Source organism: Lonchura striata, chromosome 14 (assembly GCF_046129695.1).
Source record: "Lonchura striata isolate bLonStr1 chromosome 14, bLonStr1.mat, whole genome shotgun sequence".
Lineage (NCBI taxonomy): Eukaryota > Metazoa > Chordata > Aves > Passeriformes > Estrildidae > Lonchura > Lonchura striata.
Window position 1 is genome coordinate 4864102 of NC_134616.1, and position 141970 is coordinate 5006071.

Below are 141970 nucleotides of genomic sequence, written 5' to 3' on the forward strand. Positions count from 1 at the left end.
ATACATTAAAGGCTTTCACCCTTACACAGGTAAGGAAAGGCCATTTCTGGCTGTTTTGGCTTGTTTGCAACATTGAACCTTGCCCCAGATGTGTCATTGCTTGTGCTTCGGCAGCTGTGAGGGACCCGTGTCCACTGCCCTTTTTGTCCAAGAGGCCACACAGATCATTTAAATGAGAAATACGTGGGGTTTGTTGGGGGTTTTATCACCTGTACAACTGTGTAACAATACAAACCTTAAATATCCATTCTACAGAAGACAAACACAACTTTCCAAAGTGACTACAATGGTTAAACTACACAGTACCACCTACAAATTCACCTGAAACCAGGAAAGACACTAAAAATTTACTGTGTAACTCAGTAACATTTTTGAGGCAACTCAGGCACTAAATTAGTATCTGACGAGGTTTTAGATGCTGTTTTCCATAGTTTAAATACTTGGATCTCTATGTAAAACCCATCTGCATTTTTAGTACTAAAATAGTTTCTTTAAGTTTACACAAAATGGACGAATTGCCAGGACAGTTTAAAGTAAATGTAACTCATTGATGTCTGATTGCTTCGGCTTCCATCAGAACCCACTCCCACTCCCTACCCTGAAATTCCCATTTCCATCCCGTGTTCAATTTGTTTTATGGACAGTGAATGCTGCAAGCACCAATCAAATGTTAGAAATCACATCTACATTTCTTGAAGCAGAGACAGTTGGACTATTTTATAAAAAGCTGTGGAAATTCCCTTTACAGACATTTAAGGCAGTTGATTCACGCTTGCTGTTTAGCCAGTGCTTCAGCTTCCTGAAACAGCAAAGAAGAATTACATGTTAGTAGTTTCTCAGTATGTTTCCAAAGGAACACTATAAAACAATAACCTGCATTTTTCAATAATCTTTCAGTCTTTGTAAGGTGATCATAAATGGGAACAGAATGACAACAGAAGAAATGCAAAAGGAATTTTCTTTTGGTTTCTCCAAATGTGCTTTTGAATGCAGATTAATTTAATTACCTGCTAGCAGCACCATGACCTACAAGGAGATGAATGAGAGATGAATTCCCAGTGCCCTCAGTGCAGCACCTCAGCAGGGACAGCCTGGTTTATTTGAAAGGACAAAGTTCAATGTCTGCCAAGATGTGTTGGAGCCATTTGCTTTTGTGACTGCACAGAAATACTCAAGATAACAGATTCAATATCATTGTTACCATGACCCAGAGTTGCTAAACAAACAAAACACACAAGGAGAAAGGACTAAGAAGGGAATTTCCAAGAAGTCTCTAGAATTTTTTTTAGGAGGAGACACAGTGGGTGACCCCAGCCTATAGGGCAGGAAGTCCCACACATATGTCCTGTATCTTGGATGTGGTGGCTCACTCTGGTTGTCCTGGCCAACTGCCTTTGAACTCAGGGCGTGGGAAGAGCCTGGCTTGGAGCTGCCGTGCTCCTGGCCATGCTCTGCTCTGCTGGCCTGTCACGGGTCAGAGAGCGGGGCTGGGATGTCACTGGGGCTCAGATGTCACCCACAGGCCTCATGCGAGGACATCCACAGCAAAAAAGGCAGGTGAGCAATGAAAGGAAGATCAGAGAGAGCTACAAAGCCTGGAAAAAAGAAGTGTGTTTGATATTCTCTAAAAGACAAGTGGTTCTTTGAATGGTAAGAAAGAGGAGGTCCCCTTGGCTTCGTAACAACTCCCTTACCCAGCCTAGGGCACTGCAATGTTGGCACCTCAATGGTTGTTTTTTTTCAATACAAAGTACATTTCTTCACAACAGTCACTGGAAAGCTGGTAAGGATTGCTGCTATTTCCCTCATGCTCAGGAAGGTTGGTACAAGTAACCTGCTAACCTATTTTTCTTGGAGGTCAAATTCCATTTTCTTGGGCGTAGGCCTGCAAGTTATCTGGGAGAGGCTCAGTTTTCCAGGCTTGACACTGTCCCTCTTTCATACTTTTCCTTATTTCTCCCTCAAGGCCCCTCACTGAGCATCCTCTCAGTTCTTAAATCTTTAATAAAGAAATAATTAAACATAGCTTTTAACTCACAAAACCCTCTCCCTTTAAAATCTACCCATATTGCTTGAAGTGGAGATATTTAAGAAAAACTAAAGGTCAGCCTTTTTCCAGAGTTTGTAGATCCAAAGGATGAACCAAACCATCAGGGCTCAGAAAACAGTTACTTGAATTTACCATGCTCACTTCTGAACCAGTTCTGCTTTGCATTAATATCAAACCTTTGTGTTCAGAGTCAAATAACTTCCAAAATTTCTCCTGATGGCATCGAGTGGAGGTTTCCTGCCATTTTCTGCAGTTGCCATGTCATTCCCTACAACATTATATCCAAGCTGCACACAGCTATGCTGGAAACATCAATTTCAGCACCTACAAATCTGTGTACACTCCTCAGCAGCCTGCAACTGACTTGACTGGACATCCTGTGGGAGAGATTCCCAAAATCAGCCCCAGAGCAGGACACAGGGGGTACAAGGTCACTGCTGCAAAGGTTATTTACCATCATCAGCCCAACACAACATGGAAATTCAGCAGAGTACAGCTGTGTTCTTTCTATCCCTTCTGTTTAAAATTCACCTTTTTCTTAGGTGAGGACAGAACTGGAGCATCCCTTAGGAAAGAAGCAGAGCTCCTGCCAGCCAGCAGGTCTGGGAAGCAGCAACGTTCCCAACGTTACTGAGACAGGTGACCTGATTTGTTATGGCAGCAGCTGCTCTCTGGTACCACTGCACTTCCCAGGGGGAAGGCATGAGCGTCTCTGTATCTCAGAGTCTCAGGATTGCTTCCTGGCTCCTTGGCTCCATCCTGCACACTGCTGAGCAGGGAGGTTCCAAGGAACTTCACCAGGACTGTGGCACTGTGTGCAGCTGGTCTGATCCTCGCAGCGGGTAACACTGGGGTGCATATCCCAGGTTCTGCTCTGGGCAGCTCTGCATGAGGCAGTTTTTCCTCATCACACCATTCCCAGTGGAGCTACTGCTGGAAATTTGGCTCCCAAAACTGCTTCAGTCTGCCCCAGTGCTCACTGCTCATGGGTCACCATCCACCTTTAAAATTAGGTCTCTTAGTGATGTGCACAGCATGACCTTCAACTCGTACATGAGTAAAGCTGAAAGGGAGCGGCGTGTTTATCCACTGGAACAGGAAAGCTGGAAGTGACCTGGAGGATCCTGCTGCTGTCAAGTGAAACGTATAAAGCAGGCTTGTCTTATCCTATCAAAATCAAAAGGAGAATTCCAGCCCATTGCATCCGCAAAGCAGTAGCCCAGTTCGTAATTGGCAAAGGAAAATAAGCTCTGGATAACAAACCAGAGGAAAAAATTACTCTGAAGCAAGACCATGTTATTTCAGAAACAGTGGCTCTGGTTTCAATAGATTTTCTGGTAGAAAAATCTCATCAAAATTTCACATGAATTTTACTTTTTTGCTGAATTGAAAACATTCTTTGATTTTGGGATAATTTTTTTCATCTAGGTTTCTTATGAATTCTTCAGTGCAAATATTAACTACTTTGAAACTGAAGCCTGAGAGCCTCTGGAGACTGAGTATCTCCCAGGGAGATTGATGGGGGCAATGACATGTACCAGATCCTATTCTGAGCAGAGAAGGAGGTGAAAGCCACAGGCTCCCTGTGAGGAGGTGCTCACCTACCTTTGACCCAGGAGGTGCAGTCAAGCCCAGGAACGCGTACACGGCGTTGTTCTCCCGCGCCTCGAAGAATGCATCGTAGTCCTTTGCCATGGCAGGAGGGATTGGAAATAAAAACCAGAGAAGTGAATTGTCAGAAATAATCTCAACTCAGTTTAGGGTGTCATCCAACCAACACCAAGCAAACTGCTTCCTGTAGCCAAATGCAAAATCATGTCAGCTCAGGTATGTGGCATTAGCACTAACAGCACACAAACTGGTCAGGCTGGAAAGGGACAAGCTGGGAATTCACTCTATGTCCCAACGAGATGTTGCTGTGAGGTGCTCCAACCTCTCCCAGAGTGACAGACTCCACACAAGGAAGGTGTTGTCATTGGTTTGGTGTGGACATTCCCCCTCAGAAGCAGCCGAGCCTGGATCTTTTAATGAGATGTTCCCAGATGTCATTGCTGATTCCTGATAGGGATGGCAATTGTGAAACTGTGACTCCAGCTCTTAAATCTGTCAGAAGTTCAGCTGGAACTTTTACACTGAGAATGCACTTTCCCCATCGCATTTCTCACTAAAGATTAGTCTGTGCAAGTGAATAGGGTGGCACTGTTCACTCAGTGCACTACAAATACCCTAAATACACACAGCCACTTCCCAGGAAAATTAAGGTAATAAATAAATAAATAAATGAAAAGAAACACCAAACCCCAACTAAAGGAAGCCAGAAGTTTTGTGCAAGCTCACTGTTGTCCAAGTCACCACACAATTCCCTCACTCTGACTTCTGAACTCAGCAGGGATCAGTCCAATGACTTTCCTGCTCTCTATTTTTAACTGATGCACTTTAACAGCCTCCTCCAGCTTTCCTGGGCAGTGTTTGGATACAGGAGTCCTGGGTGGGAAGCCCAAGGCAGGTAGCAGCTTGATCTCAGGCTGGAGTCAGGGAGAGCTGCTTAGGGCACACTGCTTTGGATTCCTGACTGTCTGGGAGGCAAATGCCTAAGGAACAGCAGCTGAGGGGGGCAGCTCTAATGAGAGGCTGCTGCAGCTAGAACAGAACAAAGTACAGGAACCAGAAGATTCCAACTGCCTGGAATTCAGGGGTATCAAATTATTGCTCAATTTGCACATGCAGCAATCGCGTGCTGGTTTGATAAAAATGTGTGTGATTATGGTAAATCCTCCCTGAAGCCCTCCTGTTGACAGGACTGGGGCTGCTTGATAACAAAGGGATTGTTTATCTTGGTGCACAGGCCATGAGCCCGCTCTGCAGCATCTCCCAGGACAAGAATTCCTGGGCCTGAGGAGCAGGGCTCGTGCCAGCCCACACAGCATCTCCAGTTCCAGCCTCTCTGCTGTGCATGGGCCAGGAAGGCCAATTTGCTCTTTGCTCTGCCAGTTGTGCTGCATCAGATGGAACAAACGGGGAACTTCATGCTTGAGAGGCATCAGATAAAGACAGAAAGAGGTTCAAATTCTGGGCACAGAATTAACTTTTACCTTCCTGAAAGCTGAACTGTAGCTACTTGAATCCAGCAACAGAAACTGACCGAATTTCTAAAGTTCAACATGACATCAACCAAAATTTTGGGGATGAAATAAACCCACAGCAAGAACCTTGTAACTAGTCTACTGGTTCGATAACTACAGATCCTTATGTTTGTCACTCCAAACCAACCTTTTTCCATGTCACAACCAGTCAGTAAAATTTGGAGAGCCAAGTGACACAACAGCTCACTGTGGATATTATTTCAAGTTCTGCTTCTATTACAAGCAAGAAAAATTCTTGGCACATTGAGAATAATTTCTTTCAGTAGGTACAGATTTGTCTCACAAAGGTCCAGAACTGGCAGGTCTTGACTTACAGACTGTGCAGGTCAGAGCCAGACTTGAAAAGGACCAGAGAAATGCACACTGTGAGCTTTGTTCAGAAGATATTAAGTTTTAAAAATAAAACTAACAGTTAATCTAATAACCATTCAAGCATGGCCTGCTGAGTACAAGTACTGCAGGGCAACTTACATTTGGTCAAGCATTAAAATAATTACAGTAGGATTTTTGTTTGCAACCCAAGTTTTAATCTGTGCAAGGCACTGGAGTAACTGAACCACAGCAGCCTTCCTTATGCAAGCAGCACACAGAGCTGATCCCAAGAAGGATCAGAAAATGGATTTATAATCATGGCAGATATCAATTCATATGATCTGGGATTCACACCTACTGGGAAACGCCACACAGACCTCTGAACAGATCAGAACAGATCTCTGAACTTGCTACAGGACATAAGGTTGGTGTAAAAGGGCCAGATTTCTGTGAGATGTTAACTCACAATCATGTGGAAAATGAGGAGTAAAAAACCTGAGAACTTTCAGAGCCATAAGATGGGAAAATCCCCATAGGAAAAGAAAATTTTATACGTACTACAAGACAGGATCCAAACCAAGAAGTCTGCATTTTAATCTTTCCTATGGTGTGACTGGAATACTCAAGCACCAATTATTACTAAAAGCCCAAGACGGAGGGAAATGTCTAACACCTCCTACAGCCTTCCCAGTTTGGGAACTGCAGCTGGGCAAGCCCTGGCTTGCTGCTCACCACAGTGAAGAACAGACAGTGAGGAAGAGGAGTGGGATGAGCACAGGGAGCTGGAGGTGAGGGGATGAGCACAGGAGGCTGGAGGTGAGGGGAGGAGCACAGGAGGCTGGAGGTGAGGGGAGGAGCACAGGAGGCTGGAGGTGAGGGGAGGAGCACAGGAGGCTGGAGGTGAGGGGAGGAGCACAGGAGGCTGGAGGTGAGGGGATGAGCACAGGGAGCTGGAGGTGAGGGGAGGAGCACAGGAGGCTGGAGGTGAGGGGAGGAGCACAGGAGGCTGGAGGTGAGGAGCACAGGGGGCTGGAGGTGAGGGGATGAGCACAGGAGGCTGGAGGTGAGGAGCACAGGGGGCTGGAGGTGAGGGGATGAGCACAGGAGGCTGGAGGTGAGGAGCACAGGAGGCTGGAGGTGAGGGGAGGAGCACAGGAGGCTGGAGGTGAGGAGCACAGGGGGCTGGAGGTGAGGGGATGAGCACAGGAGGCTGGAGGTGAGGAGCACAGGGGGCTGGAGGTGAGGGGATGAGCACAGGAGGCTGGAGGTGAGGAGCACAGGAGGCTGGAGGTGAGGGGAGGAGCACAGGGAGCTGGAGGTGAGGGGAGGAGCACAGGGAGCTGGAGGTGAGGGGAGGAGCACAGCAGAGCTGGGGCAGCCCTCAGTGCTGGAGCAGCCCTCACCCCGAGGTAGCGGCTGTCGTTGAAGAGCCGGGGGGGCAGGGGGTTCCCGCTCGCTGGCCGACTGTCCTCGGGGACGTTCTCCCGCATCCATTTCCGGTTCTCCTCGTTAGCTGCGATGTCCTTCTCCTCAAATTCTATTTTGTTGGCTTCCAAGAAGCCTAACACATCTTGCTGCTGCTTTTTAATCTGTCACAAAAGAAGGAGGAAGGGAGATAAGGTAAACACAATCAGTGAAGTAATTTTTGTTGCTGTTCTGGGGTTTGATGCAGAAACCACGGGTTGAAAATGGGAGCGGTAGGAAAATTCTTAACACCAAAAACTATCTTCTGAAGAGTCAGAGCTGAGCCTTGACTTGGCTTCTACAAAACTGAATAGGCTGAAGCTTAAAGATGGTGTCCCTACACAAATGTGAGTGTTTTGTACCTTAAAGCGGCCCACCCAAAAGCAGACGTGTGAGCAGGGCCCTTGTACTGACCAGATTTTACATTTAGCTCAGGGAAATGTTGTTTTTCAGGTGCAGTGGAGTTTGCTGGAGGCACAACTGCTTCCTTGTGCCCTTGGAAGCACAGGCTGAACATCTCCATTCCTTCTCAGAGTCCAGGCTTTTGTCCACCTCGGTGACAAAAGAACCTTACCAAGCATTTTTGGTTCATGCTTCTGTGCAGAGAACCTCTCTCCCGCTGTCTCTTGGGTGTCTGCAGGGCAGGGCACAGTCTCTGGAGAGCTGTGACCCACATCCCCGTCCTAACTCATGTCAAGGAAGCTGGGTGAGGTCCCACACCTGCTGCCACCCATCCTTGTGCACTCACACAGCATCCAAGGGAAAAGCAGGATCTGTGTGGCAAGCACGGTTTTTATTACTGTCATTATGAGTTACTGACTTCTTGACACAGAGATGCTCTGCTCTCCCTCTGCATGACTTCAACACCACAAATGAGATTATAACCATGCACATCCTACCAAACAATAAAAAGATGGAATTTAATGGGATATTTGTTTTCTTCAAATGACCCCCTTCATGCAAAGCCAGTCCAAGGCCTGGCTTTACCCTAATGCGCCGTGTGCTGCAGGAGCAGCGTTTCACACAGATGTTGCTGGTGCTAACTCAGGTCAGCCGCGGCTCCCGGAGCAGCCGCTCCATATACGGCCACAGGCAAACCCGGAGCTGCCGGGGTCAGGGACAGCCAGCCCGGAGCCAAATATGGAGCCCGTGCCCCGGCCTGCACAGCCCCGCACCCGCGGGCACCCGGCACGCCAGGAGCAGCAGGGAGTGTGATGGAGAGCGCTGTCCTGAAGGATGTGGGCTGGGGAACAGAGCCCAGCACATCCAAAAGGGAACCTTGGAGCACTCCCTGGCTCGGTCTGGAGCTGCTCTATCCATGGCAGGTTCAAGCAGGCACGAGAGGGGCGCATCCAGCTCAGTGCATCCTGCTCTCCCCACAGAGGGAAATGTGCTCCCAGCTCCAGCAGGGAAGCTGCCTGCTGAGAAGCCAATGTAATTCCTCCGACCTCAGCAGCACAGGAGCCGCTGGACTCGTCCTGAAACTCAAAGGATGTTGCTAATTTTCATCATGGCTAAAAATAAATCAAACTGGAGGAGTTAATACTGTTCCAAGGAAATAATTTGTGTAGAGGCTGTATAAAAAACATTCTCAGCAGACTCAAAGCTCTGGGTAAGAGGTTTCCTTGCCTGCCTCTAACAACAGCAGCAGCAGAAGGGAAACTTCTCTGTTGTGCTCTACAACTCAGAGGAGAAAAAAAGGGAGCACTTAATGAACTGTTCTGTAGGGCTAAAATAAAGGAAAGGTCTTTGGAATTGTGAACTCTTTGGTCAGTATGACCTGGTAGTAAATGTAAATTTTTTTCCTTGAATCAGTTACATGTTTAATTAACCATTTCCTACAATCTCTAAATTTCAGATCCAAATAGTTTTTATTACTCTCAGGTCCTTAACTTGTCCAAAATCCATTGCTTAGTGGGAACACATTTTGAGATGCCCCAGAACTATTAAGGAATTAGAGAAAACCAAGCTTTTACCCACTCCACCAATAACCTGTACACTCTGCCACGTAAAACAAGAGCTCTGAATTGGACAGGAATCAGCATTTTGATCCCCTGAAAAGTCACTTTGTATTTTTTTAAATCGTTTTGACTATTAGATTGTTTTAGCCACACACACATCCTCACACCCTCCCAGCATCTCTGTCTCTGTTTTTTTTTCTCTGGGTTGTTTTTTCAGCTCCAGGAGGTACAACCACATCCCAAACTACTGACTGGGGCTCCAAAGGGTGATCACAAACCTCTCTGCTTGTTTCTGAAGAGCTGGCAAAGCTGGAAATGAATTTTTTTCTGCTATAAAAGGCACCATTGTGAGGCAAGCATGAAGTTTGGTCTCTGTTGCTCTCAGGCCGTCTGTAGTTAAGGGAGGTAATCCTCTAGAGAACTCTACAGAAAAGCAAGGATGGTGTTGATGCATGAGGATTATTAGTCTGGAACCCTTGTTTTCTGATCAGACAAAAAAAGAGTTGGAAGATTAAGCAGCAATGTTTTCTCCCAGCTCCTCAGACAAATCCTCTGGCCATGCTGATGAACACTTACACAAGAGCAGTAATTGCTCCAGAGAAACAGGGCACCAACTGCTGGGCAGCAGGGACACCGAGCTGCCAGATCCTGTTATTTCAGGGAATTTTATTTAGAAAACTTCCATTAATTTCAGTCAGTGAAATAGCGCTGGGAGGGAAGGGCCAAAAATAGAGCAAGAGACGTCTGCTGCTGCTTCAGGGTGTTTTGTCTTACTTGAAAGGGCACACGTTCTGCTCGGGACAGAGCCTGGAAGATGGTTCCTGTTGCCCATGTTTGGGAAGGAGTGAGGAGCCTTCCTTCAGGATGCTCCTGTCAACACGCAGCACTCGCTTCCCACAAAACCTCCCCCAGCTGCCCGGGGAGAGCGGCCAGCGCCTTCCCCGAGCCCGCACCTCAGCCTGCATAAACAACTGTCATGTCTGAAGCCATTCTGGCCCGTGAAGGGCAGCTCGCTGCAGCTGGCAAACACGAAAATCCTTGTTTATTCCGAGTGCTCCTGACACATTGTGCAGGGCCGAGAGCAGCAGCAGAGCCGGGAACGTGGCTGGAGTCAGCGCAGGAGCTGGAGCCCAGCAGGGCTCCGAGGCTCCGAACCAGCACTGGTGGGGAGGAGCATTTATGGAGACACAAGAGCACAGGACAGAGAAATGAAAGACAGGGATGGACAGACAGCTGGAAGGAAGGGAAGAGGCTGGGGGCAGGAGTGGAGGGAATGAGCAAAATGGATGGACAGAGATCAGGGATGAAAATCCCTGTGGGGTGGAGACAGAGGGGATGGAAGGAGAAGGGGTGGGAGCAGGTGAAGCCAGGACTGCCAGGAGGAAGGGCTGCATCCCCTGGAGTCCTCTGCCCTGCCTGGGAACAAAGATGCCCTCAGAACAACCCCAGAAACAGAAACACATCCTGCTCAACACACACTTGGGAGAAAAACAATTCCTAAGGTGAGTGGAGATATTTTACTTCTTGCTGATGTTCCCAAGATAATACTGGAAGGAACATTTAATGAAAGAAATCTATTTTCTCTTTGTTTTGGATTTCAGGGTCTGGTTCCAGGACAGAAACAGCTTTATGGCAAGTTACTGGTGGTTAAGCAAAGTCTCACCACACACTGTGACCTTGTGCTACAAAATCCACCGAGTATCAAGATTCCCTTCTCTTCCAGTTACAAACCAGTCATGAAACATTAAGCTTTCAACAGAGCATGAGCACAAAATAACATTATAAAAATGAGTGTAGAATTGTGAACAAGTATCTCCCATCACTTGAGTACACATCAGAAATTCAATTTACTGTTCTTAATCTAACTCCCATCAGTGATGTCAGTAACACAAGAGAAACCACATCAAAGCTGCCAAGAGTACAAACAGGTGATGTTTGCCAACAAATCAATTCATCAAAAAGAAAATTTTAACCCCAAAGTGGGAATAAACGTTCCAGAAAATGCTGCAACATTTTAGATTCTCTTCCAAATATTTAATATTTAAAAAAATAACTCAGCTAAAAGATAATAAGCAGAAAGGAGGCAGGGATGATGCTGCAGAACCTTGGTCCAGTGAGCAGGCACCATTCCATCCTCAGCTCCAGCCAGGACTGTGCTGGCTGTTCAAGAGCCAACTTCTCCCAGCACCACTCCACTGCAGGGAAACAGTAATTTTAAACACTTTTTGGAACTGAACTTCACAGAAGGGTCTATCTCATTTGGTGTACGCAGGCACACACACAGCACAGTCCAGTCCACACTGCTGGCCAAGAAGGGGTTTGGGTTGGTTTATTTCAGTCTTGTTGTTTTTTCAGTTTATAAATAAATCCCTGGTTGGACAATAGACATGTTTTGGAAATCTATTTATGGACCACTGGAACTCAAATTAAGTTTACAGTCTGAGCGCTGCTGTTTTGATCCAACAATAAACTTGCTGAGTGGGGCTCTGCCATCCTGGCCCTTGGCAGGAGGCTTCTCCACCACTTCTGTGGCTCCTGTGTCCCAACCTCCATACAGGGGAAAAACCTAGATTTTATTAATTTCTTTCCCAAATGGGATTAAATGGCTCATGCAGTATTGTGAGGATATAGAAGAATGATAAAAGGATTTCTTATAATGTTCCTAGCCATCGTTGTATCATCGGTCAGGACAAAAGGAATGGCCTCAAGTTGTACCAGGAAAGGTTTAGATTAGGAATAGGGAGAAAGTTTTTCATGGAAATGGTTATGAAGCATTAGAACAGGCTGCACAGAGAAGTGGTGGAGCCACCATTCCCTGGAAGTGTTCAAAAAACATGTGGATGTGGCACTTGAGGACATGATTGAGTGATGAACACGGGGCTGGGTTTATGGTTGAACTTGATGATCTCAAGGTCTTTTCAACAATAACAATTCCACAATTCTGTGATTCTCTCCAGCTCCTGCTACAGGTGTGTCCTGAGCTGTCTCTCCCAACCTCACAACTGGGATCCAGCACCAGGACAACAGAGAAGCAACACCTTAGAGCAGATCTTACATTTGATCTTACATATTTCTCAATTCAGTTTCAAGACAACACCACATGTAAAAGGGATTTTCTTTCCCATTTCCAATTCCAATTCCAGCCTTCAGGGTTCCAGATAATCAAAAGCAACTATAGCTTTAAAGCAGTTGTATTGTATGCCAATTATGGTTTTAAAGATGTTACTTCTTCCTCAGTGGAAACAAATCTTCAAATCCCAGAAGCAGCTGCTTTGTGCAGGAAGGTGAACTCCAAACTCCAGGTTATGCTACTGGTTGTGGCCAGACTTGTAGCTGTCAGTTCTCCAGAAGCTTCAGAGTCTCCTGAAGATGGATAAACTGAAATCTAAGTAGTGAATGGGAAAAGTGCAGTGCAAGAAATGTTGAGCAAACCCCACCAGAAGCCAGCAGCAGCAAGGTGGAAACCCCCAGGAAGTGATTTTCCTGGCAGGAATGGGCAGCATGAGGAATGCCAAGTGCTGCCATGACAAACTGACTTGTCACAGGGTGACCTGTCGACTGGGCTGGGGCCACACTGCCACAATCCACTGCCACTTTTTGGAATTAAGAGTAAAAGCTACTGAGGGTTTTAGTTTGGTTTTTATCTGTCTCACCTAATTTCTCAAATTACCTTGCCTTCATCACCCAGAGTCCCTAATGCAGAAGCTCATCTTTGCAAATGAGCTGCAAAATGCTCAGATTTTCTCCTCCCACTACAACCTAATTTGTAGGAGTTAAACAGCCCAGCAGCTCAGCCATGGATTTAAATGTCACAGATTCCTGTCGGCCCCCTAAGCTCATTCCCCACCCCAGCACTTGGCAGCAGGGCTGCCTTCTGAGCAGCCTCAGTCCTACCCTCCATCACAGTTTTCCTTGCTTTTATTTTAATATTCAGAAAATATTTATTTTTCTAGAGTGGTTTTGTTGGTTTTATTTGTTTGAATAAGCCATTTTTTTTACCCCCTATATTAGCTTAAAAATCCAATGTGCCAGTTCTGGTGGTGCCACTGTAAAATGTGGTCAGAGGGTGGGAAACCTGCAGGCAACTCCAGCAATCACCTGGCTTGATCAGAGCTTTGCCAGGTGTCTCCCAACAATTACTGTCTCACTCTTATTTCTCCCTGCCTGGTAGAACATCTGCTTATTTTTAGGTCTGGGTAATTATCATCACAGAGCTCAAAGCACTTCTTTGTTCTGGTTATTTTCAGCAGAGCATTAAACGAGTGGTGCCATCGTTGTCTCTCCCGATGGATTCTGGTCTGAATGAGACTGAGGACAAACATGGCAAAACCACCATGAACTTATGGGACCTGAATAAAACACAGGAGGCTGGAAAAGTTCACGCTAGATTTGTGCTGCTCTTTTTTTTTTTTTTTTTTTTTTTAATTTTCCAGAAATTCAGTAATATCCAGATGGACTCCATATGTCCTGACTCTCTCCCTGCAGGGTCCTTTGGGAAAGCCCATGGCAATAGCCACATGAATCCTGCACAGCAGCGCTGGTTTGATGTGGTTAGACCCCAACAGATTAAAACTGGTTTATTTGGAAATGGTTTTTACCACCAGGTACCCACTGACCCTGGGCAATATCAACATCAGCAGCCCAAGACCTGGGGCAGGAGGAAACAGACTCCAGCTCCCACTGAGAGCAACAACCACATTCCTGCTGCTCACCTGTGGCTTTGGGAGACACCTTTTGAAAGCATGAAAAGGATGCAAAGTGACCACTCAAGAGTGAGGCTGGAGGAACATCCAGGCTACCAAAAGGGTTTTGCAATTTAACCTGGAGGTTACATCATGTCTGGCAGCACACATGGGCTGTCTGTAACAGGGCTTTAGCCTGGCATAAGGTACCACCCCACAGACCAGATTTTGGAACACAAGCCAAAAATATAGCTGGAACAAAGGACAAAGTCTGCACTTCCCAAAACACGACCACAACTTGCTCTAGAAACCATAGAAAGTTACATAAATGAAAAAGCTGATTCATGAGAGCAAAAAGAAAAGCTCCTCTCATGGATTATAATGCCATTGTAACTGCATTCATTCAATAACCCAAGGCCTAAAAACCTGTTAAATCCCACACCAACAACACCCAGGTCCAAAGATCCTTGTGCATGCAACAAGTTTTTTCCTACCAGAAGAACCAAACAGGAAAGTTAAGGTCACCTCCATGTGCAAAAGTCCTGGGGAATCAGGATTCTCAAGGGAACCAAGGGTATTTAAGAGACCCAACTCTCACTCGCTTTTATTTACTCTGACACAGACTGCAAAGAGAATAAAACCCGAGGGGGATTTGGCATTTAGCTCCCTTGGGCTGCTTTGGGAAGTTCAGCCAGCAACACCAGCCTGGCCCCTCTGGCTGGCACAGCCCAGCACAGCTGAGCAGTTCCTAAGTGCCACACTGCCAACTTGCTGTTGGAGTTCAAGGAATTAGTTAAGAAAAAGTAAGAAACATTTTCTCTCTTGCTGCAGCATGGAGGGTTTGAAGTGAGTGTTCCAGCAAAGTTTTTCAGTGTCACTAATTTGGTGTCAGACACACAGTACAGCAAACTCCACCACACCTCAACTACAGTTAAACAAGATCCTAAAAGGCCACAAATAAGTCAGAACTGTCTTGCTGCAACATCCAGTGTCTCTTTAGCTACTTTCCTCCTGCAGCGGCCAAAAGCAGATTCCTCTACCCATTAGTCAAGTAGGAGGACAAGTAACATTTCCTTATTTATATCTCCCCAGCTTCTGGCACACAGCAGCAGCAGCACTGCCTAACAAAGCCCTGATGACTTTTTAATGTGTTTCAGGTTTACTTTCCATGAAGGCACCTTCAGAATTAACACTATTATCACAGTTTAAGGTAAATTCTGCTTTTAACAAATGATACCCAAGCACTGGGAAGGTGAGCGGGGTGAATCCATTCATCCTTTAGCACCTGCCTGTCAAGGACTATTGCGGTGTTACCAGGATTCTAACAGAGAACATCTTATCAACAACACCTGAAGCCCATGTTTAAAAGTACCATTTAATAAACTTCACATTTTGTTCCAGTACATGAAGATGGTTCTGTCAGCTGAAACCTCACCTCTTTTCCTACTGAAGTATCAAATTCAGAAGAAAATCTTCCTCTTTTTTTGGCTGCAAGGAAAAGGTGGTGGAGCACTGAAAGGGCTCTTCAGGGAATGGTCACAGTCCCAAGGCTGCCAGAGCTCCAGGAATGTTTGGACAACGCTCCCAGGGATGCACAGGGTGGAACTGCTGGGGTGTCTGTGCACAGCCAGGAGCTGGACTTGATCCTTGTGGGTCCCTTCCAACTTGGGATATTCTACGATTCCATGAAAATAAGGGTGACACAGTGCACTCTTCTTCAACTGTCCTCTTTCCTGGCTGCTCCCCAACATATTTTCAGTTGCTCATTCAGCATCTCCTGGCCTGTCCAGGCTCCTGACTGCACTGGCAGCATCCAGTTGTTTTGCCCAAGAGCCCAGCACAGTCTCAAGCCTACCACAGATGCACAAATGGCTGGGAGTGTGTTCTGGGGGGCTCTGCAGATCAGATGCACCCTCCTTCAGTGAGGATATCTGTGTCCTCACCACAGCCAGAAGTGACACATCCCTCTACTCTCTGCTTAGACGCTTCTGTTCATTCTGTAAAAGGCTTGCAGAGGGTCACTACTGCCAAGTCAAAGTCATTCACAAGTCAGGATATGGCAAAGCTCTTCCCCACAGTGATCATGGCCTGCTCAAAGACTGCCTCCCCAAACACAGACTCTGCAAGCATCCAGAGACTGACTTTCTGTATCTCTGGGATTTTTCCTTCCTTTTTTCTTTCTTTTCAAGTTCTGTGAAAAGTGGCGGCAATACCCAATGGGATTATTTGCCTGGATTTCAAAACCAAACAAACTCCACACAGCCAAAACTTCCACTTGCAGGAATTTTAATGCAAGATTTTAACATTTAAAATCTCATTTTATCATCAACCAAAAACCAGAGACATTTGCTCATAGGATGACAGTGAGCCTTTTTATACTGTGCTTTCATGCACATGGAACACAAGATGCCCAGCAGCTGGGCAAGGGAGATGTTAAAACCCAAAAGTCCAAGAAGTTCTGGCAGCACTGGAGCTGGTACTAGCAGAGACACCAGACCTCCCTGCCTACTTTTTGTAGACAACCCAAGAGCCTGAACACAGAAAAACAGTGAATGTAACAGCTGCTCAATGCCAAGAGTTGTCCCAGATCTGGAGAGGTGTCAGACTGACACTTGTCCCCTCAGACAAGGAAGGTTTGATTGGAGGCATGGAGGGTGCCTGTCACCTCTGCACTCTGCTCACGCTGGGCTCCAGGCCCAGGGACAGCAGCAGGATTCTCCCCTCCCTTCACGTGATCTCAGCAAACAACCCCACCACGAGCTGTGTTTGGTTAGGGATGATCTTTGCCTGAGTCTCTGGGAAGTCTCTGGGCACTGCCTGACTCCTCCAACATCCACAGCCTGCCCATCCTCATGCAAGGGGCTCTGCACAGGCTGCCCCAAAACCTTCCCTCATCCAGCCAGGTCTGGGCAGGACTATCCAGGAGAGGGAAGCACAGCTCCTTACCAGGACCACAGACACTCAACCTGCATAAACCAGGGATATGGAAAGAGGCCTTCTCCACCAAGTCTAAAGGACTGTCCCTGAGCATGGACAGCACTTCTTAGCATCACAAACTCACAGAATATCCTGAGTTGGAAGAGACCCTCATGGAATCAAATCCTGCTCCTGGCCCTGCACAGGACATGCCAGCAATCCCATGCTGTGCCTGAGAGAGTGCTGGCTCCTGGGACTCTGGGTCTGTGACCATTTCCTGGGGCACTGTTCTAGTGCCTGACCTCCCTCTGGATGAGGAATCTCCTTGTAACATCCAGTCTGAACCTTCCCTGACACAGCTCCAGCCGTCCCCTGGGGTCCTGTCCCTGGTCAAAGAGCAGAGGTCGATGCCAGGCTATCCTTGGCTGGGCTCCCTGGAGCTCTGAGCAGGGAATCTCCCACAGCAGTGCTGCTTTGGGGCAGCAGCCCAGCTCACAGCTGACGGGGGGATTCTTGTGCCATCACAAGCAAAGGGACAAAATGAGCCAGGGGGAGGCAGGACTGCCTCTCCCAGCAGCAGTAAGGGCTGCAAGAAGGGAGCAAACCATGGCCGCAGGCTTTTGCTTCACTCAGCAACAGGAAGAATTTACAAATGCAAATATTCACATACCAGGATGATTTTTTTTAACTTTTTTTTAATTACTACTTTAGTTATCCAGAATAAACATCTTGCAAAATCAAGCTTCCAAACCTAGGCTTCCTCTTACTTTTTTTCAGGTGAGGATGTAAAGAAACACTGATGTATGGCAACCATAGCTTTAACCACCACTGACACCGCAGCATCCAGAATTGATTGTCATCATCCACAGGGAAACACCACCATTACAATACTAAATAAATTGACCCTTGGCAATTTTCTAAGTCAGTCTTGTGGCATTTGACTTTTATAAGCCTGAAAACTGCTCGTCTGTTCCAAAACCAACAGAGAGCAAGCTTCCTACTGCAGAATACAGGCCCCATTATCTCAGTTATGCACTGACACAGCATAAGCAGCAGCAGAATGTGAACTCTTTATTTATTACACACAGTTGTTTTCTGCAGCAGACATGGAGCTTGGCAGGCTGAGTTTCCCTGGAAGTCTCCATGTGCCTTGTCACAGCATCCGAACTCAGGGCTGGGTTAAATAAAAACGAACAGATCCACTCCTCCCAAAGCCCAGTACCAAACCAACAACTCCTGAACTGCCCAGGGCTGAGAGTGGCCGGGCCTGGGAGCATTCCCACCCATCAGCCAGCTGTTCTGCTATTCCTGGGGTCTCCACAGCCTCAGCATCTCACTGGACTCTCCTATCTGAGTCACAGAACAGGGAAAGGGGAACTTTTGCCTTGTGGAAGAAAAAAAAAAGTCCTTAAGTCCAAGCTACCTCTGTCACAGACTCCTTGAACAATTTTCTCTTCGTCTCTCAAAGCTCCCTTTCCTGAGTCATCAGGAGTAATTATTTTTTCAAATCACTGCTTATTTACTTTCAGGGATCATTTCTGGCTGAATCTACAAATGGTAGAATCAATCAATACACCACAGCCCAGCCCCACAGGCAGGCTTTGTACACTGTAAAGCAATTTACCACACAGAAGACTGATCTCCAACAAGATACTGAGGCTCAGTATCACAAGATGCAGACAACTCTCTGACACATGATATATTCCTAAATACTCAAACATTTACCATGTGGCTGAGAAAAGCGGGGGAAAGGCCCTGAAGGTGCTGCTGGTCACCTGACTGCTTGCTCTGGAAGCCTTAAAACGTCCTGACAGTCTGGACCTCACCCCCATTGTCAGGTTCTAAATCTGTTTTTTTCAGCCAGCCTCGCTCTGAAAGCCAGAAGAATTATTTCTCCTTTATCTTCAGCTTCATGGAGATCCCAGGACGGGTCTGTGCAATGCTGGCAGCAACTTCCCCCTGTAAGAACTGACACAAACTGCCAGGTGCCACCTCAGTGCCCCTGAGACTTCACCCTCCCCATCAGCCCAGCACTCCAGTGTTTCCAGGGAAGCAGCCTGAGATCACAGCACACACAGGGCTGCAGGTTGGGGGTTTATTGAAACAGCTGCTCCTGTAATTATTTTTCAGAAGCTGTGGATTTCTGCTGGTGATTGAGGAGCCCTGCACAGCAGAAGGAAAACAGGTTTGGTTGTGCTTGTGTGACGAGCTGAACTCAGGTTAGGAAAGGAGTTAAAAGCACAGACAGTTCAGCACGAGGCCCCTGTGGTTTACAATAAAAGCAGTTTATTTCCTGTATGGTTTAGCACACAGAAGCTACGTTAACTGACAGGAGTAAAAGTTTACAGCATTAATTGCTGTTTCACTGCCTTTATATTGCTAGGCATTTATTCTTTAAATAAAAGACTACTTTAAGAAGAAATACAACATGGCCTCAGGGATCCAGGTGCCTCTGATGCGTATTACTTTTTATCTTTGAAGAATTCATATACCACAGATCTTAGTTAACAAAGAGTCTTTTTGCTGACTGCTGTTCTAAAACTAAACCAAGTAATTTTTTGAAGAGAACAAAGCTTTTTTCTTCAACTTAAATACCTAAATATCATAATACAAACAAGATAAAAAGCTATGGATTAAAAAAGTTTAATACAAATTTTCCTCCTCTTTACAAGAAGAGCCAGGCTGTCTCTGGATAGAACAGCATGCTGAATCTTTCCTGGAGAGGAGATTCAGCAGAGCACAGCCTGTATGTGCAGCAGCTTTCTGACCCAGTAATTAATTGCCCTGGGTAACATTTCAAGCGTGAATCACCCTGAAGGCCCCAGATCCTTCTCTATGTTACTTGGACAAAATATTATCTAAAAACTGTGTCTCTAAGTGGGAGAGATAAATTGTTCTCACAAGACCTGGCCACACTGCAGTTTCCAACACTTTGGGCAGCTGAAACAACACAGGAGTTGGCCAAGCTCTGCCTGCCATAGCCAGGAAGGCCAGTGCCTGGGGCTTTGCTCTCAGGACTGCTCAGGAGACATCCTGAAGTGACTCTGCCAGGAATTAACAAAATGGAGCATTTCCCTGCACAGCGAGGTTGCTCCCATCGCCAGGCTGCTCTCACCCACTGCATCCCTGCAGCCCACAGGGAAGTGCCACCTTCACTCCAGAGCAGGAGCACTCATCTGGATGATGCCCAGGCCTTGGAGTCACATCCTGGAGCCACTTTGCAACTCCCCATTGTCTTTTTAAAGTTTTTATAGATCCTTCTTGTCACCATGGTATCCTTTTTTTTTTTTTTTTTTTAAACCACAAGCTGCCTTCTGCCTCAGTGCAAGCCAGCATCTGCTTACCCTAATCAGAAACTAAGATAAATACACAGAGCATTTTATTTTTTCAAAGTTTAAGTCCCCAGCTGTTTATTTGCTGTAGGATGGAGTTCTCCAGGCCTGGGCAAGCAGCCAAAATGGCTTCATTCCCCTTCTGTTCCTCAGTGTCAGCCTAATGCTGATGGCTGGCAGTGGGAGGCGATGGCTCTCCCAGTGCCTTCCAAGCTGCCAGCCTGGGTCCCAAATCATTCCATGGAAGATGGAGCTCTGTCCAGCAGCTCTTCAGTTCATCCAGGTGTAAATTCCTGAGGGGAGTATTTCCCAAGTTAGCGTTGTGGGTTTACTTTGATCGTTCCACAGCATGCCCAACAAAGCCCAGACCTCTGCAAGTAAAGGGAAGCTCTCACAGGGACCTTCTGGTACACTTTAATGTGATGGAAGGGAACAGAAAATTGAAAGAACATTGCTCGGGCACAAAGGTTCCATAGACTGAACTACCAGAACCAAGGGACTTGTTTATCTGCATTACAGGATGGAATTTCCAGTTCTTAATCAGGATTACTGGGGCACTAACAAGGAAATTTGCAAACCTGCTCCTTTTCATGTCTATTCACATATGTTGTATTTCTTGCCTAGGAAAAACCAAAACCATCAAACATCTACGAGCCATAAATCAGCTTCACTTGAACTTCATTTCTATCCATATCCAGTGAAAATGTTTCAGGATATATTTTAATATGTTCACGGAGTTATTCTGCTCTTTTCCTGCTCTGCCAGTTGTTCTGCAGCTGCTGCTCTAGCCAAATACATTTGCAACATGTGCACAGGAATGTCTTGGATAAGCAGCACTAAGTATTTCCTAAGGAAAAAAATCTTGTCCTGCTGTAGTCTGTGGCAGAATTCCCAGTGATATAAGCACAGCCAGAGGTTGATCCCATGAGGTGACTACAGATGTGCTGTTTAAACCTGCCTGGCAACAAGTATTCCCATAAAAACGTGGGTTTATGTGAAAACTGCCATGATTTTTCCCAGAGGCTTTGTGTTTGCTGTTTCCATCAGGCTTTTCCAGTTGAATTTGATTTATGCCTAAGGCAGGAGAGGTGTCTGATCACCTACCCTAAACATGCAGTGTGTCAGCATCTGCACAACGATGCTGGTCTTGGAATCACCAAATGCTTGTTTTGTATGTAAGAAATGCTGAGACACCAGTCCAACATATCCCAAACACACACACGTTTATTTTCCACCAGACATTTTCCTGGACAACGTGGTCTTAATTTTTTTCATGCAAACTGTTAACATAATTTTCGGAGCAGAGCCAATTTCATTCAAGAAGAGAAGAAAGCTTTACTGGGCTGGATCCAACACTTGTCTAGCCCAGTCTCCTGTCTCCACCGGTCACAGATCCCAGGGAAGATCACACCTTCAGGCTGAGCACAAAGAGCTACACCACATGCAGCCTTCTTCCCAGACTCCAGTAACTCCCAGTCTTGAGTCAGATGTGTAGTAGTGATGTTTAATAGCCCTTAAGAGACTCTTCCCCTTAATTTGTCTCACTGATTCCCATGTCCATGCACTTTCTGCTGCACACCACGTCCTCTGGCAGGGAGTTCCTCCCTGAAATCTGTGTTGTCAAACAAAGCATTTCATTTACTCTGAACCTGCCACTTCCACTTGCTCTCCCCCAGTCATTCCATTAGGGGAAATTATTAATAATCCCTTCCAGTTTGTTCTCCCATGCCTGACGTGATGTTATCACATTTCAGACTTTTTCAGCTCTTTCTTTCTCAGCTGCAGAATTCACAGAATCATGGAATGGTTTGGGTGGGAAGGAACCTTACAGACCACCCAGTTCCACCCACTGCCATGGGCAGCGACCCCTGCCACTGTCCCAGGTTGCTCCAAGCCCCATCCAGCCTGGCCTTGAGCACTTCCAGGGATGGAGCAGCCACAGCTTCCACCTTATCATCCACAAATTCTGCCTTATTTGGTTGTTCCTCCTACAGTGATCACCTCACCTTACTTTCTTCCCTTTTCTCACTTTTTATATTATTTAAAGACAATTCCAGTCTACTAAAGACAGACTCACCACACATTTATACAGTGGGTTTTTTTCTTCTTTTGCCCTTTCCCATCCTAAACATTCCTGACATTCTGTTTGCTTTTCATGGCCATGAATATGGTATTTTTGTAAAATTACCTACCTCCAAGACCTCTCTGCTAAAACAGTATTTTAGCAGAGTTTAAACCTTGTTCTTGAACAGGACAACCATTGTTTCTTCCAAGTTTTCCAGCTGGGACAGCAACAGCAGGCTGTTCTTGCACTGTTTGCTTAGAGTCCAGCACAGATCTCTGTGGGAATCTCCTGGTTGACTTCTGTAGATTGTAATATATTGGGAAAAGGAGATTTTTTTTGTCCAAAACTTTCCAGAAATCCAGGGATTCAATATTATGGATCAGCCTCCTTCCTATGCTCCAGGTAGCTCAGGCGTGAGGCACAGCTTCCTCCTCTGACAGTGCAGTGATTCTCCTCCCTGCTCTGTCTCTGTCCACACATTTGCTGGGCAAGAGCCCAGTGAGGAATAACATCCATTTGTGCAGCACCGGAAGATGCTTGCAGCTCCCAGATTTCCCCGAGATCCTTTTTCAAACCACAGCTGCCTTTGGCTCCTCTCTTCACTCCAACACTCCAGCAATCAAACAACAGGTAGTAGTTAAATTTTACACTCGAGCGCCTTTAGAATTTCTAGAGAGGCTGATTCATGCACGGAAACAGCCCCAGAAAAACTGAACTTCAGATCATTAATTAAAGAAATAAATCACCACATCCATGTCTCACAGGGGAAACCAAGTCCAGGAAGGAGCTGTAAGTCAGGATGTAAAAACAACTTCAGCTGTATCCTGAGAGCACAAACCTCAGTCAGACCAGTTGGATGCTGACCTTTCACTTTTTTTTTTTCTGGTGCTTTAAAGCTCAGTCTCACTCTGCTGCCTTTTCAGTGTTAGAAAATGGCTTTAACATAGAGTTGGAGGTGCTGTCCCAGGAAGGATGTGCTCCTGGATGGAGGCTTTTATTCTGGGACAAACAACAGTAGATAAGCATTACAAACAAAGCCCTTTCAGGCTCAATTAATATCTGACCAACAAAAGCATTTAAATGTAATCATAAACTGAAAGTGTCCCCTGCATACGGCTGGGGTTAAACAAATGGCATTAACACCAAATTTTCATGTTTGAGCAGAAACATTCCTGAATAGCAGAATATTGATATAAGATACGGATTTGGTTTCAGGTTTCCAGCTGTCCAGTCAGAGTCTAGAACTGAGACTGTTGCTTCCAAGGCTGGGGAGCACAAGGAACAGGGAGAGCTCACCTCCCTTTGGCTATGGCAACGATGCATCCTTAGCTCTTGTTTTTGTTTTAGAGGGGAATATTTCAACTCTGTTTTGACCATGAACAGCTGAATTCTGTCAATGTTGGTGTAGTTCCCTTTCTCTCCCCTTTCCCTCCCTTCCTGGAAAGAGTAAGAATAACCTTGCAGAGACACAAGTCTTGGCACCTTCTACTCGTTAACCCTGATGCCAATTCACTGACTTCTATAGGAATTTTGTGAGTGCAACTTTAATGCCCCCAGGACAAGGAAAGTTCTGTGCTCAACTCTATAAATATTTATTTAAAACCCACAAGTGCTTAGCCCTGACATGACGCTGTGTGCATCCTGTCTAAGAACGTGCAGCAGTTCAGGGTTCAAGGGAAAGCCAGCACAAGCTGACAGGACCCAGCCTCTCCCCAAAATCTGCCTCTTCTCCCCAAGCAGAGACATAACCCTGATGCACTACCTCAGAATAAACATTGTCCTACCTGCATATACAACCTAGAAAAATTCTCAGCAAAAAGCCTTTCCTGGCTTTAACTGTGGAGTAGAATTTTCCATCTTTCTCCTGCTGTCAGAAACTGGTTTTAGTTAAGCACAGTAGAATGTTTTTTATTTTGATATATTAAAACTATTGCAACAACTGCAGCCAATTTAATCTCTGGCTCCATTAAAAATTTGAATGCAATATTTCAAGGAAAATATTTTACTTACCTCGAGTTTGGAACAATGACTGTACAAAAAACAACTCAGGAGGCAGATGGAACACATCCAAGCTTGAGCCACATTACGGATTTTGTCTTCCATCCCAAAAGCTCTAACTCAGAACAACTCCATTTCATTGAGAGAAACTCTGGTAGGTATTAGGTACTGTTACATGAACACTTGGTATCCAAAAAAAAGTCCTTCATATGCATCCACAAAAGAGGGGTTTTAAAATCAGTTCCTAATTTAACAAGTAAGTTTTCACCCATAGCATATAATTAGCATGAACTGAGTATCACAAAATCATTCATACACTGTGAGGTTGTTTTTCAACGACAGATGCAGTTTATTTCCCCATAAAATGTGCATTTACCTAAACTTGCATCACAGTACAAGACTACTTACCAGAGATTTGTATCAGTGTTCTCCTCCCACATACCCTGCCCTGCCAGGCAGCCCAAGGAGGTTCAGGAGCTGCTCCTGACCGTCTGCTGCCACTGCTCGGGGCTTCCGCAGCAACGAATGTGACCACAGACATCCGGGCTGGGCCAGCACGCTGGGAGCCCTGAACGTGGCAGCAGAACAAGGGACACTTGTGATCCTCACTGATAAGGACTGCATGCACAGGGCCACCCTGCCGTGGCTGCATTTCCCCTCAGAGCCGTTGGACTCGATGAGCTTTGAGGCGTTTCCCAACCTGAACGATTCTCTGACTCCATGAAACCTCACAGCAGCCAAACAACACAAACACAAAGCACACAGGCTCTGCTCATTCTCTGTACGGTGGCGTTATTTGCATTTATTGTGACCGTCTGACAAAAAAGGTCTTTGGGGGATTTAAATGCAAAATATAATTTTTTACACAATTTCCATCTCTCCACGTACTACTTTCTCTGGGATTCAAACTTCTGAAGGATGAAGCAGCCTCGCCAGCCCACCCAAAGCACTGAGCTGTTGAATAGGGACAAGAGCTGGTTACACATGCTCTCATAATTTCTAACAGCTCTTCTCCAGAACTCTTCTCCCCTGGAATGTTCCAGGAAGCCCTTGACAATAGTTATATATCTCCAGTAGCACCAGCAAATTCTCTGGTGCCTTACTGGGAAAAGAGAAGAGTAATCGCAAGCAAATGTTCTCCAGACCAGGGGCCACTTTAATCTTCATTTACTGGGAGAAGACCTAGATCCTTTCCCAAGCAAAGAGACTATACAAGAAAAATATGAACCCCCCACATCCTTAACTTTGTGAATGAAAAATAAATTAAAATTTCCTTTCCTCTCTAAAACCATCCATAAACAGCAGCAGGTCCGTGTAATACAGGACTCTGACTCTGGAGATCACCTCTTCTTTCTGCCGTGTCTGCAGTCACAGTAGGAGGCAAGGAAAGAAAACCACCCACACAGCCATCAAAACAAGGGAGAAGGGCAGAGCTGGGAGAGACAGAAATGTGGATATAGATCACAAAGATGAAGCAATTGGCTCCAAAGAGCATCTGGACAGCAGATATTTGATGTGGCAGTTTCCACAGCCCACAGCACCGGCAGTGGCACAGGGCAGAGCTCAGCCCACCACATCAGTGCTGGCACTTCAGTTGCACAGCCACAGCCTCCAGTTTCAGCCATGCCCCTGGAACTGCAGGGTGATGTTGGATAAACAAATTATATCAAAGTTCATACTCGAGACCAGTGCAGTTGCTGGCAACAAACGCACACTCGTAAGACCACAAAGAATTTAAGCAGCTGGTTGCCTTCCACATAAGATCAATAAAATGGGCAATCCAGCTGCTTTCAGGAAGAAAGGGATTCTGGTGCTGGGCAATCTCTTGCCCCAAAATCAAAAAAATACCAAAATCTTGTGGAGAAAATCACACACTGGATTTGTGCCATTCAGATTCTTCCCTCCTTGTATCCTTTTCTATCAAGAGCAAGAGTCTAATGACTCTTAGGCCTCTCTTCCTTTCACCTCTTGATTTGAATGGGAGGTTGCAGTGAAACCCCTCTCAAAGCCAGCACACTCCCTGTCCCTACAACGCTCCCGCACTTCTGAATGTGGCATTTGCATCTCATTTCTGTCCGTAGCCTCCACCACTGTCCCGGGCTGAGGAACACTGCTCACTTCCCCTGTCTGCCACGCAGGAGGGCTCCTGGACAGCAGCTCCACATGCGCATTCCCATGAGGGTGTCCTCTCCTCATCTTCATCATTACAATCCCTGTGCATCCCTGCCCAGCCCACAACTCACCAGCACAGCATCCACGGTGAGGAAGATTAAATGCAAGGGGCCATTTCCCAAGCAAGACTTTCAAACACATCAGGAAACTGGGGCTGGAACTATCACATTATGGAATGAAATTTAAATAGGAGGCCAGACAAGATGTCAATCATCATACTTTCCAGAAATCCCTTGAAACACACTCATAAAATGTCTTTGCTTAGACATGAGCTGCACACAGTGTTTTTTTCCTCACAGATATATCATCCTGAATATAAACATTATAGAGAACAGTGCCTTGGGGAAACATTTTATACACTGTGATGTGGCAAATTATACCATATAGCAAAGCAGGACTTGCCAATAACAGACCACAAAATTTGGGCGCCCTCCAAGACTCACAGCCCCAGGGCGTGAGGTGTGAAGCAACCTCAGCCCTTTTCCATTCAGTGGGAAACACTTTCCAGTCCCACAAAATTTTCTTCAGCTTACAGAAATGGGGCAGGAAGGAGGAGATTTGATATTTATTTCTGGTTTGCTTCTACTCAGGCAAATTAGCCTTTTAAAACCCAAAAAACACAGTGCTGGGTGTCACTACAGTACAAGGAGTGAGAGCCCTGCCCAGGCTGATGTTACCCAGTTCAGTCACTTTGCTGCAAACAGCCTCGTCCCTGTTCCGTTTCTCTGTAGCAATCTTCTCTGATGTGGATTTTCCATTCCTGGAGTGAGTTATTTCAGATTCAGCACCCAGAATGGCTTCTCTGGTCCTCCAACCAAAGCCTGTCGCACCAACAGTTTTAAGAGCCACAGAAAAAACTCATTCCCATTCCCTCCAAAGAGGTGCCTCTCTGTCTTACTTTAGGTTGAAACATCGATTAAAATTCTTATGCTGGAAAGAAAACATCACCCAGTGAGGTGCTGGGCTGGTCCTGCCAACAGAAACACCCTCAGTGTACGCAGGAATCTAAGAATGTGCAAGTCTTGCTCATTACCACAAGATCTCTTGAACTGCTCCAGCTTTAGACACAGTCATGAGTGAATGTGTGTGTGTATATATATAAAAATATACACGTCATAAAACTGGCAATCATGTGCACATTACACTCGAATTCCCCAAAAAACAGACGACACCAACGCTACATTCAAATTCCACAGGCAGGGATGCACAAAGGAGCCTGAAAGGCAGCAGTTAGTCAGACTGGAGCTTTGTAACATGTACAACCCACACAAGGACCAGGCAGCACTGTAGAAGACACTAAGATAATAATTAAAAAACTTAATTTAAAACCAGAAAAACACAATTGGGATTGAGATCTGTGCTTGCACCCCTAGAGCTCAGTATCGCCAGACAGACAGAAATCAATAGGTGCCATGAAGAGGGCGCTGATAAAAATCTATAGCAACTGAAGCAGTCAACTTGAAACCTATTAACAGCTGCATTAGAAAGAAAAGGATTACTTTCCTTCCAGATGATCATTCTGTATGAACCCAGCAGAAATCCCTTTGGGTCCCTTTTATGATTGAACTACTCAGGATTTCAAGACCCTCCCTGGTCAGCATGAAATAATCCTCTGCTTTTCACCACCAGCACCAGCACTGTCAGCGCTGGCATCAAGTTTACTAAAAATGACCTGGGAAGGGAGGGACAGCAGGGACACCTGAGGCACAGGCTCCTGTGCCATCTGCAGCCCGTCACCCCAAGCTTACCAATTGGTATTTGATCTGCTGAAGCCCACAGACCAGTGGCTGCACTCAAAGAAGGAGAATGCAGTGAGGGCTTATTTTTGTCTTCTGTACATCACAGTCCTCCCAAAGTTTGGGGACCTGAAGCGTGAACAGTGACAGGAAAAGGTCATCATACAGCCACAGCTCAGACTCTTTTTCTCCTTGCAGTAAAAGTCACTGATCATTAACTGCAAATAGCTGTCCTTTTCTGAGTCCCTGGCATTTTGTAGTTCTCCAGCACATCCATACCAAGTGCAACCAAATCCCCCGGATTTCAGCCTCGGAGCATCTCCCACATGGATCAAAGAGAAACCAGACGATCCTGAGGACATAGAGGTACACCTGGATTTAGGCACAAATCCCGCTATTTCTGTGTATCTCTTTATTTGCTCTTTGAAAAACACAGTCCGAGCTCTGCCTACAACACACTGGGGCCACGAGAAGCGAAATCCAGTGTTCCCAACAGGGGAAGAACCAGAGGCTACTGGGACAGCGGCCACACACGCCTGCCACAATCCGCGAGGAATAAACTCATCAAAACCAAATGACGGACGACACATTTAGAATTGAACTTCAGGAACAACAACGAAATAAAAAAAAAAAAATAAAAAAAACAAATAGTGGTGACTCTGCCTTCCCAGCACAGGGCGAGGGGTGCGAGATCACCGAGGAAATGCCGCTTTCCGTCGGTGGCAGCCGCAGCACCGCCCGCGCAGCGCCGGGCGCCGTGAGGGGACCGCGGCTGCCCCGGCCTCTCCCCACACTGCCCGGCCGTCCTCCGCGTCCCCCACCCGGCACAAGTTTCCCCCGGGCGCCGCTTACCGCCGTGGAGCCGGAGGAAGAGGCGATGTAGACCTTGATGACCATGCTGGGAGCGGCGGGATGCGAAGCCGGGCGGGCGGTGGGTGTGTGAGGGCGGCTCGGGCGCGGGCTGGGGCTCAGGCGGGAGGGCGGGCGCGGGGAGGCGGTGGGAGCGCTCGCCCCGCCTCGCTCCGCAGCTGCCACCGCCCGAGCCCGGAAGGGCGGAAAACGGTTTTTTTTTTAAAAAAAATAAATAAATAAATAGTAAAAAAAGGAAAGGGGAAGAAAAAAAAAAAAAAAAAGAAGAAGAAGAAAGAAAGGGGGAGAGGAGGAGAGTTCTCGACGAGCCGCGCGAGACGCGCGGGGGAGGTGGGGCGGGGGAGCCATGGCGGCGGGGCCGCGCCGAGGGGACGCGGGGGCTCGGGCAGGGCGGGGATGAGAGCGGCGGGGGAACCGGGAGACAGAGAGAGGGAAGGAGCCAAGCGTGGGGAGTCACCATGGTAGCGGCTGGTTGCCCTCAGTGCTGGTTCCCCTCAGCACCAGGTCCCCTCATGGCCCCTCTCCTCACGGCCGGGTCCCCTCACGGCCGGGTCCCCTCATGGCTGGATTCCCCTCATGGCTGGATTCCCCTCATGGCTGGATTCCCCTCATGGCTGGATTCCCCTCACGCCCGGGTCCCCTCATGGCTGGATTCCCTTCATGGCTGGATTTCCCTCACGGCCGGATTCCCTTCACGGCCGGGTCCCCTCATGGCCGGGTCCCCTCATGGCTGGATTCCCCTCACGGCCGGGTCCCCTCACGGCCGGGTCCCCTCATGGCTGGATTCCCCTCATGGCTGGATTCCCTTCACGGCCGGGTCCCCTCATGGCTGGATTCCCCTCATGGCTGGATTCCCCTCATGGCTGGATTCCCCTCACGGCCGGGTCCCCTCATGGCTGGATTCCCCTCATGGCTGGATTCCCCTCACGGCCGGGTCCCCTCATGGCCGGGTCCCCTCATGGCTGGATTCCCTTCATGGCTGGATTTCCCTCACGGCCGGATTCCCTTCACGGCCGGGTCCCCTCATGGCCGGGTCCCCTCATGGCTGGATTCCCCTCACGGCTGGGTCCCCTCATGGCTGGATTCCCCTCATGGCTGGATTCCCCTCACGGCCGGGTCCCCTCATGGCTGGATTCCCCTCATGGCTGGATTCCCCTCATGGCTGGATTCCCCTCACGGCCGCTCCCCTCACGGCCGGGTCCCCGGGACTGATGGCCCCGTTCGAGGACAGCGGCAGCACCGCCACCCCGGTCTGGGGCACCAGGAGTCAGGAGTAGGTGGCTGTTTATGGGACATGGTGTTTAGAATTAAGAATTTCCTTTTAAAATCTATTCCAGCGTGGAAGGTACTGCCCAAGTGATGTGCCACACCATGCCAAAGGACAGGTGGCGTCCGGTGGAGTTCTTCGCATTCCTGTGGTTATTGTAAAGTATCTTCCACACACACAAAAAAAATGCCATCAAATCCCCCACATTTTTAATGGTTATAGTAATGGTGACACGTTATTGAAGGAAATTTATATCCAGCACCTGTCTCCCACTTGCCTCTGGTACTCCAGCTATTACCTCATATATATTTTATTATCTGTTCCGATAGCAGGTTCACAACAAATGGAAAATATGTACAGTGATAAGCACAGGAAGCTGCAATTTTACACCTACAAGCTAAGATGAAAGCAAGATGTTTGTTCTGCTCTTGGTGAAAAACAAGAGCACAAATATTTCCGAAATGAGTTTTCCAAATGAGCTTTCCTGTTTCAAATTATTCGTTTTTCTAACAAAAAAAATATTTTTAAAAACACATTGAATTAAAGGTATTGAATTAATTGCTTTATTAATTTGCCAGTAGTAATGGAAAGAAAACTGTTTTGAGGAGGATATGCCTCTATTTGATATTACTTACGATACTTACATGAATCTTTGAAGCAGTCATGAGTTTTAAGTATGTTTGAAAAAGCAAGAAACCAAAATTGATTGAGGATGATGGTACGCCATAAATACTCCCTGGTTCAAGGAATTTCAAAATTTAATAAAATAGATGGTGCACTTTTCAATCTTTTTAAAACAAACTGAGTTAAGTCCAGGAGATTAAAATTCTTCAAGGAATGTTTCTTCAGTTGTGTTTGTGCAGCCCCTTCCCAGCTGCTTGAGAAACACCCTGGGAATTCCTCTTGGCTCCAGCATGTAAGCTGATTCACGGCAAGGAACACAGGAGGGAGAAACCCCAGCTTATCAGAAAGAAGGAAAAAGTGCAGGTGAAGAACCAGAGAGGGAGGGTCGCTTGAACTTTGTGCTTCCCTGTTGCACTCCTGGCTGGCTGCCAGCTCTCCTCTCCTTGGAGAACTGGAATTGGCTCCTCAGGGGTGAGATTCACCTGGAGCGAGCTGCACCTCGTTCTCCTGCCTCCTAAAAATGCTGCTATCATCGTTACTCTCAAAAGTGCTCTCCAGGAGGCATTTTATCTTCATGAAATGAGATTTATTAAGTTAGGAGCAATACACGAATCAGGTATTGTTGACACAACTTGGTTTTCTTGACTCATAAAAGTAAATTTTCTACTTTACTGATGGGAAAGTGTGATGTTTTCTGTTCCCACGCTACTCCTCTAAAATTCATGGTGTTGTTTTTGTTTTCACTCTTATATACTTGGGAAGCTATGAAATACCCTTCTCAATGTAGACCAAAACCTAAAGAAAAATGACCAAATTTTAGGTGCTCCCCAAAGAGGAGCCCAAGGGATTGGCCATCCCAGAGTCTGGAACTGCACAGTAAAACACTGCCAGTGATGGCAAGAATCCCCTCGCTTTTTCCTTAGAGCACAGGCAAGGATGGAGCCTTCCTAGTGCTGGCAAATTAAGCTGTTTTAAAAAAGAACTGTAGGAGAATCTCACAATGAAAGATAGAGCAGTAATCATCTGCAAATTCCCTCTTGTCCTAAAGGTCGGGAAGAACATGCTCCACATGCTCCACAGCTGCTCTGTAACCACTGAGAGAAATTAATCCAGAATCCCCCTGTGAGTAACGTGAGGCTGTGCCAGGGTCTGCTCTCAGACTGTGCTTGTGCCAGAGGAGAATATCTGGATCTGTGTGAAATGGAGAAGGTGTGATGGGCAAGGGACGTCAGCCCAGCGCTCTGAACAGGAAATCGGAAATCCACGCTTCATTCCCAGTCCCAGCCTGGCAGAAACTGGAGCCAAAGGGCAAACTGTGACTCGGAGCCCGTGCCCTGCTGCATCCCGGCTCCAAAGACTTCGTGGGAGCAGCTGGGGAAGTCCAAGAGAGGTTCCTCATCTGGAAACTCGGCAAGGCCAGGTTTCCTCGATTTAATTCCTTGTAACTGTGGCAGGCACAGGCAGAGGAGGCCACTCAGGCGGGGCTCCGTGAGTGCCCCTTTCACCTCTGCAGGGGCAGCAGTGACTGAAGTTACAGCGCAGCTGCCTTAAAAGCGCCCGTCCCGCTCAGCACTCAGACCCAGCTCAGTGCCCCCAGACCCGCCAGTCCCGGCTCAGCCCCCCAGTCCCAGCTCAGCCCCCAAACCCGGCTCAGCCCCCCAAACCCGGCTCAGCCCCCCAGTCCCAGCTCAGCCCCCAAGCCCGGCTCAGCCCCCAAACCCGGCTCAGCCCCCAAACCCGGCTCAGCCCCCCAAGCCCGGCTCAGCCCCCCCAAGCCCGGCTCAGCCCCCAAACCCGGCTCAGCCCCCCAAGCCCGGCTCAGCCCCCCCAAGCCCGGCCCAGCCCCCAAACCCGGCTCAGCCCCCCAAGCCCGGCCCAGCCCCCCAAACCCGGCTCACCCCCAAGCCCGGCTCAGCCCCCCAAACCCGGCTCAGCCCCCAAACCCGGCTCAGCCCCCCCAAGCCCGGCTCAGCCCCCAAACCCGGCTCACTCCCCCAGTCCCGGCTCAGCCCCCAAACCCGGCTCACCCCCAGCCCAGCCCCGCGCTGCTGCCGGGGCGCGCCCCCTGCTGGCGCTCGGCGGGAGCGCGGCCAGGGCCCGGCCCGCTCCCCTCGGCCCGGCAGGAGGAGGAGGAGGAGGAAGAAGAGGAGGAGGGAGTTGCCTGTGGGGCTCTGTGACACACTGGAGGCCTGTGGATGTCCGCATTGGTGCCTTGGCGGGTGGAGTCAGCAGTGCTTTCAAAGAACCGTGGAATCATTTAGGTCGGAAGAGCCCTACAGAACCGTGTATCCTGCTGTTCATGCAGCACTGCCAAGGCCACCGCTAACCCTTTTCCCCGAATGTCACATCTACACAATTCTGAACCCTTTCAGGGATGGTGACTCCACCACTTCCCTGTTTTGAAGACAATCTCCCATCCAGAGTGGGGCTGGCCAACCACAACTCCTTGCTTAGCATTTAATCCCTGGTTTTCCGTGCGCTCCAGACTGGCCATCCACCTTCCCAGCCCTGACCAGCAGCCAGCCTGGGCTCTGGCAAGTCCTGTGCCTGCTCCTGAAGGACACTGAGTTACCCTGGAGTACCCAAGGGAAGGGAATACTACAGCTGCAAGACTACAGAAACATCCAGGAAGTAACAGCTTCCCACTGACAGAGAGCTGGGGTACTAGGAAGAAATTGTGCCCTGTAAGGGTTGTGAGGCTCTGGCACAGCTTCCCAGAGAAGCTGTGGCTGCCCCATCCCTGGAAGTGTCCAAGGCCAGGTTGGACAGGGCTTGGAGCAACCTGGGGTGGTGGAAGGTGTTGCTGTTTTGGCAAGGGGTGGAATGAGATGAGCTTTAAGGTCCCTTCCTGGGATTCTGTGATTCTATGAAGTGGAACATGTAGATAATTGTGTAAAAAACAGAGTTTGACAAGCAACTTATAAAAACTTCAAACCCACAATAAGTCATTTTTCAGTCTTGGCAGGAGTGGGAAGCCTGAAAGCTGATTTCTAATACCAGTCTGCCATGGAGGGCTAACAGGAACATGCAGAAAAGACAAAAATTGGGCAGAAAACCCTGGTGAATTTTTGCATGTGTTTGTGGAGGAGGGTGGGGGGTTCCCAGACAGGAACTCACGAGCTCGCCTGAGGAGCTGTCTCACGCCAAAGCATCGGGTTGGGGTAGAATCAATGGACACAGCGAATAAAAACAACCTAACCATTGCCAGATGGTCCTCCCTGCACCCCTGGAGTGGGTAAAACTGCTTCCACACACAGCCTCAGGACATGGATGGTGCTCCCAGCTTTTACAGTCCATTCCCAGGGAGACTCAGCGACTGAGAGGGTTGTGACTAAGAAAGCTCAGCAAAGTTTCACAAACCATCCTACCCTTAGCACTGATTTGGAACTTATTTTATTAGAAGTCTTCCCAGAAGCCATTTGAAGATTCCCAGAGAATTTGGGGGTGAGCAAGTCTGTGAGCAGACCCTTTGACCAAAGCTGACTCAGTCCTAGGGGACCCCAAGGCCTCTGCAAAGTCCAAGACTGTGAATGCAAGGGGCCATCTGCAAGTATGTAAAACCCCCCAGCACTTATGGCAGGCAGCAGACACCGATCTGCAGCCCCATTTCCTCCCTTCCAGCTGGCTCCAAGCTCACAGCCAGTGGGAACTGCAGGTTTCTCACAGGATGGGCTTCAGAAAGGCAGGATTTAGTGTTCAGAGCACAAAATGTGTTCTGTCCAGCCCAGTCCTGGGTCAGAGGGAGCCAGAGCCCGACCAGGCTGTTGGCAGATTTTGGGGTTGTGTCTTCTGCCTTTCAGGGCAGCCACCCTTGAAGGCCCAGTTGAGCAAAGTGTCCTAAAACAGCATTAACAGAAAAATCATTCCTGTTACTTGGGCTAAAAACCTGGTATCTCATAGAATCTCAGGATGGTTTGGGTTGAAAGAAACCTTCAAGCTCATCCAGTGCCATCCCCTGCCATGGCAGGGACACCTTCCACTGTCCCAGGTTGCTCCAAGCCCTGTCCAACCTGGCCTCGGACACTGCCAGGGATGGGGAGTCCACAGCCTCTCTGGGCAAACCTGTGCCAGTGTGTTCTAAGTGGATACAGACATTTCCATTTATTTTTATGCACCATTTTTTTTTTATTTTATGCACTGTGAATAATCTACTTTGTGTTAGATGAGGAAATACATTTTCGTTTTTTACATCTGTCCTAGATTGGAATGCACCAGCTCCCAAAGGTGCCAGCATTTTTCTGTTTGCTATCAAGGGTGTCCAGCCAACTCCAGTGTGAGCTCCTGCTTTGGGATAGATGCCTGAAGCTCCCTGGAAGTAATTTTTGTATCCTCTTACCCGTGTTTTGTGTTTAATACAATTCTGGAGCATGTAGTCACCCCCTTCACTCTCAGGGACCAGTAAGAAGCTGTAGCTAAGCCAAAGGTTTTATTAAATCACAGATAAACAGACTCAATGAGAATCCTAAATTCCTCATCCTCATCTTCCCAAATTAATAAGCTCTAAATGTTTTATTGCGATCAATACTGAATTTGACACATAAATCAATTTTTACCCAGGACAAACCACAGAATCACCCAGGACAAACTATAAAATTAACCAAGCACAAACCTCTGCTGTAGATCAATAATCCACTCATCCCAAAAGTTACATAAAATAAGGCAGAAGAACACTTCAAACACCAGGTACTGAACACAAAAATGCGTTTTGTAGTATTTTGCCACAAAAATATGAATTCATATTACTGGTCATATGTGCCATGACTATGACACCCACAGAATCCTAATTTCCCTTCCTCTGAACTTGTGACTGTGGGGATGTTGCACAGTTAAATGAACCAGGCTGAGAGCAGAATGTGTGGAAAGGAATCTCCAACATTCCAACCCCCGTGAATTTTAGCACAAAGGAATGAGAAAGGAGCAGGTATCTGATTGCCCGTTCCAGGAAGGTGAGAAGTCAATCACCCAAGAGTGACCTAGGTCTGTTCTGTGTAAAATGTGTATTCAGGAATGGCCTGATCTACTTCAGCTCAAGAAGGTGGTCCAGAAAAACATTCCTGCAGTACTACAGATCTCTGACAGCAGGAGCAGGCCCTCCTCCTCTGCAGGACATTCCCAATTTTCAAACCATTCCTCAGCGTTTGAGCATCACTCTCTAAGTTCAGTGTGGGCTGTTCAGACTGACCATCCCGTGCTGATCACTTTTGGTTTGATGTGGGCCCACGTTTCTGTCTGCAGACTGGATGGTTTTACCTCTGGAGTCATTGACTCCTTACAGAAAGAGAATTCAAATTTTAGCATGGAATTTTGCTCATTGAAACAGTGGCACACAAAAAGGAGATTAACTTCTGATTCGTTGCTTTGATTTGAGATGGTTCATAAATTCAGTTTTAGGGGATTTTGTACTGAATAAAAAAATGCCAGTTTGGGCAAAAACATAAAAAAAAAAGTCACATATTACAAAGTAATGCTCCAGAATAAACTTATTCTCTTAGCTACAACCAGGTCTGTAATTTCCTGCATAGTTGCAGCCATTTATACTTGCAGCATACCAGCATCTCACAGCAGCTTATCTTGTCTCTTTAGAGGGAAATATTCTCACTAGTCATTATTTAGGTCATTTTGTGGTTTAATGAATTTTCTTTTCTTAAATCAAAGTGTTTGAGAAAATGTAAAGACAAAAAAGAAGGCAGAGCAAATATAACACAAAAATCAGTTGTGAATTTAAAATCCGTGCTTCACTTGCACATTTTGATCCAAACTGTTGGTCGCGCAAGTTGTTCAGTGTTCATAGAACCTTCAATAAATTCCCGTTTCTTTTCCACAAAAACTTCTCCCAGAATATAGAAAGGATGAAAGGGTAAGTGCAGGGAGACAGGAGAAACCTCCTGAAGCCAGTCAAGCACAGACCTTGATGGCAACGGAGAACTCGGAGACCAAGAGCTCTTGAGAGGCGTTTCAGGCCACGTTTAATTCAGGAGATGGAGAAAACTACTGGAAACACTATTTAAAAATCTCGGTTAACTCAGGAGAACTCGAAGGAGGTGTGATTGTATTTGGTTACATGGTTACACTGAGGCTGGAAAATGCATTTCCCCATGATTCAGGAGGTCAGTCAGAGCCATCCTTAAATAATTGGTGTGTTTTAACAAAATAATCATGGCATTGATGGATCAACATTGACTGGAGGAAGGGGGAGAAGGGTGGCTCCGTGGATGGGAAATTGCTCAGCTTAACTGCAAAGTGCAGGAAGATAATAAACTATTGACATCTCTGCCCTGGGAGAGGGAGGTGACGTAAAAAGTGACAAATCAAAAAGTCACCATGAATTTGTCAAGAACGGGGGAACAGCTGTTCAGGGAGCACTGAAAGGGATCCGGGGATTACAGGGGATCAGGAGGAGTCTGAACCAACATGGTGATGCTGTTGCTGACTCTGCAAATGCCACGCTCAGATCTGTTACCTAATTAACCTGATTACAGACCTGGGCAGGAATGTGGAGTCCAGAGGAGCGTAAGAATGACTAAAAGTTTAGAAAATATGGCCTATGAGATCATGAGGCCTACAAGAATTTGTTTAGTTTATAAAAATAAAGTTTTAGGGAGAAAATGATAATATTATGTGAAACTACACAGTCTGTAAAATGTTATTGGAATTTGACGCTCGTTAATCGTTCATTATTGGAATTTGATGCTCATTAATCGTTTTTCAGATCTGCTGGACAAGGCACAAAGACACTGAAATTCACAACCACAGTACAGTTTAGATGCTGGGGAAAACTTTGTGGAGTTAAGGCCGGTTGGGTGCTGGAACTGGATTTCTAGAAAGATTGCAGAATCCAGTTTAATGTAGGTTTTAGAAAGGTTTGTCCTGGCCTTGGGCAGGAACAGTGACACCTCAGAGCAGCAGCTCCTGCTTCAAGTCTCAGTGCAGAGCGCCGAGTCCTGAAGGTGATATTAATACACCTTGTGCTTTCCCTTTGGAAATACACAAAATAGGTGGTGGAGGCTCTGCCAGCCATTGCAGCTACGATGGAAACGAGAGCTGATTTTCCTTAATCCACGCCGAAATCTGAGACTTCACCTTGTGAGCAACCTCAGGCTCGCAGGCCCCGCTCGGGGGCCAAGCTCACAGCGTCAGCCGAGCTGCAAGACCCCAAGAGGCCAGAAGGAGCCCGGAGCGCTCAGACAATCCCGGGGCAGCTGCACCAGCGGGGCCGGCCCGGACAAAGGCCGCAGCCCCCTCCTCCCTCCGCCGGCCGAGGCCACGGCCCTTCCCAACAGGTACCGCAGGGCCGGGCGGCGCTCCCGCAGGCCGCGGGGCCGAGGCGGCCATGTTGTGGAGCCGCGGCCTGCGGGAAGTTCGGGGGAAGTTGGCGGCGGGGGCCGGCGGGGCGGCGGGCGGCGCGGGGCCCCGCGGCGGGCGGGCGGAGGCGGCGGCGCCGGGGCCGCGCTCCGCGCCGCGCGCACGCGGAAAGCGCGCGGCGCTCGCGCTACGGAGGCCCCGCCCTCGCCCCGCCCCCCGCGCCGCTCCCCGCGCTCCCATTGGCCGACGCGGCCGTCAGTCAGCGGCCGGGCCCATCTCGCGCTCCCCATTCATGCAGTTTGGTTGCGTGTTGGTGTATTTTACTGTTTGCAATAAAGAGGGGGGGATTTTTTTTTTTTTGTTCAGTTTCTGCCGCAATTAACTCTTGGTCCCTTAAACATCTTCCTTTTTATTTTTGGGGTTTTTTCCTGTCTATTTTTTCCTCTTTTTTTTTTTTTTTTTTTTTTTTTTTTTTGCAGGACGGTCGGAACAGTTTTTCGCCGCTTCCATTTATTTTTCGATATCTTATCTCTATTAGGTTTTGCAATCAACTATTAAGGTGCAACTATGCCCAAAAGAAAGGTAAGTACGAAAAAAAAATAATTAAAAAACGAGGGAAGACAGATGGGGAGCGAAGGGGGAGAGATTAAAGCGGCAATCGCGGAAATTTAGCTGTAAAAAAAAAAAAAAAAATTTAGCGCGCGCGCGCGCGTGTGTGTGTGTGCGTGGAGTTTTTTGGGTTTTTTGGTTGGTTTCTCTTTTTTTGCATTTGTAAATTTCGGCGTGTGTCCTAGAGCGGAGCGGGGAGCGGAGGGAGAGGGCTGGAGGCTGGCAGGGCAGCGCGGCGAGTTCACTTTTGGGCTGTTTTGTTTGGGAAGGAGGAGAAGGCTGGAGCAGCAGTGTGTCTCCATGCTGGATTACAAACAGCCATAGCGCTGCGCTGCCCCTGTGGAGAACGCGGGGCAGCAAAACCCCCCCAAAACCTGCGCCACCACCCCCCCACCCACCTCCGCCAGCCTTTTAATCCCCATCGCGCCATCCCCGGCTGGATTCGCCTTTAAACGTCGCCTCTTTATCCTGCGTTTTTGCCTTTGTTCTCTTTTTTTTTTTTTTTTTTTTTTTTTTTTTTTTTTTTGCCTCCCACTTCTTGTCATACCAGATGGTTGTGCAATGGTAATTTGGGGCCATTAGGCGGCGCAGAATTTGAAACTGGCCTTCAAGGAAAGAAGCGGGGGGGGGGGGGGAAAAAGGGATTTATCACCGTAGTCGGGAACTTTGGGGCAGCGGGAATATGGGGCGGGCCCCCCCACTTCCCTCACAGCGCGGGTTTGGGGGGCGGAGCGGAGACGCGGTCGCCCCTTAATCACCGAAGCGCCCGCCCGAAGCGTTTCGAATGGGTCCGGGCCCCCGGCGGCCCCGTTCGGGGCCGCCGGGGGCCCGGACCCATTCGAAACGCTTGGAGCCGGCGCCATCGCCGCGTTCCCGTTGTCCCTCATTGTCCTTGCGGGGCCCGCGGCGACCTTGTTGTGTGAGGGGAAATTGGCGGGAACTTTTCGAACTCGGCGTGGTGACGTAGCGACGGCGGCCGCGGGGCATTGTGGGAGTTGTAGTCCGTGTGGCGGCGGGGATGGGGGGAGGCCGCCATTGCTGCCAGTGGTGTTAAGGGTGTCGCCCCCCGGCTCCCCTCAGGGTTTAGGTGGAGTTATAGGGGGTGGTGCTGCTTTCTCACCTCAGTGTTTCGCTTTTCTTGCAGGCTCCAGCTGAAGGCGAGGCAAAGGAGGAGGTAGGAGTTGTGTGTGGTCCTCACTCTCAAGAATTCCCGTGGGGTTCTGCAGAAATTGGGAAGCCCACGCAGCTCTTGAGGGGTGTTCAGCTCCTGGGAGTGGCCTGTGCTTGGTTTTGGGGTGCTCGGGGCCATCACTGTCCTCTGAGGGGGTCCAGCAGCTCCCCTGGGCTGAGGTCAGGGACAGGTCCCAGTGGGGACGTCCCTTTTTGTCCCTTTTAGCCTGCAAGTAAAGAAACTTCATCCTTTACCTCGTCAGCAGAGAACTGCTGAGCAAAGGTGCACTTCTAGGAAGTCACAGAATGTCCTGAGCTGGATGTACAAGGATCATGGAATCGCAGCATGGTTTGGGCTGGAATAGACCTCAAATATCCTCTGGTTCTGTCCCACCTCCCACCATCCCAGGTGCTCCAAGCCCCGTCCAGCCTGGCCTCGGATGCTTCCAGGGATGGGGAGTCATCAAGGTCCTCACCATAATGCCCATAATTTCATAAATCCTAGGATTCCCCTGGGGCTTCATGATGCCATGTTGTTTTGGGTGGCTGTTATGGGAAAGCTGTGCTTTATGTGCTCTCTGGATTTTACTGACATATCTTTCCTTACGCAGCCAAAGAGAAGGTCAGCCAGACTATCTGCTGTGAGTATCTCTATTTGTCCTTTCATATTTTATCACTTGGGATGGGGGCAGTTAAAAATAAACCATGGAGGGTTTTCCCCCAGAATTGGGAAAAGCATGCTTAGAGTATTGCAATATTTAAAATTCCCATTCCATGTTTCTGCTCCCTGAGCATCCCCACATTCCAGGTTTCTCATATGAGATACAATGTCTGTGTTAGTGCACATTCCATCTGGGCACAAGTATCCAGAGTTAAGGAAAATTGATTTCAGGATGGATTTGTTCCCTGTAGGACTTCTCCATACAAATCCTCGTGGCTCTGTAAATCACCTGCTCTCTCCTTAGCCTGGTAATTTGCCCATTGATTTTTTGCAGGGCCAACAAATAATTTTCAAAAGCTACCAACATAATGCTCATAAAAAGAAGTATTTATTTCTGGTATTCACCTGACTTGTTTCTTGTGTTTTTTGCAGAAACCTGCTCCACCCAAACCGGAGCCAAAGCCCAAAAAGGCAGCACCTAAGGTAAGGGTCCTGAACTGAAGTTATATTTTCCTTCTTGAGGTATTTACAGGGATAAACCCTCCACAATTAACCACTTTGCTTATTCATAATTTTCTTGAAGGTTTTAAGATGGAATTCTGTGAGCTAAAAGAATGAGAAAGACATAATTTTATCCATTTTCTACTGAAGCAATGTGGTAAACTGAGCAGATTTGAAATCCCTTGTGGGGAGGCTTTGCTGCTGCTTTACAAGGCCATTCTGAAGTTTCATATAATGCATTGTTGGGAAAATGATGCTTGGAGTAGAGATCAGAGACTCAATTAGAGGAGGCATTGAAAATCATGCTTTTAATTACAGTTTCTTTCTATATTTCCATTCTGAGGCCCTCTGCAGTTAGTTATCAGTTTATCACATTTTAATCACTGAGTTCTAGAGACCCCTTCAGCTGGATATTTTTGGAAATGTCAAAAACATTGGCATGTCTGACAGTATAATTTAAAAGTAAACTATTTAAAGCTCTTTTTCAGTTTGTAGCAACAGTTTGAAATTTCAAAGGGGGCAGTTCTGCAATCCATGAGGGATGTTTTTCCATCCTCTTCTTATAAGCCTTCTCAGCCATCAGTTTGCAGTGCCTTTTTGTTAGATTTTTCTGTAAACATTTAGGATTTTGCAGCTAAAAAAAAACCCAATAAACACCCCAGCAACAAAAGTTCAGTGATTGTTTTTAACTTGTTCCCATCACACATTTTCCTTGTGGTTTGGGATGATGAGGTGGGCAAAGCACAGCAGGGAGAGACACTTTGGTTGCAGAGGGAGATGATGGGCCTGGGAACAGGAGCTTTTCCCTTTTCCTTTGCAAAGGAATTTGCAATTGCCTATGGCCAGCAGACTTCCAGGTGAGAGAACTGTTTCTGTCCACATCCTCTGTGTGGAGAGCAGAGATGCTGTGGAGAAGAGAGAGAACCCCACGTGTCGTTTTGGGCTCAGCTCTGTAATCTCAGCACTGTGCAGAGCGAGCTCTTCCCCTTCCATCGTGGCTGCAGCTGAATTCTAGACCACATTCCTGGCTGGAGGGAGCACTGGACACTCTGCCTTGCACTTCCCTCTAGTGGCTGCTGCCCCAGGCAGAGCAGAGCCAGCTGCTGGTGGCACACAGGGCAGGGCAGCAGTGGATGATCCATGTTGTTGTATTTGGGTTTTTTCCCAAGTTTGCTTTTCTGTTTTCATAGAAACATTGCAGGGTTTAAACACTAATGCTGCCTTAACTGAATGTGAAAAGATGCAGGAACAGGAGTGCAAGAGTTAAGGTCTGTAAGGGACTGGCAAAGCTTCATTTGGGCCCCCAGTGCACAGCTGGGTGCTGTGGTCTCCCTTTGGGATCATGCAGGGATCCTCTGGGAGCTGTACCTTGGGAATTGCCCCAGCAGGGCTTGGGAAGTGCTGCTCCTCCTGCTCCTGAGGTGCTGTTTGAAGCCTGGACACCTGAGCTGTGTTTCTGGCTCTCCAGAGCTCCCCAAACTGCATCAACACCTGTGCAGAGGGTGATGGAGTAAAAATTGTGGAGGCATTTTTAATTTGTGTCTGCCCCCAGTGCTTAACTTGTCAGTCTTCTGGATCTTGGAATGTTTTCCTTGTGTCAGAATAGATTTCACCCATTAAACTTTGCCATACTGAAAAACTTGGAGCTGGCAAAGGAGTTTTGTCACTTCTAAAATGCAGGACCTGAATTTTGAACTGTTGTTGCCATCCCTAGAGCAAAATGATTGAGGAAAATGAGCACCATGCTGTAGCTGAGGACCTGTTGTGTCCTGTGGGACCCTTTCTCTGCAGTCAGTTCAGCCATGGAAGTCAGTTTCCCTGGATTCTCCTCCAGGGCTTTCCAAGAGGGACATTTCCAGCACGGAGAATTGGTTTTAGCTCTGTTATTACTTTGTTGTGGGTTTTTTGGTGGGATAAGGGAACAGATAAGCAGTGCCATAGTACAATTGTAATTCTCACTGCCAAACAGCACCAGGATTCTTGGTATTCCCAAGACAGGGACTCCTGACATCACACTGCAGGAGACTTTTCCAGGTGAGATGAAATCCCTCAGACTGGGGAGCGAGAGGTTAGAGAGGAACGAGTCACTCACTCACTGAATGTACTGACTCCACCTTAAATTTTCTGCATTATGGAAGGATTTGCTATTTCGGTGAATTTTTAATAATTGAAGAATCAGGTGACTTTACCTCTTAACACTCTGAGTTTGCCCTTAGCAGCTCATTTTTAAGGTGAATTAACTGTGTGTATTAATAACTGAAGGATTGAAGTAAGAAAGTAAACTTTTTGTAACCTTTTGGTAATTTGTAGTCACTTGGACAAATCTCCTGAGTAGATACATGTATATCCAGTAATTTTCATTTATCCCCATTCAGCTGTGAGCAGATCTTGCAGGGTTTCTGGTTCCTCTGTGGGAAGTAGGTTAATCAAGCAAGGGGCTGAGCCAGTGCTGTTCCTTATTGGCAGCAAGAGGCACAGCTTTGGAAGTGAAACTAATGAGAGTCAGGTATTTGGGTCAGGATCTGACCTTGCCTATGGAAAATTATTACTGCAGAAGCATCAAGTTTTGGGTTTTGTTTGGATTTAGACTGATCCACATATCAGAAACTGTACTTAAATGCAACTCTCTTGTGGTTAGCAAAGTGATGCTGTTGAGCCCCCAGTTTTTCTGGCATGGAAGTAGTTTATTATCACAAGGAATATTTCTGGCAGGGAAGGGGGAAAGTCCTTTGCCTACAGCTTTCTTACAATTTTCTAAATAGGCATTAACAGCACATCTGAAGTATTCTGGTGTTTGCACATGTTGGTTTTGTTCTGTGGCTGCCTTTCAGCAGCAAGGCAGAAGTACAGGCCAGTTAACATTTTTTAGCTAATTTAATTGAATGCTTATTTAAAATGAGAATTCTTTTAACCCCAGCCATGGCTGCTTTTATATTCTGCACTTCCCTGTACCACATTCAGGACAGACAGAAGGAAAACATTTCTCCTGTGAAAATTCCATCTTTGTCAGTTTGGGGGATGGAAGGTGGTTGTGCAGAGAGTTTTGGAGTTGAGAACATGCTGAAGTACAAGGTGGAAATCAGGATTTAATATTTTACTGTCTGTTTTCTTAACAGAAAGAAAAAGCAGCAAATGATAAAAAGGAGGACAAAAAGGCAGCAACAAAAGGGAAGAAAGGAGCCAAAGGCAAAGAGGAAACTAAACAAGAGGATGCTAAAGAAGAAAACCACTCTGAAAATGGAGATACCAAAACTAATGAGGTATTTTAGCTCCACTAAAGCTGGGAACAGAGCCAGATGTGCTGGGAGCACAGCTGCAGGAGCTCTGCTGGGCTCCAGAGGGTGGGGGGTCACTGCCACGCAGTGAGGACAGTGCAGCTGTGGTACCTGCCCAGGGCAGCTCCCAGGGAGAGCCTGCAGGAATGGCCTTCTCCTTCCAGCTCCTTCCTGCCCCGTGCTGGAGCCCTTCCACAGGTGCTGCCTGCCGGCCCTGGTCCCTCGGGGCTGGCTCACAGCCATGGCCAAGATTTGGGGAACAGTGGAGCCCAGGGACATCACCACCCTGCAGCCCTGAGCTGACTTTGCACATCCCCTCTGGACTGCTGGGTTCCTCTGCTGCTCAGCACGGGTTGGTGCTGGGCCAGAAATCTGCTTTTGAGTTCTACACAATTCTTTAAAACAATTCTTAGGCTCGGAACAATTCAACAAGAGATTTGCAAAGTAGACTCAGTCTTGTCTCTTACCTGCAGCTCTTCTCACAGGTCCTTGCTGTGGCAGCTCCTTTTGCTGGGTCCAGGCTCCACCAGCTGCTGAGGGCTGTCCCAGCAGATTCCTGGCTGCTAGTGAGGCAGTGTTTCCTCAGGGCTCTCTTGGCCGTGGCACAGCCCAGCCCGCGGTGTTCTGTCACTGACAGCGGTGTCTCTTCACGGGTTGTGTCACCATCCAGCCAAGGGTCCTTTATTCTTTCATCTCCAAAACGAGATCAGGAGCTGCTTGGTTAGAGCACTGCATGGCTAATGTGCTTCAGAGGGGCTTTGAGGGAGCCTTGTAGGTTTGATATCTTGGAAAGTAAAAGCACATTTTTATAGAGAAAGGTGAGAAGCAAACCCCCAAAGTTCAGACAGAGCAGGACTGTGGTTGATGTGTAATTCTTCCACTGCCCCATGATGAGGGCTTGAACTTCCCCTAACATATCGTTGATCCTAATTTAAATACATTCCAAACCTCTGCTTTTCTGCAGGCACTTATTCCAAAATTACCTCACTAATTGATACTCCTGTGTTTTGATATTAAGAATTATCAGCCCATTGTTATATCAGTATTTTCTGTGCGTTCCTGTCTATCCACACAAAGCCTTGTCCATGTCTGTGTTAACAAACTGGTCTCTTTTTGATGCTGGTTAGATTGGAATCCAATTAGCATTACCAATAATATTTCTATTCTTCTCAACCCCTTTTCTAGGCACCAGCTGCTGAAGCATCTGACGATAAGGAAGCCAAGTCCGAGTAATGTTAACCCTGCCCTATATCTCCATCATTTGGTATCCGTACCTCCATGCTGTATTGTTAACAGAGAGGAATATTTTTATCAACTATTTTATAAATGCAGGTTTTTTTAGCATGAATTTAATTATGGAACATCTTCATCTCGGTTACTTGGGAATTAAATCCCTAACAAACAAAACAACAAAAAAAAAAGTCATTGTTTTTAAATTTTGTGATTGTAATAGTTTGTATGGTACATGGAAAGAATAAGTGGTGGTAGCTTTTGACTTCTGTCAGTGTGTCCCTTTTTGTGTAAGTCATGCTTACAGAATTCAGACTTTTAATTTTTCCCTTGTATGTGTTGTATGGTTTCTTAAAGTGGGGAGGTCTCAAAACAAATAACCGTGTGAAACATTCCAGTGGTTCTGTGGGTTGCTTTTATAAAGAAGGTGAGCTATTTTCATGAAAAAACCTAAGAGCTGGAAATCTGTTGTTTCCCAAATGTAATTTTATTTTGTCAGTTTTGAAAAAAAAAAAGAAAAAATAAATAAATAAAAGTGTAATCCTGTTTTTAAATGAAATACAAACATTTCTTTTCAAAAAGGGCAGGTTGGTTGTATGTACCCACTGTTAGGAATTTTGCTGGATTTATCTTAATAAAAAAGACTCCTCAAAAGTTGATTGTGGTTTGTTGCTTGTGCTGCTGGAAAACTCCCAAATTCCAGGAGCGCTGCAGTGGGAGAGGAGAGCCCATGGAGCTGGAGAGCTTTGGGCTTTTGGCTGAAGCCCCTCTCTGCCTCAGTTGTGTGACTTCCCATTAATCCAGGCCTCCTTACTCTGGGAAAGAACTGGACCAGACCAGTGAACTGGGGTTAAGTCCCAGTTCTGTTGTTACAGCTTTTTTTGTGGAACTTTATCAACTCTGCAAAAACCTTCTGTACAGCTACAGAATATATTTAATAATAAGAAAAAATGTCTGCAATGCAGAAACATCTCTCCCATTAAATTGTTCCTCAGCCCAGCAATGGGAAATTCCAAGAGCTCAAATATTTTGTGTCTAAACCCAAACAGCGCCTCAGTGAGAGTGTCTTGGATGCAGGGGGGTTGAGGATGAGTCCCCAGGGCCACTAGAGGATGTTTAAATGTGGATTTCATTTTCCAGGCCTCAGGCACAGGGGATTGTTATTCCTGCTGCTCCACCTGTTGTTCTGTACAGACATGGGGTTAACCTCAGCAGAGATAGTGAGGGGGTTCTGAGGGGCCTTTTCCTTGGCACTGTATTCCCTTAATCCAGCAGAGATTTTGGGGCATGCTCTGGTCTCTCCTCCAGTGAAAACTGATGGGTAACTGAATTCCCTGTGCCTGATGTGGGTAAAACCAGGGAGACTGAACATCCCAGTTGGAACATGATCCAACAAGAGTTCAGATGTCGTCCTGACTGACATCTAAAAATGATTCACTGAATTCCCACTCCACAAAGACAGGCTGGGAGAGCTGGGGATGTTCAGCCTGGAAAGGAGTAGGCTCTGGGAGACCTTGGAGCCCCTTCCAATGCCTAAGGGGGCCTATAAAAAGGAGGGAGAGGAACCTTCCATACAGGCACATTGTGACAGGACGGGGGGAAATGGTTTGAACAGAGGTCAGGGTTAGATGGGATTTTGGGAGGAAATGCTTCCTGTGGGGTGGTAGGTCCTGGCACAGGGTGCTCAGGGAAGCTGTGGCTGCCCCATCCCTGGAAGTGTCCAAGGCCAGGCTGGACAGGGCTGGGAGCAGCCTGGGATAGGGGAGGGTGTCCCTGCCCATAGCAGGGGGTGGATTAGATGATCTCTGAGTTCCCTTCCCACCCAAATCACTCCAGGATTTCATGATTCCATGAGTTTAGCCAGCAGTTGATGAAAAATCCCAAAGGGCCTGTACTGCTCCAGGGAGAAAATGCATCTTGGAAATACTTTAGATTTGTGTTATTTCCTACCCCAGTGATTTCTCTCAAAGGGCTTTGAACAGGAATCCAGTCCTGCAGGAAGGTGAAGCCCCTTCTCCCAGCCCTGGTGCTGTGGGACCATCTCTCTTTGGCTCCAGCCTCAATGTTGAGTGTCTCAAACATTGTGATTTGAGCAGCAGACACTGAATATGGTTGATACTTCCTTAGCACGGGATCCATCCATCTGCCAAGGTACAAACACCCTTTGGAATGAGGTCACTGATCCCAAGTCGTGTCTCTCCATCTGAGTCTAGAGGTTGTTACCCAGAACATAAAATGAAGTGTTTGGTTTTGGTTATTTCTTTTTTGAATGCCAGGGTGGGTGTTGTTCTTAATTCTATAACTATTGTTCTAATCAAATTCCTCTTTCAAATAAGTACAGAAAATTGCCTAAGAACATTTTGCTCAAATTCATAACTTTTCAGAGCCATGGGGTATTGAGAGAGTTGCACAACTGAATGGATTGTTTGGTTTATGCCAAAGCCTCCTCCACGGCTGTCCTGGTGTCTAGACACTGAATCCAACGCCGGCTCCATGGCAGCTCCCAAGTTTGGCTTATTTTGTCTGAAAAGAAGAGGTTTCAAACTGTTGAGTCAACCTACTTTCAGGTTTATTTGGAATTTGTGGAGAAAGTGCCTTCCCCAGGGTCCTTGGCTATCTGTTCCCTGGGTTCTGGGCGTTACTGGGTCTGATGCTGGTTAGGAAAGATCCACAGATTGCTCTGGGTCTGGGCTATCACTGTTCATAACAAATGGGGACCTTGAAGATGCAAAGGTGAAGAGATTCGTGAGTGGGAAGCTAGTGATGGTTCTGAGGTGATGTCATGGGAAGAGATTTGAGCGGTGTTGGCAACACCCTGGCATGGTGAGGTGTCCAGGCAGCTGGTCAGGATGAGAGGAGACAGCCTCAGGTAGCACCAGGGGAGGTTTAGATTGGATATTAGGGAAAGAAGGGTAGTCCAGCCCTGGCACAGGCTGGAGTCACCTCCCTGGGGGGATTAACTGTGGATGTGGCACTTGGGGACATGGCCAGTGGTGTCCTTGCCAATGCTGGGGGAACAGTTGGACCCAATGGACTCGGAGGGCTTTTCCAACCTAAATGTTCCTGTAATTCCATGATCCAGCTTTTGGTGCAGGCTCCCAGAGCAGCACAGTGTCCTCACACAGTGTCCTCACAGGATCTTAAACAGAACTGGGCAAGTATTTGCTTTTGTTTCCTCAGAACAATAAACCCACTGAAAAGCACTTTGAAAACACTGGTCACTGTCCTGGGAGGGACAGAGGAATCAGAGGAGGCACCTCCAGACTTCATCCTGGTCTCCACCATCAGCAACGTGCTGGAGCAGCACAGAGGGAAAAGGCACTGCTGCCTCAGCAAGCAAGAGAGAGGCAAACACAGTGAGGTCCTTGGGATGTAAAAAAAAAGGGGAAATGCGGGGGAAATAAAATAAAACAACCCCTTCAAGCACATAAAAGGAAGGGGTTTGCAGGTTCATCCCACATCTACCTTTGCTCCTTTGAGTGAAGTGATTGTACACAAAAATAATAAGAAAAGAAAACCTCTCTGCTCTGGAGCCAGGCTGGGTAAGAAAAACTCTGGGGAGAGCTTGGAGACCTCTTCCAGTGCCTGAAGAGGCTCTAGGAGAGCTGGAGAGAGCCTTTGAACAAGGGATGGAGGGACAGGACAAAGAGAAAGGGCTTTAAGATGAAAGAGGATATATTTAATTTGAATATTGGGAAGAAATTCTTCCCCATGAGGGTGGGGAGGCCCTGGCACAGAGAAGCTGTGGCTGCCCCATCCCTGGAAGTGTCCAAGGCCATGCTGGATGGGGCTTGGAGAGATCTGGGAGAGTGGAAGGTGTCCCTGCCCATGGCAGGGGGCAGAACCAGAGGATATTTGAGGTCTGTTCCAACCCAAACCAGTCTGGGATTCTGTGACACTCCAACAGGTCTGGTTTTCAGATCAAGAGCAGCTCCCTGGCAGTAAATGAAGTAACACTGGTGTTAAGCTGATGAAGGAGGAAGAAAATTGAATCCCTGCAATGGAAACGATGGCTCCTCCCTCTGTCTCAGCGGTGCTGCTCCTTTGCCGTGCAGCTGCCGGGAGCCCCTGCTCTGAAACTTGATGCCCTGGATGGGCTCCAGGAGCTGGGAACACCCCGGGCCCGGCGCTGGGCGGCTTTCGAGGAGCTCTGTCCTTGGAGAGAACAATGTCAACGTGGCTTCCAGAGACTGTCCCAGTGCCCAGAGGAGCTGGAGGTGGCCACAAGTGACCGTGGACAAGGGGACAGATGTCACTGGTGACTTGTGTGGCCACTGTCCCCTGCTTTGAAAGGTGTGTGATTGGAATTGGGCTAGGGTGAGTCAAGGAGGGGATGGGAAGAGGATTAGAACTGCTCCTACCCCCTTCACCCACACCTTTCATCTGTTTTCAGAGAAGCTGTGGCTGCCCCATCCCTGGCAGTGTCCAAGGCCAGGTTGGACAGGGCTTGGAGCAGCCTGGGACAGTGGAAGTGTCCCTGCCATGGCAGGGCATAGAATGAGATGGGCTCTGAGGTCCCTTCCCACCCAAACCATTCCGTGATTCCAGGATTTCATGATCTGCCCTGTTTTATCCACCTCTGCTGGAAGACGACAGGGAGGGGACAGTGGGACAGGATCCCAGAGGAGTGACACTCCCTTCCCCCTTCAGGGAACCACTGGAACAAATGGAAGTGATGTCCAGGGATTTGTGTGAACTTCAGGCTGAGGTAACACCTGAAAGCACTGAAAGGAAGTTGGTGCTGATGTGATAGAAAAGGGAAACACAGCAAATTGGAAAGCTCTGTTCCTAAGAGTGGGAATCCAATTGACACCATAAAGCTCTCAAAGGCAACTTAATACAATTGGGCACATATTAAACAATTCCAGACGTTCCTAAAAGGAGGGGAGGAAGCATAAATAACACAGGGAAAAATGCTGGATTGAAACCTAAACACAGAGTGGTCAAGATCACTCCCCTTCCCACTCCCAGCAGCATTCCCAGTCAGGGGTTCCAGGGCATGGCTGTTCCCTTTGGAAGTGCCTCCTCTGGGCAAGCGAGGTGTGCTGCTTCCACTGGGGATGAAGTGCAGCAGAAGCCTGGAATTCTCAGTAAAAGCTGCTCCAAAGTTATCCCAGAGCCAAAATCTCACAAAATCTCTGGGGTTTTGTTTGTTTAACATGAACAATTTGGTGGGGGGGGGAAGGGGGGGTGTGGAAGTGCATTTCTTGGAGCTCAAACCAGATGTGCGACATCCCAGCCACAAAGCTCAAAGCTCGGCTTCTGCGCTGTTTGTTTTCCCCCCAGGAAGATAAAAGGAGCTGTGGAGAAGGTTTGGATTGCAGCAGCTCTCGGGTTTCACCCTGGCTCCAGAGGCTGCTTTGTAGGACCACAAACGAGTTTTGCTGTTTCATGGATTCAGGGCTGCTGCTCCCCTCAGAGTATGGCTGGAGTTGGAGGTGGGCTGTCCCTAAGCCTCAGGCTGAGCCTCAGCTTTCCAGCGGGCTGGAATTTTGCTTGGTTTGGTTTCTTCCTTCATATAAATCCATCATCACAGAGGTGCTGACCAGAAGTATTTCCCCCAGTCATGGTTCCATTTTGTGCCGGCTCTGTCAGGAGAGAAAGGCTGGAATCATCTCTCTGGGCCTCATCCGAGGGCAATCCTGCAGGATCTGCCTTCTCTTCCTATAAATCCTTCCATGCTGCCAACAGAAAGTTTCAAATCCAGGCCAAACGTTCCCTGCTGTGGTTTTACCACCCATGTGTTTACAGCCTGGTTATCAACTGAGATCTTGGAGTAAACCCTGACTTCTCTGCACCGTGTTTACTCCTATGCTCCTCTATACCTACAGCATTACCCTGGGAATAATTAAAATAATTAACAAGTGTAATTAACTGTTGGAGGGAAAAGGAGACTTTTAGGACATTATATCAGCAACAATTAAATAAATTACCCTTTTTGTCTTGCAAAGAATTGACAGACAGGGGGGAAAAGGATGTGGGATTTGTATTCCCTGGTGCAGCGGCACAGGGACAGTGAATAGAGGTCGGTGGCTCTTGTGTGGGGACACAAAGCAAACAAAGAGGCCCCAAATGAAATTACAGAGTGGCAGATGCAAAACGAGCATATTTCACACAATGAGTAATTAAACCATGTAACTCATTGCCCAAATGGAGCCCAGGAATCATAATGGCTTAGGAAGTGATTACACAAATTCTTGCAAGATGATCCGGTGGGGCTGTGGGACACAAAGACGTCTGCAGGAACAGCAATCCGTGGTGGTGGGAGGGAACCTGGAGTTGTCCCTGGCCCTGGACCTCTGTAAGGAGCTGGGGGGTGAGAGGACACAGGTCTGTACTTCCCCTTCAGTCTGAGCCCCTCCAGCCACATTCTGGGCACCTTGAAAGGAGGAAAACTTCCCTGCTGTTCACTGTATGTGGCTGTTGGTGGGGACAGGCACACGGTGTGGATGTACCCAAGGCACCACCTGTGTCCCTGCCAAGCCCTGTGCCACTGACCTGGGCAGTGCACCTCCCCCTGTGCAGGTGTGTTCCCAGAAATATTCTCCATTGGAGCTGAATTTCATCCTTGTTCTTGGCAAAACTCCCTCCCCAAATGCCAACCTAGTGCCCAGGTTTGCCGGGTGCTGCTGGTGCTGAAGGTGAGGTGATGGCCACCACTGGGCTGGAGAAGGGGTCCAGACCCCCAGCTCCCAGTGCTGCTCCATTTGGGCTTGGGAATTATTTCCAACTCCCTTTTTGGCCCATCTTGGCTCTAAATCTTCTTGGCTTCACTTGGTGCTGCGGCGTCTAGGTGGTGGTCCTGGCTGGGGATTCCTGCATGGCTGGTCTGCACTCACAGCAAGGTCATCCCTGGGAATTTGGGGTTATCAGCTGCTGGGGTGACAGCACAGGGGCCGGGAGCAGGTAGCAGAGCTCTCAGGGTGTCAGAGGATGTGGCACTGTGGTGGTGGCTCCACAGGGCTGGGGGATGGTGGCATCAGGCTGTTCCAGCGCCCAGTGCAGGGATGCCTAGCAAGGATGCACAAGCAGGGACCAGAGAGCAGCCAAAGCAAAATGTATCCAGGATTCTCCTCCATCACCTGGAAGTGTGATGTTCCTGCAAGAACTGGAATCTTCTGGAATACCAGGAGCTCTCCCTGCCTGCCCCACAGCCTCTTCACTGCAGACAGGGGTGACAGAAACAGTGCAGTGTGTCCTATGAGGACAGGCTGGGAGAGATGAGGCTGTTCTGGAAAAAGCTCTGGGAGACCTTAGAGCCTCTTCCAGTGCCTGAAAGGGCTCCAAAGAAAGCTAGACAGAGACTTGGGATAAGTCACAGAGTGAGAGGAGAGATCTCCTGGACTCAGCAGCCCACGACATTCTTGGGAGAGCAACAGCGTGCCCCTTGCTGCAGCAGGAATTGGTGATACTTGTGTATAGTTTATATATTTGTGTTTTTTACGTAACACGGAATCCCTGACTGATTTGGGTAGGAAGGGACCATAAACCCAAAGTTCACTCCCTTCCATGAGCAGGGACACCTTCTACTAGCCCCAAGGTTGCTCCAAGCCCTGTCCAACCTGGCCTTGGACACTCCTAGGGATGGGGCAGCCACATATTCAATATTGCTTTTCTGGGCAATCATACTGAATTATATACAATATACATAATATTAAATATACACATGCATCTCTGTAAAATGTGCCATGTTCAGATCAGGAGTGATTCTGTGGTGGATGCTGAAGCTTGAGCTGATGTTCTGGCACTATGGGCTGTGCACCCCTTCACTGAGTGTCCCCAGATGCCCCTTTCCCTCAGCAGGGACAAAACCTGGTGGTTTTGGTTATTCCCTGGTTGCAGCCCTCGACTCTCCATCTCACTTCTCTCAAGAGCTGCATGACAAAACCAGCAGTTCTAGTCTATTATGGCGACCACTTGCTCCAGGAACCTCAAGAGTTTCATCAAAAGCCTGGATGAATTTCGGGTCTCGGGTTTTATTCATTCCAGCATTGGCTGACAAAGCCCATTACATCATCCCTTTGGAAGAGAAATTCTCTGCAGCTGCCTGTGTGGTGCGGGGAGCAGAGGGGGGCTGGTGTTTAAAAAATAACACAGATTTTTGTTTCTTTCTTTCAGGGCAATTTTCCTCCCAATTGCTGGAAAACTGAATACTAAAAAGCTTCAAAAGTGGGAAGGAAAAGGGCAGTGTGCAGCAGTTCCAGCCATTCCTGGGTTTATTATTATTATTATTATTATTATTATTTCCTTTCCAAAGACCAAAGAGGAAAAATAGCCCCATTACCCCGCGCATCCAGCGCGCCCAGCCAGCCGTGAAAAGCAAAGCCAGTGTCATGGCAATGGCAGATGGCACCGAGCGGGAGCAGGAGCGGGAACGGGAGCGGGAGCGGCGGCAGGAGCGGGAACGGGAGCGGGAGAGGGAGGGAGGGCGCCGGCCCCGACCTCCGCGCGGACCGCGCTCCTAATTAGCCCCGGAGCAGGGACTAATTAAACCCGCAGGTAAGACAAGTGATTACTTTTCCTTGCAGAGATGGGGCGCAGGAGTGATGTGGATGGAGCCGGAGCCGGTGTTGGAGTGGTCCTGACATCAATGGTAGGAAACGATTTCAATCTCGGCTCGTCCCTCCCGCGCTGCCAGGGAGCCACAGCAGCTATTCCCTGCTCTCCCAGCGAGCAGAGGCTGCGGAGAATGTGGGATCGCAAGGAAATACCGATGGGAAGGAGAGAGGCAGTGTCTGAATGCTGTGCTGATGACGTCAAAATGTGACATTCTCAATTACTAGCATTATTTGGCACCTAAGTGTCCGAAGTACCCCCTTGAACTCACCCGGGGTCAGAGTAGAAACTCCTCTTCCCTCCTCCACAGTTGTTTTGGAGTATTTTTTCATGCTTCATAACCTCATTCCTTTTAATCCACTTTTTCTGGTTTCCTATAAAAGAAGCAGTTGGAAGTAAATTATTTTCACTGCCGTTGAACTGGGTGCAAAGCTCTCAGAAAATGGGATCTAGAGAGGAAAATTATGACATTATATAATTTTAATATAGAATTACACTTATATTATATTATATTATATTATATTATATTATATTATATTATATTATATTATATTATATTATATTATATTATATTATATTATTCAGTTATTCTGTAAATGTATTTATTTTTGCACTGCAAGAACTGGAAGTCCAGAGGTGCTCATGCAGCTGTGGTTGCTGATGATTCCTTCTGGGATGTGTTGGGCTTTCCACAGCTTTTACAAATGGGCTGAACTTTGCAAAAACCATAGGAAAACCTGTGGCTGTGGAGCCCTTGGCACTTCTTTGCCCATTCCCAGGCAGATGCTCTGCCTCCAGCACACACACGCTGGGTGAGCACAATGCCAATTCAGGCTGCCTCTGCTCGGCTTAAAATAGCTCCAACTCCAGCTCCACTGGAGCACTGGGAGCATCTCTCCACCTGGACCATGATCCCAGTCCCTGGGGATCACTGGGATTTCCAGAGCAACATCTCCCTCTTGCACAGCATCATCTGGATGATTCAAACTCAAGCGCTGCTGGATTTCTGCTTCCCAGATAATTTGTGTTTCTGTTTTTACCCTGGATTAGTCAAGGGTCACTGCAGGACCAGATCAGAGTGTTGGACTTTCCATGGCCTTAAGCTTCATCCCATAAATGCTCTTGGCCTTTGACAAGCAGGAGAAGAGCCTGAGAGGACAATTCCTCTTTGTTGCCAGGGTTGGATCCCTGAGGAGCTGCCAGGGCTGCTGCAGCTCAGCACAGCTCATGGCCTCAACCCCACCACTGCACTTCCCATCCCAGCTTCCCTCACACAGAGGTGGTCAAAGTCACCCATTCCAATCTGAAAAGCATCCAGGATTATGAAAAAACTTGGGAACATCCCACTAGCAGCACTGTGGCTGAATTGCCACAGTTCCAACCTGGCTGGGATGCTCATGGGATAAAAAAAGCCAGGGAGAGTTTGGAATTTCTGGAAAAATTTCTAAATTTCTACCTGTTGCTGTTATTTAATGCAGAATCAAGGGGAAAACAAACCTGTCTGTAAAGAACAAATATGGAAATGGAGTTTCCATATTTGGAAAGAGAGGGACTATGCCCATTAAAAATATTAGCAATAATTAGTCCCAAATCACTGCCGTGAGCTGCAGATACTGATAGTCTGGATCTCCCGTCCATCAGAATGACTTGTAGTTATCAGCAGCTCCAGGGTTTTCCTGCCCTCCAGCAAACACATTTTTCCTTCTTCTGGAGGTCTGGTCATGTTTTGTTTAATTTCATTATTGAGAGAAATTAAAATATTCCTTACATCTGCATCAGCAGCTGGTAACAGGGCAAGAATTCAGCAAACTGTGAAAATATTAAAAAATACATAAACATCAAAATATATACATATAAAAAATAGGAGCTTCCTCCCTGTATTCCCTGAGCACATGAGGTTGCTTCCAATGCACATTTTATTTTAAGGTGAGTTATTTTGTTGCCATAGTGACATCATTCAGGTTTCCAACCGCTGCCGTGTTGGTTTTCTCCCAGGCAAGACTTGTCACAAGCAGTCAGCATCCCCAGCCCCTTCCTGGCCAGCAGCTTCCCACAGGGCTGCAGGATTCCCTGGAATTCCAGCCTGCAGGATGAGCTGTCACCACGCCCTGCTAAGGCACAGGGGGACACAGGACCTGGGGGAGTCAGAGAGGAGAGGCAGGCATGGAAAAACTCCAACCAAAAGGATTTTCCTCTGCTCATTCCTTATCCTTCCTCCTCGATGTGTGCAGTGAGCTGTGAGAAGGTCAAAGAACCCGGTAGCTTTATTAATTAGCACTAATTAATACACTCAACTGCCTCTGGTGTCATTGTGCTCATCCACCCCAGGCCCTGACATGGGCAAGAATAAACCATGTTTGCCCCCAAAAGCTTAAAATCTCTGTAAATCCTATTTCTTGCTACACAGGTGTCTCATGGATTTATTTTATTACCAAGAAATCTCATGGATTTATTTTATTACCAAGAAAACTACACTAAAATAAAGATTTTATACACAAAGATCTGTAATTTTGTTAATAAATATGCAAAGAAAAGGGATTCCCTGTTAAGGGAATATTTGTAGGGTCATTTGGGTCATTTGGGCCCTGTAAGTATATTGGAAATTAATATTTAATTTTATGTATTTTTATAGTAATATTTAAATTAATTGTGTTATTATGATGCTAAAGTCTTTTAATGGGAAATGCTTTTTTTTTTTTTTTTTTGTCTCTAATTCATTTAATTAAAGCAGGCAGAATGTGCCTCATTAGCCTAAAACCTATTTCATGGGTGCCAGGCCCTATATGTGACTGAGAGCCTGGGTGCCTGTTCTACTGCAAGGCCAAAAGGAGCTCAAAAAAACCCCAACAAAACTGTTTGAAAGGTTTTCTACGTTTTTAATTTTAAATAAACCATTTCCAGATTATCAAATCAAGGCTACATTCCCATGGCAGACCTGAGCCCTGTGTAAGCTTTCCCAGGATTGCAGCATCTGGCTAAATCCAGCCCAGATTAAAGCAAAGCTTTCATTGCACAAACTCTCCCTGAAAGGAGCAGGATGCTCCTGATGCCGGGAAAAGGACAGAGCTGGGAATTGCAGGCAGAGGATAAAGAATGCCAAAGGCAGCAGCAGGATCCAGAGAGGAGGAGAGGAGGCAAGGCACTGTGCTGTACGAGGGACTGGTGACTTCTCTGCAGAGGGAATTTGAGAAGCAGAGCCATTCCAGCCTGAGATTACCCCAGCTCCCTGGTGGAAACCCTCTGGAACACAGCCTGAACACACCAGTCCACAGCTCAGCAACAGCCTTCACAAAAAGGCTCTTTGCTTGCAGAGGTTTTAGCCAAAGCCATTGTTTTAACACCCTTTTTAAAATATTTATTTCCGAATGTCTTTGATTGGGGGAAGGGTAGAAGGGGCTCCCAATTTAATTCCATAATCCTCCTAAGCCTTGCTTAATGCACTCACTCTGCCTGGCCTCTGTGAATTTTACAGTGGTGTTTTGGGTGGTTGCAGCACTGCACTGGAAAATGTCCCATCATTTATTTTGCAGCTATTTGAGGGAAATGATTCCCAGGGCTGGAAGCCTGGTTGTTAAATCCATATTGCCAAAGGAAACAAACTCTGTCACCCAGATGGGGCTGGACCTTGGGGCTGCCACGTGGATTCCTGAGTGAGGTAGCTAGGGTCCAGTTAAAAACTCCCAAAATTAACACTAAAGCAGGAGCAGGAGACTTTAGCAGCTGGTGAAAAATGTCATTTTTGGCTGAGGGGGTGGGTGGGGCTGCAGGGAACAAAGCAGAGTGCCCAGCTCGCCCAGCTCTTTGATGAGTCCCCCCAAACATGGCCATGGCTCACCCCAAGTGCACTTGGGTGGGAGGGATGAAGTGCTGCTCGAGGAAAATTCCAACAACAGATTTTGTCCTGCTGCTTTCTTCTCCTGACAGGGAAGGAGTGCTGCAGCCTGGTTTGTTCTCCACATGTTCAAGAAAGACAAAACTACACTTTCAATAGTCTTGATGCATCTCACGAGCCTTTGGTTTCCCTGAATCCTTCCCTCAGTTCTCAGCTCCCAGGATTTCTCCAAAATCTGCTTGAAAGCTGCACCAAGAGGACAGCATCACTCTCAATGGGATTTTTCTCTCTCCCATTTCAGGATGCACTGTGTCTCCCATGGAAATGTTCCTTGGCCATTCCAGAGGGATCCTGGAGTCAGCAAGGACAAAACTCCTGATATAAGGGCATGGGGGGCTGGCAGAGTCCATAGGCAGCAGCAAAGTCAAGATGAAAGATGGGTTTGGAAGAAGGTCAAGGTCTGAAAGGTGTTACCTGTAACAATCTCAGTCAGCAAGCAAAAGGAAAAAGCAAAGAGAGGAAAAAAATGAAGAGAGACTGAGAGGTACTGACTACACAGAGCAGGAGGGAGAAAGGTGTCCAGAGACAACAGGAAACATGGAGAGAAGAGGATCCTCAATAGGAAATGGCAGATCCTTCAGACTTCAAGGACAACGTGGAGAATGAACAGGAGAAGCTTTGTCCCACCTCTACAGTCATATTCCACACTTATGCCATTATAATCCAGGGATAACAAAGAAAACCTCAGAGAAATAAGGACTGATGACACAGTTCTGTCCTTATGGATAACATGTGCCTTCACAGCTTCACCTCCCACCTGGGGTGGTTTTCCAGCAGAAACTCAACCACACAGAACTTGGGGACTTCACAAACTCTAAAAAGGCTTTTTATTGTTTAAGAGAAATTAAAGGGAACGCCAATAGGGCAAGAACTTGCAGGTGTTGAAAACCACCTAATTGGAAATGAAATTAAATTAGTCCTTCAATCAGAAAAAAAAAAAAATCCACCCAAAAAACTTTAAAGGACCTTCCAAGAATGTAAGGCCTCTCCAAATCAAGATGACACACAAAACATATGGTTATGTCTCAAGCCCTAATAATTTAAGGCCAAAAATAAAAAGAGATTCTGAACTCCTGAGGACATCAAGGGAAAGACTTTTCCCAGAGATACAAAGTTGGATGGCTACAGGAGAATGTCAATGTCCATTAAATGATGGAAGTGCAAGAATTAAATGAAATGGGGTCACTTTACTGCAGAGGAATTTATGGAAGCTTCCATGCTAAAGCTTTTCCTTATGAGGGATAAGAGGCAGATGTCATTTCAAACTGAAGATCATGAGAAAAGGCTTTCTAATCAATAAATAAAATAATGGGAAGAGAATTCCTGTATGGGACGGCACTTTGAGAAATGTTCCAAAATCCCATCCTTGGATTCCATGATCAGTGACTTAGAAAGCTCATTCTAAACTCACACTCCTGTGAGTAAATTTACACAAGACAGTTTTCTAATCCATTACCTCATGCAGTAATTGAGAATTAATTTATAAAACTTTATTTAAAGAGTATTAATGTGCTTATTTACAATGTCTGCCTGTTAGGGATATCAATAAATATAAAAAATACATCAAACTGTTTTATAACCTTTTATTTCAATAAAAGCAGCACTCTAAAAAACCCTATTGCACTCCTTCCCAATATTTCCACTATGTTTGTAAAATGAAAAATATAATTATAATATAAAAATACTCAAAACGTTATGAAAAAGGGTATGGGATACAGAGGGATGTAATTTTATTAAAATTGTTTACTTAGCTGAGGGAGTTCCAGTAAAATTTGCATGTTCAGGGAGAGAGGTGATGAATTCCCAGCTGCAGTCAGATGCTTTGTGCCCAGGCTTCCAGGAGAAGCCAAAAATGCAAAGCCCTAAAAAATCACAAACAAAACATCAAAGAATCATTTACAAATATTTAGCATGGCTTGAATTTGCTGAATTAGCCCAGTAGTGATATCAGGTGGCATTTTGGGGCGAGATCCTTGTGCAGGGGACCCCTGGACTGGTAGCAGCCACGGGCATGTCAGGAGAAGCTGTAAAAGGTTGGGAACAGGGGGCTTGACCCCAGCCAGGGGACACAGGTCAGGATCAGGCCCTTAGACAGAGTTTGTGCTGAGTGCAGTAGTGACACCAGCAATAACAAAACCCACCTGGTCACTTACACCCAGTAGTCATCTGCTGCTATAGAACTTGGGGGTTCCAGGCACTTAGAGGCACAAAGTTGGAATTCAGAGGTGCTGGGGATGGACCTGACACTGATACCATTCTCCCAGTCCTTCTGCTGGAAGAGTCCAGAGCACACAGGGACACAGAGCCACCCCTTTTCCTGGGCGTTCCATCCACAGCTGGATTTGGCATTTCTGTGTGTAATAGAGATAAGGAGAAATGTTTAGATACTAGTCAGAAATTTCACTGCTTTGCAAAGCAGGCAGATTAAGTTCCCCCGGTCGCAGCAGGGCTGCACACACTGATCACAGCTCACAGCAGCTAATGGCTGCCACAAGGAATACGAGATATGGATCAGTCCACGGAGCAAGGGATGACACTGCTCCAGGCAGGTGGAATTTAGGCTGAATGGATTTTGGAATTCTCAAAAGGAAAAAAAACATCATATTTACATCACCAGAACAAGTAATTTATTAGCAAGATGAATTGCTGCAAGATAGAATTTAGAAACAAAGGCGAGCGCGTCCTGGCTGCTCCTCCATCGCCTTCCTATGGGATAATGTTGCACCCAACTCTTGGATGTCTGGCACCATCTAGAGGAATGACTGGAATGATGCAGCAGAGAAATAAATATTAAATTATTAAAAATAGCAAAAAACCTGGAGCAGATCTTGTGTAATATCTAACAGCTATTTAGATAATATTTATCAGCTCTTGTCGAGGAAGAGAACCACGGGAAGGAGTGGGAACTTGGAGGTTTGTCCGGCAAAAAGAGGATGTTGGTTTGCACACACGAGCCCTGCACTCCAGCAACTGTAATTAGTACTAATTACTTTGCATCTCATTTATTTTTAAAAATAAACTATGATATCAAAATTTGAGGTTTCTCTATGTAAAGGTCTTAAGCTTGGACATTTCAATATTCATTTACTCATAACTGTGTAGCACAAGGCACCAACTCCTGAATTCCTTCTGAACAGCTCTTATTTTTGAATCAGCTAAACAAAATTTGGATTTAACTACTATCCATTTAGCTCCATATAAAAGGCCCAAGATGAGCAGAATGTTCATAAAAATCCTTGTGGGTTGCTTCCAACTCAGGGGTGTTCTATGAAATGTACACAGAAAATATATATTAAAAAAAAAATACTAAAATGTATCATTTGTTCCAGCGTTCAAATTCAGCTGGATTCAGGCATGTGCATCCTTATCTACATTTACTAGAAAGGTACAATGCATGTAAATCTACCACACATACACAATTCCAGTCTAAATTTTCTTTTTTTTTTAATTTTAACTGTACATTTCTGGTTATGCTAAACCACAGTTCTGTTTTCACACATGGTTAAAACAGGATTTGACTCATGAGGGCAGAATAATAATAAATAAAATAAAACCACCTTTACCTGGTTTTACAAGCTGATTGTGGGAAAGTTCGCTTAATTTTGTAGTAAAATTAAGCAGGGGTTGAATTTTACTTTTAACTGCAACTAAGAGCAAAACTCCCTAAAACACCAAATGGGGAGAAGCAATGGGTATTTCAATGTCATCAGTACCTACTCCTAAAATTCCTCAAAAACTTTCAGTTTTTTATTTATTTAAAGAGCAGTATGGAAAGAAACAGCTACAATCCAGCTTCTTCCTTAAAGCATCTCTGCTCCCGAATCCTTCTGTGGCTCATTAGTCTGTTCTCCCTCCTCCTGCCACCAGCTGCTGCTGGCATTTACATAACAGAGCTCTGCTCTGAGGAAAGATGAATCAGCACATCCATAAAATCCTGCTTTCACTCCAAGATTTACTATCACCCCCAGCATGCTGCTGCTTGGATGCAGAGGATCTGGAAAAGGATGAGTCATGGAGCTGCAGAATCCACGTGTGGTGTGGAAATGGAGCTCCTGGGGAAAGAGAGGATGGGCATTACTCACCAGACATGATTCCTGGAGGGGAAAACCCAGGAGAGGTGGGAAGAGGTATTGATAACAGCCCGTGTAGCAGGCTTGGGGAGTAATGAGGCAACTGGGAGAGCGCTAAGGAGAGGAAGCTGATGTGCCAAGGAGTCAGGAATGCTGGGAAGAGGCTCGGGAGTGACTGCACAGCAGCACTGTCCAGCCACAGCCAGGCCGAGGGAAGCTCCCTGTGAACTGTTTGGGAATGAGGAATGCTGGCTGTACCTGCCCCTGTGCAGGTTCCTGCACAGCAGTGCCCTGCAGCACACACGGGACACACCGGGGCCATTCCCAACACTCTCCCCTCCTGCTGATGCAAGAATCCATCCGAGCCACGATGTGGAGCAACACTGGCTGAGCACTGACCCGAGGCTGTGGACTGAGCACCAAGCAAGGAGCAGCCAGGCTCCCAGCTGGAATGCTGCAGGAAGGACACAAGCTTACTTTGGGAGCATTTTTTATCCCAGGCTTTTGAAAGCTCCTTTTAGTTACTGCAGAAATTCCCATGGGCTCTAGACAGGTCCAAACAGAACAATCCTGCCTGGTGGTGCTGCAGCTTCTCCTGTACCACCCCCAAGCTCAAATAAAAGCATATCATGAGTGGAGAGATTCAGTAAGGCACCAAAAGGTGCCAAGGAAATGCCACATTCCTAAAAAAATACAGAATCACGGAATCCCAGAATGGTTTGGGTTGGAAGAGGCATTAAAGCCCATCCACCCCCACCCCTGCCATGGACAGGGACACCTTCCACTATCCCAGGTTGCTCTAAGTCCCATGCAACCCAGCCTTGGACACTTGCATGGATGGGGCAGCCACAGCTTCTCTGGGCGCTCTGTGTCAGGGCCTCTACACCGTCACAGGGCACAATTCCTTCCCAACATCCCATCTAACCCTGCCCTCTGGCAGTGGGAAGCCATTTCCTCTTGTCCTGGCACTCCAGGCCCATGTGGTCTCTCTCCATCTTCCCTGTGGGGTCCCCTCAGGCACTGGAAGGCCACAGTTAGGTCACTCTGGAGTTTCTCTTCTCCAGGCTGAACAATCCCAATTCTCCCAGCCTCTCCTCGCAGCAGAGCTGCACTAGCCCTCTGACCATCTCGGTGCCTCCACTGCATTTGCTCCAACAACTCCAGGTCCTTCCTGTGCAGGGCTGGAGGCAGCTCTGCAGGTGGGGGTCTCACCCAAGCACGCATGTGGAGCTGTTGGCACTGAAATGCACCAGGACATGGTGCTGGCCAGTATTTATGGGGCTGATTTTCCCTTGACGTGGAATTCTGATCAGCTCAGGATGATGAATTTGTACTTTCAAGGCATATTATGAAACATCATCCGTGTTTTCTCCTTTGCCTTCCCATCACGCATGAAAAGATGAGCTTGCAGTTCTGGGCTCTGAAGGCAGGTGGGAGAAACATTCTCCTCCGGAGAGTGGGATCAGTGTGTGCTTCTCCTGGCTGGGAGCTCATTCTGGGAACAGCAGTTTCACCCTCTCCTGGGAAGCTCTGCAGCTTTGGAGCCTCTGGGGTTCTGCTGGGAAGCTGGGAGAGCTGTTACTACTGGAAAGCCACTGGAATTTGCAGCTTGGTGAGGTGGCACCTCTTGTCTGTCCACTTATGCGCTGAGCCATGAACCGGCCCTGAAAACATTCCAAGAGTAATTGTTTGGAGCCTACCAGAAAAGTGGAAAGGGACTTGGGACAAGGGGAAATGGCTTCCCACTGCCAGAGGACAAGGTTAGGGGGGGTATTTGGAAGAATTTTTTATTGTGAAGGTAGGGAGGCCTTGGCACAGATGCCCAGAGAAGCTGTGGCTGCCCCTGCATCCCTGGAAGTGCCCAAGGCCAGGCTGGACGGGGCTTGGAGCAGCGTGGGGTAGCAGAAGGTGTCCCTGCCATGGCAGGGGGTGGGACTGGATGAACTTTAAGGTTCCTTCCATCAAACCATTCTGTGATCCTATCAACAGTCACCGAGAACTCAAGAACTTTAGAGGATGACGAGGAGGAATCAGGGTCCACTCATCAGCCAGTTAATCCAAGCTCCTGGCACAAAACACCTTCCACAGGTGGATGAAGGGACAGGTGAATACAGGCGAATTATGTGGAGCAGCCTAATGCCAAATCCCCAAATCCTTCTCCCCAGATTGGCTGGGTGCCTGAAGGCATTCTGTGGAGCTGCCAGAAGGAAGGACTGCATCCTGACTGCACAGCAAAACTCTGAGCCACTGCTCCACAGCAAACCCAGTCCTGAGCAGCTGCGCTTAAACTAAATTTATTCTTAATATTACCAGAGCATTGACTCACAGTGATTCAGCTCTCGGTATTCCAGGCATGAGGAGAGGCTGTCCTTGGCTATTCCACAATGACAGTGGCTTTTACACTGGAGTTCTAACACCAAATGTCACGTACTTTAGATAAAATACAATCACTTGATGTGTTTTAGCAACTCCTCGCTGAAGTGACACCGATTTCAGAAGCTGTGACGGGACGCATCCCATGGAAAAATATTTATTTCCATTAGGACGATCTACTCTAACCCTGACCCCTTTGTTCCTTGGAGAGAACAGGTGCTGCATCCATCATATCGGAATTTCCTGGCCACTGGGAGCAAACACTTTTATTTAACTCCTAAGGTCACCCCAACCTGAGACACTTCCCTGCAGCCAGGCCTTGTTTACCGGGAGCCCGGAAGGGCTGTCCCTTCCCCACCGCGCAGCCCGGGCTCCATCCCCCTCCCCTTGCCAGGACCCCTAAGGTTCCTGAATCCCTTCATCCTCTTAAAAACTGCTTCACTAGCGGCACACACGGGGCTCCACTTCCCAGGAGCTTCCAGGCAGGAGGCCAGGAGCACTGAGCCGAGCACACTGCGGCCGTGAGGGCCGGAGCCGTGAGGGCTGAGGCAGGGACACCCGGGGAGCGCCGAAGCCGCGAGGCCAGAGCCGTTAGCGCTCCCCCGTGACGCCTACCGGGCCCTCCGAAGCACGGCCCGGCGCAGCGCTGCCCCGTGACGGCGGCCGAACGCCCGGGGAGATCGCGGCCCGGCGGCCCGGCCCTTCCTCCTCCTCCCCTTCCTCCTCCTCCCTCAGCCGCCGCCCGGAAGTGGCGCGCGCCCCCCCGCGGCGCGTGCCCGCCCCGCCCTTCCTGCGCCCCCCCGCCCGCCCGCCGCTGCCGCGCGCGCCCCCCGGCGGCGGGCGGCGGCGGTGCGGGCGGTGCCGGCGGCGCTCGGTCCGCGGAGCCGCGATGAGCCCGGGCGGGACCCGCGCCCGCACCCGCACCGGGACCCGCGCCCCGCACCGGCACCGCCGCTCCGGCATGGGGCTGCGCCCGCACTAGGAGCCGAGTCCCCCCGGGGCGCCATCCGCCACCTCCCCTCCCCCTCCCGAGGAGGATGGCGGCGGCGGCCGCCCCGACCCAGCTGGAAGCCGGTGGGTATCGCTGGCGGCGGGGGCTGCGCTCCGCACCCCCTCCGTTCTTACCGTGTCTAACCCGCTCTCTCCCGCCTCTCCGCAGAGCTCTACTACCTGATCGCACGGTTCCTGCAGTCCGGACCCTGCAAGAAATCCGCCCAGGTGAGCGCGGAGCCGGCGCTCCGGCCGGGCCGGGCGGGCGGCGACGGGACGGGACGGGACGGGACGGGACGGGACGGGACGGGGCGGCGGAGCCGCTGCGCTGCGGCCGCCGGACTCACGTCCTTTGTGTGTGTCTGTGTGTCTGTGTGTCCCTCTGTCCCCAGGTACTGGTAGAGGAGCTGGAGGAGCACCAGGTGAGGCGCCTGCCCCGGCGGGACGGGGGAAGCCCTCGGGACGGCGGGGTCGGCGTTTGCCCTGCCCCGTCTAACCCAGCCCATCTCCGCCCGGGACACCCGGCGGGAGCGCGGCTGCCCCGCGGCGCGGCCGGGGCCAGCGGCCGGGGGGGCTCCATCCCGGGGGGCGCGGGCGGGCACCGGGGGCGCTGCCCAGGGAGGGGTCGCTCGGGCTCTGACGGCCGCCCCCGTCCCCGTGTCCCTTCCGCAGCTCATCCCGCGGCGCCTGGACTGGCAGGGCAAGGAGCACCGCCGGAGCTTCGAGGACCTGGTGAGACAAGTTTCACTCCTGACTTTTCCGACAACTTCCCTCCGCCCCCCGCGCCGCCGCCGCCGCACCGGGCGCCGCGTCCCCCCCTCCGCCCCGTTTGTGTGTCCCCCCCCCATAAGCGCGGCGGGCTGCGCCCCGCCGAGGCCGCGGCGGGCCGCGGAGTGCGGAGCGGAGGGCAGGGCAGGGAGCGGAGGCGCGGCGGGGCCGGGGGCCGCCGGCGAGACCCCCGTGAGCCGCCCGGTGGCACCGGCGGAGCGGCCGCGCCGCGCTATTGTGGGGCCGGGGGTTATCCGAGGGCACGCACCGGGGCCCGGCGCGGCCAATGGCGCCGCGCCTTACAACGCGGAGAGCGGTGCGCGGCGATGTGAGGCGGCAGCTGATTGGCTGCGGCGGCGCCGCGGCGGAGCCGGCGGGGCGGGGGGCGCGGGGCGCGGGTCCCCCCGGCTCCGCCGCTCCATCGCCGCCGGCCCCGGGGCTGCCCCGCTGCGGGCCGGGCTCGGCCGCTCTCCCGCAGCCCGGCGGGGGGGACGTGCCGGACGTGCCGCCGGGCCCGGCGCTGCCGGGCTGGGTCAGGGATTCCCGGCCTGCGGCGGCCTGCGCGAAACCCGCCCCTCTCCGCGGTGTCTGGGCCTGCTGTCAGGCAGGAAAGGAGGGGTTAGGAAGTGTGGTGTTGTGGCTGTTAAATGCCCGTGAAATGCACGGGGTGGCTGCTGTTGCTGGGTGCGAAACCCCATGAATGTGTGTCATTGAGGAAGGTCAGTCCCTCCGCAAGGCCGGCGGTGGGAGGTGGCCCTTGGCCCCGCGCCCCCCGGGACGTGTCTGTGAAAGCGACAACATTAAAGCCCTTCCAGTCCTTTTCCAAAGGGCCCAGGCGGCCTTGATTTCATTTCTGGGAGCTGTGGGCAATGACGTGTGGCGCTGATGTAGCACTCTGCAGTTGGAAGGCTGTAAACTTCCCCACAGCGCTTGTGGCGCTGATACCTGTGCCCAGCGCTGGCAGCTCACCTGGAAGGAATGGGAAGCACGTCCTGGCCTCTCCCGGCTCCGTGGAGCAACAGTGACGTGGGATTTTGCCGTGACTCTTGCTCAAACTCCTCTGCATCTGTCTCCACTTTAGCAACATTGTAGGAGCTCAGGTGTGGACAGAACTCCTTGTGCCCAGAGGAGACCTTTGGTGCCGCTGCCTTTCCCTTTCTAAAGCCTGTTCAGAATTTCAGGTGGAAGCCGGGCTTCCTCATACCTCTGGTGGATAATTCTGGCACTGTAAATTGAGTGAACAGACATAAAGTTCTGCAGTCAATAAATTTTGGTGCTCTGTGGTCTTCTTGAGAATCTGAAATCTAACTGGGCTGTCTCAGGTTTAACGTGGGACTACACCCAATATCCAGGAGGAATATTAGCAGTGCCACTATGAGGTCTGGTGTCAGAGTGGTTTTGCCTATCACTTTGATTAACATACACTTTTTTTCTATTTATTCTCTGTGGCACAGATATAAAAGCCTTGAAACCTTAAAATCTTTTTTTAAATGTGTGTTTGAACATGTTGAAACGTACTTTTCTTTAACATTTCAGAAACTGGAGAAAAACCGTTTTGAAGTGAGTTTTGGAGTTAATGGGAAATTTCTTATTTCTGTATAAACTAATATCGTAATTAAATTTAAGATTTTTTTTGTCTTAAACTAATCAGCACTAATCGATGCTTTTAGTTTGCCCTTTTATATAATATTATTTAACTTTTTCTCATGGTTTACAGTAAGGACCAGGATTATAAATGAATCCTTACAGTGGGGCAGGTTGATGCCAGGTGGGATGAGCTGAGTTTCTGTCTGTGAATCCTCAGAATGTTAAGGATGTTGAAGAAAGGCTTTTTCTCCCTCATTGCTTAGGGTTTGCTGTGTTTGGAATTTGGACTTTTGGCTGCATATGATTGTTTATTAACCTGAGCCCCTCGACTTCAGGGCTGGCTGGATGTCTGAATGCAATGATCAGAACAGAACCAGGGTTGTGAAGGACACAAAGCACTCCAACCTTCATTTTAATTATCTCAGGCACATAATGAACCCAAATTAAATTGGAGGTGCCAGCAGTTGGAGGTAAACGGGTTTTTTCTATCCTTTTCTACTTTTTACAGCCAGAAACCCAAAATCGTTTACAATCTCAGCTGGGTGGTGCAGCTACTCTGGTCAGGCAGGTAATTGAATTCATGAGAGTTTACAACCCGGAGAAGTCTGATTTGTTTGTTTGCCCAATATTCAGACAGAGTATTTCTTGTTCTGCTGTTTCAGCTTTGTTTTCCATCCTAGCTGTGGCTGTTCAGGTTCCAAGTGGTGTTTTTCAGAAAATATGCCAGCACTGTGACCACTGAGTCTGTTGTTACTGCTCCTGGGCTTTTGGGAGTGATAAAGATGGAACAGCCCAATGGCCACTGGATGGTCTTTATCTAGGGAATGTTTACTCCCACTTCACTCAAGTTTTTAGGCAAGATCTGAAAGCTCACTGAAATGTCTTTGTTCCTTTTTTTTTTTTTTTTTTTTAATAAACCTAATATTTTACTTTAAATATCAGGTATCACAGGGCAGACGAGTGATTTAAGACAAACTAATAAGAATTGTACCTATGGGGCAAAACCACACAGAACGCAAGTTTATGTGCATTTGTATTCCCTTTGTTTTTCCTGTTTATTTTCATGTTGGAGCACTTTTTGCCTGCAGCATGTGGTAGGTAATCACAGAGTCACAGAGTATCCTGATCTGGAAGGGACACACAGGACCATCAGTCCAGCTCCTGGCCCTGCACAGACTCGCCAGCAATTCCACCCTGTGCATCCTTAGGAGCGTTGTCCAAACCCTCCTGGAGCTCTGGCAGCCTTGGGGATGTGTCCATTCCCTAGGGAGCCTGTTCAGTGGGGGAAGAGCCTTTCCCTGATCTCCACCTAAATGTCCTTGACATGCTTCCAGCCATTCCTGGGTCTTGTTCCCTCTCTCGGGGAGAGAAATTGGAGCTGTCCCTCAGGAGGAGCTGCAGCCCCCAGCGATTCCCCTCAGTTCCCTATTCTCCAGGCTGAATTCTCCACGTGTACTCCACAGTGGCTTTACTTTCTCACAGACTGCTGGTGGTCTTGAGGCATGAGATGTGTTTGTAAAGGGGAGGGTCCGTGAATCACAGAATCCCAGACTGGCTTGGGTTGAGAGGGACCTTCAAGCCCATCCCATTCCACCCCCTGCCATGGGCAGGGATGCTTTCCACTAGACCAGGTTGCTCCAAGCCCCATCCAGCCCAGCCTTTTGAAGGTCTGAAGTGTGTCCAACTTGCAGGCAATTAGTGCTCTGGTTTTAAATGAACCACAGCAGCTCGGTGTGGAGTCAGCTGCTGTACAGATGAGTTGAGCTGAACGACTCCGATTATCAGCACAGTCTCCAGTGACCTGCTGTTCCACATTATCTTTGTTTATTCCTGATAAAGGTGACTGGCTCTGCTCTGGTTTTAAGAACTTTCTGATAGGCTGAGTGTTCTGGCTCAGCTTGGTTTGGTCTTTGTGCTGAAAAACATGTAATTCCAGGCAAAACAGAAAATCAGCTGTTGTTGGACAGTGGGGAATTTGCATCCATGAGCGGCTGTGCTGGTATGGAACAGCTTATGGGATTTGGCTCCGAGTTCCTGCCTTGCCCATCTGCATTGATTTAAAACTAGCCCTGAGTCCTAGGTGCTGGTATTTATAGATCCTGCCAATCCCAGCATTAGCAGAGCAGAGATGTTACGGTTTTGTCACTTCAGGAAAATGTCATCTGGTAGCATGGTCATTCCAACCTGTTCTCTCCAGGGACCCCAGTGGGTAAAGGCTTTTTTAATTCCAATCTATTTGCATATTGTTAGTATCTTGTGCAGGTTCAGTGTCTGAGCTTCTTTTTGCTGAGATTCCCTGTTTGAGGTCAGGAGTAATTTCCTGCTTGCTCAGCTGCCTTGGCCTCTTGGCCTCCTCCACTGCTTTTTGATACAGTTGTCAATTGATTCTTAATTGATGGTTATTTTGGCAAATGAGAGAAGTGTTGGATGACTACCTGGAGGAGAGAAATGCACTGCTGAGGCCCAGCTGGGCCTGCCCAGCAGGAATGGGGACAGAGCAGCCTCCGAAGCGCCGCGTCGCTGCCTCATTCCAGCCTGCAGCTCCTGCCTCAAATCTGTGCTTTGAAGAGATGTTCCACTGGGCTTCCCGAAAGAGATGGTTCCCAGAGCTGCCTTCTTCCCACCTCTGGCACAACAGACATCTTACTTTAAGTAGTAATCACAAAGACTGTATTTTGGGTTGTTTGTTCCCTGTTGATTGAAACCTTCCTTAGAGCAGGAGTTGTCAGCTGCTGTAGAATCACAGACTCCTGACTTGGAAGGGACCCACAAGGCTCATCAAATCCATCTCCTGTCCCTGCCCAAACACCCCAAGAATCCCACCCCATGCCTGAGGGCGCTGTCCAAACGGGGATCAGAGTCACACCAGGGGATTTTGTTTCAGGGATCCAGAAGCTGCTTGTCCCAGCTCCAGGGAGGACTCTCTGCTCGAGGTCTCTGAGGTGATGCTTCCAACCACAGGACCATGAGCAGGTTTAGGGGTTGAATTTCTCCCAGCCCTGATGTGACTTCACTAATAGTTCTTTCCTTGTGCTTATCACTGGAGCAGCTTATCTCAGCCTGGCTCAAGCAGTCAGGACTGGGAGAGTTTTTTAAAAAGAATAGATTGGCTTCACCTAATCTTTTACTTTTTAGATTCATTGTACCTGTGTGGTTACTGTGTCAGAGAAATCATCTGGTTCTATTGCATTCTTGTGCTCTCATATTTTAACTCTTATAGGATTTTTCACATCCCAAGGCAACAAAACATATTTTCTTTATGATTTATCCCAAGATGCAACATTTGTTCTCACTTAGCACATTTTTTAGCTTTGCATTATTTTAACATGCATGGTTTTGGGCCTGTATTACTCATCTCTAATTTTTTCCAGTTTTCTGATTATTTTCTAAATATATTTCAAAATATTCTCTAATATATTTGAGGAGCTGATATTATCCTTGCTGCTGTTTCATTTTGCCACGTGGGATTTGGATGAGCACACACTAAGAGGTGTAGCTGTACCTTTGCCTTTTTCCATCCTTCTTTTAAGGAAAATCTGATCTGGAAAATGTTGTTTTTTTCAGCTGGATGTTTGCAGCTTCATGTTCTAGAAAAATACTTAAAATCCATTTACAACTCTCTCAGAGGTGAAAAGAAGGATTTTTGTTTCAAGTTCTTCTGGGAAACTGAAAATAGAATTGCTCGTTTAGCTCTGGGCTGTGATTTAAGCATTTTTTTTTCTGGAAGTTATTATGGAAAAAAAATCACCAGGAGCATTTGCTGCTCTTTCTGCCTGCCTATGGAGCTGCTTGTTAGTAACAGCAGTGCTAATATTCAGATTAAGGAGGGCTGCTTATTTGGGGCTGTTGTGGGTTGTAGAAACAAGGGAATGTGCAGGGAATGGAGTGTGGTCAGGGAATGCTGTCGGGCCCCACGTGTGTCAGTGTTTGCTCTTTGCTGTTCCCTATAAAACTGTGCCTTCATCTTTAGGCCACCAAGTCCTTTTCCATTTTGGAGGTAGTCAGGACTGCTTGTGGAACACCTTGGGCTCTGTCTCTGCAGTGGGATATTTGCTGCCAGGCTTAATTCAGCACCTTCCTAGGCACAGAATATGGTGAAACTCCCAAACCAGCTCCAGTGTGAAAAGGGGAGTGTTTGCTGTGCTGCACTGGGAAAATGGTTTGGATTTTTTACATTACCAGTGAGAATGGTATGGTTTGGGTTATTTTGGTGCTCTGGAAGCAAAATTTCAGAGCTTCTAGGTTGGTCTTTTTGATCTTTTAATCTTGAGGTTGATACATCACTGTGTGTTGGCAGTTGGTGACTGAGGGGCTTGTTGGTGCTTATCAGAGACGGAAGTAAGAACTTCATATTCAGATTTTACTTAACTGCAGATTCTCTCTCTAGAACTTCCCTTTCAGAAATCTAACATGCTGAAGGGAGGATACTGCAGCATCATAAAATATTTTGTAGCATAAACACATTTACAGTGTTTCAGGAATGAGTCAGAATAAGAGGCAAATACCAAAGTTTGGATAACCCATTTCTCTCATTTCAACTTCTGTTTTATGCCATTATTTACAGTGAGAGACAATTCATGCTCATACACTGAACTTCGCTGGTTTTACCACTGGAAATGTGCCAATATAATTTCAGAACTCTGATTTTAGGGAAAAAAGCTAAAATGACTGGGGAATCCTGTCAGAACAGGAGAGCATTCACAGGATCATTTCTTGATGCTCACTCACAGGATGAAAATTCTTGGAATGAGAACATGGTAATGCACTCATCAGGCTTCTCATTCCTGCACTGAAAAAATGATGATTTTGGATCTTTAGAATCATCATGATTGATGAGATGATTCTCTAACCAGCAGTGACTGAGGAATGAGTAAAGTGAGGGACCTGTCTCTTCTCCCAGAGTTCTATTCGCACTGGAAGAGTTTTTAGTCATATTTAATTAACTGGTAATTTGTACATTTAATCAGATACATTTTCCATTTCTTTTTTGTTAAAATGTGAATTATGGGATGGTGTTGATCCAGCTCATGGTGAAGGTGGTGACGTTCTCCAGCCCTGCCTGGCTCTGCTGGGTCCTGTAGCTCCACTGCTGTTGCCCAATTAGATTAAAAAAATTCCCAATGACGTGTGCTAATAATCTGTTTGATGACACAGTTGACTGTGCAATGTTTTGGCAGCAGGGCTGAGGGAATTACAGACCTTCTCCTCCTTCCTGGTGCCTGGCACTCCCTCCCTCCTGTGTGCTGGGGTGGGAGCTGGGCACATCCCTGGAACCTGGGCAGGCAGGAGGGTGTTGATCCATGAAAAGAGGTGGATGGAGCTGTGTGTCCTGTGTCAAAGGAGCTCTGATGGGCAGCTTTTCCTGCCAGTTTGTAAATATAGGAGTCAGGCAGTGCAGGACATTTGGGATAATGAGGCACAATTTATTTGTTGTTTGAACAGACTGTTAGAAAAACTGTTGTCATTCATTCTCTGTCCAAAGGGAAAAATAAAGGATGTTCTCCCAACATGACAAAATTGGAGCCTACACATGTGGGTCTTAAAGGTACCTACTCCCAGAGCTGGGAATGGAGACTGAGTATTGATTTTAGGGTAATATTTAGGGATTTTACGTAATTTTTAAGGTTTTTATTCTTCTGCACATATGCTTCATACAGTGATGTCAATGCAAGGATGTTTCAGTTAAACAAAACATGGGAAGAGAATTAAGTGAAAGGTAAAAAAGGCTTTAAAAAGTTGTTTGAGCAGAGCACTGCGCTGGGGAGTTTTGTTTCTTATGAAGGGATATCCTAAATTTACAATTAAGCTGTTACAACCTGAAATTTCTGGTGTGGCTTTTGCAACACTCCACTTTAAAATGCAGTATAGTTAATGTTGAGGGGGTTTTCAGGGGCTTTATGCTTGGTTGCAGCAACTTCACACTTAAACATGAAGCAAAGTGCTACCAGTAGAAGGAAAAAGAAACCAGTTTTCAAATGTCTGTGTTGTTTGTGCGTTTAGGTGGCTGTCAATGCACACATCCCTCCAGATTATCTTCTTAGGATCTGTGAGAGACTTGGACCCCTCTTGGACAAGGAAATCCCCCAGAGTGTCCTGGGGGTGCAGACTTTGCTGGGTGTCGGGCGTCAGTCTCTCCTGAGGGCAGCAAAAGGTAAGATTCTCAATTTATATGGGCTTGAATTCTGTTTTAATCATTAACCCCCTTTTGTTGCCATTCCTGTTGGGTTATCTGTGTGTTTGCATTAGCCCTGCTTTGTCTCCTGTGCTTGCCAGCTTTTTTCTTTCTAAAATGCAGTTGTTGCTGGCCCTGTTGGATGTATTTTCTTGGGTTGAAAATGCCATTTTAAGCAATTCTTGCCTACAGTTGCCTGATCTTGTTACTTCCTCTGCCTCCTTCCCCAATGTGTTGGTGTTTGTTTAAAGGATGTGAATGGGATTAGGGGTTTGATGCATCTGAAAAATGCCATTTTTTCCATATACATTTGCACACATCTGTGTCAAAAAACACATAGCTGGGCTACTTTTCAGCCTGTTTTTTTCCATTCTTTGGCTCCCTGGCTGTGTAGACACAGGTCAGGGTGGTGGCTTTTGGGGCAGCTTTTAGGGAGTAGGAGACGGCCAGGCTGATTCGTTAGTGACCATTCCTGCTTCTCCTTGCTTCAAGTTAATTTAAAAGCCCCCATTCCTTTCATGAAGAGAGCACCAGTCCTTTTCCCTTTGAAAAACTCACTCTGCTTGAGAGAATGATCCTGAGTGCAGTTTTGTGTTAGAACTAAAGAGATCTGAAAGCCATCTGCTATTGAAGTGATTCCTCCTTCCCTCCTCACTCCGTGCCCCTGCCACTGCCTCCCTGCAGGAGCCAGAACTTCCTTGATCCTCTGATGTGCTGATTCAGAGAGCTGAGATGTTGCAAAATTTGTTGTAGTGAATTAAATGAGCTGGTGGAAAAGGATCACAGGGCTGGAGGTGACACAGGAGGAGGAGCATCATCCTGGGAGAGGAGGAGGGATGGCAGAGCAGGACCTTCCTGTTTTGGTGGCAGTTGAGCACTTAATTCCCTGCATCCTGTGAAGTCATATTGTGATGCTGCCGAGCATCTGCTGATCCACTGGATATCTCCTGGAGGGATGAGCTGTTCCCAAACACGTTCCCTACAGAGTTTTGGGACTGAGTCTTGTTTTGCCTGTGCTTTGCTGTAATTAGGTGCAGAAATTCAGGTTTGCAGAGAAACATTCCTTAGTTTCACACTCAGTTTGCAGCTTAGAAGGAAACAGCAGCAAAATGTAAAGAGAAAATAAACATTTTTCTGCAGGGGAACAGAAGGGTTTAGGTGGATGGATCTATTTTAGGAAGTCTGAGTGCTGTTTTTAATGAGTATCATTTAATACTCTGTGCAGCAGTTTGGGGTTTAATCAGAAGGTGCTCTCAGGAGTCTCTGAGTCACCTCAGCTTGTGCACTTCATGTTCAGAGATCTACATGGTGCTACACAGATCCACCAACCTGCGGCAGTGTCCTTCTGTTTCAGCACTTACTCACCGTGGAAGCTCATTTCTCTCCCTCCAGATGGCCAGAAATGGAAGAAATCCAGGTCTAATTTCTGAGGCACTTTGAACAGTCTCAGAAAAATCACTATTGTTCTAGAGAGGAGCCTCTCTGAGGCCAGTTGGCAGCAGCGGGCTGGAGAGTCTTTAAAGAGAACACTCTTCACTTTAAAACAATGATTTTTTTTTTGGGGGGGGTGGGGTGCAGAAAACAATCTGAAAGGAGGGCACATTGCCACATATTGCAGGAAAACAGATTTATTGGAAAAAATCCTCACTTCTCTCACTTTTAGGCAGCAAAACATGAAATCGCAAATGTGCAGTTCCTAAGCAGAGGTGCTTTAAGTGTTGCCATTGCAGAAGGAAAATATGGCACAGTTCAGTTGGGCCTCAATATAAAGCGCACCCACTTTTGAAATTCATTTTAAGTTTTTTAAATTCATTTAAATTTTTCTCTTCATGGATTTAAAGTCAATAATCACCCAAATTAAGCAAAAATAAGTTGAAACCATTTACAGTGACACTGCTGAGGAACTGCAAATCAGAGTCACATTCTTTAAATGAGGAATCTGACAAACTGTTTAATCAAACAGATCTTATTCTGGGCTGTTGGGGAATGGTGCTTGATTATTTAATGTATTGATGATTTCTTGTCATTCCTGCTGGTGCAGACTTCAGACACACACTATGGAAAGGATCTGCATTTGCAGCCCTGCACAGGGGCCGACCCCCCGAACTCCCGGTGAACTACGGGAAACCACCAAACGTGGGTGAGTCTGGAAGTCCATAAAAGGTTCTTTTCTCCCCTCTGTATTAATTCCTGTCCCACAGAAAGTTCCTCTCACTAAGACACTACTCTGGGTTTGCATTAATGTTTTCTCTGGCATTTCATAATGAATTAATCTAAAATAGGTCTCTCCCTGACAATAGGATAATTTTTGTGTTGTTCAGGCATAGATTTTCCACAGTGTGTGTAGCCATGTTTTGCATGCTTGTTTGAAGGGCAGTGGGCTTGAGTATTTTTTGGTGATATGTGTCCATAATATGTGCACGTGGTTGTAAGATAGGTTGGGCATGGTCTCAGGAGCATGGAGTCCTGGAGTCATCATGGAATCCTAGCCAGAGCAAAGCGTCTGGCTCCCAGGGAACTTCTTTGACTCAAGAATTCCTTTCAGTTGGATTATGACAGAAAACAGACTGCTTGCAACATCCCTCTCCAAAAAGGAAATAATCACCAAAGCAACATTTGTGTTCCTTCAGCCTCAGTTGTCCATACAATTAGATAAAGAACTTATATAAAACTCAGATATACGTGGGCTCTCAGCTTACATCTCATCACAGAGCTGCTCTGTTTTATATAAACTCAAGTGTTTGCCTTGTATGGTTTGAACTTTCATTAACTGTTTTTATAGCAAAAAAAAAAAATTGATTCTTGCAGGCATAAAAGTAAATCCTGGTTTGTTTCTTTTTAGGGCATTTTATCTCTGTGCAAATGGATACATTTTCCTGGTTTGTCAGGGAGTCCTGGTTTGTCAGGGAGTCCTTTCACATATGGATCCTCCCTCCCTTTGGAGAAGCAGGGATGGTGCTGGCAGCTTTCTGTTTCTATCCTATCTGTGTGTTTATTATTTTAGGCTGGTTCTGCAGTTACTTTACTGTGAGCAGTTGTGCTGATGGATTGCTAATAGTCTGAATTGTGGATTTATTGGGCACAACTCCTCTGATTGGATTTCTGCACGGATTCTTGGATCAATTCTTTCATCAGACTGGGTGTTTTTGGAATATGTGGTATTATTAATGAGGCATCCTGGCAGATTGGACTTCAGCATTTGTCATGCTTTCATGGCAAAGGACTGTGCTGCTTGCTTGGTAACTAGTGAATTAAAGAACAGAATAATTTTTTTTTGTTTGGGTGTTTTCCTCGTTGTTTTTTCTTTTTTTAAGAAATGCAAAGGTATTATATGGAAAAGGGTCTTTCATAGGCAGGAAATCATTTATATAAGTATTGATTCCTGGAAGAATACAGTCCTTGGTGTAGCTATGTAAACTACTACTAGGAGAGGAAAATGTGTATAAATATTAAAAAAAGGATTTGACTTCAGGCAGGAGTTTGATTTTGGGATTCCTTATTCATCCTTAACAGGAGGTCAGAAAATGCTGTGTCTGTTTGTGCAAAATGGATATTTTTCTCCTGGTGAGTGGTGCCAGCCAGAGGTGCTGCAGTGTGTGTGTCTTAAGTACAAGATGAAGAAGTGTGCCTGACCTCTTTGGTATTTTGGCATAACTGTGAGTTCTCACACTGTACTGGCTCAGGCAGATGGACTTTTCTGGAATTACTTGCTGAAGGAGTTGGACTGAAGTAAAAGACACCCATTAATGTGTATTCAGGAGTGAAGTGATTGTTTAAGTACCTGTACAAAGTGGTAAATAAGGTCTAGGATGAGCAACCAGGAGTATTCTCACATCAGTTCCCTTCCAGTGATAAGGATTTAAACTTTCCACCACAAATATGGAGAGAATGTGGTTGGGATGGGACTTTGTGGTCCATAATCCAAAATAAAAGGTCCTGCATGGTGGAACTGGAGCAGGAAATCCTTGTTGCCTTTTCCCAGCCTGTTTGTGCAGAGCTGGGCATCTTCTGGCTGGGGGAGTCTCTGGGAAAGTGCTGAGCTGTGGAAGTCCTTCCCAGGGATGTGGTGCCTGTGTGTTGGGGCTGTGGTGATCTGCTGGAGGGGGACAGGGAGGGACAACACTGCCAGAGCTTCCTGCTGCCAGCAGGATGACATGGAGGAGGAGGAGAGACTGCTCGAGCCTTTCTGGGCAGCTTTTGCTGTAGTGGAACTTTCAGGGCTCCCTTTGTGCTCTACCAGACAGAAAGTGGAAAGACTGGTCATGCAGTACCTCAGGACTGGGAGTGATTCCCCTTTGATAAACCTGCTTTTGATGCTACTTCTTTTTTTTTTTTTTTTTTTTTTTGTTTTTTTTTTTTTTGTTTTTTTTTTTTTTTTTTTTCTTCTTGCAGGCAGCTCAGAGCAGATTAGAAAGAAGTTGTTTTCACTCTTTAAGAGCTGCTCTAACCTGAGGTTGGAAATCATTCTGTGGGCAGCTGTTGCTAGTGAAAACAAGACAGAATTTGGAAGCAGAAGGTTTTCAGCACAGTCTCAGTATGAATAAGCATTTCAGCTGGGTGGAAATTCACAGTCAAGGTGATGCAGCTACCTTGGGCCTGCCAAAGAGCAGCACTGGGATGAGGTCAGGAATCGATGATGGTTTGTGCTGGAAATGAGTTCCATGTGGTCAGCAGCTCCCAGAGCTGGAACAAGCTGTGCTTTTGCTGCTTTTCCTGGGTCCAGGCTCTTTGTGGCCACACAGCCACTCTCTGAGAAGGTGTTTTCCATGTGGGAGCAAACTGTTTTTTTTCCTGGCATTCCTATGAAACTCCTGTGAGTGGTACCCAATCCCTGCTCGGATTTGTGATGAGGGCAAAATCTAGGTCCTCATTACAAAGTCACACTGCTTCTTGCAGAAGGTGAAACAGTCTGACAAGAGCTCATCACCCGTGAGAAACTGATTTTAAAACAAACATATGCACCAGTTTTCCCATTTCCTTGCAAAAAGTGGATGGAGACAAGGGTTTTTAGGGAGAGCAGGAATTCCAGCTGGTGCTGCTCAGTGACTTTGCCTCGCTGAAATGCTTGAATTCCTTCTGGGGTTGTGATTTAACTTTGAAGTCTGGGTTGTCTGATGATTGTTTTTAAAATCCAGCTTTCACTGGTGGGTTGTTGTTGCTGGGTTTGGGGTTTATACTTCCTAGGTGAGCTTTCTTGCAAGGATTTTTACATTGTGCCATTACGTATAGTAGAATGTGAGGTAAATTGTGTTTTAGGAATTGTTGTTGTCAGGTTAGATGATTTGCATTAAACACTGGAGTTTTCCTAAAGGTGTGGCCTTCCAGGACCAAGGACTGTGGGAAATAAAAGAGAAAAATGCCTGTGTTTTACAGGTTGGTAGTTGGAGGAGCTGAGATGGCCCTTCAGTGTTGGGACAAAATTAACTTTTCTTATCAAGAAGGCTGGATCTCCTCCCTTTTTATGGGAAATAACTGTCTTGAAAGTTTTTCCTGGCAGGGAATAGTGAGGGGGTGGACTTGGCAGCTCTTACATCCAGTGTGGCATGAAATACATCAGTTAATGAGATAGGTTAGTAAAATTTTTTAGGGTTACTAAGTTGCTATTTCTCCATGTGGGAATTGTTGGGTTTAAGTGCTTTGGGGCCTTAGGAGGACAATAACTTCATTGTGCTGTAGAAAGGAAACTTGACAGGGATTTTTGTCATGTGGGGGTAATTCCCTGTTTAGATATTGTGTATTAATCTTCCTAAAAATACAGGAATGGAGAATGTTTGCTTTGTTCCTTTGAAGCAGTGATATTTTTTTTTTTTTGTCCAAAGATGCTGTTGCCTTGATAAAATTGTTGCTCCTCATGGCTCAACAATAGTTCTGGATGTCTCTGATTGAAGCATTTCATAAACAGGGCTTTTTATTTGGTAATTATCCATGGGAGATGGAGAAGTTTTATCCCCATTGTGCAAATAGGGAAATAAACACAGAAAAAAAAAAAAAGAAATTACTTTCATATCCTCTGAAGCTGAACTGATTGCAAGGCTGGGAATCGACCGGAAAAGTGAGCTGCCAAAACTGTGGGATTTTGGTGCCTTTTGGTGCTTCCTTCATGGGATTTACAACAAACAGCAGTGGTAAATGTTCAACAGGATTGCAGGGGGACACAGAAAATATTGTGATTATCAGGAATATTTTGACATGAGAGTGTATCTTTTTGATTCACAGTTCTTTGTGTGGTTAAAAATATTCAGAGCCATTTGAAATTGCTTACAGGCAGATACATTGTTATTATGTATTTAAATATATACATATATATGTATTGAAATGCTTGAAACCTTGAAAGGCACAGCAGAATCACCATGTTGCTGAATGACTCCATGTCACTGTTGGCACACAGGGTAGGGGAAAGGGAGGTATAATCTTTTTAAGAAATCAGCTTTTAAGCTGTCATATTCAATGAGTAAATAAAATAACATGTAGGCAAAGCTGAGGTACCTTGAGCATTTATAACTGCAGGATCTCTGTATTAGAGGTAGGAAAAAGAATGTAAAATTTCAGTTTTACTTTGCTCAGGGAGACAGTTAAGTTTAACAGCCCTGTATAATACTGGGTATCAACTGAATAGTAGGTAGGTAGTAAATTAATTTGCTTTAGTGTGTTTTGCTTTTTAGTATTGCTGAATATGTGTTTTTACATGCAAAGCAAATATTGACTGAAGGTGAGGTTATGCTGGAGCCTGATGGCTTTTGCAAGCATCTTTTATGCAGCTTTTTTTCCCTCGTGTCATGTTTCAATTGCATTGAGTGATTAAAAATAATCCACATTTCAGAGCCTAAAACTGAGACACAAAAATGCTTTCTTTAAAGCTGGAAACAATTTATTTTCCTTGCTTGTGTGTAAATACTTCAGTGGTATCCATTTACACAAGGAGTTATGGATTAGGAACTCTTTGAAATGGCACTTCTTGACTTTGTAGATTAATTTTTTAATGTATTCCATTATATTTTTTTTGGGTAGATTGGCAGCGATATCATGAGACAATGAGAGTTTTTCAGTAGACTTTTAAGCTAAAGGAGTGAAAGGCACTAAAGAGCTTTGTGGGGCTCCTGTGAAGCCCAGCCCACATCAAGGTGCAGGGGAAGATAAGGAATTGCTCCAGGGGATCTGCTATCACAAGGACTCCACAAACCCACCAGCACAGCTCCCCTAGATCCTCGAGTGCCACTGAAAATCCCTCTCAAAACTTTCAAATCCAAAGTTCAAGTGCTGTGAGTGAGAATAAATAGGGAAGATAGAAATAGGAGAGAATTGGTGAAATTAAATATCCCCAAAATGGTCTCAAATTGTGCATCCAATCAAAGGCTTTTTTACAGGGTGGGCTGGTGCATTTAGGTTTTAGGCTGTTCTTGGAAGGACAAGGCTGTGGAAGGTTTTAGGTTGTGGAAGGTTTTAGGCTGTAGAAGCAGGAAGGAGTTTGTTGTGGTTGCACTTCTTTCTCCTAGCTGCCATTCCTCTACTGGGAGTTTTCCATTTCTTGTTCTTCAATTCCACTGCCATGGGAATGCAAGGATGTGGATGTGGAAGTCCTTTGGCCCTACCTATGATCTGGAAGCCCTTCCAAGGAAAGATCTATATCACCTTTTATAATTTCTTTTATCACCAAAAAACACTTTAAATAAACTATTATTATACTCTTCTTGTAATTTATATTAGTAGCATGTGATTTCCTAAATTTCCAAAATTTCTTTCTTCCTTCAAAGATTTTCCTTAAATATTTTCCACATCTGTGTAGGATAAATATATCTGTTACCTGTTCATAAATTGAACATTGAAATAATTCCCAGTTGTGGTGGGAACTTTTCATTCTGCTTGTATTTTTGGTAAGGAAGCAGGTGCAGGCTGTGGTGGGTACTGAAAGTCTCCATCAGGAGTGGGATTTCTTTTTATAACACTGAACAAAATGTTCCGATAAGGTGGAAGGTTCAGATTTATTACTGATTCTAATAATAAAGTTGTTAATAAATACTATATTTGATTTAATATTTATTTACTCTGAGTTCTGTAGAAAATTCATGCCTCACTCTTCTTTTTGCTTCTTTTTTCTCTCCCAGTTCATATCCTTTCTGCCAGGCAATTAACTGGATGTGGCCGTTTCAGCCACTTGTTCCCAACATCCACCTACCAACACATGAAGATGCACAAAAGGATTTTGGGGCACCTCTCCTCTGTTTATTGCATTGCCTTTGATCGCAGTGGGAGGAGAATTTTTACAGTAAGTTTAAAATTTAGACCTTTTTCTTTGCGAAGATTGCTTTGTTTGGTTTGATTCCTTTCTTCCTTGAGTTCCTCAACAGCCTCTTAGTCACTGATGGGGATGTGACTTTGTTCAGCTGCAAGTTGCTTTCTACTAAATCTAAATTCCTGGATTTTTAGTGTGTCAGTGAATACATGAAAATTATTTTAAGTTTTTTCTTAGAATGCATTGACATCCATTTCTGTGGTGATGCCCTTGCTTCTTGTTGGGCATATTTAAAAATCAATAGATTTTTCAAATGAACGTTGCATTTTTAGCTGTTAATGTTAATCCCTGTGCATGGAGTGACAGGACAAGGAGGAATTCCCACTGCCAGAGGAGAGGGTTAGGTGGGATATTGGGAAGAAATCCTTCTCTGTGAGGGTGCTGAGGGCCTGGCACAAGGTGCCCAAAGAGCTGTGGCTGCCTCATCCCTGGAGCCAAGTTAGATGGGGCTTGGTGCAACCTGGGATAGTGGAAGGTGCCCCTGCCTTCCAAATAGATTCCTTTCCAGCATGAACCATCCTGTGATTCCATGATTCTCTTTTATCAAATTGAAATCCTTGATTCCATAAGATGATTCCCAGGCTCTACAGTTCATAGAATCATAGAATCCCAGAATGGTTTGGGTGGGATGGAATATTTCGCAGGGACACCTTCCACTATCCCAAGGTGCTCCAAGCCCCGTCCAGCCTGGCCTTGGACACTTCCAGGGATCCAGGGGCAGCCCCAGCTTCTCTGGGCACCCTGTGCCAGAGCCTCCCCACCCTCACAGGGAAGAATTTCTTCCTAAAATTGGCCTCTGTGGAATCCCACGGAGTTGTCCTGTCAGTTCACGGGGGTTGTGATCCCTGTCCATCCGCGGTGCTCCGTGTGTGACGTGCATGGAAACACATCACGGAACACATGTAACCTTTGGGAATTCCTGTGGAATTTCAGGGGTCAGATGACTGTTTGGTGAAGATCTGGGCCACGGATGACGGGCGCCTGCTGTCCACCCTGCGGGGCCACTCGGCCGAGATCTCGGACATGGCCGTCAACTACGAGAACACGCTGCTGGCCGCGGGCAGCTGTGACAAGGTGGTCAGGGTGTGGTGCCTCCGGACCTGTGCCCCCCTGGCCGTGCTGCAGGGCCACTCAGCCTCCATCACTTCCATACAGGTAAGGACTGATGGGCTTTTCCCCAGAACCCTTGAATTAGAATGGTAATAAGAGCAGTGTCTGGCATTTGGCCCAACTCAAGGGTGTTTTTCCTGGTTAACTCAATCCTGTGGTGCCCAGGGGATGATTCTCCTATTTCCATGTGCTTTTAGCTGTGTGATCCCACTGCTGCTTCCTTAGGTATACAAAATGGGTGATCTGATGCTGTTTTAGAGCAACTCAGAGAGCAGCAGAATCTCCTTGGCTCAACTCACTGTCGTGTTTGGCATCTTTGGTTGTGCTCCTGGCACAGCACCTGAACTCTCTTGTGTTCACTGAGAATATTGGTTTTTCAGAAGGATCAGTTAAAATTCCTTACTCCCCGTTTCTTTTTTGTTATCTTAGCTTGTAGCTTAAAGAGCTGCTCTGGATGTTGTAGCAAATGCAGATTTTTTTAAAATAAAACATTCACAACTGCCACAAGCCTTCAAAAAAAACAAAATTCCAGGATAAAAAGGACAATCCCTGCAGTTTGGCAGGTGATGCACAGAGAGGGGAGAGTGAGTGGAGCTGTTTGGCTCAGAATCTCTGTCTCCTGGAGTGGTGCTGCCTTGGATTCAGCACAGGCTTCTCCATCGTGCCAGTATTCCCCAGGAGTCTTAATTTCTCCCCATCTTCCCTACACTCCTGTTTTACCTGATTTCAACCATGTAAATGTGATTGTGTTAGAAATGTATTTTCCAACCTGGGTATATAACTTGTTTACATGTATATGTATGTATATATATGTGTGTGTGTGTGTTTCTCTTAAGCTCTTTGTAAAACTGAAAGTTTTATAATATAATTTAAAATATAATCAGTCACTGCTTTTTGAGGAAGCAGTGTTGGATTCCTTTACCAAATTACCAGGTAGTCTAAGGATTTCTAAAGGTATTCCTGCAGTTATGAAATTGAGAATAAAAAGCTTTCCCACTCCTTAGAGAGGTTTAAGAAGATAGAGGAGAGGAGATCCTGCTGTGCAGTTGTTCTTAGTTGGGCTTGGATGCAGGAATAGTTGTACTTGCCATGTTTTATCCAGTTCTATCCTAAAAAGAACTGGTTTTGCCTCATTTACAGGGTCTGGACTTGTTTCATTTCTCCAGTTTCCTTTGTGTGGTAAAAACCAAAGAATTCCTAACCAAAATGTAGGTGTTTTCCATTTCCTCAGCTTTATTTTTATGGAAGTTCAGGTTCTGTGCTTACCTCTGCTCTCTATACTCCTGGGGAGAAACTAATCTGTTAGTGAAAAACACTCTTGTCAACAAGTTTTCAGCGTGAAAGAAGAGAAAACAGCAGCTGGTTTAATTGTTACAACTTTTATTTTTAGTTCTCTCCAGCAAGGAAAGGAACAACTCGATACCTCACTTCCACTGGTGCCGACGGAACAATCTGTTTCTGGCAGTGGCATGCGAACACCATGAAATTCAAGTGAGACTGTTGAGATAATTACAATTATTTTAACTCAAGGAGAAATTTATTTTTAATTTTGGCATGGAGAAAAATGCTGAGATAATGAAATAAGGGTGTTTTCTTGCTCAATAAACTGGTTTGTGGGGTAGGAGCACTTTGGGATTCTGTGGTGTTGGAACACAAAGGGGAGGCAGAGATTGGGGTTGTTATTTCTGAGGTTTGTGCCTTGCAAGCCAAAATTGTGGAAGAAATTCCAGCTTTTATATTCAGGATTAAATCCCTGTCCAAAATGTACAGGCAGGAGGATTAATTTGCTTTTAATCAGAAGAATGTACATATGTAGATGTCATCAAACCCATATTTAATCAGGGGGAATTGGCTATTGGAATAATGGTTTGGCAGGGTCTGTTTCAAAAGGATTTGAATTGGTGGGGATAATGATAAATCAGTTCAATAATCTTCTCAGTTTACAGAATTACTGTTTTCTTATTAAACTAAGGAAGGAAATTCCTAAAATGAAAAATAAATTCCGGCACACATAGGTGAGAAATATAGAATTAAGAGATTTAAGATGAGCTTGACCTCAGCCTGCTGAGCTGCAGGGAACTGTTTGTGTTGAATAAAGAAAGAAAATAAAAATATTGTGTTTTGCATGTAGGGATCGTCCTGTGAAGTTTGCAGAGAGGTCCAGGCCTGGTGTTCAGATCTCCTGTTCATCTTTCAGTTCTGGTACATGTCCAGCATCAGCTGTTTCATGAATCTGGGGCTTTGGTGATAGTTCTGTTACTTCTCTTTAAATACAAATAGTGTTAAACCCTTTTCCAGTTAATTTTATTCCTGTCAAATTGTGATTATTGGAAATCTTCCCTGCAAAGGGCCTGCCTCAAGCTGCTTTTTCTCTTTTTTGCTATAATTTAAGCTAAAATAGCTTGACCACTTCCAAGGCTTTCAGTCTCCTGTTTTGCACATCAGAAATATTTCTCTGTAGCATCCTTTTAAGACTACCTTGTAAAGTTTTTGAGTGAAAAGTTGTGGAAATCCTCTGTCAAATATTTCACTTTTTCTAATCTTCCAAATTTGGCTGAATTCTAAGAGGAACAATTCAATGTATTGGAAAATCTCAGCTTAACAAACCTCCTTTGCAGCTTTGAATGAGCAAAAATAATGATTTTTACTAAGAAAATGATGTAACTGCTCTTTACATTTGCTTTTTGAAAGTGAGAATTTTTGTAGACCACACTTCTTTTTTAAAGCCAGAAATCCTGAATTAACTAAACCCATTTCAATGCAATAAACCACACAATAATGCCCTTTTGGAGCAATATTGTAAAGAAATTACATAAAATACCTTAATCACTGCATCCCAACTCAGCAATAATTTCTCTGATGCGTGTCAAGCAGACATTGAAACTGCATTTAAATTTTATATTTGACATTTACCTGTTTACAGCAAAATTTTCTTTTTAAAACTAGTTTGCTAGTTTGACAAGAAAGCAGACAATTAAAATAAATGAAATTAAATTAAGTTGTTCCTTGGATTACTTTTTTTCTCACAGAGAATTCTCTGTTTTAGGTGGCATGTTCATTGCAACAGGGAGTACTGACCACGTGATAAGAATTTATTATTTGGGCTCAGAATCTCCAGAGAAAATGGCTGAGCTGGAATCTCACACGGTAAGAGGCAAATCCAAAAGAAAATCTCTTTTCCTCTCCTCCCTTTTCCTCATTTCAGGAACTTGATTTCTGTACATCCTTTTTTTTTTTTTTTTTTTATTTACTGTCTAGAATTTGTTTGGCTTTCAGCATTGTGGTATTTAAATGCTTGGAAATTTGTGGGATGTTTATTTTTAAATCCTTCTGATGCAAGAGGTTGTGCAAAGTAGGCCTTATGTATTTCATTCCCCAGGAAACTGAAGGACCAGGTGATCTTCCCTTACTCTTGAAAAAATTCTGTGTTGGAATGAGGAATTAAAACAGATTTAATGCACTATGTCATTGCACAATGTCATTTTTTCCTATTGAACTTTCTGTTGAATGTTCAGTTAAATCCACATAAGGAAAGTAATTCAGATTTTGGACTGTGCTGTCAAAATTTGGATCACGATGGTAACTTCATTTAGAAAATAAAGCTTAAAAGCATACTTTTTTTTTCAGATAATGCATAATGTTTTCCATAAAAATTCAAACTACAAATTTACCACCTCAGGAACATTTTATGGATTAAGCCCAAGGTCTTAATTGATTCCCTGAACTTCAGTGGGAGTCATGGCTCCCACACTGAAGTCTCCAAGAACTCATCTAACAAGTATTTTGCTCACAAAAGAAAATTATGTTTTCTGTATTGAACAGGTCTGGAAGAAGCTGTAATTCCTTTAATTTCTTTAAATCCACTCTTAATCCTGCAGACAGCTGTCAGCCCCCCTAAAACAAATCCCAGTTACCAGGAGATAGAGACATCAGTGGGAGTAGGGAGAGCAAATCATGGAGCCAGCCCAAGTATTGGGCAAATTAAAAAAAGGACAAAACTGTGTCTAAAACATAACATTTGTTTCTCAATGATTTGTGAGTGTTTATAATATAGTCAAGGTGTGCATTTTTTTGGATTAATTTTTTTATACACTTTCATGTTAGGTGTAAAAATTACAGGAAACCATCACCTCTCTGAAGTTTCCTATTTCAGTGTTTCACACAATTTGTCTGGTAAAGTTTTAACTTCAAATACATCTTCTCTGTACTTGAATTTTTTGACTTTTTAAAAATTTGCTAAGTAAAAATCTTATCTTTGAAGCTGAGTTTTTCACTTCTGTTGTTCTCCCCGCTCCTGTTTAGGACAAAGTGGTTGCAGTGCAGTTCTGTAACAACGGTGACAGGTGAGTGCTGGGTTTTGGACCTGACAATGATGATATTTAATTTTCCAAACACCATTTCATGGAAAACTTGGCACAGGAAGATTTGCCCGTGGGCTTGGCTTAATCTTGGAAAAATTATTGCAGTGTGTTGCAAGATGTGTGTCATGTCCACAAGCTCAAACTCGTTGTCCTCTGCTGTAACAACAAAAATGTTTTGTAACTCTGCTTTTTAATTTGTTTTTTCCTTTAAAACAGCAAATTGGAACCCAAATTTTAAAACCTTTCTGTGTCAGAACCTTCCCAGGTAGACCCCTGAGGCGTTGCCTGTGGAGGAAGAGCATTTTAATCAATGTAGTCTGAAGCAAAAGTTAGTAAATACAGATGTTTTTATCTGCTTTTGCTCCTGTTCCTTATTTTGCTGGGCAGGAGGTTGAAGGGATGTGCCTTTAAGGGATGAGCCTTCCAAGCCCAGTTGTAGCTGTGCACCTGTACTTGGAGAGCTTTGTCATGTGGAATTATGTGGGAATGTGCTGGGATAATTGTACCACCAGTTCCTTCCAAGCCATGTGAGAGAGAAGGAGGTCACATACTCACTGAAAATTATATTCTGTAACAATGCTTTCAATAGAAAATGGGTGTCTTCCTTTTTATTTTAATATAAAGAAGTAAAATTAAGAAGAAAATTAATTTGTCACAAGAATTTTCAAGTTCTTTTTCATCACAGTGAAAAAAATCAGACCAGGAAACTGAAAAGGTGAAACAATTACTTCATAAAATTGAATAGATTTGCCTTTTCAGTGTAATTTTGTATATAAATGGAATATCCTTCCAAAGGTCTTGGCCATCCTGTGAAAATCTATTACTTGAGTAGCTTTTCTCCCAGTTCCTCAACAAAAATTATTTCAGTGACATCGATGGCTGAAGCATTTTGATGTGGTTAAATACATTTGCTGCATATTTGACATTATTTAATAAGGAGGGGTTTAAAAATTAAAATATTCCTGTTCTGCTCCACAGGCAGGACAACCTCCTTGTGCTCCATTTGGCTCCTTCCCTTGCCTGTCTTCACCCTGTCCCTAAGTTAATGCATTATAATTTATGCCAGACTCCTGGCACTCAGTTTCCCTTTCTTTGCTGCCACTCAGAGCTGCTCCAGGGATTTGCTGATGTCATTAAAAAGGGAATGTGCAGCTCGTATGAATTACGACATTGAAGTCATTCCAAGGCCATCTGCTGCTGGAGCCAAATGTAATTAATGTTGTGGGCTAGAAACTCTCTTCTACCCTCCAGTATCTGATAGGAAAATTGTAACCTCATGAGTGAGAGAAGTAGAGATGCACAAGTACACACTTCCAAGTGTGCATATATATAATTTATTGGTGTCTATGTTGGGGTGAAACCATCTTTATTCAGAATTTCATGGCTTTTTTTTTTTTTTCCATTTGCCCCACAGCTTAAGGTTTGTCAGTGGAAGCAGGGATGGAACAGCAAGAATCTGGCACTACCATCAGCATGACTGGAAGAGTCTGGTCCTGGATATGGCTACAAAAATGACAGGGTAAAGCAGAGCAAGCAGAACACACCTCATGGGCACATTTAACTGCAAGCTAAATCCTTCATTATTAGTTATTTGCTTCCATTTTGAGTTGATTTCCGTGCATGTATTGAAAATGTGGTGGCTTTGTCAACTTACACAGTTAATTCACCCCCAAATAAATAATAATCTGTTGGTACTTCCCTGTCGTAATGGTTGAGAAATATTTAGTATTTTACACATGAAATAAGAATATCAAATGATTTATCTCACAGAAAGAGATTTTGGTAGTGCCCCAGTGATCATTTGCTTATATATATATATATCCAACATGGTTCTTAGCACTGTATTTCTACCTTAGGTTTCCAAGTAAGAGGTGAAATTAGTTTGGTTCTCAGGTTCAATTAGGGTTTTGAGTTTTTCTTTTTGAGATCCTCAAGTGACTTCTTTAAGTGCCCTGTAATTGAATTGTAATTGAATATTCACAACAACAAAGAGCAGAAATGGAGAAATCCATTAGGCACTTGCTTTGCAGAATTCCCCATATTTCAGTGGTTGCATTTGCAGTGTTTGCAGTCGGAACTGTGAGTTGGATTTGTTTAGGAGGTTCCTGCTCATTGTGGAGTGCACTGATATTGATGACTGATAAGAAAAATGCCTTGTAGAAAAAAGCTTAATAAAGCTGAAAGGAAAAATGGGGGTAGGGAAGGATGATGGCTTAGGAACAGAGGAGAAAATGTCCTTTTTAAGGAAATAGAGCTCTATAAATCTCAGTGGCACTGAATATTTCCTGTATTTGTTTTTTACCACTGCAGAACCATCCTTCATTCCCTTGCCTTAGCCAGAGTCACAGAGGTGCCTGTGATCCATCCTCCCTCGAATTTTATACTGAATTAGCTCTCCTAAGTGTTTCCATATGTAATTACTGATTTATTCCTTTCTAAATTACTGATTTCCTTAGAAACAATGTGGCATCTGGAGAGGACAAGGTCACCAAGCTGAAGGTTACCATGGTGGCCTGGGATCGATACGATGCCACCGTCATCACTGCAGTCAACAATTTCCTCCTCAAAGTGTGGAACTCGTCCACAGGGCAGCTTCTCCATAGCTTATCTGTGAGTACAATTCCAGGGGGGAAATCCCAGGTGGATGTAGTTCACTCTGAGATTGATCGGAGGCTGAACTCATCAGCATTCCCACGACAAGGATTTGGTGTTGAAGTATCCAGCTGTCCCCTGCCTGCTATGAGGAGGGTGCACCATGGGGAAAGGAGCTGGTGTGCAGAATCCTGGTGATGGCTGGCTGACAGGGAACCCTTTGGAAGCTCCATTTGTGATGGCTGGCTGACAGGGAACCCTTTGGAGGCTCCATTTGTGATGGCTGGCTGACAGGGAACCCTTTGGAGGCTCCATTTGTGCCCTGATGTCTCCTTCCTCCCCATCCCTCCCCATCTCAGCAGTGCTTCCAAACCTGTGGCAGGAATGGTGACCAAGCACAGTTCCAGGAAATTGAGGGGTCCTGGGTGACTCCCTGCTCTGGGATGTCCTCTCAGTAACTCCCAGCACATCTGGAGATACCACATGGAGAAATAAAACTTCATTTTTCCCATTGCTGTCGTTGCAGGGTCACGACGATGAGGTTTTTGTTCTGGAGGCTCATCCCTTTGACCAAAGGATTGTGCTTTCGGCAGGACACGATGGGAATATTTTTGTTTGGGATATAGACAAAGGAACAAAAATACGCAATTACTTTAACATGGTAAGAAGGATCACAGAAGGTTTGTTTTGTTTTGTTTTGTTTTGTTTTGTTTTGTTTTGTTTTTTTTCAACAAACTGGTCTTGAGGCAAAAGCAGATATCATTAAATATCTCCAGAGCCAGTACAGCTCTGAGGTCTTTGGTGATCTTGACCTATGTCTGCCATTAACATAAAATGTAGACTTCCAGGTGGTTGTTCCAGAACATACATTAAAAGTTGGGTTGAAATACTTTTTTATTCAATTTAACTCTGTAAATCAGTCTTGAGCAAGATGTGAAGTTGCAGGGTGAGGATTCAGTACATGTTGGAGCACGGGGGAAATGTTTGTGAAAATGCTCTTACAGAGAGTGTCTGGTTGTGAAAGGAGTTCTCTGTGCTTGGTACAGATTGAGGGCCAAGGCCATGGAGCTGTTTTTGATTGCAAGTTCTCACCAGATGGGCAGCATTTTGCCTGCACAGACTCTCATGGACATCTGCTACTATTTGGTTTTGGATGCAATAAATATTATGAAAAGGTGGGTTGAATGAATTTTAAACTCTTCCCTGTCTTGACCTGATTTTGTCTTAGAAGTATTTGTGCTACAATTTATTCCTTCACCCTGCCCCAGACAAAATAATAATTAGGTCATGGAGCAGTTGCTGTTTATCTAAATCAAAAAGATTAGACAAGAGACTCTATAGACAGAGGAGAAAAGCATTAACTTCTCTGTCCACCTCTCTTGGCCTACTTTACTGTTGAATTTCTGCATCAGGCCTCGGTAATAAACCACATTTGTGTCAGGAATCTGTTCCCTATCACAACATTCCTTGTGCTGATCCCAAGTGTAGGAGTTGTGGTTTATGGGAGCCATTCCAGAGCAGCAAGACAGCTGCAAATGGCCATTGATTTATTTCCTAAATTGCTTTTCTTTCAGATTCCTGATCAGATGTTCTTCCACACGGATTACCGGCCCCTGATCCGGGATGCCAATAATTATGTGCTGGATGAGCAGACTCAACAGGCTCCACACCTTATGCCTCCTCCATTCCTGGTGGATGTTGATGGAAATCCTCATCCCACGAGATTCCAGCGGCTGGTGCCAGGGAGGGAAAATTGCAAGGATGAACAACTTATTCCTCAGCTGGGATATGTGGCTAATGGTATTCTGTCTGAAGCTCATGAATAATACAAGTGTGGCACAGTATTGAGCTCCAGCTCCTGGGATGGTGCTGTGAGGATGTATGAATTAATGGTTTAAATTCAATATACAGGTAGAAGAGGGGGTGGGGTGGGGATTATGTATGGAATCAAATTGACTGGAGGCAAGACTATGCCAAAATCTGTGGATTTTTCCCAGGTATATGGCAGATGTTTAAAGCATTGTCTATTAACCTCTGTAACTATGGATGTCATAAAGCAAGCAGGAAGGTGAGGAGGACATGGAAAACCAGCTTTTGTTTTTTAAAACAGTTATTTTTTCTTGTAGACACAAACTTTAGCAAAATGCTGATCTCCAAAAAAGACCTTCCATTCTTACCTACTGAAGCATTATTTCTTTCTGCTGTTTCTAATGGGTTGTGTTTATGTTCTGCATGTGGTCTGGAGTTTTAGGATTTTATTGTAACTTCTCTTCTAAACTTTGCCTCCATTTATTACATGAGAGCAGAAAGCCAGCTGGTGATCAGATGTTTTGCAGAGCAAGTAGTGGTGCAGAGTTTTAAATAGGATTATTTCTATGCTGTTTGCTAATATAGCAATCCATCATTTTATCAGCATTTGTGGTTTTGTTCTTGTCAAGGTGATGGTGAGGTGGTCGAACAAGTCATCGGGCAGCAAACCAATGACCAGGATGAGAGTATCCTTGATGGAATGATCAGAGAGCTCCAGAGGGAACAAGATCTGAGACTAATTAATGAAGGAGAAACTCCTCCAAACCCTCCACTCAACAGATCCCACTCTGTTAACGGAGGTCAGTGTCCAGCCTTATCTCCATCAGTTCCTACCTTACCACAGGAAGGATTGATCAAAATCAAAATGTTAATGTCAGTTTTGACACATTATCTTTGAAAATGCTTTTCTATCCTCTTCTTGTACACCTTGTTAGCCCCTATGGAGCACTGGGATGTTCTGTGGATTCCAAAAGAGGATTATAAATTTAAGGGGCAGTTAAGGGCACCCAGTTGTCTAACTGGGCTGTATCTGATTGTTTGGAGTTATTAGACTGGAATTAGACTGCTACAAACCAGTTTCCTGAAAAAAAGCATGAAGTTCACTGTATTGTCTTGCTATCGGTGCAGAGATGAAACTTCATAACTGCAAAATGCCAAAATAAAAGCATATAATTAGGGGCTGTCAGTGGAATACAGTGTTGTGACAGACTAATGGTTTCCTGCTGCAGCACAAGGCTGAGCATCAGTGCTAATAAAATAAATATGTTGCTCTGTCTTAGTGTTTCCTTAGAAAGCTTGAGATTATTCTCCTGTTAAGTGTTCTGCTACTGTGATTTTATTTTTAATACACAAAGTGATTAAAAATTGAAACCACACTCAATCAGATGTGAGCAGCTGAGTGATGGGAGGGAGCAGATGCCCAGGACTGTGCTGCAAGTCAGCCTGAGCCTTGGGAGAATTCACAGCTGCTAATAAATCACTTCTAGGTTAAGTGACTGATTACATGTGTTTGAAGTACATTTCCTGGCAAAGCTCATTAGGATTTGGATGTGGAATTGCTTATGTTTCAATCCAAGAAGGAGTAAGAAAAATATCAGAGAAAAATATGAAAATGCATTTTTGCTTTGATCTAAGTTGATATTTCAAAAAGCTTGCCTAAAAGGCAGCTTCAGCTCACACAGAGTCTTTTCTGCTGCTTAGGATATGTTGATGTGTTGTACAGCCCCAGTTCCCAGTTTTATTTGTGTGTCCCTGTAGTTGTGTAAAGGAGTTTCCAGGTATGAGTAGCGTGGAAATTAAAGCAATTCCTTTCCCTTCCCTAGAGCTTGCATTGATTAGTGACTGCCCACATGAACTGCCCATTTGATTGTTACCTGGAGTACATATAAAGTATTGAAACAGCCAGATATTTTTATATAGCTTTACACAACCATAAATGTAATATTATAATTTGATAACAGTATTTAAGCATGTGGGAATTGTGAAGGAAAAGTGAGGACGATGATGGCAGTGATTCCATTATTATCAACCTTTGCTTATCAATCTTTGTGCCGTCCTTAAGCTTGAAATTGTGGATGAGATACGGGGAAGGAATTGTTCCCTGTGAGGATGGGCAGGCCCTGGCACAGAGTGCCCAGGGAAGTTGTGGCTGCCCCTGGATCCCTGGAAGTGCCCAAGGGCTGGACAGAGCTTGGAGAACCTGGGAGAGTGGAAGGTGTCCCATGGCAGAAGCTGGCGCTGTTTGATCTCTAAGATCCCTCCTCACCCAACCATCCTGGGTGACTCTGTGATTTTATTGGTGATCCATGGTGTCAGAATCTGTGCTATTGATGATTCCGAGATTGTAGAAAGTCTCTGTCTGTCAGCCCCGCTGCCAAAGCAGAAGCCATAATTGGTCTGTGCTGGTTCCAAGGTTGTTTATTCTGTTTATCTCTCACATGTTCTGCTGCCCTGCCCAGCTCTGTCCTGCAGGGCAGCGTGTGGGGCTCTGCCCTCAGTGGGATGTGACAAACATTAAATACCAGAAACTCCCTGGGCTGGATTTACAATAACATGCCAATATCTGTCACCTACGTTGGACAGTGTGTCCCCAGCCTGAACCAACAGAAAAATGCCAACACCACAGTGAAACATGGAGGGCATGAAGAAGGAGAAAAAGGACAATACATACCCAGTTTCCTCCATCTTGTGCCCTTTGGACCCCTAATCTAGAATCCTAAAATTTTACTTTTGCACCCATGCCACACTTAATTATTACTTATATCAAACACTCAGAGCTGGTAATTGATCCTGTAAGATTGAAAACTCTTTTCCATGAACAGAGATGACAGCCAGTGTCTCTGGGGCTCTGTCCAGGGGGGTTCCTGACCCCTGCCAGGGTCTCAGACCTTCCAGGGCAGCCAGAGGGAAGCCCTGGATTCCCACACCATGGAAGTGAGGAAGCTCTTTCTTTCTCTCTGTCTCCCCCAGCTCTTCGCAGCCCGGGCTTGGACGTGGCGTCCCCGCCCAACGTGGGGCTGCGGCGCAGCGGGCAGATCGAGGGCGTGCGGCAGATGCACCACAACGCGCCCCGCAGCCAGATGGCCACCGAGAGGGACCTCATGGCCTGGAGCAGGAGGGTGGTGGTCAACGAGCTCCCCCCGGGCATCAGCAAGTAAGAGGCTCAGCAGGACGAGAGGTTCCCTTGTGCGGAATGATCCTTCCGTGCTCCTGGAATGATCTTTCAGCTTTGCGGCTTGGTTGGTTGGGTTGTTTGGAATATTGGGATCAGAGTGGAGAGTTGAGAATGGTAATTCATTCTTTCACAATTCAGTGTTTCTTTAGTACTCTGAATACCACGTTTTCCCTCAAGCTTTGCTTAAAAAAGACTTGAAAATAATTGTAATACATTTGAAAATAATTATGGCTGCTCAGCTAACGAATTTGCATCTTTAACTTGTGATTCCAGGAGTGAATGGATGGATGCTGCTAGGGGGATTTATGCACAGATTTCTTAGAGCAGCACAAGTATTTTGATGTGTAGGTTAAGGACTGTGTTGAGTTCCATGATGATTTAATGAATATAATGTGTGTTTCTTATGTATAATTAGGGTCCAGGAAGAATGTCGAGCTGCCAAAGGTGAAATAGAAATCAGTTTATACACTGCTGACAAGAAGAGAAAGCCATCTCACACCTTGCAACGGGTGAGTTAGTGCCCTGGAAGAGACAACCTGAGTAGGAAGCAATACTGAGCAGCAAAAATAAGACCAACAAAAAAACCCAACCAATTTTATTGAATTATTTAGAGTCTTAATTGTTTCTCTGGCTCACTGTCTTCTTCCTTCTGTAACTGATTTGACTGTCTGTAATACCCAAATAATGGTAAATCTCTGTCATTGAGGTTTCAGTGGTGGGAAGATGCTGGGAAAGGAAAATCGCAGAGCCACGGTGGGTTTTCAGTTTGACTTGTGGAAAGTAAAGGTGCCAAACTTGTACAAGGGCTGGATTTATCTTATGCAGAGACTGCAAGAATTTTATAGAAAAAAAAAAGTTATTTTTAATCATTTCCTTTCCAAAGACTGCCACTTTATAAAGTAGAATTTCTGTTGAAATCCACACCTAAAACATCCACAATGTGCCAGAGATAGTGTCCAGTTTTACAACGCTTTCTTAGTGCTCAGTTGTGGGTGCAGCACAATCAACTGGGGTGCAACACTCAGCTGCTGTAACCAGGCACCTTTTCAGTGTGTAACTTGTGGGTAAATCCCTGCTTTGTCCCTGTCTGTGCTCCTGTGGCCCTGGCAGAGCGAGTTCCAGGCGGGAGGCGGCCGCGCGCTGCGCAGGAACCAGCGGAAGCGGCAGCACGCGTACCAGACGCGCTCCACCATCGAGCACAGCCAGCAGGGAGCCAGCCAGAACCCCTGTGCACGCCACGACTCCGACAGCTCCTCTGAGGTCTGAGCCTCCCTGCAGCCTCCAGCTGCTTCCCCCTTCCCAAATCCACGTTAAGGTTCTGCTGGAGGGAGGAAGTTTGTGCAGCCGAAGCTCGGTTTGAGCTGGAGCTGCCAGGACTGGGGTGGGGGGCAGTAAAAAGAGGTTTTGCAAATGTATTTGTGGCAAAAGGCGGTGTGAAAATAATATTGGCCCTTTCCAGCATGGGGATGGTCACCTCACCAACAGGGACAGGGTAGAGGGGTTTGACACATCCTTTGTCTCCATCTTCAACGTGGTTGATGGAGCAGAGGGGTCCCAGTGCTCTAAGCTGGAGGGCCATGAGTGAGAGTGATCAGCCTGAGCTTGTGGGATCTTCTGCTCCAGCTGGATCCCTACAAATCGATGGGGCCTGAGAGAATTCATCCCAGAATCCTCAAATTGCTGCTGATGCTGTCACAAAGCCTCTCTTGATGATTTTTTGAGCAGTCTTGGGAATCCAGAGAGGTTGTGACAGGGATAGGACCCAGAGAACTGGGCTGGAGCTGGGCCAGGGCAGGGTCAGGCTGGGGATCAGGGAAAGGTTCTTCCCCCAGAGGTGTTGGCACTGCCCAGGCTCCCAGGGAATGGGCACGGCCCCAAGGCTGCCAGAGGTCCAGGAGGGTTTGGGCAGCACTGCCAGGGATGCACAGGGTGGGATTGTTGGGCAGGGCAAGAACTCTGATCCTTGTGGGTCCCTTCCAGCTCAGGATATTCTGTGATTCTCCACATGGGAAGAAACACTCAGGTCATTGAGTCCCTGGGATTTGTGGTGTTCCTGTGGCATGTTGGTCTTGGAGAGTGAAGGATCATTTACCTAAATGCCAGGACAGTGTTCAAAAGTAGCTTAAAACAGCTCCTGTATTTTTGGAAACCTGAAACATTTTCAAGTAAATTTAACTGGGTTGTGTTAAACCACTTGCTATTTTGGGATTTCATACAGCACATGGATTCTGGGTCAGGACTTTGATTTCATTTTGCAGTGCTTTGATTTAATCTACATTTGTAGAGTGCTGTTGAAAGAGATTGAGTATTGGTATTAATCATTGATTTTAACAAGGGAAGAACTTAAAATATACCAGGTATATATAACTTGTTCTCCTTAAGGAAGAGACTGAACATTGTTGCTTTGTAAATGCATTGAAAGTATAGAAAAGCTCAAAAAGCTGTGCCCTGGGCACTAAAATTTATTAATCAAACGCTTAAATAAGAACCCACTCTGTAGTTCTTCTATAATTAAAATTCACATTTGTTTCTATAGGAGCTATATAAGGATATATTATGATATTAATTAAGATACAGGAAGAAATTGTGGATTTATCTCTTTAAAGCTAAACCAGCCCTTGAATGCAAAGCTTTCTTCAGGTGACGCAACCTGCTTGCAAACAAAAATGATAAATTTTACCCTTGGCCCCAGAGTGAATCCTCTTGTTTTCACTACAGGAAGATGAGACTGTTGGCACAAGTGATGCATCCATGGATGATCCTGTGGCAGCCTGGCAGAGTGAAAGCAGTTCCAGGTACCTCCACTGGGCTCTGAATTGGGAGCACTGGTTTATTATGGGATTTTAGTAGGACAGTTGATACTGAGATACTCAAGACTTCATTTTGAAGTTTGATTTTTAATCAGTCATGAAACATTTCTTATTGTGATTTTTTTCATGCTCTTTTCAAATTCAGAAACAATTCTAAAAAAAACTTTTATAAGAAGATGTTGCCTTTAATTAAGAGCTACTTGAAAAAAATCAATGCCAGTTTGCCATATAAATCCTGTATGTGTATTATTTGGTATTAAAGAAGTCATAGCTGGATTTTTAGGGAAGTGCTCTATTCCTTAAATGTTCCATGCATTTTTTTGCTGCCAGTTCTTATGAAGTCAGTCTGTGAATCAGTGAGATAATGAGAATTTATATCAGCCATAGATGTAGTTTTACATAGAGTTTCAAATTGATAAAATAATTTACTGAAATTACAAATCAGAAAGCCTTTGTTTTTCTCTAAATTCACATGATAAGAAAATTCTGTGATAATCCTGAACAGAACCAGGAGATCAGGTTGAATGATTGGACTTTTCAATCCACTGTGGGGAAACTGAAGTTTTTTGTTCTCATTCTTACAACTTTTTTATTATCTACAGTGATTCATCAAGTGAATATTCAGACTGGACAGCAGATGCTGGGATTAATCTGCAGCCTCCAAAGAGACAAACCAGGCAGGCAGCTCGGAAAATCTGTAGTAGTTCTGAAGATGAAAATATGAAGGGAACAAAAGGGCTGGAGCCAAAGCGAAGGAAACTTAAACAGCCAAGGAAGAAGGTCAGCAAGTGTAATTCTTAGTATCTTTTGTATTTTATGAATATAAATTTGAGGTTTAGTGATTGTTTTCAAAGAAAAAGTTTTCATAAATGAATATAGAGTAAAAAAAAATATAGAGATCACAGTAATTGTGCTACCAGTGGCACCAAGAAATTTTATTGTTTGTTTTATTGGGCTTCCATGTTTCCCATAGGTGGTTCTGCATTTCAAATGTATTTTTTTTCCTCACAGATTTATGCTCTTCACCACAGTCAGGTTTACAACAGGGTGGTTTTGTTGTAAAATTATAATGAATCTCTATTGTATTGACATAGTCAGATTTCTTTTTCCTGCTAATTTTTTTAAAGACATTTAGAATATTTATAGAAATACAATTTATTTATTTATTATAGAACCACAGACTGGCTTGAGTTGGAGAGGTCTTAAAGATCATCTTATCCCAACCCCCTGTCATAGGCATTTTAATGGTTTATGAAGGTTTTAAGGCATTTTAATGATTTATGAAGGTTTTAATTTTCAATTTTATTTATAACAAACCTGTCTTATTCTCTGCTATTTAGTGGAGATTTTGGCAAGGATGACACTCCACAATTTGCTCTTCCTTGTATCTTACCTGCAGTAACTGCTGCACGATGAGTTTTCCATAGGAGCTAACAGTACTCTGAATATTGTGCCGATTGCATTCTGAATTCATGCAAATACGTAACTTCTGTGTGTCACTCACCTGTGTGATCTCCTGATGTGTGTGTTCAGAAAGCCAGCGGGCTGCTGGCCCTGGAGGGGGAGCCCAGTGAGGAGTGGCTGGCCCCGCAGTGGATCCTGGACACCATTCCCCGCCGCTCGCCCTTCGTGCCCCAGATGGGGGATGAGGTACTGCCCTCGCTTCCACATTCCCAGGGCACCCAGCAGCTCTGCTTGCTTGGGACTCCTCAGCCCAGCAATATTTGCAGGGAGTTGTGCTCAGGACAGGCTGAGTTTTGATAACTCTGTTAATTCTTGGGCATTTTGTTGTTTAGTGATCGACGTCCTGCGTCTCTTTTTCTGCACGGGTGACTTGGATTAGCAGGAAAAATCAGTTGTGCATCCTCACCTGCAGATTTCTTAATGATCCCAGTTTTAAAGCACAGAGCAGGTGCCAATTTGGGGGCTGATAGAAATAGTTTTAACTAGAAGAGTGTTGTGTGGTGAAATAAATAAGTATGCAGTGTGTTCTCAAAGGGTTAAGAGCTGGTATTATGAATAGGAAGAGCACAATCATTAAAATAATTTTCTCTACTTTTCTCATTTGCTCTTTTTTCTCTTAACTTTCTCATCTCTTTTTTTTTCTCTTTTAAGATCATCTACTTTAGGCAAGGCCATGAAGCTTATGTGAGGGCAGTGAGGAAAGCCAAAATTTACAGTATTAACATGCAAAAACAACCATGGAACAAAATGGAACTCAGGGTAAGTTCAAGAAATACTTCAAAGAGCTGAATGTTAAACTGACATGACAAACGAGCATGAAAAGTGCAAAGAAAGTATTGCTTTAAAATGTTCATATCAAAGTTTTAATTGTAAATATTAAAGTTAGTTTTTATTAACACAAAGTCTTTACATCTGTTCACCTCCTGGTTTTGTACTTGATTCTCAAGGGTCTCTTTCAACACAAATTATTTTTGCCTGAACACTGAATTTATTCAGAAGCCAGCACTGCAGAGCTGTTTGTGGTTCTCTCATCACTCTACAGTGACCTGTGCATTTGGGTTCTGTTTCTTGTTTTTAATGCTGTGGTAAGAAGTAAGAAATCATGGTGTAAACACCTAAATGTGTGAAGGAGTTCTCTTAAACACTGAATCTTGCTTTGAATGAGTTCCCAAACCTTAATCCACAGTGTTGCCATATTTTTTCCTGCTTTCTTCAGATTTCAGACCAAGAGAAGAGCCCATATATGTGCTCACATTCACTTAACCATGCCAGTGGTTCTGTTAATTACTGGGAAAATACCCAGTTACAGTCCCAGATATTCAGTGATTCCAGCTGTAATTTTCCAAGGCATCATCACTTTGTGAGGAAAAGGAAATATCTGTTCACTTAGAATGGGCTTTGACAGGACACGAACATAAAGGCTATTGTGTAATTTCCATTTTCAGAGGAAGAATTTCCTTTTTTCTGACTGTGCAAGAGTGAGGGGCCCTGGGGTAGGTCAGGGAGAACCTTTGGTGTGCTTAAAACTGGGTTTGTTCCTTAGAACCTTCTTAAATATTTTGTAGGAATCCTGTTCACAAACCTGCCAAGGGAATGAGCTTCTTAATTTTTCCTTTTGAGGTGACAGTGATTGATTTTAGTATTTGGGAAAGAAAAAATAATGGGTGAAATTACCCATGTTTTAGAGTGAAACATACTTAGTTTTTATTAATGTGTTTCACTTTAAAATGGATATTTTGTTGTTGGCAAGGTGAAACAATGCTGTTCCATGCTTCTTGCTAACTAGGAACAAGAATTTGTGAAGACTGTAGGAATTAAATATGAAGTTGGGCCTCCCACACTCTGCTGCTTGAAGCTTGCATTCCTGGATCCAATCACAGGCAAAATGACAGGAGAATCCTTTTCCATAAAGTAAGTCACTGGAATGCTGATGACATTCTTCAAGAGCTTTCCTTGCAGTGTAGAAGTTCCCCCCTCCTCCTTTCTTATTTCCTGTGCAAGGCATGATGATGGCAGTAATGTTTCTCCCAAATGCATGGAATTTGAGGACTCTGTAGTTCATCTAGAATTGTATTGCTGGGCAATAATAACTTTTTTTGGTCTTATTTCCTGAAGGTACCACGATATGCCAGATGTTATTGATTTCCTTGTGCTGCATCAGTTTTATAATGAAGCCAAAGAAAGGAACTGGCAAATAGGTGAGTATTTTTTTCCCCAATTCCATGTGTTTTGCACCATTTCTGCAGCTGTTTAATGGGACACAGTGTCTTTATTCCTTGATGTGAAGGACTGTACACACGTGATATTGTAAAGATTATTGGAAACTTTTATTTGATGTTTGCTGCAATTCCTGTAGCAAAAATGAAAAAGATATATGAGAGAAACTGTTCCAAGGGCAGTGATAGCAGGAGAATCTCCTGATCTGTTGGGATCTGAAGTGTGAGGCAGCTGTGAGTAATTCCCAGAGATGGGTAAGTCCTGCCCTGAGGGTGCAAAATGTAAGGATGGAAGTAGGGCATTCACAAAAGAGGGAGCTGATTCTCTAAGAGGAAGCATTTAACAATTCTTGATGTTGCTCTTTTTCTGAATGTTGCCCTTTCAGGGGATCGTTTTCGCAGTATCATTGATGATGCCTGGTGGTTTGGGACTGTGGAGAGTCAGCAGCCTTTCCAGGCAGAATATCCTGATAGTTCCTTCCAGTGCTACAGTGTCCAGTGAGTATTTCCATGTCCTGGGGCTCCTACACAACTCAGACAACTTCAGAAATAGGATCAAGAACCTCAGGAGCTAGAATCTCTTTTTCCAAGTAAATACATACCCAGACATCTTATTTACTTATATAATGTTACATATTGTATTTCTTATTTGTTACTTACTATTTATTTACTTTAGAGTATTTTTGATATTTACTTATTTCATTTTTTAATTTATTCCTAAAGCAACAATTCTGGTATAAACAGCAGCGCAGTGACTGTATAAGAGATACAAGAGGAAAATAGGGAGTTGGAATGTCTTATTCCTAACTGGAGTGACCTTTTGGGTCAAATCTGGTAAAGAAAAGGTGTGTCTCTATATTCAGCTCTAACTTGTGCATTTGAATGAACTTTTTAATAGCTGGGACAACAATGAAAGAGAGAGGATGAGTCCATGGGACATGGAGCCTATCCCAGAAGGAAGTAAGTGTGTGCTGGATTCCTGTCCCTGCACAAAGCAAACGGCTCTGGGGCCCTGGATTTACCCTCTGGAATTGTTCCTCTCCAGCTGCTTATCCGGAGGAGGTCGGTGCTGGAGTTCCTGTGACCCCAGAGGAGCTGACAGCTCTTCTCTACAAGCCCCAGGAAGGAGAATGGGGGGCCCATTCCAGAGATGAAGAATGTGAACGAGTAATCCGGGGGATTGAGCAGCTTCTTTCCCTCGGTATGTTTGGAGAGAAAAGGAGGAAGGATTAACAATACCAGGGAGTGGCACAGGACTGAAGAGTGGATGGGATGGAGTGCTGGGACATGGTGTGGAGTATTTGAAATGTACTCAACTAAATTACTGAAAAAAGCCTTTTAAATTTCATGTTTCAGTTTCCAAGCTAAATTCCCTTTTTTTCTGGGGCTTCACATGAGTTCTTTCAGTGGAGCTTCCTAGCGGGTCATATCTAAAGGTGAAAGAGCAAAACATACAATTAAACCTCTCAAAACCAACCAACAAATCCTCACTAAATACCCTGAGCTCCAAATTCCTTGTAACTGATTAGTAACCATTTAGTAGCACTCTGTGCTTTAAATTCTGCCTTTGTTTACACCCAGGACACGTCTGTGTTCTTACTCAGTGTTGCATGTTGTAGTATTCCTGTTGTAAGTGCAAATGCCTCAATCCTTTCAGTCATATTGGCTGCTGGCACACAAATCTCAGATGTGATTTTTAAACAAAAAATGCTTTTTCAAGAGTAGGAATAGATGGCACAAGAGGAGGAACCCTGCCCAGTAGGTAATGACATTCTCAGCTGTAGTTCTGTGTTGCTTTTGCTGAATTCTTTGAAAGAAACCCCAGAAACCATTAAAAGGAATCTTGGTTTAACATTATAACATCCCTTGGAGGCATCTAAATCACCGTGGTCTTTTGTCTTGCAGACATTTCTAATCCCTTTGCTGTTCCAGTGGACCTTAGTGCCTATCCCATGTATTGCACTGTTGTTGCTTATCCAACTGACCTCACCACCATCAGGAGGAGGCTTGAAAACAGGTTTTATAGGTGAGTTTGGGTTTGTAGCTGACACTTATTGCATTTATTATTATGTGGAGCTGAATGCTGTTTAAAAGTCCCTTCAGCAACAGCAGAAGATCAGATTGGCCTTGGGCAAAGTGAGTCTTCCTGAATAATAAATTCTCCTGGCCTTTAGGGCAAAAGCTGCTGTAGCTGGATCGGGAGTGTTGGTTGAACACCCTGAGCCTGGCTCTGTGTTGGAGGCAGAGCATGTTTGCTTTGTTTCTATCCCTGCTGCCTTTGAGCAGGGTCTTTGCTTGTGCTGCCGTTGCTAGAAGGGGACTGAATGATGCTGGAAACTGGAAATCCCAGTTTTCCCAGTTAATTTGGGAATAAATAATGTCCTGCTCTTACTTACCCCTCTGAGGACAACCTGTTTCTGCTTGATCTGAATTCCCAATTCCATTTTTTACTGAAGAATCCTAGTGAATGTGGAAGAAGAATAACATACATGTTCCTCTCCATCCCATTACTTTAATTTTATGTATTTTTCAGGAGAATCTCTGCCCTGATGTGGGAGGTAAGATACATTGAGCACAATGCCAGGACTTTCAACGAGCCAGACAGCCCCATAGTCAAAGCAGCCAAAATTGTGACAGATGTCCTGCTCCGCTTCATTGGGTGAGTTTGGACCTCACAGACCCCACAGCTCCAATTCCTGGGATCCTTCATTGTGTACCTTGGTTTTTGTCATTGTCCTGCAGAGATCAGAGCTGTACTGATATATTAGAAATCTACAACAAGGTGAAAGCAGAAGACCTGAGCAGTACAGATGAGGAAGAGGAGGTAAGATAATTTCCTTCCCTTTTAAAATTTGGCACATGAAAGAGATTTTGATTTTTGTTGAGTCTTTATTTTATGGATAATTGCACTGAGTTTTGGAGAGAGGCTGTTTAGGCTCACCTGAGACAATAAACTCCCGGAAGTAAAAATGCTTTTTGGAACTGGCTGTCTTTAATCTTCTCTCAGTACATGATGTTTTGTTGGAAGGATGAGTAATGAGGGGAGCTGGGAAGTGGAGCTGTTAGTCAGTCAGAAGGACAACAGCTCTCCATTGTCAACGAGGCAGCAAAGCTGATTTCCTTATGTAATTCTGTATAATTTCCCATCAGTTGATCCCTGGAGTGAAATGTCAGGTAGAATCCAGGGTGGATATCACTGCCTTGAGCTGCTTCCCTCTCCTGACACCTTCTCCCCTTCAGTGCAGTTTGAAATGTGCTGTAGTTCCTGTTGCCCTGTGGTTGTTGCTGGCTGGTTTTTAACCCTTTTTCCTTGGCTGAGGGTTATCCAGACCTGTGTGTGATCATTCCCTTTGCCTTTAGGTGGCAGAAGTGGATGTGGATTCAGATGCTCCAGGCACTTCCTCTGGGAAAAGACGAGTGAGTAAAATTTCTGCTATGGTTATTTGTTTTGTTTGGTTTTTTGTATTTTTTCAATTTGATTTAAAGAAAATATCTCCAGCAGTCAAATTTCAATGCAACTGTTAAATGCAGCAAGGCTGGGGCTGAAATATTGCAGCTTCTCATGGGTTTGAGTGTTATATGTGACCAGAAATGGCAAATTTGTTTGATTTGTCTTATTTGCATATTACTGTGCCATCAGCTCTGCTTTAATCTCCCTGGATTTCTGTTTTTAATTGGGTAATGCTTTAATTGCAGTTCAAGGGAGCAATGTGAATACTCTGATACCATCTGCAATACCTGTTTCTCTGCAGGTGAGACGAAGGGTGAAGAGGCAGCCCATGAAAGCCAGTGCTGATGCTTGGAAGGAGCAGTGCCAGCAGCTCTTAAACCTGATTTATGAGCGAGAGGACTCAGAGCCTTTCAGGCAGCCTGTTGATCTTTTCTCTTACCCTGTAAGTGCAGCTTCCACACCCAGAATTGTTCCTCCTTTGGCAGAACATCCATGCTGGGCATGGCTCTGTCCTCTCCCTTTATGAGCAGATGTTTTCAGAGAATTGTCTGCAACAACTCTGAAAGTGAACTAATGACTTGAGCCACTGGATGAACACTGAGGTGATGTTACTGCTGGAGGATTTGAGAGCTTTGGTTTTTCTCTTGTGTGTTCTCTTAGGATTATCGAGATATTGTAGACACTCCCATGGACTTCAGCACTGTGAAAGAAACCTTGGAAGCAGGAAACTACACCAGTCCCTTGGAATTCTACAAAGATATTCGTTTAATATTCTGCAATTCTAAAGCTTACACTCCTAATAAAAAGTCTCGTGTAAGTAATACATTTTAATGCCTGTTTTTTTTTAACAAAACAGATGAACAAAACAGATGAAAATAAGGTCTGAAGAGCAAACCACTGCTTAGTGTAATAAAAATAACCAAGATACACCAATTCTGTGGTTATATACTTGCTTTGTTCTGCTCTCCCAGTTGATATCTAACATCCATTTTCATCTGGGATGATGGTCACTGTTGCAGCCGTTCCTTGCAGAAAACTGGTCACCAGTTGCTTTTATTTTTTTCAATAATTTATCCCTGTAAACAAGGATATCAGCTTGATAACTGCACATAGCAAGGCCTAGAAAGAGGACAGGAAAGTGGTTTAAAGATTTTGACATCTGGTTTACAGAAATTAGGACTGAGGACATTTTGGATTGCTTCTCTGTAGGTCTGTAAGGGTGGTGTAAGGACAGTTCACCAGGCATGTAGTGCAAAAACAAAGGTGAGGAGATCTGAAGTCCAATTGTTTTCTCCTTGATATTCAAGTTATCTTAAGGCCTGCTTCCATGCTTTGTGGGGATTGACAAAGGGGACTGTATTCCAATAATCCAGAAATCCATTTTCCTTCAGCTCTGGAAATATTTTGTATCATTACTAAATCTTTTTAAGAAAACACTTTCTGTTTCAATAATACACATGGCCCATGGAAGAAAATAATCTGTAAAGAACCTCATAGTGGAACATCACTGTGAATTTTTGCTTTGTGCTACAAAGTCTGGACATCTCTCTGATGGTTTTTTTGGTTGATCTTCAAGTTATTCAACTCTAATAAACCTGACCATTTTCCCTCACTGCAGATTTACAGCATGACCCTTCGACTCTCTGCCTTATTTGAGAATCACATGAAAAACATCATCTCTGAGTACAAGTCAGCAATGCAATGTCAGAAGAGGAAAAGGCCTCGGTACCGAAAGCGGCTGAGGAGCAGCAGCAGCTCCCCCTCAACCAGCAGAGCATCCAGGTAAAGCAGGGGTGCTGAGCCTGGCTGGCAGTGCCATTCCAGAGCACAGGGGCAGATGTGCTTTTGGGAATAACCAGCAGCAGTGCTGCTCATTTCCTGATGAACTTGCTCTTTTGGGAGATAAAATCGTGCTCAGTTTGTAGTTTCTAATTCTGGTAAGTGAAAGATGATGTGGTTGAAAGTGTTCCCTCTAAAGGAAATGAAAGATCAGCTGTCTCTTTGCCTTTTAACTGTTGAAAAACGTGTTGTGCAACACTTCCTTACCTTCATCTGATACATTATCTAAGTAAACAGACTGTTGGTTTTAAAAGGGGAGATAAAACCTTGTCCCTGCAATCTCCTATACCTTTAGCAAACAGCACCATGGTGTAACTATTTTTAGTATTATCTGGGAAGAAGAGATCACTTTGCAGGAGAAATCAGTTTTGTATTTGAGTCTGTGGTGATAACAGATTTCTCTCTTTGGGGTATTCTGTGTTTGCAGCCCAAAAGGGAAACAGAAGCAAGTGAAGATTCAACCTAAACCCAACCAAAATACCTCACTGCCCCTGACCAGGACAAACTCTTCAGTCTCATCTCATGGTGAGGAGAAACCCAGCCTTTCTCTTACAGCAACTTGTCTGTGCAGGTTGAGTCTTGTCCTCATGAGACACGTGCAAAACCTGCCTGTTAAAGGAGCAAGGTCCTGAAATTTGTTGTCTGTAGGTTGTTTTAGCTGAGTTTGGTTGTTGGGAAGTTCTGGGGAAGGATCAGGGAATTGGGAACCTGGGTCTGGTTGTGGTAAGAATTATTCCAGGGACAAAAACCCAGACTTCTTGTCTATGGGCCTCTCTCCTACAGCAGTGAAGGATAATTAATTAAATAATCCTACTTGGGGTTACACTCAGGAGGAATCTGTCTTTCCCTGGCTGCAGAGCAGCTTGGTGAGATTACCCTGGCTTGGGCTGTTGACTCAGGGCGTACAGAGCCACCCCAGACACAGCCCTGTAAACAGAGCATAAAAATCACCCTGTCCCCTTGTGCTGTCCTGTCTGAAGTTTCAGATACAGCAGAAGAACCTCTGGGTTCAGCCACTGGTGAAGAGCTGGAGGGTCAACCATCTTCATCAGGCTCAAATGCACAGAGCCGGAGTGGAAATGCCATAGACCCAGGGAAAAGCAGACCAGTCAGGAGCAAATCTACACCAGTGAAACAAGGTGAGAAATAATAATTCTGTGCTTTGACTGACTGGTTTCACTAGAGATGAAAGATTTTGCTTCTCTCCGATGTTATTGCCTCAGTGTTGCATTGTATATATTCCTAAACCATACCAAAAAATTGAATTTACTTTGCTCCTTTACTCTGTGGTGTCTTGTCTGAGGTGTGGAATGCAGATGATTCCATGTGCAATTTAGTGAAGTCCTTTAAAATCTTTTCAAGATGGAAAACTTGATTGCTCTTAAACTCCTACAGTTCCTTCAGGAATTACAGAAAGCAAACAAAGATAATCTCCACCCCAAAACCTTTGGCTTTTATTAATCAAGCTGAAACCAAAGATGAAAAAAATTTACAAAAATATTTAAATATTTTTCTCACATGCAAAACAAAGTAGTTGTGATTAGAATGGAAACAGTTCAGGTGTGGTGATCTTGGGGATGAGTTACTCAGAGTTTCCACCAAGGTGGGCAGTGCATGGGCATTTCCTGAACCCTGGAGCCTTTCCCAAGTCCACACTCCTGTGCTGTAGCAGTGCTGGATGCTGCAGGATGCTTCTTAAAGAAGATATTTAATCTTCATTGTCAGATTCATAACCCTCAAAACTTGGAGGATTTTGGGTCCTGAGCCAGCAAGATACTTTATTGACATTTCATTTAAGGTGTTCAGCAATCCCAGTGAGCTTTCTTGGGTCATTGACTCTCTTGAGTTATGCTTTCCATTAATATTCCCTGCACTTAGCCTTTTGAGAACAAGCATTTGATAGGGAATAAATGCTGCTTGCAGAATGTTATTTTTGTGTATATATAGTTTTGAAATGGATTTTAAGAGTTTTCCTGCCTTGGCACCCCAGGTAAGATTCAGCTGACTGAGTTGTAGATGTTTGTGTCCAACCTGGTCACTCCAGGCTCCTTTTGTTGCCTGGATCTTCACTGAACTCTTGCTCAGGAGAGTTTGCATTTGTTGCTTCCAGATAAAAACTTTGGTAGGTTTTCCTCTTAGAACACCTACTTGTGTCCACAGCACATAAAGGGTGAGTAATTCCCAGTGGATGATCCTTGAGCGTACCTCAGAGGCAGATGAGGAGAACCCCAAAGGCAGCTGAGGCAAATCCCACTTTTTGTGTCCTTTTTGTGTGCTGATGGGGTTATTTTGTGTTTGCTTAGATCACTCTCCTGATGGGCCACTCACCAATGGGGATGGCAGAGAACCCCGGGCAGGAGTCAAGAGGAAGCTGCTGAGCGCCTCAGAAGAGGATGAGCACCTGGAGGAGGCAGAGGAGGAGGAGGAGGAGGAAAAGAAGAAGAGAGAATTAAAGGAAAAATCTGGTTTGTCTTCATCAGAAAGTGGGGAATCAGGATCCAGCTCCAGCTCTGAAAGCAGAAGCGGCTCCGATTCTGACTCGGAATCGACCTCCAGAACAGACCAGGATTACATCGACGGCGACCACGACTACAGCAAAGTTGTGCAATCCAAAAAACCCAAACGGAAAATCAAACGGAAACTCACCGGGGGCAAGCGGAATTGGCAGGGCCGGGGGACGGGCAGGAGGGGCAGATGGGGCAGGTGGGGCAGGTGGAGCAGAGGGGGAAGAGGGGGCAGAGGTGGAAGAGGCTGCGGCAGAGGAAGAGGAGGCGGCCGGGGAGGAAGGAGAGGCCGCGGAGGCCGAGGGGCCTCGCGAGGAGCCACCAGAGCAAAACGCGCCCGGCTCGCCGACGACGAGTTTGAAAACCTCTTTGGGGGACAGTTTGGGGAGAACGTGTTTGGAGGGAGATTCAGCCGACCCCCTCGGATCAAAACCAGGAACGAGGGCAGGAGGACTGTCCTGTACAACGACGACTCCGACAATGACAATTTTGTGCACACCGAGGATCCTTTGAACCTTGGTACTTCCAGGTCAGGCAGGGTGCGGAAAATGACAGAAAAAGCCAGGGTCAGCCATCTCATGGGATGGAATTATTGACAGATGGAAAACTTTGGAACAATTTTAAAAGAACTTCAATGGCCTTCTACTGCAGGGATTTTACCAGAAATTCTACCAAGCAAGTTGTGCGGGGACTCCACTCACGTTTCACAGTGGTGCTTTTCCATCCTGTCAGTTTGTGTTTGTTTTAAAGCTTCAGATCTCCACACTTCATTGGTCAAAACAAGCCTTAGTCATTAGGCCTTAAATTACAGAAATTCTTCCCCACACACTACGAGTTCATCACATTACAGAGGCTCCCAGCTTCGCAGTAAGAACATGACATTTTTGAGTCACGCTTATGACTTCTCTCCCTCGTTTTGTTTTTGTATTATAGAAATAGCACCTTCTTACAGAGTTTTTATGTGGTTTCTGCCATATATCCTTAGACACAGTAATAATTATAACTTTTGCACAATACACCAATCCTAAAGGCAGCTATAAAATGTTTACAGTTTCTATATTGTAAGAAGGATCTGGATTATTTTAATCTTCCCAGGCCAAACGTTGATGGAATTGTGCTGAACTGAAGTATGTCCATACTACAGTTTTGAGGGTCCTGACGTGCTTTCTATCGGTTCTTTATCCGTGTAAAAACAGTGACAAAGGGTTGGTGCCTTGTAAATATGTAGCAAACCTTTGATGTGGTGTGTCCTATGTGTGCATTAACTTTATTAAAAAGAGAATACTTGAGAAGTATGAATATCTAGACAAAAGGTGCCAAATGCAAAAGTTACTTGCATCTATTTTCTTTTTGTCCTCTCATATTTTTATAGTATTAATCGAGATTGTGCAGCTAAAGGGGCGACTTCAACATTTGAAAGGTTCCTCCTCTTCAAAGCATGATTTTTAATAGTAGCTCAGCTACCTCTTATTTACAACTACTGGAAACTGAAAAGAAAATAGATGCTGTTATTCAGAGCATGGTGAAGAAGAGGCGAGAAGGAGCATAGAGGGGTGGAAGTTGTGAGTAGCTGTATCTTCCATGTGTTGCCACCATGAAAGCAAATGCAGTGGTTCTCAGAGATGTTTGGGTAGGTGGGGATTTGGTGGTGCAGGGGGGCTGCTTGGCCCCCTGTGCCCCATGGAAATGTGCTTTGGGCCCGCTGGCCCCTCGGAGGTGCTGAGGGAGCTGTCGCCCCCCCAGCCTGACTCTTGTGTCTCAAGCTTCCAGAAGAGAATTCCTGTTGCACTGTGCTCTTGTTGTCCTGGGAAATGCTGACCTGAAACCCTCTGGCAGTGGTAGTGCAGTTGGTGAGGAGATCCCTGCCCTGGCTCCTCGTGGTGGCGTGGAGGTGAGCAGCCTCCTCCTTCCTTCCTGGGCTCTGCCTGGAGCAGATGTGGGATTCCAATTTCCTCCCCTTGTCCGACAGTTACAGGTTACAGAGAGAACAAGTCAGAACAGACTACAAAGTTCCAGTGGAGTTTTTCAAGGTTTTTAGAGGTTTTTTTTTAAGCTTTCATCCAATATCCTGAAGTTCTTCTGTGCACAGCTTGGTCAATAATTCTGGAAAACCTCAGGCAGCAAAGAGTGACCCATGTATATTCTCAGATGCAGAAGGAATTTAATTTTTGACTTTCTATATTAAGCACTAGCTATTTTATCTCGCTTTCCAAAAAAAAAAAAAATCCTAGTTAGATGCAAAAATGACTTGAAAACAAAAGAAGCAGAGGTTTAGTTTTGTGATGGAGGAGAGTATATCCTAAATTGCTCATTAATATGAGTTTATGGTACAGTACAAAACCCAGACTTTTAATTTTGTAAGGACTGTTTGGAATCAGCTGTAATCCATTGCAAAATTTGATTTGGTTTTTGATGGGGGGGTGGGGAAAAAAACCAAGTGCAGAGGCTCTCCTAGTTCTGTGTTGGGCTTTAAAGTATAAACACCTGTCCTATCATCTCTCTCATATATCTGTATATATACACGCATTTATATTTATAAGAAATGTATTATTTGTTTGACTGATTGGTCTTTTTTACATATGGTAACCAGGAATAGCATGTATGCATCAGTCCATAGTTGGAATCATATCCCTTAGATCAGTCCTGTGAGCTAATGTAAACACTATGGGTTCTATCCTAAAGCCTGAAAAGCTTGAAATGCAAAAGAAATGCTTTTTTCCTCTATTTCTGACTGGCCGAAAATCCACTTATTCCTTATTTATTTTGTGTGGGGGATGGGGAGAGAGAAACCACAGGGATTCCAGAGAAATCATTTTATAAGTTGGTGTATTTTAGCAGCAATTAGAGTAAGATTAAATATGTTCTTAACTGTATCTTTTCTCTGTACTGTGAAGATACCAGTGAAGCATCACTTTGCTGTGGCGTAAGTATTACTGTGTCCCATGAGTATGAGCTAGAGCAGGGGGTGCTGGGACAGCAGAATTTACTGTAAAAATTGAAAAAAAAATATTTTTTTTCTTTTTTTTTTTTTTTTTTGTGCATGAGAACCTTTTATAAGCATGACAAATAACTTGGGTTTAGAGCTGTTCTTTTTGCTTGGATTTGTATCTGGATTCTTTCTCTTGAGTTGGGCACTTCATTCCTCATAGTTCTGTGGAATAATTACATTTTGTAGGAGCTTGGATGCTCTCAAATCCCAAATCCTATCAGGAGCCACTTTTGGGTGTGGTCAACTTAGGATGAGCCTACCAGGTGCAGCAGAAGCAAGATTTAAAGTGATTTAAACCATCCAAAATCTCCCTGTTCCAGTCCCCTTTCTCTCCAGACCGAGCATGGATAGCAAAGCTTGTTTGGCAGCAGTCAGGTGCTGTTTTCTTGGATGTTAGGGAATTTTTTTTCATGGAAAGAGTGGTCAGGCTTTGGAAGAGGCTGCCCAGGGAGGTGGCAGAGTCACCATCCAAGAGCTGAGCACCTGTGGCCCTTGGTGGTTCAGTGGCCCTGATGTGATGGGGTTGAAGGTTGGATTTGATGATCTTGGAGCCTTTTCCAACCTTAATAATTCAGTTTTTCAGCTCAAACTTTACGTGCTTTTTATCTTCCCCATCAGTTTATTTTCCTCTTGCCATGCCCCACCTCTGTCCTGTAGTTTCCTTTTATAGGCTATTTATTTATTCTCCTGGAAACTTTGGATATTGTGATGAATTTTATTTCAACTGGCCTGCCAGGCTGTTAGGTTTAATCCAAACCTTTCTGTTGGTGCTTGAATTTGGATGGATTTGGGCAGTTTTATCCCTCCTCCCTCTTTCCATCACTCCTTTCTCCATCAGCCAAGCAGAGGCCACCCCCTAATCCCAACCACCCCCACCCTGCAGACTAAAGCTGAAAAGAATTGTGGAGAAATAATTCTTGGAAGATTTTTGGATGCTTCAAATTCTGTGTTAGGTTTGCACAGTTTAATTTTCCTGGAATGTTTTCCTCAATGCCCATCTCAGCTGCTCCTTCTGTGGGGAAGCAGAAGGACTGAGTAGTTCAGAGAGCATGAAAAAGAGCTGGCACCAGGGGTGTGGCAGAGAGGTTTTAATTGATTTAAAATTGTAAATATTTGGAGGCTCTCTTGACTCCCAAAAACAAGATGAACCTTGCAAAGCATTTGGATCTATCGGGAATGTCTCTGTGCTCCAAATCACAGAATATTAACTTGAGAAAATCAGTGTAAATCCCTAATTTTTGATAAAAACTTGATTCATTCCATCTTTGAGTGGTGAACACCAGGGAAAAGTGAACAGCTGTAGGTTTGAGGATGTTGTGTCTTGATATCTGGAGCATCCTGTCACGGATTTCATGGGTTAAAAATGTCTTTTGTGTGTTTACATGTCTTAATTGTATCTTTTTATTTAAAAAACATCCTGCAGAGTTTTATAAAATACTGTTTATTTCCTGAAGGAGCAGTTAACCCTCCAAGGCTAACTCTATATTTAATAGGTAGGGAGCTGTTGTTGTGTTCTTACAATGTGTATTATAGCAAATCCCTGCGCATGAGCGACAGAGACTTTTCAACCCTTCAATATATCCAAGGTTTACACATGGTAAAAAAACTCCTTTATGTACAGTAAGTAACAGCCTGCAAAATTTAGTCTAAAAACTTGTCTTTTTTTTAGTCTTAGAAATGCAAAGACCTATTGGAAGCTTGTATATTTTTACTACGTCGTGTTCAGCCCACAGCAAGCTCACACAACTGTGCTATGAATCCCTGAAAAATTTAGATTTCCAGTGGGAATTGCTGTCACAGCCTTAACTCTAGTGTTCTAAAAATGGTGCTGAAATACATTTTTGTGTGTGGATGTGGGTACCTGATCCGAGTCTGTGAGACTTCCAAGGCAAACCAAGCACTTGGAGTTACTACTCCTGGTAGTAACTGCAGCCACGCTGGGGAGCTGGCAAATGTGTAAATAGTTGGGAATTAATTCCACCAGTGGGAAATTTGGAGCAGTTCCTCGGTTTGGGGGTTTTCACTGGCAAGCACTGCGGATCTTCCTGGGTTTTGGGTGTGTGAGGAGCTGTTTGGGGGAATATTCGCAGGTAAAATCCAAATCCGCCGTTTCTCTTCCTAAAATTCTTCCTCAGAGAGTGGTGGCTGCTCGGGTGTGTTCAGAACTCAGTGTCTGAGGATTATTTTTCTGCAGAAATACTAATTCAGGCTCTTCATTCCTCCATGAGTCATTAGAGCAGATTTCATGTAGAAATACCACTTGATGTCAGAGCAAAAATCACATTATTTAGGCTCTCCAGGTCATGTTCTGGATTTAAAATACTCCAAAAATGCACAAAACTATTAGAATTATGTCTACTTTCTATATTATTTTTTTTCAGGTGATATTTATGCCCATATCTTCACATCCGCTATCTCAGGTCCCTTTAATGAGTACTTCAGGGATTTTGATGCCACATGTTGGCAGACCAAATGTAATATTTATATGCAATGAGCTGTTAGTTTTTTGTATTGTACAAATGTAAATTTGTAAAGATTTTTTTCTAGAGTTTTTTTGAAGTCACTGATGTAATCTAGGATGTTTCATTTTCCAGCTGTGGGATTGTCTTAATAAAAAAAAATAAAAAGAGAAACTCTTACTTTGGTTTTGCATTGCTTCCTGAGTAGTTGATGCATTAAAAGGTAAAAAAAAAAAAGTAGGTAAAATGGTGGTTTTAATGTAAAAATAATTGCTTTTTAATGCAACTGGATAATTTTATAGTTTTAATTGGAAGTTTTATAAACTGGATATAGAAACTTTATTTATAAATGGATAGAGAAGTTTTTATACACTGAAGGTCTTGAGCAGAATCGGATGGAGACCCTCACCTCAGTCACCATCCGATCTGGCTCCAAAATCCCATTTTTCTGGGAAAATAGGATAAAAGCAGCTAATGATTTCTTGGAAAATTAAGGGAAAAATGCCTAAAAGTGCTGTGAAATGGCTAAAAATGCCATGAAGGGGGCAGAGGAGGAGGAGGAGGAGGCTTGGGCGAGGTCCCTCGGCCATTGTGGGACACAGGTAGGTTCAGGGGGTGACAGCTCCAGGGGAAGGTTGTACCTGTTTCCTAAGGGATATTTCATGGGAAACAAGGAATTACTCCTCTGCTCTCACCGTGGTTAAATAGTGATAAATGGTTTAAACTGGGATTTTTGGGAGTGGATGGGGCTGGGTTTGTGTAGAGCTGCCAGGGGGGCTCTGTGCTCGGCCAGGGGCAGGTGCTGACAATAAATATATGGAATAAACTCAGCAGGAATTTCTTCCTGGACAGGGTGGCCAGGCACGGGAAGGAGCTGCCCAGGGAGGTGGTGGAGTCCTCACCCGTGGAGGTGACAGGGAAGGACTGGAGGTGACACTCAGAGCCCTGGGCTGGGGACAAGGTGGGCACAGGTTGCACTCAGTGGTCTGGGAGGCCTTTTCCAGCATTGGTGATTCTGGGATTTTGCCACTCTATTTTGACTTTTCCCCTCATTAATCTGCTGACTTATTTGACATTTCACTTTATTGCGCTGATTCCAGTGGCATTTCCTCTCTGATGGGAATGAATATCTCCATTTTAACACAACACTCATCCTCCAAACCCCAGGGACAAAAGGGCTTTTTCTCTTTTTTTGTTCTCTTGATGGTTACAGAGACCAAAATTAAACTTGTTTTGCAGAGATGCTGGAGCCCCCCTTTATGTACAATCAGATGGCATTGGAGGGAAGGAATTCCACTCCCTTCAGAGCTGCTTGACCTTTGCTAAACCTCCCTTGGCTGTCCCTCTGTCGATATTATATTGATTTGGTATTCTATTGATATTATAGCTGTTGTATACTGTACATCACCATGTTTAGGTCATATGGGATAATGCACATTATAAAACACCAGAGTGGTAGAAAACTGTTTTTCCCGTGCATTTTGGAAATGCGTTTTGCAGAAATACCTTTATAAAGGGATTTTTTATACGCCTTAGCATTCAGCTGTGATTTTTAACGCATTTCAGCAGCGAGTGGACTCAACACTTGCAGTGATGTCGGGACAGCTGGGTCATCCCAGCTCTCATTTCCAGCCTGGAAAAACCCAAAAGCACCTTTGTGAGTCCAGCCTGGCGATGCTGCAGACGCCTGGGACGGCTGAGCCCAATTCCAGCAGTGTTGGCCCAGCTCCCCCAGCCCCAGGGTGGGATTTTGGGGGATGCTCTGTGCAGGGCTGGGAGCTGGGCTCCGTGATCCCTGCGGCTCCCTGCCAGCTGGGCACAGGCGGTGGCTCTGTGTCCTTCATGCGGTACAATCCCGAGAATGCACACCAGAGAGGTGTTTTAATTATGTCACAAATGAGCGCCAGAAATGTAAGAAGTTCACATTTAAAGGGAAAAATAAGAGAAAGACAAAGCTGAAATTTCAAGCCCCTAAGCTCTGCTCTGTGCTCACACACATGGAAGGCACCAAAAGAGGAATTTTTGGTAAAATGTGTTAAAAGGAGCTCGTGAAAAGCCTTTGTAACTGGCAGCACCTGCAAAGTCTTTCTGTTGAAAAGTGTCACTGAAAAGAAGTTTTTTTTTCTAGGAATACAAAATCTTTGCTGACATTTAGACAAGTAAATAATTCCAGAGCAAATTAATCACCCTGCAGAACTAGTTTTTAAGGTGAGGTGGATTATCACAGCTCAAGGGTTCCTGCTCAGGGACCCTGGGGGGTTGTGAATTCCAGCTTAAACACTGAGCTTCGGTCCCTTCCATGCTGCTGATCTTTGATGTCACAACAAAACCCCACAAACAGAATAATTTCTTGTAAATACAGTTTTTTAAAAGCCTCCTGAACGCTGAAAAGGCATTCATTTCTCTGAATTCTCTGGCATTTGAAGCATCTCTTTGGCCAAACCTCTGGGCATCCACACTCCTTAGCAAAATTGGAATGGAAAGTTGAACCATGATTTCATTTTGTTGTTCTCCAGTTCCCCAGCAGAAGAGGAAGGATAAATTCTTCCATCAAAATATTTAAATATTTTAATTCAATAGGAGATGTTGAATGGATTATATTTTCATTTTCTTCATTGAAAACCATTGCTCAATATTTCCAGAACTTTTTCAAAAAAGGGGTTTTTTAGTTCTTAAATCACATTTGGTAATTTTATTCTGAATATACTTAGGGTCAAATCAGAAATTCATTCTGCTGTGGGGGCTACCAAGTGATTGCCTTGCTTCAAAACACTTTTTCCAGCTCCCTCCTCAACCCAGGAATGTGTCAGCAGTTTAAATTGACTTGATTTGTTTTCTCCCCAGTTTTTCCTGTGTTTTGCAGTGAATCAACAACTCTATTCATAGAGCTCATCAAATATCTGCTGCTGCCTCTCCAAAAAATATGGAGATCTGGCTCCCAAGCTTTTCTGCAGGAGTAGGGATCTCTGCCAAGAGATTCAGGGGAGACACTGCTTGTCTTGGAGACTCCATCCTTGGCTTTAAGCAACAAATTGAGCTCATATTTGGTGTTTGCTTCAGCTGGATATCTTTGGTGTCCCTGATCTGTGTGGGAAGTCTGGAGCAGGTCACATCTCAATTTGAGCTCATTTTTAAGGGGGTTTCACTACAGGCATGAACTAAATTGCATTTTCCAGGGATAAAATATTGCTGTTGGATCTCCCTACCAGAGATGAAACTTTATGTCCATGTCTCTTCCTGCAGACAACTCATAGAAAATCTACTGGCAATAATTTAGGAGCACAGAATCCCAGAATGGTTTGATTTGGAAAAGGACTTAAAGATAACCCAGCCCCACTCCCTGCCATGGGCAGGGACACCTTCCACTACCCCAGGTTGTTCCAATCCCCATCCAACCCAGCCTTGGACACTCCCAGGGATGGGACAACCACAGCTTCCCTAGAAAACCCATTCCAGGGCCTCCCCAGCCTCACAGCCAGGAATTCCTTCCCATTATCCCAAATGACCTTACCCTCTGGCAGGGGGAAGCCATTCCCCCTTGTCCTGTCACTCCCGGGCAGCTCAGACTGGAAATTCCCGTTTCCCGGAGCCCGAAGCCATGTGTGCTCATTTTTGTTTTTTCCAAGCAGAGACTCAGATTTAGGGGTTGCTCCTGGGTGAGTGGGCAGAGCTCTCATGATGGGAGAGAAAGGAGAGGGATTTGTGGCAAGTTTTTATCCTCCCCATGTTCCCATCACACCGTGGGAATGACGGACACGTCGCAGCCTGCCAGGATCCCACGGTGGCACTGCAAGATGAATCAAGGAAAGCTTCTCAGGATGATCTGGTGCCCAAGTGCTGTTTGCAAAGCTCCAAGTGAGATCCAGGGGACAGCTGGATGTTGTCCCTGGCAGTCTGCATTGCTGGAGCTCTCGGAGCCTCGGGGATGAGTCCACGCCCAGGGATGGGACAGCGTGGGATGACTGCCCTGGCTTTGCCTGCAAACTGGATCGGAGTCACCTTTGCACCCACAGAGATGAGCAAGGCTTTAAACAACCCTAAATTCGAGTTCTGGTGCAATCCTCACTTCACAGGATGTTTTTAATTTGGCTTCATCCAATATATCCACCCCTCTGGGCTCCGTGACCTGGATCAACTTCTGCTTCTCTATAAAAGGGCTTCATTCTAATGATTTTGTCAATCCGTGTGCCCTACAACACCTCCATGGAGTCTTTGATAACCTTTCACTCAGAATACAAAGTTTTTCAGGCTGGATTAACACTGAGAAGCAAAAGGATTGACTGTTCAAGTCCAGCAAATGGGTCAAGCTGAACTTTGTTGTCTCAAATACACCTTAAAGAGAGTTCTCCCTCCTGTTTGTGTGGCACAAAGCCATTTGAGATGAGGAGCCTTTTACAGCTCCACTGTTCTGTCTGCCTTGCAGGAGTCTGTCTCCAAGACAGATCCTGTGGTCCCTGGTTTTATGGGAGAAGGAGGTGGCCTCTCTCTCCTCCAGGAAAGGCCCAGTATTTTTTATTCCTCACAAAATTACAGTGGCTGAGTGACATCATTTCCCTCATGTTCCTCAACAGTGAATCCTATTTCCCAAATATTAGCACAGCAGTAAACCTGAGACCTGTAGAAAGCTTTGGAGCCATCAGCCAGCAGCAAGCAAACTGGCGCTGACTTCCAGATGGAATCATGGACAGAAAGCACCAAACAGGAGCAGCCAATGTCATAAATCACAATTATTAACTGGCTTCATTATTTGGGCCACAATAATCAATTTTTACATGTCTTTATTTTTAACAGAGATGTGAATCCAACATGAAGTGGGAAAATGGGAAGAGGGGTTTCCAATCATGGTTTTCAAGAGTGGTTTTCAAGAGCAATCCTCTTCCTGCTCTCTGGGTGACACGGTGAAAACCTTTTTTCCTTTTTGTCCCCAAGCCATATCTTACAGAGGATGGATATTTCTGCATTTAATTCTGATGTTATGCAAATGGGAGGAGAAATAATCGTGTCAGTGACTCTCTGAGGTGAGGGTACAAAGGCTTTCCATGTCTTTCCACACTAGGCATAACTAAAATAAAGCTCTGTTTTGCTCACTGCTTTACACTCAGCTCAACTCTAAACCAGCTCCTTTTTAAATCATTTACTCATTTTCTTTTTATATGGAGCCTGACAGGCTTCAGAATTACTGAAGTGGAGAATATTAGGAGGAGCAGGGAAGATAAACAATCTTGAGAGCAGTGTACAAATGCAGCTCATGCAGTGCTGGAACGGGAACATTCAGGCACTTTTCCCAAAAGAAGCAATTAGCACTTTTTAAATAGCTGTATTATGTGGCTGCAAAAACTCCTTGTGTTCACTGCCATGAGGAATGGATGAGGTTTATTCACCACAACAAAAAAGATTTTATTGAAAACAGGGAACAGATAGGAGACCTGAAACCCAAACTTTTTTTGGAAGTTAGTGGCTGTATAATCTGAGTGGAGCAGGGAGCTGGGCTGGTTAAGGTGGGCAGCAGATATCCATAGGTTTCAAACAGGAATTTTTTGAAGTTTCCATGCTTCCTGCCCCAGCATCCTCAGAGCTGAAATGTTTCCTGGTTTACTATTTCAATATAGAATGCCAGGATGGTTTGGGTTGGAAGGGACTTTAAATCCCAGCCCATCCCAGCCCCTGCCATGGCAGGGACACCTTCCACGATCCCAGGGTGCTCCAAGCCCTGTCCAACCTGGCCTGGGATGCTGCCAGGGATGAGGCAGCCACAGCTTCTCTGGGCAACCTGTGCCAGGGTCTCCCACCCTCACAGGGAAGATTTGGGGGCTGAAAACCATCAGCAGCACAGGAAGACCATGAAATTCCTGACCCACACCTGTAGGAATGGTTTGGATTCAGCTCTATCCACAACAACTGCAGGAAATCCAAATCCCAGCCAGGGTGACTGGAGGGACCCTGGGGCTCATCCAGTCCAGGTCAGCTGGGGCTCTGCTCAGCCAGGTCTTAAAAACCTTCAGGGATGGAGACCTCAGTCTCTGGAAAATCATCCCTCGGGGGAGTCTGTTAAAGAAATTTCTGTTACGTTTGGTGGATATTTGGAAAACTGAAGTGCAGGTTGGCTGTAACTTGGGACCCACAACGCTTCCCCAAATTTTCTCCATATTCTTGCATTTTTACCGTGCCTTGTCAACGTTCAGAAATGTAAATGGGGACTGGAGCAGATGTGCCTTGGTCTAGGATAGAAAATCAGTATTTTGTCCTTTTGTCTTCGAGCTGTTGAGGAAACTTGGGAGAGGACTGTGGACATGACCCAGCAGATCCCATGGAACACAGGCCCTCTCTCTTGTGCTGCCTCAGAATAGAGTTTAAAAGAAATAATTCTTATTTCCATACTGAGTCATTGCTGGCACTTTGTTGAGTGAGTGAATTTCTCTTCAGCTGGTGGTGAATTGGGGACAGGTGCAGAGGATCAGCTTTTTGTTTTCCTGGCAGATGCAAGAAGGGAGGAGAGCAACGTGGTTCTCCTCCATAAAGCAGCCACAGAATAATGGTAAATTAAGACTAAAGCATTTCTGATGAATGAAGACAGAAGCACAAAGTTCCAGAAGAAAATGTGATCCACAAAAAAAAAAAAAAAAGAAGTTTCCAAACTCGCAAAGTACAAATTTGTTATAAAGCCAGATATTTGTCATTTGTTTTAGTGGCTTTGAAATATCTCATGGAATCATTTAGGTTGAAAATAACACAGGTGGAGGAGCAAGAAGTGGATGAAGTCACCCACCCCAGCACACGCTGCTCCCAGGTAGGTGGGAGGTGTTACAACAGGTACAGAACTCAGAGCTTGACTTTGGATCCAGCCCCTTGGGTCCTGGCCACCATAAACATTTCTCACCAACTCATTTCAATCTGTTTTTCACACTTATATCATTACTAAAAGTGGTTTTGGGTGATTTGGGCCTGTTGTTTTATTACTTAAATGGTCATTTCTCACTTAGAAAAGACTACAGCAAAAGTCTTCAGCAATTTCTGCAATTTCTTCAGCACTTTCAAAGAAACCTGTCTTAAGAAAAGTGATGTAAGGAATAAAATTAACTATGAAATATTTGGTTAATTGATAAAATTTGGTTTTTAAACACTGGAAAAGCTGCTAGATACTTTTCACTGTCTGACAGTGAACCCTCCTGGCTTTGGGGGCAGCCAATTTTGGGGCAGGCAGACATGCAAGCACAGACTTTGGAGTGAAAGAAAACCCGAGTGGTGATTTCAGCAGAGCTCCAACCTCAGGGTCCACATCCTGCATCATTTATCCTTCCAGGGATAATCTCTGAGCTGTAATTCTACCCCAGTTTGGCAGTTTCATAATTTTTCATCGTTTTCCACCAATTTATCATTTTCCCAGCCAGCACCAGCCGTGTCCCAGAGCTCTCTCCTGTGAGAGACAACACAATCAGCCCTTGGCAGCTCTGGGGATGCTGCTCAGGCTCCTCCAGCCCATCTGCCAGGCAGGTTCCAGGGATTTGTGCCTCCAGCAGGGAGGACACAAGGAATTATTTATGTGTGGGCTCACAGGGGCTCCTCCTGGAGCAGCCCCAGCAGATGGATCCCTCTGGAAAGCTCCGAATGCTCACTTGGACACCTCCCGAGCACAGCGGGGGATGCTGCGGGAGGGATGCTGCAGCCAAACCTCCTCCAGCCCCGTGTGTCCATGGCTCCTGCAGGTGGGAAAAACCTGGGAGTGGGAGTCCAGCACATCCCTCTGGCTGCCCTGGCTGTCTCCAGACCCTGGCAGGGGGCTCAGAGACCTTGGCACAAGTCAGGCACCTGTGGTTTGGATTTTAGCCCATGGAAAAAACTGCCAACTCTGTGTGAGGAATTACAAGCCACAAGGGTTTGAGTAGTGTGGTAGTTGACTTAACACAGGGTGAAAAAGTGGAATTTTGGGGCTTTTTAGAATGGGGTTCAAGAGGACAAGATGGAGAGATTTGGGTATGTCTTGACTGTCTTCTCCTTCTTCTTGTCCTCCATGTCTTGGTGTGATGGTGACACTTTTCTATTGTTTTAAGGTAGAGACACACAGTCCAATATAAATGATAGATATTGGCACATTATTGTAAACATAGTACATGTAGTTTTTGGTATAAAATACAAACACCATCCTGAGGGCAGACAGAATGCCACGGCCGACCTGCTGGACAGAGCTCAGCAGGTCAGAGAAAGAATGTTCTAGCCAAGGGAAAACAAACAACCTTGAGAAGTCAATCCTACGCATCCCAACTTCTTCTTTGGCTGCACGGGATGGGAGAAAAAGTCTTTTACATTCTTGGAGTCACCTCAACACCACAGACCCCGAGACCTGGGCAGGTCTGAGGATGCCTTTTAGAGGAGGAGCAGCCAGGGATCGAAGGGAGCGTGGTTCACAGGGAGGGGCTGGAATCCCGGCTCTGGAATTCGGCTGCACCATCCGCGTCCCAATGAGACAGAGTGAAAGTCTAACAGGGTAGAAATCCATTTGGATTTAGATGAAATGTGCCACTTTGAGCTTGCTAAATATGCTGTTTAGTCTGGTGACTGCAGGCCTAGCAAAACTACCCCAGCTAAGGAGACAGAACGCAAATTTCCACACTAAAAGATAAGAAAAACTCCTCGGACATTGATACAGACAGGGCAGAGTGACTCAGGAGTTCTTTCTGTACCTTCTGACAAAAACTGAGTACAAGTGTAACTAGCTGTAAGTGTAAGGTGAAATCAGCAGAATGAATCTGCATTAACCTATTGTCAAATTCTATGCATATGGATATTAGTAAGGGCAATAAAAAAGGATCAGGAGTTCTCAGAGGTGCACATGTCCATTACAGGGCAATGCATCCTGACATGCGTCCCCATATAATAAACACACCCATTCTTACCAATCTTTATTGGAATTGTGGGGTTGGATTTTTCATCCAGCGGTGCCCGACCAACCCGGGCAGTGTGCAGGGAGCTGGAGCCATCCCTGTGCCAATTAACACCGCTGTTAATTAACCCACGGGTGCATCCCCGCTCTGCCCTGCCCGTGGCCGCCCAGCTCAGCCCGGACCGGCTCATTCCCACCAGCCCCAGCCTAATTAAAGGGCTTGATGTGCATTAATGGCTGCACTAATTAAATGTTGCTGTTCATCATTAAATAATGAGGCTCATTAGCATAGGCGCTCGTGGCTGAGCTGCGCTGCCCGGCTCTGCCCAGGAAACCTGGGAGTTCCCTGCTCCAAATCCGGATGATCCATGGGGGTTTTTTCCCAGCATTTTGATTTATTTAGCCAAAAGAATTTTAAATCGGGAACATTTGAACAGGCCATGGAGGGAAACATCCATCTGCTTGCTGCTTTGGGTCACTATTGATCCCTTCAATGTTCCAGAGGCTCGGGGAAAATCTGATATCGAGCACGTTCCCAAAGGAAGAGATTGGCTTCTCTTTTTGCATTTGTACAAAGCTAAATTGATTGCAAGAGCACTGTGAGAAATTTCACATGGTTGTTTTGCCCGTGCGCCGTCGAACAATGTTTTTTGTGTCATTTCTGCACCATAACTCTCAAATTTCCTGAACTAAGAAGAATATTAAAAAGCAGAGTTTTAAGGACTCATATCGACTGAAATATTCACAATATAAAATCTTAACACATCCCCAGCAGTAATTTAAAATATTCCAGACATTGGGTAAAAATAAAAACTGGGGAAAAAATCCCCAAAACACACAGCAGGGCTGAAAATCCAACTTGTTTTCACCACTCAGTTGCAGATAGCCCTGGTGAATCACAGAGTCCTTTTTAATCTTTTATATAATTTATTATCAGAGGGGCCAGCTGGGATCATTGTAGCTAAAGATTATCAACATTTCCATTACCATCACTTTATAGCTTGGCCATAAACATCCCTCAGAACTGGGATGACCCAAAGCTTTGCTTAGGAAGAAATTTTTACCCTCAAAACTTTGAGTGACTTAGGAACCATTAAGGAGGCCAAAAGGAAAATAAAAAGGTTAATTTTCCTCATGGTAGATATTTTTCCAGCCTTCATAACATGGAAGTCTGGTTGTAATGGATACTGCTCCTTCCTATTTGCTCGTTTTCTTGGAAAATAGCTTTGTATCAGGAGCAAAACAGGGCAAAAATGGGATTTTTTTTTTTTTTTTGGTGGTAGGATTATTTCTGGGATGGGGTTTGTGCTTGCACTCCTGCAGAAGGGCAGAGTTGGGATTTACCCTGGGTGTGATGTTCTTCCCTCTCCATTAACAATGGGGAAAAAAGCTGGGATATAGCGCTGTGAAACTGCCCTGGAAGAGGGAAAACTGGGAGTGATGAGAACCGGAGCAAATGCCCTTTTGCTGGATACAATGGGATAATTTTATTCATCAAATGGCAAATAATTCCCATGCTGGATAGCATTTTTGCTTTTTCCTAGCAGGGAAACAATGGGCACAATTCATGCAGACACCAAGGGAAACACGTTTGAAGGCAGAGGGAGCTCCAGAGGCTCCGTGTGAGTGTGGTAAATTCTCCTTTAATTCCACACCCAGCCCCGGAGCTCCCACAGGGATCATTCCACACATGCTGCCGTGCCCTGGATCAATAGGTTAAAGCTTCCTCATCGCTTTGTGCCAGTGGGTCAAATGAAGTTTATTTTTAGCTCCCAAATCATCTTTGTGCTGTGGTATCTGAGAGGGAGGAGCTCCCTGGGACCTGTTGGATTGGAAATTCTTTCCTGTTGGAGTGTTAGTGTTATCTCCATGTGAGCATCAGGCAAGGGGTTTGACCCCGATCTATTTATTTCCCATTAGGGGAGCCCATTAAAGGAGATTAGACCAACTCAAAGTGCACAAATCATTCCTCTTCCTACTGAGAGCCAGGAAAATAAGAAAAAATAAATATTCACCCCTTACCAAGCAATTCCAGGTCTTGGGGTCACCTATATCAGGCAAATATTCAGGAAATATTCATCCATATTAACACATGGACAATGCCAGGATGCCCAGGAAAATCTCTCCTGGCAGCACCTGGGACCTCACCAAGAAAACAAAAATATTAGAATTAAAATTAAAATTAAAATTAAAATTAAAATTAAAATGCTATTGCTGGTAGGGAAGGAGATAAGGAGTTAAATAAGCCTGACAAGGGATGCAGGGCTGTAGCACATCCAGGGATTCACATCTGTAAGAGCTCAGATGGGACATGAGATCTGTGGGAATCAGTGGCATGGCACCCATGAGTCTACAATAAAATATAATATTTCCTAAATAAAAATATATTCTACCCAGCACTGCTCACAGCCACCATATCCCATCTGAAATTTATCCTTCTGAGCAGATTTTTGGGAAGACTGGGAAGAAGGGTTGTGGTGCAAAATGACATTGATTGCTTATTTTAAATAGACTTTCCTGGGGTTTTGTCTCTGTGTGAGTGTGTGGGTTTTATTCTTTCATTAAATAAAAACCTAATGAAAATAAGGATCTATAAAGTTGGAGGGCAGGAATGACTCCACTGCCTCTGGAGAGAGGCCATTAGCTCTGTCTGAGGTATTTTATTACTGAGAGCTGCAAAACCACTCCTTTGCTTGCAAAACCAGCCACATTTTAGTTTGGTGGCATTTGGGGGAGGACTGTGATTAACCCAGAGGTCGATTTTCTACATTTTCCATGCAATTCAAAATGCAGAAAACACAAATTCAAATGATACACAAATTAAATTCAAACCTGGAAAAGGCTTTTTTTGCCTTGGTACCAAGAGGCAGCAAACACCTGAGTGTGAAGAATATCAGGCAGACAAAATCCAGCAGTCAGGATTACTCTGGTTGGTGTTCTCCTGGGTATCCAGAGGGTTCAGGGAATTCAGGAGGAAATTCCACAGGAAGTTTGGTGCCAGGTTTTGCCCTGGACACCTCCTCTGCTCCAGTGCTGCATCATCCTTTGATGGAGCACGCGGAATATTTGTGGATTCATTATTTCCACCTCTACTTCCCCCAGGAGCCAACATGAAACTTCATTATTTTTTTAATTTAACTCACTAGAAATACTGAAAATTGCTTTGAGGAGTTAATGTACCTAAAATACAACCAGCAAGCTCTGCTGTACATAAAAGACAAAAAACTTCTGCTCTGGTCCAGTTCCCTCAGTAAAATAATGGTGTATGGAATAACAGGCTTAAAACCCCCCTTTCATTATGGAATAACAGGTTTAAGAAGCCTCATTCTGTACCAAAACCTTAAAAACTGGCAGGGGAAATATTAAATTCTGCAGCAGGACTTTGCTGCCTGGGTTTATCTCTTTTCCAGCTCCAGGTTCCAAAGGAGTGTGCAGATCCCAGTGTCATCCTGGTGCTGGAGATGAGGAGGGTGGATCCAGTGGTCGACATCCTGCTGGTGTCTGCTCCATTCATCACCATCAGCAGGGATGCTGCTTCTCCTGGCAGATTTTTTGATCCACAATTGAATCAAAAGTGGGCATTAATGGGAATATTTCAGGCTGGTGAAGCCACGGCCCTGGGTGGCTTGGAAGAGGAAAAAAGGACAGTGTTAATTGAGGAATTCCTAATTAGAGGGTCAGCAGAGCTGCATGGAAAAGAGGAAGGAGAGGGAGGAGGAGGCTGAGGTTGCAGAGCAGGAATGCTCTGAGTAATCCAGCAATCAAAGTTGCTGGGCTGGAAAACCAGGAGTAGATGGCACAATTTTTCCATAAGGATAGGGACAGGACTGCCCAGTGAGAGCACAGCCCTGACTGGATCATATTTCAGGGCAGGGAAAACGTTGTAGATGGAAAGAAAGACGTGGCTTGTGGAGGGGATTTGTGAATAATTACATTTACATGCTTTAGAAAGTCCCACCCCAGGCATGAGGCTGCAGCCTCAGCCCTCTCAGGTGGGAGCAGCCACATGGAGCTGAAATGGGGACAAAAGTGCCACTCCTGAGAGTTAAACAGAAAATCCCCAGCTTTGGAAATACCCAGGAAAGGCTTGGGGCAGGCTGGCTGCTCCCACACCCAGAGCTCACTCCGTGTCCTGCCGGGCTGGAGTTTCTCCTGCTCCAACCCATCTGTCGTGATTTTATCACCGTAGACTTCAAATGAGTTGGATTTCTCCTGAATCAATCCCCAATTAATTACCTCAGCTGAACATTGTACAAAGGACCAATTTTTATCTCTTTCCTTGCCCATGTGACTGATTCACTGGTAATGGAAATCTTTGCCTTCAGGCAGAGGAACGATGGCAGCCGGGTCTTCTGCTGCCCATAAAAGCCAGAAAAACTCAGAGATATTGCTCTCCTTTTCCCATTTTGCATTTTTTAGAGACATCTGCATTCAATCAATTGTAACAAACGTCTTCTCTAAGCTCCTTGTATATTTTTTAAAGGTCTGACTGGTGCAACTCCTGAAGGAAGCAATGGGAATATGGCTTTAAATGGGCAATTAGTGGGAAGCAACACTCATTTATGATTTTTTAATAATTTCTATGAAATGTTACGAGTCATTTTACTGAAACCTGCTTATTTGTCTTGCACTGACCTCACTAGAAACACTCATCTTGCTAAATTGACCAGCAAGCCACATTTATTTGAGTAATTTAAACTGGGAAATATCAAGTGACTTATAAAATGCATAAGCTGGAGCAGAGGATTCACATTTGTAGAATCTCATCTTTCTGCCACTGGTTAAACCCAGCCACTTTAATGGCAGCACATCGTGAGTCACAAGCCTGCAGGAAACAACGAAAATCCATCCCAAGTCTGCAATTTTTGTGGTATTAGGAGGGACAACACCAGGACCACCATGGAGCTGCTGGAGAAGGAAGGTTGAGGACCCTCCAAGGGTCTCCAGCCTGCAGGACTTTTTCCACCAAGTGAAAGGAACTCACCTGCAGGATGGAGAATCTTCGTCTCCCCTGTTTTCCTGACAGAATCTGTCAGTTGTGCCATGCAGTGAATTTTATCAAGTGATGAAGCCATTTTCCCTGGAGAACAAACCCTTCTCCCCACGCTGGGGATGGCCCAGGAGCTGGGCTGGGGTTTGGTGGCACAGGAGCTTGTTTGGGTTTGCTCTTTCCTCCTCCCTCAGCTCTTCCCTGTTCTCCCTTCTCCTCCTGACTCATAAATAATGGAGCTGTACAGAACAGCCAGAATCTACCCCAGATTTCTTACAAAAAAAGGTATTCTCCACTGGAAAAAAAACCAGTGTAATTGCAGTTCCATTTTATTATTTGATCTCTCTGTTGTTTATAGTGTAAATAAGGAAGACTGGGATTTGGGAGCTGCCTCCCAAAAACCTCTGTTAAAAAGGAAGTTGGGTTATTTTTCTTGGCTGCTATAAATACTTCATGAAAATGTCTACTCTGTCAAAGAGAACGTGAATTTGCTGAGTGTTGAAAGGAGCTGCAGAAATGCACATTAAAGATTCACAAGCCAGCCCAGGCTTCATTCAGGAGAGGCTTTCTCATGATTTTTTCAGTTGATGGGATCCTTCACAGACATGAGAATATTTGTATCTTCCTTTGACTACAAAGCTGCTTTAAAGCACAGCTTGATGGTCTTATTCAAACAGAGACGAGATTCAAAGCTGGCAATTAAGGACTCAGGGTTTTGGCCAAGGCATCACATCCCCACTGCTGAAATATTCAGTGCTCAGTGCTGGCACTGGCTTTGTCTCACTTGGTGAGGAGCAAACTCTGGAATTAAGCTCTGCAGGTCCCTCAGGTGCCTTGTGACAGGGCCATGCTGAGCTTCTCCATGTCCTCCTCATTGAATCTAAAATTAAATAGCTCAGAAATCACAGAATCCCAGGATTTTTGTATTATTTTCCACTCTGTTGGTTGAGGGGATATGTGGGGTGAATCAGCCAAATGGTCCATGAGATTTTAAGTTGTATTCCAGCTATTTTGGTTTCACAGGGCTTGGAGCAACCTGGGATAATGAAAGGTGTCCCTGCCCATGGCAGGGAATGGAATGAGATGAGCTTCAATGTCCCTTCCAACCCAAACCATTCTGGGACTCTGTGATTCTCTCTTGGGTATTTCCAAGTGGTTATTTTTCAGTTTTTCAGTTGCCAAACTCAGTGAGTCCCACACGTGTAACACAACACCTGCATATCCTAATTAAACCCTGAATTCTATTTGTTTATTGGATACTTGTCCATGGCTATATCTGATTCCAGCCTGGTGACTGGCTGTCCCTAACAAACCATGATTTATTTGAGTAGACCCTGCAATCCATTTCTCATGGCAGTGCCTCTCCCTGCAGTCATTTGGACTGTTCTGTGTCTTACTGTGCTTCCATTCTTTTTGAAAGAAAATGAAATCTCCCACATGGATTAGCATAATTTCTTGTGAGAGTGACTGTGCTAATGCAGTTTGCAAACCAGAATATTTTTCAGGGAGATGAGTTCCTTCTGGGCAGATATGCAAATGCAGTCTTCTTTTTATTCAAATATCTGAGGAATTATTTGTGGGGAATTCGTTTGTGATTGTTCTTGAATCAGTATAAAAAGCACTTGGACACTGCCTGCATATTAAGAGTAGTTATTTATAACACTTAATAACTCAACTCAGCAAAGGTCACAAGGGATAAATGGTGCTCCTGGATTCAGGCAAACATTATTCATTATGGATTAACATCTGTCTGCTAATAGAAAAACATGAAGGAGCTACTTGGCCTTCACTGATTTCCCTAAGATCAACATCCTTCAGGGTTTTGGGATGTTTTATCCATTTTCTGTGCAATGCAGATCCAAGGAGATATTGATTGGGCTGTTCTCAGGTCAAGCCCTGGGTGTTTGTGGAGCATCAGGGGTTGAGAGGTGATAAAGAGCAAACCCTCAGCTCTGGCACTGCTAAAATTGGCAGCCTGAGGTAGTCCAGGATCCAGAAAAGGATGCTGACCTCTTCCTAGGGTATTTCTGGGCTGAAATCACCTCAGCAGGAGCTTTCACCATTCCCCAGAAAGCTCAGGGTAATCAAAAGCAGCCCAGAAATGAGGAGAGTTCCCAAAGAGCGTGGAACTAACCAGGAGCAAACCAGGAGTGGAGCTGGAGTGGTGCCTCTGCCAAGGGGGGTCCTGCACTGACACAGAGATCCAGGAGCTCCTGGAGGAGAGGGAAAGGCTTGGGATGAGGTGAGCTGCTGCCAGGGTGACCCAGTTAAAGTGAGATAAATCCTGCCAACACCAAAGTGTTCTCCAGGTGTCCCACACTCCACAGTTCATGAAGTGAAATGTGACAATATAGAAATATTTTCCATAATCACCACACTCTCCCCTTGGCCATGTGGACCCTGCAGCAGCGTGATCCAGGGGAATTCTATAAGCAAAATCCATCTCCTCTCACTTCATCCAGCCCATGAGGACTCCTCTGGGCAGCAGCACTCCTGCTTTCCTCTGTCACCAACTTCCCCACGCCTAGGAGCTTTCATCTGACCAGCAAGAAAAAGCAGATTTATTGTTGAAGTGACAACATCCCATTAAAATTTGGCTGGAGACATCTCCTGTTTTGGTGGCAGCACATCCCTTTGGACATCTGTCCTGTAGGTCAGACATCCTGAGGTACCACTGAAGAACCAGAACTTTATTACTACAGAGAAGAAGAGTTAGAAGGAAGAGAAAGATATTAAGTACAGGCTGAGCAGAGGAGAAAAATGTTATTAGTGGCTCCAACGACCTGTCTGCCTGGGGCATTGGAAGTCCACCAAAATAAACAATTGGTCTGGGAGATGTGAGTGAGTAGATAATGCAAAATTTCTGTTCTTTCAGTTTCTTTGTATTTAATGAATGCAGTGACTCCACAAAGAGGTTGTGTCCAGCAGAACACGTCAGCTGAGCTGCTCTGACAAAAACCAGCTCACAAAGGGTGACCTGCTCCAAACTGCAAAGGCACTTCTCCATGCACCACCAGGACACGTGGTCCTGTGAGACCTGACATTGCAGCAGAAAGTTCTGCAGTTGTCTGGAAGGTGAATTGTGCTTTCCTGCTGAAATGGAGAGGGATCATAGCAGGGCACTGAGCTGGGGAGCCTCAGTCCTGCTGGGACAGTGCGTGGTCACAGGAGTGATGATCACCTGGGGAGGAAGGTAAATCTGTGCAAGGAACCCCAGCTCAGGTGTGCTCCACAAGGACTCCATCCATGGGAAGTTTAGCCCAGTCCCAGGATTAGGCTTCTGATTGTTGTATTTAAGCTACAGAGTGACATATGTCCCTAGCCGTGGTTTGAAGCAGGATGATTTTGAGGTCCCTTCCATCCCAAACCATTCTGTGATTCTACAAAAACAATGAAAATCCTGAATCTCTGGTCATCGGGCTTAAGCAAAAAATTCCGAGTCATTTTTAGAGCAGATTTCTCTGGGTGTTGTTTTTGTTTGGTTGGGGTTTTTTTTGTTGGGTTTTTTTTTTGTTTGTTTGTTTGTTTGGGGGTTTTTTTGGGGGGTTTTTTGTTTGTTTTGTTTTGTAATTTTTTGGGGGGTTTTTTGGTTGGTTTTTTTTGGTTGGTTTGTTTGGGTTTTTTTGTTTGTTTGTTTTTTTTGTGGGGGCTTTTTGTTTGTGTGTTTGGGGTTTTGGGGGGTTTTTTGGTTTTTTTGTTTTTGTTTTTGTTTTTTGTTTTGGATTTTTGTGTGTGTGTGTGGTTTTTTGTGTGGTTTTTTTTTGTTTGTTTGTTTGTTTTGCTTTTTTTTGTTTGTTTGGTTTTTTTTTGTTTTTGTTTTTTTTTTTTTTAACGCTTCTCCTCAGGTATGGCAAAATTCCATTGGCAACCACCAGCTCCGCTGCGAGCCAAGCCCATCCGAGGAGGAGGAGGAGGAGGAGGAGGAGGAGGAGGAGGAGGGGAGCCCGGCTGGTGCCAGCATCCCGCCCCGGTCACCATGACAACGGGATGGCGCAGGACAGCGAGCAGAAACCCTTCGGAATCCTCTGGATCCCCAGAGGAACGGGAACAATCGCCGCCAGCCTCCGGGTGCCTCCGGGTGCCTCCGGGGCCGGAGCAGCTGCGGTGTCCCCGGCCAAGCCCCGGCGGCTCCGGGCTCCCGGTGCCGCGGAGGGAGCGGCGATGAGCGGGGCAGGCTGGCTGTGCGGAGGAGCCGGGAGCTGGGGGATGCTCCTACAGCTCCTACAGAGCCCGTGCTCGGCATGGCAACGACGGCCACCGAAAGGAAGCACTGGGATGTCAGAGGGAAAAGAAGCGCCCCGGCTCCCGGGAAGCGCAGCTCATCTGCGTGGCAGGGGTTTTATCTTGTCCTCGTGTGGGAGATGGCCAAAGGTGGGATGAGGGGGACACGTGTGACCTGTCATTGCAAGGATCAGTTCTGGGGATTGGCTGCGGGTATTTGAGATGGGCTTTTTTTTAACTTGGGAGGTGGTACAAAGCCACGTTATTTCCCCTGGTGGTTCCAGGTGTTCTGCCTCACAGCTTCTCCAGTCATTCCATAGAATCCCAGGATGGTTTGGGTTGGAAGGGACCTCAGAGATCATCTAACCCACCCCCTGCCATGGGCAGAGCACCCTCCTTTATCCCAGGCTGCTCCAAGCCCCATCCAACCTGGCCTGGGATAGAGCAGCCTGGGATAGAGCAACCTGGGAAACCCATCCATGGCCTCCCCACCTTCACAGGGAGGAATTTTCTCTTAATATCTGATCTAAACCTGCTCTCCTTCAGCCCAAAATGATTTTCAGATCACACCTGCCCAGCTGTATGAGGAACAACTCATTGAGCACTGTGCGTGGCACACAAGAATCTTCTCCACTGCTATTTTTTTTTTAAATTTAATTCAAGTCTCAGATTTTCAGAGCAGAAAACTTTAATTGGAACGCCAGTCACAAGCACAGGGTCTTTCTGCAGCGGTTTTGAGCATCAATAACAATTAATTTCTAAAGCTCATTACGTTGGTTGTTCGTGTAATGAGCTCAGGCAGTGTTTGGAGTCACTGCAGCTGTTCCAGGTGAGAGCAGCTGAATTTCAGGTGAGTGATGATCTGTGCAGAAAATCAGATTCCTCCCGACCTCAGCGAGGGCTCTGAGCCCCCACCCAGGGGCTGCTGTGTCAGTGCTGCACAGAGGATTTTAGGGAACATCACAGCTTGGCCTCCTGCAAGGAGAAAGAAGCAAAGACCAGGAAAATCAGGGCAGCAGCCACTTTTAGGGGAATCCCAAACATGAGAAAAGGTCATTTTGGCCAAGAGAGGGAACTTCTTACCCAGCCTAGGCTGATGGATTTCAGCTGCTTCTCCAGGATCAGCAGCATCAGTGTTTTTTAAGCAAGCTAAAAAGTGCAGGCTGCTCTCTGCCCACTTCATAACACTCAGCTGGGAAATCCCAAGGATGTGGAGCAGAAATAATTGGATATAAAATGACAAAGTGGCATTATTATATATAATAGACTTGCTGCTGAATCCATACATGTCAGGAAGCATTCTGCTGCCCCCAGCTATCAGCAAAGAAAGTTCCCCTAAGTTTAGTGTTTTCTATGTTGGCATTCCCCTAAGTTTAGTGTTTTCTTTTCTCCTGCACACTCTGCACCAGCAGGGAGATCAAGGAAGGAGCAGTTTGTTACACAGACACCTCAGAGGAAGGCAATAATCCCCTAATATAATTTACCCTAACCAAATGTACGCTTCCTAACCATCCTATAAAATATTCACTCACAGACAATCAAGAGAAAAGCTTCCAAGTGTTTGGGTGAATCAGCTGGATGAGCAGATAGGTTAAAATGCAGAATTTTAACCCACATTATGAGGATGTTTTCTGAGCAGGCACCCAGGAAAGCACAGTAGATTTCCACCCTGATTAACAAATGGTTTTCCTTAAGACAGCCTCATCCTTCCCTGAGCTCCTCTCCATGCTGTGGTTTTCCACCCGACCCCTTGGAGCAGCAGGGCAGGTAAGGAGCCTCTTGCACACCTGTGACACACTCAGGAGCTCTGACAAACCCCAGCCTGAGCATCCTCCACTCTGCTGACCCTGATCTGGGGCAGAAATTCCTTTAAGGATCGCTCCAAGCCCCAAAGCACAGCTCAAACCTTGTGGGCACAGCTGGAACCAGGTGACAAAACATCCAAGCAGGCAGCACTGCTGCTGCACAGCTCTCCAAAAATTCCCTCCCCCTGCTCCTGAACATCTCCTGGAGCAGCCCTGCCCCTTTCTCTGCTCATTATCCCCACAGAGAATTCCCAGTACCAGCAACCCCAGGATCCAGCTCATTACAGCAGATAAAAACCACCACAGCCTTATCAATGCCACAGCAAATAACATCAGAAATAAACTTTCTTTTTTTTTAATAGTAGGCACTGCCTCAAACATAACCTCAGCTCCTGTGGGCAAAGGTCCCTCACCAAGCAAACCCAGAGCTGGAGCACCCAGGGTGTTGCTCAGTAGGTTCAGGTAACAAATGACCTGCCTGCTAATTAAAAGCTAATTATGTCCTGCAAGAAATTTCTACCAGGAGTTCTGAGTAAATAACAGGAGAGGCTGGGCTGGTTCTCTCCTTTCTCCCAGCCCTGGGAAAGGCAGCTCTTGTAAGGGTCTCTGGAAGTTCTTTGCCTTCAATTTTATGCAAATTGTAATGATTTCATTAAAGTTTTCTTGTTTGTGCCTCGGGTGCAGTGTTGTCTCCTGGCTGGCTCTGCAGGCGAATTTCCTTTTTTTGTTTTGCTCTGCCATTATTTTATTTGAGTAAATCTAACTCGTGTGTTTCTGTCTTCCTGAAAAACAAACCAAGGAACCTGCAAAAAGCTTTTGGGAATGTTTAATGCTTGTCCCTGGTTACCTGCCAGGGGAAGGAAAGCCCAGCTGGGGTGACAAAAACACCTCAGTGTTCCAGGTGTGGTTAAAACTTAAAATTCCAGCTCAAATGAGCAGAAATGATCCTTCTCCATGGGATGCAAACCTCTAAATCTTCTGAGCAGTCGCAGCCCCCAAAACCTGGGCAGGGAAACTGGTTTTAGGGGGAATTAAAGGCTGGAAGAAACAGCAAACACCCCTCAAGTGATGAAATAGACCCCAAATTATTCTTGTGTGGCAGAGGTGATGTGGGGCCATCACATGCCCCTGGCAGCTCCTGTTTCCAGTGCCACACCCAGGCTGCCACCTGCAAGTCCCATCACTGGAAAATTAACTATTTCTGGCCAAACAGCCAGAATTTGGCTGTTGCAGACATTTCAGTTGTGGATGTGGGGTTGTGTCTTCATTTTCCTGTTTGGACACCATGGAAGTGAGACATTTAAACATTTATTCTGGGGTGAAAGGATGCAAATTCCCTCCACACACACAATTCCTGTGCTCTCCTTTACTCCCCTGTGACGAAAGTCCACTGCATTATTTTCATTTCCCCCTCATCGTTATTTATATATTTATCATCTATAAATAATTTTATATGGTGGGTGTATGATAAAAGGTGTGTGTTAACCCAACTATAAAAAGTTTGTAGGATTTGATGTTCTTAAAAATATGCAGCAGTGGGAAAGGGTCGGGGGGAGGGTGGGGAAAATAATTCCCAATGTTTATAGCTCAGGTGGAAGAGCTGGATTCAGCTGGGAGGGAAACCTTGGATGAACTCAGAGGGGCCAGAGGAGGAGGAAGAGGAGGAGGAGGGGTGGGAGAGGCCTCCTGGGTGCCATTCAGGATTCCTCCCTGGGTATTTTGCCACCCACGTCCCATTAAATGCCAAAGCAGAGCCTCCAGAACCACGTGCCAAGTCAGGGAGGATGCACAGATCTGTGCCAGCCCACCTGGAAGTGTGACCTGGGATGCCACCGGGTCCCCAGGCACTGCAGACTGTGTTTGACACCCAGCAGGGATTGCTCATTTCAGTGTTTTGTCTCTGCTCCCACGATGTGCACAGCGATATCCCATTATTGTGTTCATTTATCAATATTACATTATTGTGTTCATTTATCTGTGACATTTCAGCAGAGCTCTCGCAGATGTCTCTGAGCAGTGTTCACAACGATGACAGTTTAGTTTTCTCCTCTTCAGAGTGAATTTTTCCACACCTCATAGAGCTGGGAAGGCTCATTTTAGGAGAAATCTCATCTTTTCTATCACCCAGTGTAGATTCATACTTTCCTTCCATCTCAAAGCCCCCTCTGACTGTAGCAGCCTGGGTAAGGAAGAACCAGGCCTGTGGACACTCTCAGGATTCTCTTCCAGGTCTGGCACCAATTTATTTCCCTGTTTGCAGGGCCATGGTGAGATCCCAGTGCCCACAGCAGCCAGGACCAACTTTAATCATTAATGGGATACAGGCCCCTCCTTCCCACCCCTAAAAGTAATTCTTGTTGAGACTTCAAATGGATAATTGACTGCAGCTAGCAAAGCTCCTCTGATGCAAAACAAGCTGCAGGATTTCAATCAATACAGTACAATTCCCCATTTTTATCCCAGTTAGGGAGGAGAGGGGAGGTAGCCATGGAGGGGACAGAAAAGAGGTTTCCTTGCCAACCCCTCCTGCCTTACCCAGTGGGTAAATTCTGACCCCTGTCAAGCTGCTGGGGAATATTTATTTCCTTGATCACACAGTTTTACCCCTCAGTGTATGTTTGTCTGGCCTTGGTCTAGCCAGGGGTTGGATGAAGAGTTTTGCATCGGCCACTGGAGTTCCACTTGCAGGCATTTCTCCTGTCCCTGTGCTGCTCCAGGAGGTTGTACTGGGCTCTGCTTTAGGGAATGGAGGATTTATGAAGGAAGGAATTGTTCCCATGAGGGTGGGGAGGCCCTGGAATGGATTTCCCAGAGCAGCCGTGGCTGCCCCATCCCTGGCACTGTCCCAGGCCAGGTTGGATGGGGCTTGGAGCACCCTGGGATGGGGAAGGTGTCCCTGCCATGGCAGGGGGTGGGAAGGGATGTTCAAGATCATCACCAAAACCATCCTGCGACTCCACAAAATACCTTTTAATTTTCCATTGTGCATAAAATGATAACATTTAAATCTGCTTTGATGGGAAGCCACTCGGGCACTTCCAGCTCGTGGCACCTCACCCCTGGCTGCCCTCACGCCTGCCACCAGCCCAAACCCCAGACAGCTCAGCTGGAAATTTCCAGCTGGGATTTGTCCCTTCCCAGCCCTCCGGGGTCTCCAGCCCTGCAGTGCTGCAGCAGCCCAGCTGTGCAATGCTTTCGTGGCCCTTCCCTGCAGGAGTGAAGGCTGGGGAGGTGCAGGGAGCTCAAGCTCTGCCGAGGAGTGTTTCTATTCCTGGCTGCTGCTGCTGAGCCTCTGCCCTGCTCTGCGTGGGCTGGAGGGGAGAAAAAACCACTCACACGGTGATTGGAGAGATTTTGCCTTGAATGGAGACGGGCAAAATCCCTGATTTGGGTAAGGATGGGATCAATGTGCTGCTCTGCCCTTGAAAAGAGGGAGGAGGTTCTTGTGCCTCTTCCAACTGAGAAAAAACCCTGACTCATTCATGCCTTACCTACACTCCACAGCCCAGGTCCTAAATGGAATTCTCAGGATGCCTCAAAGTCCTTTAAACCCAGCAGAGTTCCTCCTGGTCAGGGAAAGCAGGCTGGAGTTTGTCTTTCCATGCATTAACATCACAACCCAGAAACATGGAGCTGTGTGTCCTTGCCTGACCCTGCGATGGATCAAAAGATCAATAAGATTTTGGTTTACATCATTTATTTGTAATTTCAGATGCCTTTAAGCAGAAAATTTACTAAATTCTTTATTACTCTGACTTAACCAGAAAGCAAAAATCATTTCTTCTCTCAGAGTGGGAGCATGGAGAAATTTGCTCTTAAATTCAGTGCCTGGGTTTGTTCCCAAACTCTGTTCTCGGTGGCTGAGCACCCCAAATATTTACCAAGCTACAGAAGGCAAGGTGGGAAAGGCCAATTTCATTTATTTAGCATAAACCCCTGGGCAACACAAATGCTGGGCTGCCCTGGTGCCATTTAAATATTTATATAGAGCCATCAGCTGCTTGACCTGTTCCCTTCTTTATTAAACAGATCCTCTGGATAAATGAACGAGGCTTCTGCCACTTCCACTGGGATTTAGAGCCAAATCCCACAGTTTGCTGTGACTTGGGGCTGGCATTCTTTTTTGCCATAAGTAATCCCCTGATGATGAACTTTTCTCCCAGACTGATGGATCACTGTTCCAGCGTTTCCCTTCAGGATGAGAGCCCACACTCCTCCACTCCCTATGCTGATTTAATCAGACTTTTGGGAAGAGGAAAATTCAGAATGTCTTAGCCTTCATTATATTGTAATTGATTTCTTTTATAGCTTTCCTGATTGGTTTTGAGTTGGTTTTTTAACTACCCTTCCCCTCAGTCATTTTTTACCTCTGTCTGCAGGAACCTGTCACGTTCTGCAGCCTCTGCCCTCGCTCGTTTTTCACTCAGCTCCTGGCACTGGCTGCAGGATCTTTGCAATTCTGGGTCATTAATCACCTGCCAGGACCTGAGCTGGCATCTCCACAACAAACCCATAACAAACCTCCTGTCAGCAGAGCTCGCCATTCATGGCTGGGGTTATTTTTCTTTCATGTGCTCCATTATAAATGAATTTATTATGTTATATCCTCACACCCTGGCAGGCAGTGGGTGTTGTTTTCCAGGGATGACGCAGGAAGGTTTGTTCCCATGTGCTGCCTCCTGCTCCTGACAAAGCCACTGGTGTGGATGTTCCCACAAAACCTCCTCTCCCATGAATCCATAAATCCACGAATCCATGAATTCAGAAATCCATAAATCCATGAATCCATGAGGAGTGTGCTGGTGGAATTTTCACCCTTGGCCCACCTGCTTCTCCACCGTGTGTAGACACCTGAAATCCTCCTTAGGTCAAATTTTCCTTATTTTGCAATGAAAAAGTCTTCAGCTCTTCACCTGGGGTTTTATAAATCCTTCTGGACTTGTGTAGCTGTCCTTTGGGCTTTTGGTTGCAGTTGATTTTATTTAAAAAGAAAAATTAACTTTGGTTTATATTTCAAAACCCAATCAAAAATATAATATTTGCAAACTGTTTTAAATGTATTTGATGTAAAATCATATTTAAAAAAAAAAAAGAGAGAAGAGCTGCCTTCCACACCTCCCCTGGGCAGGGATCTCCTCTCTTCCCTCACCCCAGCACTGGCAGCACCTTCTGCACTTTTTGGGGTTGGCCGTGGGGAGCACTGGGACACCCCAAAGCTGTTGCCTTGGTAATGCTGGTTTAGCATTCCGAGATCCAGTTGGATTTCAAGCATCATTTCCCAGATGGGCAATGGACTCAACCCTGAAAATCCTCAGAAATTGCTGAGTGCCCACCCCTGTGTTCATTAGAGAGGCAGGAGCTGAAAAAAGCCACTTTGTAACCCTCCCAAGCAGGATTTGGGCAAAACCAAAAAAAGATAAACCTGCACTGAGCTGGGCTGCAGCTCAGCCACGTCATCAGCAGAGGAAATAGTTCTATTTCATTTATTTTGCAGAAAATGTATGGGAGCTTCTGCCTAATGAATACTAATAGACCCTTTAAAGCTCATTTACCAAATCCTTACAATTAAAGGACAATGGGAGGCATCACTTACAAAGCACATCTGAGCAGCCCCAAAATACTCTATTTGTTTGTCCCAATAATTGCAAAATAAAATACATTGATTGCTCCACATTTATGAATTCAAGAGCTATTTGGGTCTGTACTCTGTGTAATGAAGGTTATAAAAGCATCTTAATGCAAAATACAAGGAAAACTTGAAAACTGCATGAAATTTGGGAAATAAGACCTTGTGAGTCAGTCATTTACTCATGTTCTCTCCCACCAAAGCACAGGGAGGATGATGCAAACAGGATGTGGGAGGATTTGTGGATATTTATGAGCAGGTGCTCTTCAGCTGGAGTCAGGTTTGAACTAATTGGCACCTGAGGCAGAGGCTGCCAGGGGATTTCGGTGGGAGCAGGAATTCTGCTGTAGAGTGTCCTTGGATTTACAGCAGGATCTGTCACTCCAGGCACAGCACTGAGCAGCACATGGAATCGGCACAGGACAATCCCAGGATTGTTTGGGTTGGAAGGGACCTTAAAGTTCATCCAGTTCCACCCTATCCCATCCCTGCCAAGGGACAATTCCACCATCCCAGGTTGCTCCAAGCCCTGTCCAACCTGGCCTTGGACACTTTCAGGGATGGGGCAGCCACGGCTTCTTTAGGAAATCCATTCCAGGGCCTCCTCACCCTCATAGAATTCCACCCCATGGAACTGGGAGGAATTTCTTCCCAATTCTATCCCACCTAGCCCTGCCCTCTGGCAGTGGGAAGCCATTCCTGCCCCATTCCCCTCTGTCCAAGGAGAACAGTGACAATGAAGAGGCTCTGCTGGTGTGCTGCAGCCCTTCACCCCCACCTTCCACGAGGTCTTCCCAGCAGGAATCTGGGAGAGGAGCCCAAACCCACTCTGCTGACTGAGGTGGCAGTGCCCAACCTCTGGTCCCACTGCCTTTCCCAGAGCTGGGGTGGAAGGGATGGGTGGCTGCAGGAATTTGGGCCCCCTAAACCTTGCAATAAGGATTTCCAGTCAAGAGCCACCTGCTTCCTTTTATTTCCAGTCTGGAGTAATTTCATGTTGACATTGTTTCCTCTGCAAAGACATGTCATTTTGCCACGTTTTTTTCTGCTTTAGAGCAAAAAACCAGCTGCAGCACAGAGCAGGCAGAGGGTTCTTAGGAGCACCAGTGGCTGTAAAGGAATGTCAGAGGTGTGTGCATGGCTGGGTCCAGGGATTTTCCATGTGGGGTGATGGGAACAAGAGAAGCACCCCCAAAAGGGGAAAAAATTCCCATTGCACTTAAACCACGGAGCTGAACCCCAGCAAAACAGTCCCCAACTGCACTACTTGTCTTTGCTGAAAAATATCCACCAGGCACTTGGGCTTATTCTCAGGGCTTTGGGCACATCTCCACAACATCCCTCTCCCTGTGGTTTCCATATTCCCTGCTTAGGCCTATGCCTCCAGCAGTGCTGGATCTGTTGGTTATCACCTGCTAACGAGGCCATCCATCTCTCCCCGGCCAGGGGAACCAGACTCATGTGGTTCTCAGTGGCTCTTTAGTGACTTTCATTATTTTTGGACCAATTTCTCTAAATCCACAAGTGCCGTTTCCAGTTTTCATCTTTAACGTGCCCATCCCTCCTCTTATTTCCCTTATTCAGAAACCACCACCTGCAGCTCTGAGGAGGAACCAACCTCTCAAACCACACT

At 45.6% G+C, this 141970-nt stretch overlaps 3 protein-coding genes and 2 long non-coding RNA genes across 5 annotated transcripts; 2 read left to right on the forward strand and 3 right to left on the reverse strand.

Moving 5' to 3' along the window:
- Positions 1–317: 317 nt before the first annotated feature.
- SH3BGRL (SH3 domain binding glutamate rich protein like) lies at positions 318–28808 on the reverse strand. The gene is made up of 4 exons (XM_077786496.1): positions 28684–28808; positions 6909–7094; positions 3656–3736; positions 318–799 (listed from the first exon to the last, which is right to left on the reverse strand). Exons 1-4 carry the CDS (start codon positions 28726–28728, stop codon positions 767–769), a joined length of 345 nt encoding a protein of 114 aa, XP_077642622.1. The 5' UTR covers positions 28729–28808; the 3' UTR covers positions 318–766.
- Positions 28809–38201: 9393 nt separating this feature from the next.
- Positions 38202–45997, forward strand: HMGN5 (high mobility group nucleosome binding domain 5). Its single transcript, XM_077786497.1, has 6 exons — positions 38202–38476; positions 39648–39677; positions 40285–40314; positions 40767–40817; positions 43952–44095; positions 45296–45997. Exons 1-6 carry the CDS (start codon positions 38462–38464, stop codon positions 45341–45343), a joined length of 318 nt encoding a protein of 105 aa, XP_077642623.1. The 5' UTR covers positions 38202–38461; the 3' UTR covers positions 45344–45997.
- Positions 45998–50519: 4522 nt separating this feature from the next.
- On the reverse strand, positions 50520–56352 carry LOC144247109 (uncharacterized). Its single transcript, XR_013340790.1, has 3 exons — positions 55665–56352; positions 54168–54270; positions 50520–50928 (listed from the first exon to the last, which is right to left on the reverse strand). It is a non-coding gene; the product is annotated as an uncharacterized LOC144247109 (long non-coding RNA).
- Positions 56353–59496: 3144 nt separating this feature from the next.
- Positions 59497–65713, reverse strand: LOC110474364 (uncharacterized). Its single transcript, XR_002466064.3, has 4 exons — positions 65569–65713; positions 65357–65430; positions 59930–60139; positions 59497–59650 (listed from the first exon to the last, which is right to left on the reverse strand). It is a non-coding gene; the product is annotated as an uncharacterized LOC110474364 (long non-coding RNA).
- BRWD3 (bromodomain and WD repeat domain containing 3) lies at positions 65141–114991 on the forward strand. Its single transcript, XM_021537734.2, has 40 exons — positions 65141–65305; positions 65391–65449; positions 65614–65643; positions 65894–65953; positions 73577–73727; positions 75790–75888; positions 81851–82011; positions 82972–83193; positions 84539–84639; positions 85280–85350; positions 86195–86295; positions 87451–87491; positions 88924–89028; positions 89966–90119; positions 90628–90762; positions 91148–91276; positions 91676–91901; positions 92540–92710; positions 94881–95064; positions 95501–95594; positions 96196–96345; positions 97804–97880; positions 98498–98675; positions 99429–99545; positions 100011–100118; positions 101146–101270; positions 101475–101557; positions 101962–102073; positions 102474–102535; positions 102621–102776; positions 103481–103601; positions 104109–104234; positions 104318–104399; positions 104936–104992; positions 105328–105468; positions 105687–105839; positions 106645–106808; positions 107293–107390; positions 107846–108004; positions 109169–114991. The coding sequence occupies exons 1-40, from the start codon at positions 65269–65271 to the stop codon at positions 109963–109965; spliced, it is 5397 nt and encodes a 1798-aa protein (XP_021393409.1). The 5' UTR covers positions 65141–65268; the 3' UTR covers positions 109966–114991.
- Positions 114992–141970: the final 26979 nt, after the last annotated feature.

Excerpts from the sequence above, each read along its gene's own strand:
- SH3BGRL (XM_077786496.1), bottom strand. The coding sequence starts at position 28,728 with ATGGTCATCAAGGTCTACATCGCCTCTTCCTCCGGCTCCACGGCG. Across the intron at positions 7,095-28,683 it reads CTTCCTCCGGCTCCACGGCG|ATTAAAAAGCAGCAGCAAGA; the intron begins GTAAGCGGCGCC and ends CTTTTGTGACAG. Across the intron at positions 800-3,655 it reads CTGCACCTCCTGGGTCAAAG|GAAGCTGAAGCACTGGCTAA; the intron begins GTAGGTGAGCAC and ends TTGCTGTTTCAG.
- BRWD3 (XM_021537734.2), top strand. The coding sequence starts at position 65,269 with ATGGCGGCGGCGGCCGCCCCGACCCAGCTGGAAGCCG. Across the intron at positions 89,029-89,965 it reads ATGGCTACAAAAATGACAGG|AAACAATGTGGCATCTGGAG; the intron begins GTAAAGCAGAGC and ends TGATTTCCTTAG. Across the intron at positions 100,119-101,145 it reads GGAACAAAATGGAACTCAGG|GAACAAGAATTTGTGAAGAC; the intron begins GTAAGTTCAAGA and ends CTTGCTAACTAG.
- HMGN5 (XM_077786497.1), top strand. Across the intron at positions 39,678-40,284 it reads AAGGCGAGGCAAAGGAGGAG|CCAAAGAGAAGGTCAGCCAG; the intron begins GTAGGAGTTGTG and ends TTCCTTACGCAG. Across the intron at positions 40,315-40,766 it reads GGTCAGCCAGACTATCTGCT|AAACCTGCTCCACCCAAACC; the intron begins GTGAGTATCTCT and ends TGTTTTTTGCAG.